Source organism: Hemiscyllium ocellatum, chromosome 2, assembly GCF_020745735.1.
Source record: "Hemiscyllium ocellatum isolate sHemOce1 chromosome 2, sHemOce1.pat.X.cur, whole genome shotgun sequence".
NCBI classification, from domain to species: domain Eukaryota; kingdom Metazoa; phylum Chordata; class Chondrichthyes; order Orectolobiformes; family Hemiscylliidae; genus Hemiscyllium; species Hemiscyllium ocellatum.
In genome coordinates this window covers 49,347,252-49,491,430 of record NC_083402.1, presented here as the reverse complement: position 1 = coordinate 49,491,430, position 144,179 = coordinate 49,347,252, and the positions used below count along the sequence as shown (strand labels likewise).

The window sequence follows — 144,179 nt, the reverse complement described above, 5'->3', positions numbered from 1 at the left end:
ACAGAATCAGATGTTATAAACAGACAGGAAATTAGATTTGTGGCTCAAATCAGATTAGTCATGACTATATCAAATAGCAGAGCGAGATTTGACAGACTGAAAAGACCTATTCCAAAATAGTATGTTGGCTTGTAAATATTCACACCGGAAAAACAAAGGCAGGTGCAATTGAGTTAGCTATGGACAGACTTTCAGTCTGAGAATTTTTGGGATAGAAAGCACGAAGAGGAGTAAGAGAGGGATCTCACAGAGACAAAATCTGCAACTGGTGAGGTCTGCAGAAGGAGGAAGGCTGCTGATTCTCTAAGAGCTACCAGGCAGAATCTAGCAATGAAAATTGTGTCTTCTCAAAGAGTCAAATCCAATGGCAACTAAAGCTCTAAAAATTTGTCTTAGTGAAATGGGAGAGAAACAAAATCACTGCTGTAGGTCTTCTTGTTGAAAGTTGCTTCGGGAATTCTCAGAGAATTGAGAGCAGGTCTTCAATGCCCTCCAGAAATTATAACTCATTGGAAGTTGTGTGTGACTGTCGACTGCTTCCTATAAAAGCTATTAGCCTGCAGAAAGCATGTAGTAAGTTATAGTTATCCAGTTTTGGGTTATCTGTCATGTTAAAGCATAAACAAAGGTTGTGTTCATAGTTTAGAGTAATAATGCTTAATAAGTAAAGTTTAGTTGTTGCTCTTAGTTTGTTTGTTACCATGTAATTGTCAAACTTAAATTCCTGCTGTCTGTCTAAAATGAATTGCACAATAATATTTTAAGAATATTTTAAATGTTTAGTGTCAATGGGGGAATCAGGGACTGCACTAGTTACAGTCATATCTAACACAAAGGAAGAAGTCATTCACAATCTTGACTTGGAAATATGTTTTTGCTCTTTTAGAGTTGTAGGGTCAAAGCCCTGGAACAACCCATCCCTAACAGAATTCATAGAAACCATACAGTGCAGAAAAAGGCCATTTGGTCTTCATTCACCCTCCAAAGAACATCCCACCCAGATCCAGACCCCTACCCTGTCCCCGTGATCTTGCATTTCCCATGGCTAATCCACCTTTCCTGCACATCACTAGACACTATGGACAATTTACTATGGTCAATCCACACAACTTGCACATCATTGGACTGTGGGAAGAAGCCAGAAACCTGGTTTCACCTGGTGGAAACCTGTACAGGTACAGGAAGAACATGCAAACTCCACACAGCAGTCACCCAAAGCTGGAATCAAGCCTGGATTCTTGGTACTGTAAGGCAGCCGTTCTAATCACTGAGCTACAGTGCTGCCAGCAGAATTCTGGGTCAACCTAGACGAAATGGACTACTGTGGTTCAAGAAAGTATCTCACTACCACCTTCTCAAGTGCAATGTAGCCATGGTCAATAAATGCTGGTGAGCCAGCAAAGTCCACATCTCATGAATGAAAGGCAGAATGGCTGTTTCTCAGATTGCTGAAGGTTCTGAAATATTTAAGAATGCACTTCTCAGTGCATATCAATAATTCTGCAATGGGCATAAGGAATGAATCTCAACATTTGTTCATATAACAAATTGGATATGTATGATATATAATGAGGAGACTGCAAAAGAATTCCAACAGTTACAACCAGAATGAGCAGCCACGAGCCAGTGAGAGAGGGAGGTGGTAGCAAAGTAAACCAGATGCCCCGGCTAATTCCCTAGAGATTGAGGTTCACATTCCATCACAGTAGTTTCTCGATTTTAAAATTCAACAAAAAAATTTTGAATCAAAACTAGTCTGATGGTGCCAACAGCAGCATTGGTGATTTTTGTAAAAGACGAACTGATTCAGTGATGCTCTTTAGGGAAGGAAATTTTCTGTCCTTATGTGCCTAGCCATCTTGTGACTCTAGACCCACAGCAGTGGTGTTAACTCTGTGAACTTTACTTGGCAGCTTTGACTTTCTTGATTTGTACTTTGTATTTTGCCTTCAATCTATGGCTATCCTTAAGATATACCTTTTTTTCAAATATCCCAAATCGAGAACTGTCTTCAAATTAAGCAAAAATTCTCTTTCAGTGATTTATTTTGTTGATCCCTGACCTTCATAGTTGCATCATGGGACTAGAATACATTGTTGTTCATGAAGTCAACAGAATGTTCATCGCTTGGGTTCCATTAAGAATGCAATGAAATTTGGGAAACCTGTCAGGCAAAAATTTAGCAGCATTCTCTTTGAAGCTAGCTATGTATGAACTATCTCTGTACTGTGACACTGTTGATGTTTCCTGTGAAAAACTGGAACAGTCCTGAAGGAAAGAAGTTCTAGCTTGTGGTGGCCTTGAAATGACATTGCTCTGTGCAGAACATCAATGTCAAGAAGACATCAAAACTCATTGTCGACTATTTACCACCAGATCCAGGGCTTGGTTTCTCAATTCACTACACTTCAAGACAATACTTCTTAAACTGTTGTGCTCCCAGGTTAGGAGGGAAGAACAGGCTCCCCTTCTTTATTGACCCACACCCTTGCTTGGTAGCCACAAAGTTAACTTAAAGTAAAGATCCGTTCCTTTGTGAACACTTTTGTCCAAGTCCCAAATGAACTTATGTTTTATATGGACTGATTATAAAAAAAATAACAAAACAAGTAGGTCTATTAATTACAGATAGATGGATCAGTCCCTCAGTTGTTTGTGAAGAGCAGATTGTGGAACATTACAGATGTTTCTGTGGGGTTGGTGGTAGTGTTGTCGTTGGTAAGTGAATGGTTAGCATAGAGTCATAGAGATATACAGCACAGAAACAGACCTTTCAGACCAACTCATCCATTTGCCAGCACTTGGCCCATTTCCCTCTAAACTGTTCCAAATCATGTACCCATCTTATTGCCTCTTAAATGTTGCAATTGTACCAACCTCCGCCACTTCGTCTGGCAGTTCATTCCATATATGTACCAACAATACACTCTTTGCATGAAAAAGTTACCACTTAGTTCCCTTGTAAATCTTTCCCATCTCACCCTGAACCTATGCCCTCTAGTCCTGGACTCCCCCCAACTCAGGGAAAAGACTTTGTCTATTTACTCTATCCATGCCCCTCATGATTTTATAAACCTCTATAAGTTCACCCCTCAGCCTCTGACGCCCCAGGGAAAACAGTCCCGCCTATTCAACATCTCCCTATAGTTCAAATCATCCAACCCTGTCAACATCCTTGTAAATATTTTCTGAACCCTTTCAAGTTTCACAACACCATTCCAGAATGCACAAAATACTCCAAAAGTGGCCTAACCAATGATCTTGATCCTTAGTTTGTAAATTGGTTGACATTCTATATTTCTGATGTCGTTCAACTGTGACTAAATTCAAGCATTGAGGGTGTTGTCCTGTTTTCTTTTCAAGTGGTTTGCAGCACTCTGAGTTGAAGAGAGTTTATACCTGCAACAAAGGAATAACTAAGGGGTAGTTATTTGAGCATGAGCAGCACAACACAATGACATGCAAACTCAGGCTGATACATACAACAGTGTTTAGTATCATTAGTTAACAGCAGTAGAGTTGAGACGGACGTTTTAACCCCTGTTCTGTGTATTTCTGGAGGGTAAAACAGATACATCTGCAAGAGATGGCATTCTGTTGAGGGAGAGAGGTAGTCAAACAGCCTTATAATTTCTTCTTGTTAAATCTCTTCCCGTTTGAAGTTTCTCTGCCAATTTACATGTGCAACATTTCATTTGATTTACACAGGACTTTGCCAAGCAATCACTGAATTTAAGTTCATAGCTTTCCATAGCAATCATAGAGTCATAGAGTCGTAGAGACGTGCAGCATGGAAACAGACCCTTCGGTCCAACCCGTCCATGCCGACCAGATATCCCAACCCAATCTAATCCCACCTGCCAGCACCTGGCCCATATCCCTCCAAACCCTTCCTATTCATATACCCATCCAAATGCCTCTAAAATGTTGCAATTGTACCAGCCTTCACCACTTCCTCTGGCAGCTCTTTCCAAACACGTACCACCCTCTTGTGAAAACGTTGTCCCTTAGGTCTCTTTTATATCTTTTCTCTCTCACTCTGAACCTATGCCCTCTAGTTCTGGATTCCCCGATCCCAGGGAAAAATACTTTGTCTATTTACCCTATCCATGCTCCTCATAATTTTGTAAACCTCTATAAGGTCACCCCTCAGCCTCCGATGCTACAGGGAGAACAGCCCGAGCCTGTTCAGCCTCTCCCTACAGCTCAAATTTTCCAACCCTGGCAACATCCTTGTAAATCTTTTCTTGAACCCTTTCAAGTTTCACAACATCTTTCCGATAGGAAGGAGACCAGAATTGCACGCAATATTCCAACAGTGGCCTAACCAAAGTCCTATACAACTTGCCCAATGCCGAGGTCAGGCTCACTGGTCTTTAGTTCCCTGGCTTGTCCTTACTACCCTTCTTAAACAGTGGCACCACATTAGCCAACTCCAGTCTTCCGGCACCTCACCTGTGACTATCAATGATACAAATATCTCAGCAAGAGACCCAGCAATCATCTTTTTAGCTTCCCACAGAGTTCAAGGGTACACCTGATCAGGTCCTGGGGATTTATCCACTTTTATGCGTTTCAAGACATCCAGCACTTCCTCCTCCATAATTTGGACATTTTGCAAGGTATCACCATCTATTTCCCTCCAGTCTATATCTTCCATATCCTTTTCCACAGTAAATACTGATATAAAATACTCATTTTGTATCTCCCCCATTTTTTGCAGCTCCACACAAAGGCCGTTTTGCTGATCTTTGAGGGGCCCTATTTTCTCCCTGGTTAGGCTTTTGTCCTTAACCTATTTGTAAAAACTATCTCATGTCCCCTTTTTGTCCTCCTGAGTTCCCTCTTAAGTATACTCCTACTGCCTTTATACTCTAAGGATTCATGCAATCTATCCTGTCTCTCCCTTACATATGCTTTCTTCTTTTTCTTAACCAAACCTTCGGGGATCCAAGATGGCGGCGACCCAGCAAGTCTGAGTCTATAATGCTCCTCCCAAGACTTGGCTAAATTGGGTAACCCACTCCCACCACACTCACCAAATCATTTATTATAGCTGTTTAATTTAATTAGTTACTTCGTATTAAATTTAAACAATCTAATATTTAGTAAAAATGACCAAAGGGAAGGGAGCCCGCAGCTCTCAGTAAGCAGGAACCCCTCCCCCACCCTCTCCAGCTGCAGCTGAGGCGTCCACAGCCGCCCCGGGGGACCTACCTACAGTGACAAGCCTTGTGGAAATGATCTCCAAACTACATGCGAAGATCGACGCTTTTATCGAAGAATCCCGAAATCGATGGGACTCACTCTCGGCTGCGCTGCAGAAGCACGACCGAGACATCCAGGAAATCGAGTGCCGAGTTAGAGGGGCGGAGCTAAAGGCCACAACCTCCGAAACTACAGCGCAATCGGCCGTGGATCAGGTCCGGACTCTCGAACACCGAGTCCGGACCTTAGAAAATTACATTGACGACCTCAATAATCGAGGTCGTCGAAAAAATATTCATTTGCTGGGCCTTCCTGAACAGGAAGAGGAAGGCCAGCTTACAGCATTCCTCGAACAGTGGCTGCCACAGCTTTTAAATTTGGAAGCTGGATCAGGCCAAGTAAGGGTGGAATGGGCCTACCAGGTGGCAATACGCGGGCCCTGTTTGAACCAGCACCCACGCCCGGTCCTGTTTCGGCTGCAGAGCTATAAGGAGAGGCAGATACTCCTAGAAGCTTCTAGAAATCTTGGAAAAGACCCCCAAGCCGTGATCTATAAAGGATCCAAGATCATGTTATTCCAGGACTTTTCCCCAGTTCTGGCCTGAAAGAGGAAGGCATTCGACGAGGCGAAGAAGTGTTTAAGGGACTTAAATATTCAGTACTCCTTACGCTATCCAGCGACGCTGCGCTTTAACCGTGAAGGATCCGTGTATAACTTCGGATCGCCAGAAAAGGCTAAGGAATTCTTGGACTCGTTTAGATAAACTATAAGAGATAATGGATGTTGGTTTGCCTTTCCCCCGACTTTGGTTTATATTCACCCCCTTTTTTTTCTTTTTTCTTACCTTACTGTTTAATATTATCATGGGGGGTGGGGAGAGGGAGTTGATTTTCTCCCCCACCTTGGGGTTGTTTTCTTTTATTATTTTATGTATATATGTGGGTATGTATGTATATGTATGTGTGTGTATATACCAGGGGGTTTGGTTAATGTTGGTGGGGGGAGGTGGTTACCTTATTCTATTTTACCTCTGTCTTTAGGAGTGTGGTTGTTTCTCCCTTGTTATTTTGTATTATTATATTTAATTATTATTTGTTGAGGCTGTAATTTTATAGTTATATGTTTATATATGGTATTAACACTACCAAATATATCCAGGGTGGGGGTAGGGTGCTCACTGTTAACTCTAGCTTTGTATTATATCTGAATTCTCCTCATTTTATTGAGGAGCGCCTGAGTCAAGGGTGGGGCATTGGTTGGGAGAGGACATGATGGACTTTTGGAAAGGAAGTGACACCCCTGGGAACAAGGGGAAAAATCTCCACTTAAATACGTTTTATATATTTTTTATTATTTAGAAATAGTTTTTTATTATACTGTTGTGAGTGTATTAGAGAGCCTTCATTTCTGTAAACTTTATATGCTCTATGCTCGGGATGTTCTGGATAGGGTTTCCCCTCCCGAGAGGTCTTGGATTTGCCCAGATGATTATGGTTGATCAGTCGGTTAAGTGGTGCACCTGGAATGTCAAGGGGAGCAACTCACCAGTCAAAAGGAAGAAAATATTATCAAATCGTAAGAAAGAAAGAGTTGATATAGCTCTCCTACAGGAGACACACCTGCTGGATAAAGAACACTTGAAATTATGACAGGGTGGATATGATCAGGCCTTTTTTTCTTCTTTTAGCTCAAAAAGCAGGGGAGTTGTTATTCTTGTTCGGAAGAATTTCCCTTTCAAAATCCTAAATCAGATAAAAGATGAATCTGGATGATATATTTTGATTAAAGCCCTTATAAATGGAGAGGGATATGGGATTTTAAATTTGTACTGCCTCCCGGCACACCCCTTTAAATTTATAATGGAAGCCTTTTCAAAATTGATGGCTTTTGGTGCCCGTCATACAATTATAGGAGGACACTTTAATTGTATTATGGATCCGGAAATAGATAGGATTCCCAAGAGTACTGCAGGAGTATCTCCCAGATCTAGACAATTGGTGGATCTGAACAAAGAATTAGGATTAGTAGATGTATGGAGATGTCTTCATCCATAGGGCAGAGATTTTTCTTTCTACTCCAATCCACAGAAATGTCATACCAGAATTGATGTGTTTTTTGCCCCCTCGATTTTTTAAAATTGCATATCATCCTGTAAAATAGGTAGTATAGCAATTTCCGACCACACTGCTGTATATATGGAAACTAAGACGAGGAACAATGGGACATCCCCTCGGCATTGGCGTATGGACCCCTTCCTAATGAAAGATAGTAAATTTGTAAAGTACTTCTCTCAAGAATTTAAAACTTTTTTAGAAATTAATTCAGGTACGGCTAGCAACCCATCAATGATGTGGGAGACCATCAAAGCTTACACACGAGGTTTGATCATCTCCTACTCAGCGACCCAGAAAAAATTGAAAGGAGAACAACAGCGTCTGCTTGAAGCTCGCTTAAAAGCAGCTGAAACAGCATACACTGATAGACCTATTATTAAATTGCAAAGGATTACAGCTCTTAGAACAGCTCTAAACACTACGCTTACTCAAACGGCTAAGAGGGAAATATTATTTGCAAAACAAAGGTTATATGAATATGGCGACAAACCGGGTAGATACTTAGCATTTCTTGCAAAGAAAAAAAAAGGCCCCTCAGACTATTACGTCTATCAAGGAAAGTACGGGTATTTTGACTCATGATCATAAAAAAATTAATGCGATCTTTAGAGAATTTTATTCTGAGTTATATAAATCGCAAGATTGTGAAGATAGGACTAGGAGGATGCAGTCATTTTTTAAAAAATTGACCTTTCCGGGCCTAACTCTGGAACAGGTATCAGTCCTAAATGCTCCTCTAACAATCCAAGAAATACTTGATGCAATTAGGCAACTTCAGAGTGGTAAGGCACTGGGCCCAGATGGTTTTCAAGCTGAATTCTATAAAGAATTTACAGAAATATTGGCTGGTCCACTTATGGACATGTATAACTATGCATATAGTCAGGGCTGTCTCCCGCCTTCGCTGAAAGAGGCAAATATCTCTCTTATCCTTAAAAAAGGAAAGGATTCAGAAGATTGATCATCATACAGACCAATATCCTTGCTAAATGTAGATTTTAAAATCCCTTCTAAAACGTTAGCATTGAGACTAGAAAGGGTACTGCCATATATTATAAAGGAGGATCAGACGGGGTTTATTAAGGGCCGTAGATCATCCAATAATATTAGAAGGGTTTTGAATATGATTCAAGCTTGTCATCAGGGAAAGATACCAGGAGTAGTAGTTTCATTAGACGCAGAAAAGGCATTCGATAGGGTTGAATGATCATATTTGTTTTACACATTGGAAAGATTTGGCATTGGACAGGTGTTTACCAAATGGGTCTCAACATTGTATAGTGATCCCAAAGCAGTTGTGGTTACCAATGGATTAGGTTCGGATAGCTTCAGTGTGGGTAGGGGCTGCCGTCAGGGATGTCCTTTCTCGCCATTGTTATTTACGCTAATAATTGAACCACTAGCAGAAGCTATACGAGCTGATCCTAATATAACGGTCCCGAGGATTGGTACAGATAAACATAAAATTACCCTTTATGCAGATGATGTTCTTCTATTCCTCAGTAATCATCTGATGTCCGTACCTCGCCTAATCCAAGTTATTAATACATTTAGCGCATTCTCAGGCTATAAAATTAATTTTTCAAAATCGGAGGCTATGCCAATGGGTGGCCTTGCTATGATACCCCACTTAGTGGATGGATCCCTTTTTCCCCTACGTTGGTCCCTGGAGGGCTTTTTATATTTAGGCATTTTTATTACCCCAGTATTTGGTCAGTTGTAAAAGGCTAATTTTGTGCATTTACTGGAAAGGATAAGGCAGGACCTCCAGCGATGGGGAGACCTTCCAATTTCCTGGTTGGGTAGAATAGCACTAATTAAAATGAATGTCCTGCCCCACCTCCTATATCCTATGAGAATGCTTCCGGTGATGCTGCCGAGGGTGGCTCTACATAAATTATATGGCTGGCTGGGTTCCTTTATCTGGAATCATAGACGGCCCCTCATTAAGCTGAAGAAGCTACAGCTTCCACAGGCAAGGGGAGGATTGGACTTAACTGATATTACCTAAAATCTGGGAAGTTCCCTATTAAGTTACATAGCTGATTGGGTCTTGTCTGATCCACAATCAATCTGGCTGGATATCGAGGCCTCTCAAGTGAAATACCCACTTATTAACCTTTTATTTTCAGACAAGAGGAAAATCATTAAAGATCACTGTAAAAACCCTATAATACTAAACACAATTAAGGCTTGGAATATAATGCAGCAAAATGAGGGTAATTCACATAAAACATCGCCTATGCATCGATAGTGGGAGCATGGGGATTCCAACCGGGGTTTACAGATGCCACTTTTAAACTCTGGAGATCCAGGGGTATCACATGTCTAGAGGACCTATTTAAAGATGGGGTCCTGATGCCTTTTGAACAGCTGCGTCAGAAATTCAGATTATCTAATGGAGACCTCTTTCGATACTTCCAAATTCGAGACTATATACAGAAGAAGACTATGTTATTAGATAGTCTTTATAAATTAGATAGAGAATGTAGTGTCCTACGACCAGTGGAGGTATCTTCCGTCAGTACTATTTATCATTTACTACATGACGAAGTATAGGGACATATGGATAATCTGCTTAAAACATGGGATCAGGATTTGGGACTAGAAATCTCTATAGAAACATGGAATGATATTTGGGAAAACGCTAGAAGAATTGCTATCCAGCTGAAGATACTTCATAGGGCCCATATAGCACCGGTTCGATTGGCAAAATTTAAGGCAGGAGCATCTCCAATGTGTCCCAAATGTAAAATAGAGGTGGACACTCTTGTACATTGCCTATGGACTTGTCATAAGATCCGTAGATATTGGACTAAAGTAGCAAGTACCCTAACAGAAATTTTAGGAACGGAAATTAAAGTGGACCCTGTATCCCTCCTTTTAGGCTTTTCGAACTTTCCCTCTCTGGACATGTACGGGAAGAGACTATTTTCTATTCTCTCTTTCTGTGCAAGGAAAAATATTTTGGTGAACTGGGTGGCTGAGGGCCCCCCTGGACTTTCAAATTGGCACACATTAATTATGGAATGTATTCCCCTTGACTTCCTTACAAATATGGTGCACCAAAACACCGAATTATTTTATAAAATATGGCAGCCCTTCTTGAATTACATAAATACAGATATTTCGGCTATCCTAACAAGGGCTTTTATTTAATTGAGATTACAAACCTGGCTGGTCCGGGGCCCCTTAGGAGAGGAACCCTGCATGAATACGGGTTTTATTATATTTGATGTTAACACATTCCGAGCATGTAAGAGACTTAAATATACACTCTGGTTAGTTGTAGGTTAGATTAGTAGACAGTTGAGTTTTGTTTTTTTTCCTTTTTTGGTATGTTTTCTTTTGTTAAATTTGGCTATTGTATATTTGATTTAATTGTATATCAATGTTTGTATTCGAGAGTTTTGTTTATTTTTGTAAACTTGTAAAAATGTTAAATTTCTAATAAAAATATCTATAAAAAAAACCAAACCCTCAATTTCTTTAGTCATCCAGCATTCCCTATACCTACCAGCTTTACCTTTCACCTGAACAGGAATATACTTTCTCTGGATTCTCTTTATCTCATTTCTGAAGGCTTCCCACTTTCCAGCCGTCCTGTTGCCTGTGAACATCTGCCCCCAATCAGCTTTCGAAAGTTCTTGCCTAATACCATCAAAATTGGCCTTTCTCCAATTTAGAACTTCAACTTTTAGATCTGGTCTATCATGTAAAAGAAAACACATATTGGAATTAAAAACAAAAATGTCTATAAAATACTTTGAGTTTCTGATTAATCATCATTAGTAAACAGAAACCTTGAATATTCTGACACATGCTTTAAAAAAATCTCAGATGATTACTCATTGGCAAGACTGAATTGCCCATCCTCAGTTGCCCTGATGAGGTGATGGACACTTCTTCTCAAAGTCCTGGTTGATACAACTGAGTGCTACACAGGTTCCAAAGGCCCTTAAGAGTTAATAATATTGGCAGAAGAAGTCAGTTATAATGGGGTTAAGTCAAGTAAGGACAGCAGATTTTTTTTCCACAAAGAACTCACAGCAGTTGGAAGAACAAGACCAATAGATTCTATGGAATCTCACAGTGCCGAAAGGTGTTATTTGTCCCATTTTATCTGAGTCATCTCTTTGCTTCAAATATTTCAGTTTTATTCTTAAAAGGTAAATGTTCCCTGCCTCAGGCAATTCCTGTTGGATTTTTGCAACAGTTACTATTTTTCTCTTCGGTCAATAAAGTCTTTATGTAATATGGTCTAACTACATCATTCATTCTTTAACCCTGCATCTTTACTGATATATTAGAAAAAGAACACAATGATTACTGATAAAAATTTAATTGTAAAAATGATTAACTTTATTCTCAAATTTTTCAGGCAAAGACGACTCAAAATAGCTTGAACAAAATAATAACAATTTTATCTATCTCAAACTAAAAGCTAATGCTGTAAGTTATAGGGTTACCTTTCCTTTGGTTGCTGAATGGTGCCATCTTAGAAAATGCAGGGCTGTCTTCACCCAATTTAAGCAGAAAATCTGAATGCATATCTCATTTCCTGCAAGAAATTAAGCATATAGAACATAGCAATCACAGCTACGGTAATTCACATCTCATTAACATTGGTCAGAATGATCTTTCATACATTGACATCAGCCAAAACAATAAAAAAGACTGTCCCCAGTGCAATTCATGCTTTATTTTTGGTTGAATGTTAAGCTTATTATGTTGAACACTTTATTGATTAAGAGTGTCTATTTGTACTGTCAACAATATCTAGTGCAACATCGGCAGAGTAAAATTAATGGAATTCTAACACCAAAATATGCCTTCTGTGCAGCATTGTTTTTTTCTATTTTGATCATAGGTCAGTCTGTGGCTGCTGAGAAGAAAGGACAATTTCATGTCAAGACAGTGGTATTATTTTCCTCCAGATCTACACTCATAAAGAACAGATTGAGGAGGTCCAAACTCATTTCACATAGGATCCTTTGAAGCAGCAAAAATATTTTCATTCCACAAACTTTTTAAAATTGTAACAATACTTCAGTGAATGAACAGTATTCTAATCCCTTCCTTATTTAGTCCCATAAACTTCAATGTAGTGTGTACTTGCAGTTTACATTCATGGGAGTGTCACTCAAAAAACTTCATCTGAATAAATTAGAATTTTCAATCAGCAAAATTTACATGTAAATGCTTTATGTGTTCATGCAATGTTCATGTTTAATTATTTTTACACAGGCATAAATCCACTTATTGTGAAAACATTAACAACTGCTTAGAAGTATGTATAGGAACATAGTGTAAGTACCTCAACACTTCTCTTATTCCATTCATTGATTGAAATTTCTACCTTAATACATCTATTATTTTGGGATTACAGCAGTTGTAACATTTAATGACTTTTACCAACAGCACAAGAACAGTATTCAAAGTGGAGTCACCTGATGTTGAAATGAGTTGTCTTCAAGTGATTTTTCTTTTGGCAAATGACTAGTTCAGCAAATCCTGTTGCGCCTGAGATATAACGGAAGTCAGACTTCTTTGTGAGTGACAACAATATGGTAATGATGCCAAAAGCTTACAAAGTCTCTGCTCATTTCCCTGGCAACCATCAATAACACAGCACCAGATGTACTGTCTTAAAGCAAATCAGTGTGATGTATTTGTTGGCACTGCTGCTGGCAGTGATTTTATTTGAAAATCAAGAAGTTTATTGTTGATGCACTCTTTTTAAAGCATAAAGAAAATATGGGAAGAATAAATATTGATGCATCATTTTAATAAGGATGACAAATTCCAAATTCCTAATATTTAAATTGCGTGCATTACGCACATAAACTGCTGTAGTGGAAGGGATTCCTCCTGGGTTGGAATGCATCTCCTAACAAGAGTATTTTCTCACAGCATTATGAGACTGGAAACTACAGTTTTGCAAACAGCCAAACTCTATGTTTACATTGCTTCAGTGAAACTGGGTTATACTGTCCTTGTGAAAGCTTTCTATATACATGCATACAAACATACATACCTTCATGTACAGAGTTCTTAGCAGTTACATTTTAAATGTTCAGTCACTGTGGACTGAAGCAGTTAGACTGCCATTGCAAGCGTTGCCAGGCTTTCCACAGAATGCTGTGGTACTTTTCCCACCCTTTTGACACAAGACTCTAATTAAAGTCAAAAAGAAACAAGATAAAATTCCTTCTTCAGGGAGTCTCGTCCACTTACTTTGTACTCCATCTTTACAAATCTTGTGCACGTAAACCAGCCACACCATTTATTTGGACAGTAAGGCCTAGGAATTTAAGGATGGGACAGGGAGATTAGTTCACTCTCTTGAATGGTGGTAGCTGAGATGCATCCAACATAGAACCTGTGAAACAGCTGCAGAGAAATCCTGGACCTGAGATGACTGAAGGTCCTATAGGTCATCTTCCTATCACATCCCCAGCTTGCCCCAGCCCCACCCCCCTCCCATTTATCTCTCAGCTCCCCTTGTCCACAAGCCTCATTCCTGATAAAGGGTTTATGCTTGAAACACCAATTCTCCTGCCCCTTGGATGCTGCCTGACCTGGTGTGCTTTTCCAGCACCACACATTCGACTCTGATCTCCAGCATCTGCAGTCCTCACTTTCTTCTAGCTGAGCAGATGCTGTTTGTTAACACTGTCCAAGCCATCTTTCATAACTTTATTGATGATCAAGAATAGACTGATGAGGCAATAATGGGCTTGCGTGGATTTGTCCTGCTTTTTGTGTACGAGAGATACCTGGACAATTTTCCATATTGTTGGGTAGACACCAGTGTTGTAACTAGGAGAAAGTGAGGAGTTCAAATGCTGGAGATCAGTCGAAAAGTGTGGCGCCAGAAAAGCACAGCCAGTCAGACAGCATCCGAGGAGCAGGAAAATTGATGTTATGGGCATAAGCCCTTCATCAGGAATGTTTGGGGGTGGGGGGAAGGGGGCTGAGAGAGAAATAGGAGGGGGCCATCTTCCTAGACAGTCCACACAGACAGTCACCCAAGTGAGGAATTGAACACAGGTCCCTGGTGCTCTGAGCTAGTATTGCGAATCACTGAACCACTGTGCCACCTCCTACTGGCTTTGCTACTAACATTTTTATTAATGCCAATTCCTGTTATATTTCTTCTGAAGGTTCTATGATCCTATTCATGTTGTTGTGTTTCACAATTAGTATGCACTGGCCATTCATCATGTCACCAGTATACCCTAGCATGTGACCTGAAGGTATAAACGTCTCAGGCTCCTTCTTATCTGGAGCCATTTGAAGTGCGTCACATTAATGGAAGTCTGCTCTTGTTAGTTACTGAATAGCTTGGTATTAGCCCAGACACTGAACCTGTACCTGTAAAACAGCCTGCACCTGTAAAATTTATATGTACTTGGAGCTGTAAGAAATGTCCATTGAATCATTCAATGTTATGTTGCCCGTATTTAGTTCTATGTTACAGAAACTAACATAAGCTTTGTCATATCAAGTACAAATACCCTATTGGAAACAAAGCTCAACACCACAGCGAAGATTCAGTTTCCATGATATAAAGAACCATTTTGTTGGTGATTATGCATGTTACAATTATTTTACATGTAGAATGTGTCTTTTCAAGTCACACTGCAGTTACATAGTGAGAAGAACATTTTGTCAACAAGGGAAAGGAAACTTCTGTCTGTAAATATTGGTACAGTCTTACCTCAGCTACTAGCTAGAATACATTCACTTCTGCTGAAGAAAGAGAATCAGCATTGTAAGAAACAGCAAGAGAATCTGCAAATTCAGGGCGAGCAATAGCCTCAAATATGTGCAAATTGGGGCTTGGGGGAGGAGGAGTCTACGTGTGATACATAAGACTTTTATTATGAACTTATTAGTTAATACAGATACCTAGTGCTCATGTTGTAGTTGTTGTTGCCATCTCTATGGTTACAGACCTACCTTTCTCTCCAAGTGCCATTATCTCTCTCATTCCTGTGGAAACTGGTCAGGTTTAACAGAGAACGCCAATACATTTGCACAATTTCTCCACAAGAAATGAAGAATAGCTTTTGTCACCATTTTACACTAAACAAGCAACGAACTATTGGATAAACTTGCACACCACATTATGACAAGTCAGTGCATTTTCAATTTAATTGTATGGTATAGGCCTATGTGCGATAGATTTTGAGCTCCACCTTTTTGGATCATGTTGAATCTTTTGTTATGGGTTACACTTTGCTAATTATTTTGCTTTATACACGTCAGTGTTTTTCAGCAACTCGAAAAAAGCAATGTGAAGACATTGTGCATTATCCCAGTTGATTGGGTTCCTCCTAGTGCAAACAGATTGTATAGTGTTATGATTAAACTCCTTTTTTTCTGAATTTCTACATTATAACTGCGCCTTTGTAAAGAGCACAATTCAATGTATCTGCTTTAAGGTTTCATATTGGAGTGTTTCTTGGATTTGTTCCAGTTTTAGGTTAGGTTCACAGTTCCCTGATGTCCTGCAGGCATAATCTGTTATGGTGATCAGATTTCAGTTCAATATCTCATGTACCTCTTATTTTGAGCAATGTGCTGCCTATTAAATGGTGTCAATGTAACAAAGCATATCGAAACAGATTCTGTGGTGTTTAATTAATCTGCACAGTTTCTCTTTTTTGTGAATTTAACTTAATTTTGTTGTTTTAAGAAATTATTTTTGCAGACTGTTAGCCTATAATAAATATATTGATCCTCATGGTCTCAAATGTTGTTTTCTGCTTTGATAGACCAAAAATAGTTAACTCTATTTAGATTAATCAATGGTTAAAAAAAAACAATGGAAGAGCAACTGCAGTGCAGTTTGACTTGTATGTATTGTGTCACAGTACAGTTTTGAGTAAGACTAGATGAATATGTAAGTTATGACAAAACTAGATTTCATCAGACTGTCCACCATCTCTATTTTGAATCAAGAGAAAGGCGATGCTCAGAAGCATCATTATTCACAAGCCAAGACATGTAAAAATGCTAAAAGTACTGCATGGAAGCTTTATTAATTAAACACAAGAGACAATTTGATTTAGTGATTGAAAACCATAGCAGGCCAGAATCTGCACCACAAAAAAGAATAGCAAATCTAGATCAAATCCAATAATTGCTCCTCAAATCTCAAAACATGTAAATTGAAATATGAGCTTTACAAAGTTTCATTTAAGATGCAGGAGTGTGCAGAGGAATAAAGTCTCATTGCCCTTAAAGCAAATTGACCTATAACTGCCTTTATCATGCTGCCATTTCTAAACACCAAAGCTTACTCACCTGATAATGTCCAACAAGGACTGACTTCAGAGATTCCAGTCACCTGGATAACAATGACAAAACTAATGAGACTTGATTCTAACTCTTCTGCCCCACGTCTAAGAATAAGTGGGGAGTGGCTAGCTTAAAAATAATATGTCCTTAACATTGTAGCCACATCTATTACCATTATATTTAAAAAAAACTCATAGAATGTGTATATCACTGACTAGGTCAACATTTATTACTCATCCCTAATTGTCCTTAAGAATGTGGTGGTAAGCTGTCTTCTTGAACCGCTGCACCTTAAGTGCTGTCGACAGATCCACAAAGCTATGAGGATTTCAAGTATTTTGACCCAATGATATTGAAGGAATGACAATGTATTTCAAAATCAGGATGATGAGTGGTTTGGAGGGGCATTTGCAGATGGTGAAATTTCCATGCATCTATTGCTCCTGTTATTCCAGATTTCAGTTCAATATCTCATGTACCTCTCATTTCAAGCAGATGGAAGTGGTTGTGGTTTTGTTTTGGAAAGTGCTGTCTAAGAAGCCTCAGTAAATTTGTAGATGGGACACACTACTGCTATCACACTTCAGTATGGAGGCAGTGGATACTTGTTGATTCTTGCCAATCAAGCTGACTGCTTTGTCCTGGGTAGTGTCAAGCTTCTTGAGTGTTGTTGGAGCTGTACTCATTTAGGCACATGGGGTACGTTCCACCACACTTCCAACCTGCGCCTTGTCAATAGACAGGCTTCAGCAAGTCAAGAAATAAGTTATTCACTACAGGGTACCTCGTGTTTGACCTGGTCTTGCAGCCACTTTAGGTATACGGTTAATTCAGCTCAGTTACTACTCAATAGTAACCCCATGATGTTGATAGTGTGGGATTCAGTGATGGTAATGGCATGAATGTCAAGGGACAATGCTTAGATTTTCTCTTGTTCAAAATGGTCATGAGCTGGCACTTGTGTGGGACAAGAGTTTCAACTCCAGCATAGATATTGTCTATGTCTTGCTGCATTTGGACATAGACTGCTCAGTATCTTGAGAGTCCCAGATGGTGCAGAACATTGTGCAATCATCAGCAACTAAAAGAACATGAAATTATAAGATATAGGAGCAGAATTAAATTATTCAGCTCATCAAGTCTACTCTGCCATTCAATCATTGCTGATATATTTCTTTAATTCTTCTCCTGTCTTCTCCCCATAACCCTTGATCTCTTTAGTAATCAAGAACCTATCTATCTATGTCCTACATCCACTCAATGACTTGACCTCCACAGCCTTCTGCAGCAATGAGTTCCACAGTTCAACCACTCTCTGGCTGAAGAAATTTGTCCATATCTCAGCTCTAAAGGATCATCCCTTCTCTCTCAGACTTTTGCCTTGGGTCCTAATCTCTCTTGCCAATTGGAACATCTTCTCCACCTCAGGCCTCTCAGTACTCCATAAGTTTCAATTATATCCCCCCCCTCAGCATTCAAATTCCATTTTATAAAGACCCACAACTACTCTTCATATGACAAGCCTTTCATCATTCTTGTAAAGCTCCTCTGGACCCCTTCCAATACTGGCACATCCTTGCTTAGATATGGGATCCAAACTACTCAAAATATTCCAAATGTGGTTATACAGCCTCAGCCATATATCTCTGTTCTTGTATTCTAGCCCTCTTGAAATGAATATCAACATTGCATTTGCCTTCTTTATTGTCAACTGAACCTGTATGTTAACCCTAAGAGAATCATGAATTAGGACTTCCACGTCCTTTTATGCTTCAAATTTCCAAAGGCTTTCTCCATTTGAAAATAGCCTATGTTTCTATTCTTTCTTCGTGCATAACCTTACTTTCCCACATTACATTCCATCTGCTATTTCTTTGCCCAACTCCTAACTTATCCAATTCCTTCTGTAGCCTCCCTGTTTCCCCAATACTGCCTGTCTCTTCACCCATCTTTGTGCCATCTTCAAACTTAGCAATATTGCTCTCAATTCATTTATTCAGATTGTTAATGTATAATGTGAATAGTTGTGGCCCCAACACACACTCCTACTGAACTCCACTAGTCACTGGCTGCCTTCTTTATCCTCACTCTCTGCCTTCTGTCATTCAGCCAATCTTCTATCCATGCCACTACCTTGTCCTAACACCGTGGGCTCATCTTATTTAGCAACCTCCTCTGCAGCACCTTCTGAAAATCCAAAAAGATCATGTCCACTCACTCTCCGTTATCCAACTTGCTTGTTACTTTCTGTCAGGCATAAACTCCCCCTGATTCAGCCCTATTTTACCATGTACTTCCAAGTAGTCTGCAATCTTGTCCTTAATAATAGACTGTAAATTTTTACCTGAAGTCAGGTTAACAGGCCAATAATTTTGTATCTCTTCCTCTCCCCTCTCTGACAGGGGTATTACTTAGTCATTTCCCAGTCTTCTGGAACCCTCTATGACTCTTACCCTTTGCACCATCAGTCATTATGGCTATTAGCTGAAGGTGTAACTACTGGACATCCCATGGATGGGTTGCCTTGCTAAGACCAGAGCCAAGCATCTATGACCACTGACACAATTACAGTTGGTGATCACCCATCAAGAAGACCCAAGTGCTGACCTTCTCTTCCTCTTGATTGTTCAGAATCGTCGTCAAGAATCACTGTTTGTTTTTACCTCTTATTTACCCAAGTGGATCTGTCAATTTGGCCAGTTCCTGGTCAGAAAACAGAAGAACAAGGTTATTTTGAAGGATTGCAATGTACCTACCCATTCTAGTTTGTTCGACTAATTTTAGCCTCTCACTCTCATGCAAATATCAGGGCCATTAGTTATGCCAAATAAAACCTATCGATAACTTATCACAGGAACTACACTTGCTATGGCAGTCAAGGTCATAAAAGCTCTGAAAGCTTATATTTAGGACTTATTCCAGCACCACTGAGGCATTAACAGTATCAAGTAGTCTACAGTATGAAGATGCATCAAATAGATCACTTACATGGTACATGTCATGATAAATATCTTTATCACTTCCTTCTCAGGAAATTTGCTGTGTAAGAAAATTTGCTACAATTGTTCCACAAACAGTTGTGATCTAGATCCCAGGATTTCTCAACTGAGGAGCAGTGCACAGTAGACTTCAAAACACCACAGTTAACTTCTACTACCATATGTTCTTGCTCATTGATATTCTGCATATCACCCATCTCAAACAAATTATCCGTATCCCTATATTGGAACTTGCTATGCAATGATTGACATATCATTCTTTGGTGTGTGTGGCTTACTTGTTATCTGGGCAGATATCACTGATTTAATACAATTGGCAATAAAAAAAACAGATGTGTGTGTATATATATATATATGAGAAAACTATTTTCCAAAGATCCCTTCGAAGTTTATTAGTTGATCGTACATAATAGTGGAAAGTTAGAGAGTGAGAAAGTGGGTAAGTAAGTGAGTGGTGAAATAATAAAAATGTAACTGGCACAATGTGTTAGATCATGAATTCAAAGAGACCTATGGCTTTACCTAAGCATTCCTCAACATTGTTCTGCCTCTGAAAATTTCACACGGCTTACTTGAAGAAATTTATGGCCTCAAAATTCTATTGTCTTTCAGGTTGCCTTAGTGAGCAACACAAGAGCCTTCTCATGGTTCTATCCACTATCCCAAATATAAGGCCATTTAAAAAATTAGGCTGCTCATCATACTCATAGAGAAACAAAATGACCCAGGGGGAATAGTTCTTTTGGACAGTAGCACAAAATTGCCACGAAGAATTTATGATAGCACATTTTACATTCAGCATGATTTTCTTTCCCAGGCACACGATCATGAGAATTAGTAGCAGTAGCAAGAGTAGGACACTTGGCTCCTTAATTAGATTACTTACAGTGTGGAAACAGGCCCTTCGGCCCAACAAGTCTACACCGACCCGCCAAAGCCCACCCACCCAGACCCATTCCCCTACATTTACCCTTGCACCTAACACTACGGGCAATTTAGCATGGCCAATTCACCTAACCTGCACGTTTTTGGACTGTGAGAGGAAACTGGAGCACCCGGAGGAAACTCACGCAAACACGGGGAAAATGTGCAAACTCCACACAGTCAGTCGCCCAAGGCGGGAATTGAACCCGCGTCTCTGGCGCTGTGAGGCAGCAGTGCGAACCACTGTGCCACCCACTCCTCTGCTATTCAACAAGATCATGGCTTCCATCAATAATCTTACTTATCAATAATCGATCTAACACTGTCTGAAACATATTCAAAGACATTGCTCCTGCTCTCTTTGGAGAAAGAGAATTCTAAAGACTCATGACTCTCAGAATATAACTGCTTCTAATGTATTCTCTAAAAGAAATTCCTCCACCTGTATTAAATGGGTTCTCCTTATTCTGAGGTTATGTCTTCTGGTTCTAGACTCTCCCAAAATGTGAAAGTGTCTCTGCATCTACTTATGAAGCCCCCTAAAAACATTATATGTTTCAATCAAGTCGCCTCTCATCCTGAAAAGTTCCAGAGTATAGGCTCAATTTACTCAATCTCTCATAAGAAAATCCCTTCATACATGGAATCAATTTAGTCAACCGCAGCTTTTTAGGTTATTAGGAGCCTATCTTTCCCTGAGGCACTAGATACTAAAACCTTACAAGAGTTGATGGCTTTAGTTAAGGAATATTATGGCCCCAAGTCTTCTCTAATTCTGAGATACTCTCAGTTTTACTCAACAATTCAATAACCAGGGGAATCCATCTCAGAATTTTTATATGGTTTAGATAACTGGCAGAAACATGTGACTTTGGTTTTATCTTCATGAGATGCTGAGAGACCATTTGGCATGTGGGAATGAATGATGTAACCAATATATGAGACTGGCATTTGGTGTAGTGTCAGCCTGTGAAGTTTTTAAGACCATAAGACATCGGAGCAGAAATAAGGCCATTCAGCCCATTGAGTCTGTTCTGCCATTCAATCATGGCTAATAAGTTTCTCAACGTCATTCTCCTACTTTTTTTCCCCATAATCCTTGATCCTCAAGAACCTATCTATCTCAGTCTTAAATATACTCAATGACCTGGCCTCCACAGTCTTCTGTGGCAATGAATTCCATAGATTCACCACTCTCTGGCTGAAAAACTTTCTCCTTATCTCCATTTTAAAGTGTCATAAAGGCATAGTCTAAAGCTATGCCTTCAAGTTCTAGTCTCTCCTACCATTCGAAACATCTTCACAACATCTACCCTGTTCAGGCCATTCAGTATTCTGTATGTTTCAATTAGATTCCCCCTTATTCTTCTAAACTCCATCTACTATAAACCCAGAGTTCTCAAACGTTCCTCATAGGTAAAGCTTTTCATTCCTGTGACCTTTCTTTTGAACCTCCTCTGAATCCGCTCCAGGGCCAGTACATTCTTCCTGAAATATGGGGCTCAAAACTGTGCAGAATTCTCCAAATGTGGTCTGACCAGGACCTTATAGAGCCTCAGAAGTACATCCCTGCTTTTATATTGAAGACCTCCCAAAATAAATGCCATCATTGCATTTGCCTTCCATACTACTGGCTCAACCTGCAAGTTTACCTGGAGAGAATCCTGGACTAGAACTCCCAAGTCTCCTTGCATTTCAGAGTTCTGAATTTTCTCCCCATTGAGAAAATAGTCCATGCCTCTACTCTTTCTACCGAAGTGTATGACCTCATACTTTCCTATGTTGGGTTCCACCTGTCACCTCTTTGCCCACTCTCCTAACCTAAATCCTTCTGCAGCCTCCCTGCCTCCTCTATGATACCTGTCCTGCTACCTATCTTTGTATCATCTGCAAACTTAGCCAGAATGCCCTCAGTTCCTTCAGCTAAATTGTTAATATATTAAAGTGAAATGTTGTGATCCCAATCTGAACCTTGCAGAACACCACTTGTCACTGGCTGCCAACCTGAGAAGGACCCTTTTCCTCCACATCCTCTGCTTCCTGCCAGACAGTAACCTTATGTCCATGCCTCTGACACCATGGGACCTATCTTACTCAGTAGCCTCCTGTGCATCACCTTGTCAAAGGCCTTCTTGAAGTCCAGATAGATAACATCTATTGGCTCTCCTTGGTCTAATCTGCTCATTACTTCCACAATAAATTCTAGCAGGTTTGTCAGGTATGACCTCCCTTTGATGAAACCATGCTAACTTTGCTCTATTTTATCATATACTTCCAAGTAATCAGAAATCTCATCTTTCACAATGGATTCCAGGGTCTTACTCACAATCGAGGTTGGGCTAATTGGTCCGTAATTTTCCATTTCTTGCCTTACTCTCTTTTTAAATAGAGCTATCACGTTAGCAATTTTTCTATTCTCTGGGACCCTCCCCGATTCTAGCGATTCCTGGAAGATCTCCACTAACGCCTCCACCAACTCTTCAGCTATCTCTCTTGTAACTCTGGGGTGTAGTCTATCTGGTTCAGGTGATTTATCCACATTTAGTTTCTCTAGCACCTTCTCCTTGATGATAACCACAATATTCAGCTCTGCCCCATCACTCCCTTGAGTATTTTTGGATATTACTTGTGTCTTCCACTGTGAAGGTTGATGCAAAGTAATTACTCAGTTCCTCAGCCATTTCCTTGTTCCCCACTACTATCTCTCCAGCTTCATTTTCCAGTGGTCCAATGTCCACTTTTGCCTCTCTTTTGCCCTTTATATATCTAAATAAACTCTTACAGTCTTCCTTTATATTACTAGCTAGTGTACCCTCAAATTAATCTTCTCCCTCCTCATTTCTTTTTTTAATTGCCCTCTGTTGGTCTTTGTAAGCTTCCCAATCCTCTGGTTTCCTGCTGCCCTTTGCTACACTATATGCTTTCTCTTTTGTTTTTATGCTATCCCTGACTTCCCTTGTCAACCATGGTTGCCACATCCTCCCTATGCCATGCTTCTTTTTCATTGGGATGAATTTCTTCTGTCTCCTGAATTATTCCCAGAAGTTCCTGCCATTGCTGTTCTACTATCTTTCCTACGAGGCTCCTCTCCCAGTAAATTCTACCCAGCACTTCTCTCATGCCTCTGTAGTTGCCTTTATTCAGCTGTACTACCATTACCTCTGATTCTATCTTCTCCCCCTCAAATTGCAGAGTAAATTGAATCATATTATGATCACTGCCTCCGATAAGGATATTTGAGGACATTTTACAAGATCCACCCCAGGTCGCAATTTATCTAGATGAGGTACTGATAACAGGGAAGACCAATAAGGAGTACTTGGAGAACTTGGACATAATCCTTTGACATTTCTCCCTGGCGGCCATAACTTTAGAAGTAAAAAATATGCATTCCAAGCACACCAAGTGGTAGATGTAGGCTTCATAATTGATAAGATCGGGTTACATCCTTTGGAAGATAAAGTGAGGGCAATGGAAGGTACCCTGGGCCCTACATCTGTACCATAGCTTGGTGAATTATTACTGAAAGCTCATGCATAACCTGGCCTCCATCCTGGCACCGTTACATCAACTCTTAAAAAAGTGTCAGCCTTAGCCAAGCTATAGCTTTCAGGAAAGTGAAGAAATAGCTATCATCCTCTAAGGTGTTGGCAAACTATGATCCCAAGTAAGATATTGACATGATATGCCTCCCTGAACTGCATTGGGGTTAATACTAGTTCATATTTGGCTCAATAGCGCATGCATCTAGGACTCCAGCTAATGCAGACTGTAAGTACGCCCAAATCATATTTGGAGCCAGGAAGTTCCACCAATATCTTTATTGATGGAAATTTGTAATAATAATCTCACAAGCCCTTGCTATGTCTACTTACAGAACACAAGCAAGTGCTGCCCATAGCTTCAGGCCAAATTCAGTGGTGGGCTCTAATACTAAGTGCGTACAATTACAAGTTGGAACACCATTCAGGAGGCCAAGTAACAAATGCGAATGCCTTAAGCTGCCTCCCTTTGGCAGATACACCACAGGTAGTACCAGTACTGGAACAGTCTGTAATGGTTTTAAGTTTTTTGGACACACTTCAAGCCACAGCTGATGATATCAGACTTCTGACACTGAAAGATTCAGTGCTGGCATAACTGAAAAAGCTGGTGGCGATGGAAGAAACTAAAGAGCTATCACAACCAGAATTGAAACCTTTGTGGACCCAGAGAGACCAGATCACAGTAGAGGATGGCATATTATTATGGAAAGCAACAGTGATTGTCCCAAGCAAAGTTTGCTGCCAGATACTGACTGAACTCCACCAGAGTCATCTATGGGTTTCCAAAATGAAGATGTTGGTGAGAAGTATGTCTGGTGGCCAGTAACAGGATGCAGACATAACCGCGTTGGTGGCGCAGTGCCAAGAGGAGCAACAAGCAATAAGGGCGGCACGGTGGCACAGTGGTTAGCACTGCTGCCTCACAGCGCCAGAGACCCGGGTTCATTCCAGCCTCAGGCGACTCTCTGTGTGGAGTTTGCACATTCTCCCCGTGTCTGCGTGGGTTTCCTCTGAGTGCTCCGGTTTTTTCCCACAATTCAAAAATGTGCAGGTTAGGTGAATTGGCTATGCTAAATTGCCCATAGTGTTAGATGAAGGGGTAAATGTAGGAGTATGGGTCTGGGTGGTATACGTTTCAGCAGGTCGGTGTGTACTTGTTGGGCCGAAGGGCCTGTTTCCACACTGTAAGTAATCTAATCTAATCTAATCTAAAGGATAAAACCTACTGCCAGCAGCTCCCCCACATTCGTGGGAATGGCTGAGTAAACCCTGGGCTTAGTTACACATCGCCTATGCAGGTCATTTCATGGGCTCAATGTTCTTAGCCATTATGGAGGCCCACTCAAAAGTGGCCAGACATGCAGAAAGTTCATTCATCAAACACAGCGATGACAATAGAAAAAGTGTGCGCAACGTTTTGCAATACACGGACTCCTGGATGTGTTGGACTGAGATAACAGGCCATCGTTTACGAGCAGGGAATTTGACTATTTCCTAAAATCAAATGGTATTCAACATGAAAGGACAGCAGAAAGAGCAGTGGAACTTTGAAGGCAGGTTTAAAGAAATAGCCTGCAGCTCACTGGATTATCAGGAATGAGGAATTAAATTAAAGAATAGGTCCTCAAGGGTAATGAACTCCGGATTACTGCCTGAGCCATGTGCAAATTGGCATAGAGATGCAAGAATAAGGGAAGTAAACATTTAGTTCAGAATTGTGTGAGAAAGAGGGGTTCCTTTTCATGGGGCACTGGCATCATTACTGGAACAGGAAGGATCTGTACAGCTGGAGCAGTCGCCATCTGAAATGAACAGGGACCAATGTCTTAGCAAAATGGGTAAATAAGGTGGTCAACAGAACTTTTAAGTAGAAATTGGCAGGGTTGGGGGTGGTAGTATACCTCCAAGAGGTATAATGGCCAATGAGAAACAAAGCAGCAGGTTAACATCTGTGGGGGTTGTTTCAACTATATGGAAAAATGTGAAAAATATGGAAAGAAAGGAGAACTCAGTGGAGGTTATTAAAGTCTCCAGAATACAAAATAGGATAGAGTGTTTGGAAAGAGTTAGGAATCAAACTTCAAGCACACTGGATAAAGGAATGATAATAAGAAGAGGGATGCTCAATACAGGACTGAAGCTCTATCAGAATGCACACAATATACAAAATAATGTAAATGAGCTTATGGCATAGATAAAAATTGGCAGATGTGATGTGTGGTGGGCATCAGAGAGATATGGCTGCAAGAGGATCAGGACTGGGAGCTAAATATCCTAGAATATACATTCTTATGAAAAGACAGGCAAGTGGGCAAAGGGGGTTGGGTTGCCTTGTTATTATTAAGAAATGAAATTAAATCAATAGCGAGAAATGAAGTAGGGTCAGATAATGTAGAATCTGTGTGGGTACAGTTGAGGAATCACAAAGGTGAAAAAAACCATAATGGGAGTTATGTACAGGCCTCCAAACAGTCTTCGGAATTTAGGACGCAAGATACACCAGGAGATAGAAAAGGCATGTAAGAAAGGAAAGATTAAAGTGATCACGGAGGAACAGGTTGGCAGTGGATCGCAAAAAAAGGGCATTTGTGGAATGTCAATGAGATGGTTTTTGAAGTAACTTGTGGTGCAGCCCACGAGAGAACAGACAATTCTGGATTTAGTGTTGTGCAATGAGGCAGACTTGATAAGGGAGCTTAAGGTGAAGGAACCCTTAGGAGGCAATAGAGTCATAGAGTCACAGAGATGTACAGCATGGAAACAGACCCTTCAGTCCAACCCGTCCATGCCGACCAGATATCCCAACCCAATCTAGTCCCACCTGCCAGTAATCAGCCCATATCCTTCCAAACCCTTCCTATTCTTTTACCCATTCAAATGCCTCTTAAATGTTGCAATTGTACCAGCCTCCACCACATCCTCTGGCAGCTCATTCCATACATGTACCACCCTCTGCATGAAAACATTGCCCCTTAGGTCTCTTTTATATCTTTCCCCTCTCACCCTAAACCTATGTCCTCTAGTTCTGGACTCCCCGACCCCAGGGAAAAGACTTTGCCTATTTATCCTATCTATGCCCCTCATCATTTTGTAAACCTCTATAAGGTCACCCCTCAGCCTCCGACGCTCCAGGGAAAACAGCCCCAGCCTGTTCAGCCTCTCCCTGAAGCTCAGATCCTCCAACCCAGTAACCACAATATGATGAAATTTACTCTGCAATTTGAGAGGGAGAAGATGTAATCAAACATAATGGTATTACAGTTGAATAAAGGCAACTACAGAGGCATGAGGGAGAAGCTGACCACAACTGACTGGAAAAGGAGCATAGCAAAAAAGACAATGGAACAGCAATGGCAGGAGTTTCTGGGAGTAAACTGGGAGACGCAACAAAATTTCATCCCTTAGAAAGAGAAGCACACTAAAGGGAAGATATGGCTGACAAGGGAAGTCAGGGACAGCATAAAAGCAAAAGAGAAAGCATTTCATGTGGCAAAGGGCAGTGGGCAGCCAGAGGATTGGGAAGTCTACAAAAACCAACAGAGGACAATGAAATAAGAAATAAGGAGGAGAAGGTTAACACGAGGGTACGCTAGCCAGTAATATAAAAGAAGAGTGCAAGAGTTTCTTTAGATATATAAAATGCAAAAGGAAGGCAAAAGTGGACTTTAAGCCACTGGAAAATGATGCTGGACAAGTAGTAATGGGAAACAAAGAAATGGCGGTGAAACTGAACAAGTACTTTGCATTAGTCATCACGGTGGAAGACATGAGTAATATCCCAAAAATTCAAGAAAGTCGGTGGGCAGAGGTGAGAATGGTGGCCATCACCAAGGGGACGGTAGTAGAAAAACTGAAAGTTTGAAGATGGATAAATTAGCTGGACTAGACGGACTACACCCCAGAGTTCTGAAGGAGATAGCTGAAGAGATAGTGGAGGTGTTGGTGGTGATCTTTCAGGAATCACTGGAGTCAGGGAGGGTCCCAGAGGACCGGAAAATCACAAATGTAAACCCTTGCTTAAGAAGGGAGTAAAACAAAAGACAGGACATTACAGGACAATTAGCCTGACCTGTTGGCAAGATTTTGGAATTCATTGTGAAGAATGAGATTTCTGAATACTTGGAAGTGCATGGTAAAATAGGGCAAAGTCAGTCTGGTTTCATCAAGGTAGGTCATACTTGACAAATCTGCTAGAATTCTTTGAGGAGATAACAAGCAGGTTTGACTAAGGAGAGCCAATGGATGTTATGGTCTTATTATGGTTTTATGGATACCAAACTGTCCTGATTCATACTTGATTATAGGACCACCCCTCATGCAACTCTAGGGATAGTTCCAGTAGAGTTGCTAATGTGGAGAAGACCCTGTGGTAGATTCCCAGGCCTGAGGGGAAGGGTGAAACAGCATCAGGAATGCCAATGCTGCATGCAAGACTCCACTAAGTGAGGCAGTTTATTTCAGGTCATGAAGTTTGATGTGAGAAAGAGGCATGGTCAATATGTGGTCAGGTCCAGTGGTGTATCAAGTGTGGGTGGATGTGATGTTTCTGAACAAGCACATGGACCATTAGAAAGCTGCAAATTTGCAAATGGTGAGGGAGCAAAATGTGCCTTACTCTTCAACAGCCTTTCTGACTCTTCTACAACCTTTGGTTTCTCCCTGTCCATCAAGCATTGAGAATATCTCAAAATCTGAGATGGACATGGTGGAAGTCACTGCCTTGATGTATTTGCCGCGAGAAGAAGAAAATAAATTTCTTTCAGTATGGTCCAAGTGCAAGAATCAAGTTACTATGCATTACACACTGCGTGTATCAGAGGCAGAATTGAGGAACCTGGCCCAGCAGGATCTATTAAAAAAAACTGGCCTATGTACTCAGACTCGGGCAGCGGGGGGGGGGGGGGGCGGATGGATGTAGTGATTGTGACAACGTCAGCCAGATTGACATCATAGAATATGATTTCCCTAATTGGTGTTATTAATCTGGTCCAAACATGGAGCCCTGGCTGACAGATAAGAACAAATGTGTCAGGGGAAAAGAAAGAGAAAAAAAGAACAAATTTGTTACACATCAGGACATGCTGAGAGCTGGCTCTGAGGGAGCTGGATCAGTGCCAAGGACTCTGCATGCACAAAAAAAAACTTGGTGATAGGATACCGGCCTCTGTGGAGTTATTTCATTTCTTCCTCTATAATTCCTGCCAAAGTGCAAAACCTCACATCTTCCCACCTTATATTCCCTTTGCCAAGTTCTATTCACTAACCCATCTATATTTCTCCATAGACTCTTTATGTCATCTTGGCATTTACCTTCCCATCCATTTTTGCATCATCTGAAACTTGGTAATAGTATATTCAGTTCCCACCGAGTCATTAACCTGTGTGGTAAATAACTGTGGCTTGCGGCACTTCTCGAGATCCAGGTTGCCATCCTGACAATGCCCCTCTTATCCCAACTCAACCTTCTATTCATGAGCCAATCCTCCGCCATGATAATACACTACCTCCAAAACATGGACTCTTCTAAACAGTGTAATGCACAGTATCTTATCAAATGCCTTTTGGACATTGAAACGTAGTACATCTTGCTTGTTACTTCTTCAAAATATTCAGTATGTTTGTCAGTCCTGTTTTCCTTTTCATAAAGCTATGCTGACTCTGCTTGATTTTGTATTTCTAAATGCTCTGCTAATACATTCTTTACAACAGACTCATATATTTTACCAGTGACAAATGTTAAACTAAGTGGCTTATTGTTACCTGTTTTTGTTTTCTTTTTTGAACAAGAGTGTTACACTGGCAGTTTTGCATTCCATTTGGATGTTTCCACACTCTCAGGATTCTTAGATTACTACCGGTGTATTCACTATTTCTGTAGCTAATTCCTTTGATATCCTAGGATCTGCTGTAAGGGTACCTTATAAATTGATACAGGATTCTAGCAGAATAGATAAGACATTTATTTTAAACAGATATAGAAAAGCTTTAACGTGTAGGTGTCAAAGCTCACCATGTGAATTACAGAACAACATCATACAAATTATAATGTGCACATTACAATTACAAATCCAACACTTCAAGATCCATGTGTCCCATATTATCTTTGTTTCCTGCAGTCTTTTTAAGTATTATCTATTGCTCTCTCAAGGCATTTGAGAGCATGGCTTCTAGCTACTAACCTGATCAGACTGAATGTTGTTACCCGAAAGGAGTATTCAAACCTTTTACCCAGATATTCTTCCCTTGTGTGACTGACAAAAGACAGGGGGGTCAACTTCAGGCTTTAATTAAACAAACCCTTCGTTATTAGGTATTAATACTCAATACAAAACATACATTCATTGCAACATTTACTTCCTATTTCATCTACCTTAATTTCAACTTCAATTCACTCCACTTTTATCTTATTTTAACTTAATTTATATTTAACCCAACTCTAACTTTTGGTTTGAAACAAATACCACCTTGATTTGCGTGAAGTGGCCAACTTTGCTCTCAGTGTAGATCTGCCTCATGGTTCTTTATTTTTCTGAAGATAATTTCAGGTCACGTAGCTGTCAAAGGCTCCCTCATGCAAAATCCTTTGTACTGGTAACTTTTATCTCAAAGTGTGCTCACTTTCCAGAAACTTCTCTGGCACTTCGTGTCAGTCTTCACGGTGGAAGATACGAGTAACTTCCCAAACGTTCAAGAGAGGGGCAGAGCTGACTAAGATGGTCATCACCAAGGAAAATGTGTTATAAAAACTGAAAGGCCTGAAGGTGGATAAATTACCTGGACCAGATGGACTACACCCTAAAGGTCCAAGGGAGATAGCTGAAGAGATAGTGTAAATGTTAGTGGTGATCTTTCAGGAATCACTAAAATCAGGGAGGGTTCCAGAGCACTGGAAAGTCGCTAACATGACACTCCTGTTTAAAAAGGGAGTAAGGCGAGACATGGAAAATTACAGACCATTTAGCCTAACCTTGGTTGCAGATAAGATCCAAGAATCCATTGTGAAGGATGAAATTTCTGAATACTTGGAAATGTATGGTAAAATAGATTAAAGTCAGCATAGTTTCATCAAGAGTAGGTCATGCTCATCAAGTCTGCTAGAATTCTTGGAAGAATTGGAGACCCAGGTTCAATACTATCCTCGGGCGACTGTCTGCATTCTCCCCATGTCTGCATTGGTTTCCTCGCACAATCCAAAGATGTGCAGGTTAGGTGAGTTGGCCACGCTAAATTGCCCATAGTGTTCAGGGATGTGTAGGTTATGTGCATTAGTCAGGGGTAAATGGGGGATAATAGGGGAGGGGAGTGGTTCAGGGTGGGTTCCTCTTCAGAGGGGTCAGTGCGGACTTGTTGGGCTGAAGGGCCTGTTTCCACACTGTATGGATTCTAGAGAAAAAAGTAATGAGCAGATTAGGGAGAGGGGTTCAGTCAATAGTGGAATAACCAGCTTAAATATTGTCATGCTGTCATTTCATACCGATACTTTCCACAGCTTGCCTCTTTATATACTTCAACTAACTTTCCCACTCTTGCTTATACCAAGGATGTAAGCACAGTGATTGGTTGCAGATGGGTTATGATTGACTGTTGCCACATGGAAACTCTTGCTGTCATTTGATACTCCGTCAAACACCCATGTACCTACCAGGTACTGTCCCTTGTGCTATCGATCTAGTCTCATTGTTGCATTGAATTCAGACCTTGCCTCCCCTTTTATAGACATATACTACACAACAGACATCTAAACTAATACGTATTATATTTCCCCTATCTTTACTGCATGTGGTGGTATATTACAATACCACACATAATAATTTCCTCGAAATAGCCCAATATTCTCGACCCAGTATATTGTCTTGATGGGTGCTAATTCTGGTATAAATAGGATTTGAGGAACAATGCCAATCAACATATTTTCATGTATAACACATTACACGTTAGCCTTATAGACATGTGTTAAACCCTTGAGCTGTCAGCCAGTAGTAGGTGGCATGGTGGCACGGTGGTTAGCACTGCTACCTCACAATGCCAGAGACCCGGGTTCAATTCCCCTCTCAGGCAACTCTCTGTGTGGAGTTTGCACATTCTCCCTGTGTCTGCGTGGGCTTTCTCCGGGTACTTCGCTTTCCTCCCACAGTCCAAAAATGCGCAGGTTAAGTGAATTGGCCATGCTAAATTGCCCGTAGTGTTAGGTGAAGGGGTAAATGTAGGAGAATGGGACTGGGTGGGTTACGCTTCGGCAGGTTGGTGTGGACTTGTTGGGCCGAAGGGCCTGTTTCCGCACTGTAAGTAATCTAATCTACAGCAATGTCTCACCCTTATTAATTTGTCACAAACTTTTGTCTTCTCTGCTCAAAAATCCATGATCCCAAGATATTGCAGACATCACTTCTGATCATATCATGTGAGAAATTTCCCTGCATATCGATCAATGCATCAATAGACGCATGACTCTCCACTACTGTGGCCAACATAAGAACTAGAAGCAGGAGTAGACCATTTGCCCCCTCAAGCCTGTGCTATCATTCTGTAAGATTATGGCTGATCTTTGTGTGGACTCAGCTCCACTTACCCATCCAAAAACCATTAATTCCTTCACTGTTCAAAACTCTACTTTTGCCTTAAAAACATTCAACAAGGTAGCCTTAAATGCTTCACTAGTCAGGGAATTCCACATATTCACAGCCCTTTGGGAGAAGAAGTTTCCTCCCCAACTCAGTCCAAAACCTACGCCCGCAAGATTAGTTTCATCTGCTGGTGGAAACAACAAATGCTTCTATCCTATCCATTCCCTTCATAATTTTATATGTTTCCAGAAGATTCCCCCTCATTATTCTAAATACTAATGAGTATAGTCCCAATCTATTCAGTCTCTCCGTCTGCCACTTCTCAGCCCATTGGCCCATCTGATCAAGATCCCCTTGTAATCAGAGATAACCTTCTTTGCTGTCCACTATACCTCCAATTTTGGTGTGATCTGCAAACTTAATAACTGTACCTCTTATGCTCGCATCCAAATCATTTATATAAATAATGAAAGGTACTTTCATACCGATACTTGTGGCACTCCACTGGTCACAGGTCTCCAGTCTAAAAAACAACCCTCCACCATCACTCTCTGTCTTCTACCTTTGAGCCAGCTCTGCATTCAAATGGCTATTTCTCCCTGTATTCCATGAGATCTAACCTTGCTAACCAGTTTCCCATAGGGAACCTTGTCAAATGCCTTACTGAAATCCATATAGATCACGACCACCGTTCTGCCCTCATCAATTCTCTTTGTTACTTCTTCAAAAAGTCAATCAAGTTTGTGAGACATGATTTCCCACGCACAAAGCCATGTTGACTATGCCTAATTGAACTTGCCTTTCCAAATACATGTACATCTTGCCCCTCAGGATTCCCTCCAACAACTTGCCCACCACTGACGTCATGCGCACTGGTCTATAGTTCCCTGGCCTGTCCTTACCACCTTTCTTAAACAGTGGCACCACATTAGAAACCTCCAGTCTTCCAACACCTCACTTGTGACTATCGATGATACAAATATCTCAGTAAGAGGCCCAGCAATCACCTCCCTATCTTCCCACAGAGTTCCAGGGTACACCTGATCATACAAGACCTCATAATCATGAATTAGCATAAGTCAATTTTCTGTGAAAAATATTCTGGACTTTCTGATGAATCCCCACCAAACATCCATGCGTGTCAAATGCATGGTTACTTACTCTCCTACTGTTAGGTTCATGGTCCCATGTTGAGTGTTGACCTCTGCATTGTTGGTGGTGCAGTACAGTCCAATCTGTAGTTTGCATGTTTGTTGGGCAGTACTGCTCATCCTCTTTGCTCAAACACCATCCTACATGTACTGGCATGACAAACATTCTGTAAGTTAAACCAATAATTGTCCGATTTATCAGTGATTGATCATGATTAGTTTTGCAAGATAAAATGAAAGTTAATTAGTAAAATGCTTCAGATCCGACCAGTGCTTCCAGCAATCTATTTCGTTAACTTCTATGTGAATATGTGTACCACTGGTCAAATTTACTTCGTACAGTTCCTCCTACCTATCTATGTCCATCTGTAACCTGCTACCTCCCACCTTTGGTGATCGTGACCACAATTCTGTTTCGATTACTTGAGGGACGGAAAGAGTTAGGGATATACTGCAGGGCAAGAGTTATAGCTTGGGGGAAAAGTAAATATGATGCGATTAAGCAAGATTTAGGATGCATAGGATGGGGAAGGAAACTGCAGAGGTTGGACACAATTGAAATGTGGAGCTTGTTCAAGGAACAGCTACTGCGGATCCTTGATAAGTACATACCTGCCAGGCAGACAGGAAGTGGTCGAGCAAGGGATCTACAGTTTACTAAAGAAGTTGAATCTCTTGTCCAAAGGAAGGAGAAGGTTTATGCAAAGATGAAATGTGAAGGCTCAATTAGGGCGCTTAAGAGTTACAAGTTAGTGCTCTCTTTCGGTCCTTGCTGGCTAAGAAGAGCCAGGAGGGGTCATGAGAAGTCTTTGGCAGGTAGGATCAAGGAGAACCCTAAAGCTTTCTAAAGGTATGTCTGGAATAAAAGAATGATGAAAGAAATATTAGGGCCAGTCAAGGACAATAGCAGGAAGTTATTTGTGGAGTCCGAGGAGATAGGAGGGGTGCTAAATAATTTTTTTTTGTCAGTATTCAGACAGGAAAAAGACAATGTTATTGAGGAGAATGCTGAGATACAGGCTATTAGACTAGATGGGATTGATGTTCGTAAGGAGGAGATGTTAGCAATTCTGGAGAGTGTAAAAATAGATAAACCCTAGGGCCGGAGGGGATTTATCCTAGGATTCTCTGGGAAGCCAGTGAGGAGATTGCAGAGCCTTTGGCTTTAATCTTAATGTCGCTATTGTGTACAGGAATAGTGCCAGAAAACTGGATGATAACAAATGCTGGCCATTTGTTCAAGAAGGGAATTGAAGTCAACCTGGTAATTATGGACGAGTGAGCCTTACTTTGGTTGTAGGTAAAGTGTTAGAAAGGAGTACAAGAGATGGGATTTATAATCATTTAGAAAGGAATAACTTGATTAGGGATAGTCAACATGGTTTTGTGATGGGTAGGTCGTGCTTCATAAACCTCATTGAGTTCTTGAGAAGGTGACCAAACAGGTGAAGGAGGGTAAAGCAGTTGATGTGGTGCATATGGATTTCAGTAAAGCATTTGATAAGGTTCCCCACTGTAGGTACAGCAGAAAATACAGAGATGGGATTGAGGGTGATTAAGTGGCTTGGATCAGAAATTGGTTAGTTGTAAGAAGAGAGAGGGTGGTGTTGATGGGAAATGTTCATCCTGGAGTTCAGTTACTAGTGGTGTACTGCAAGGATCTGTTTTGGGGCCACTGCTGTTTGTCATTTTTACAAATGACCTAGATGACATCGTAGAAGGATGGGCTAACAAATCTGCGGCAAAAGTGAGGACTGCAGATGCTGGAAATCAGAGACCAGATTAGCGTGGTGCTGGAAAAGCACAGCAGGTCAAGAAGCATCCGAGGAGCAGGAAAATCAATGTTCCTGATGAAGTGCTTTTGCCCAAAACGTTAATTTCCCTGTTCCTCTAACAAATTTGTGGATGACACTAAGGTTGGTGAAGTTGTGGACAGTGCGGAAGGATGTTGCAGGTTACAGAGGGACATAGGTAAATTGCAGAACTGGGCTGAGAGGTAGCAAATGGAGTTTAATGTGGAAAAGTGTGAAGTGATTCAGTTTGGAAGGAGTAATAGAAATACAGCGCACTGTGCTAATGGAAAGTTTCTTGGTAGTATGGATGAGCAGAGAGACCTCGATGTGCATAGATCCCTGAAAGTTGCCACCCAGGTTGATAGGGTTGTTAAGAAGGAGTAGGGTGTGTTAGCTTTTATTGGTAGAGGGACTGAATTTCAGAGCCATGAGGTCATGTTGCAGCTGTATAAAATTCTAGTGCAGCCGCACTCAGAGTATTACATACAGTTCTGATTGCTGAGTTATAGGAAGGATGTGGAAGCATTGGACAGGGTGCAGAGGAGATTTAGCAGGTTGTTGTTTGGTGTGGAGGGAAGGTCTTACGAGGAAAGGCTGAAGAGCTTGAGGCTGCTTTTATTTAAGAGAAGAAGGTTGAGAAGTAACTTAATTGCGACATGCAAGACAATCAGAGGATTAGATAGGGTGGACAGTTTTTTTCCTTGGATGGTGATGGCTCGCACAAGGGGCCATAGCTTTAAATTGAGGGGGTGATAGATATAGGACAGTTGTCAGAGGTAGGTTCTTTACTCAGACAGTAGCAGGGGAAGGAGTGCCCTGCCCGCAGTAGTAGAAGACTCGCCAACTTTAAGGGTATTTAAATGGTCATTGGATAGACATATAAATGAAAATGGAATAGTGTAGGTTAGATGGGCTTCAGAATTCTTTCACATGTCGGTGCAACAGAGAGCTAAAGGGTCTGTACTGCGGTGTAATGTTCTATGTTCTAGGGGCAACTTCACCTCCCACAATGGGTACCTCAGTGTGTATGTGCTTTCATCTATAACTATATATCATGTTGAAATTGCTGATCGCTAATTCTGGCAGCTCCTTGTTCTGCTTTCTCACAAATCATTGAACCATTTCCCCTATGGGTCCTACTTCCTTACCACTAGTCACAGCATTCCCTGTCACTAACTCATATGGAGTTAATCCAGTTGCTCTACTGGGTGTTGTCCTCAGTCCCATTAGGATACTAGGCAACAAATGTGCCCATCCTGCCTGGTCGCTGAGATAGCTTGTGTTAATGCTTCATTTCACGTGTTATTCCTTCACTCTCGCATGTCTGAGTTCTGCAGGTGGTAGGGCACATGAGACTTGGTTTGATTCCAGCAAATTATAATCTTTGTAAGAATATAAGAAATAGGAGGAGCAACAGCAGTAGGCCATGCAGTTCCTCACAGGCCAACTCCTTGATATTTCAAAAAATCTAGCTACCACCTCTTTAAATTCTTACAATGATCTAATCTTCACAACTGTATGGGGTGAAAAATTCTAGACATTTGTTACCTTCTGAAAGAAGAAATTCACTCTCGCTTAAAGAGTTTTAAAATGATCCCCTAATTCTGTAGCTATGTCCCATAGTTCAACATTCCCACAACAAGAAATATCTACATTATAAAGTCCCTTCAGAATCTTTTACGTTTTAATAGCTAACACTTCATTCTTCTAAACTCAAACGAACAAAGGCCGAACCTGTTTAGCCAAACATAGTACTTCAGGTGCAACCTCACCAACATCCTGTGGTGTTGTAACAAGACTTCCCTATTTTTAAGATCCCTAATAATAATTCCACTTACATTCTTAGTCACTTGTTGTAATTTAGTCACTCATTTCATAAAATTTGTTCCCTGTAATATATCATTATCTTTGGATTACTTCTGCTAACATTAGTCAAGCTATATTTGTTACTGAACAGTTTCATGAGGGAGAGGCTTCCACACACCCCGTAAGTTGTTCAATAATAGCCAAACAGTAAGTTTTTCCCCTAACTTGTTGGGACTGGCCCTGCGAAACTGATTTGCAATTGCTCCTATGACGTTTCATTTTAAAATGTGCCCTCATTATTTCCTACAGCATAGATGAATGATTGGTTAATTAGTGGAAGGAAAAGGTAGTAGTAACTGGGTCATTTTCACATTGGCAAGATGAGTGCTGAGGCATCACTGTTTACAATCTATAACTTGTATGAAGGGACCGATTATATAAGGTGAAATCTCACAGGGGCCTGAATGACTTAGGTTCTGACATGATTTGTGGAAGACTTAAGTGGGAAGATCAGCAAAGCTTATCTCGATTTTTGGGGCATTTCCTGCATTTTGCTGAGCAGCAAGGTGAGTTTCTCACTGGGGAGCAGTGAGTTGCTAATTAATGGGGAATACAGCATATTAAACAACTTGGTAACCACCTTGTTAATGGGCCAACTTACTTCATTAATATTCAGCTTCCTAACTTATTCAGTGCTAAATAAGCTTGATGTCAGTAAGTCTCAATGTGGAAATCAGAGTGAGTGCCTGGTGCCCAACTGGCTGTGTGCGACCTCCATGTTGCTCAGCACCAAACAGCATCACAGAGTGTGATGCAAGGCCACCAGCCACATACTCATGTTGACAAGGATATTGGCTTTGCCAGCTCCTCATGACCATCACAGCTCATCTCCAATCCACTCACAAGGGAATCACAGCCTTGCATTGCACAGTGCACTGGAAAGTAGAGTTGAAAGGTTGCAAGAGGGACACTTTGTACAGAGGGATAGGCATCAAGCTCACCGACTGGACTGAAGACTGCTCTCAGGACTGCTCTCTGACTGCATGCTTACAGCATCCATGTCATATCTGTCATGCCTGTTCGTGTGTTGGCAACTCACCCAGAGCCAAAGGCAAAAACTACTGCCATACTGGCATGTTCTTTTGCACAGACAGAGATTGTTTGTTATGCTTGTCAGTAGGAAACTACCTGGGACTCAGTGGGACATCTTTATGCAAGACACACTGACACTGAGCCTCATTCCTGATGAAGGGCTTATGCCTGAAACATCGATTCTCCTGCTCCTCGGATGCTGCCTGACCTGCTGTGCTTTTCCAGCACCACACTGTTGATTCTGATTTCCAGATCTGCTGTCCACACTTTCGCCACAGAGACATCAGTTTTTTTTGATATAACATACTTTTATTAAGAAAAAATAGATATTTAAATATTACAACAAATACAAAACAATGCAATTCAAAACAGTACAAAAATAGTACAAAACTAAACCCAAATAATAAAAAAAGTTCCCCAACTCACCCTCCTATACGTATGTATAAATATATAGAGAAGTATAAAATTAACAAAAAAACCTAAACTAGTTATTTAACTAACTAAATAAATACCTAACAACAAACAAATAAATAGTAATAACTCAGCCCAGCCAAACAAAACACTCATATATTCACAGTTCCTCCTCCCTGGATATTGGACTCATGAAACACAATTGTTACGGCTACATAAAAGCCCTTGTTAGTGTGGCAGATAAATCTTTGTCCAGGTATTTCAAAAAGGGTTGTCATGTCTTGTAAAAATTTTCAGTTTTGCGGTGTTCCATATTTGTGAGAAAATCCAGGGAATATGCTCCATAACAATCTTCCGCCAACCCGACAGGTCTGGGGGTGGGGGGGGGGGGGGGGGGGTGTTTCTGATATCCAACCTAGCAAGATATTCTTTTTTGCACAGAATGTAAGAATATTGAAAAGTTTTTCCTTATGCGAGTCTGCAGGAAATACAATGGGTAGGGCCAAAAGGAGCGAAATAGGGTCCTTCTCCACCCCTACACCTAAAATCCTCTCCATTGCACCCACCACAGCGCTCCAATATGTTTGAAGCCTGTCACAAGATCAAAGACAATGGGTAAGAGTGCCCATACAGACCTTGCACTTGGGACATGCTGAAGATACCCTTGGTTTAAATTTTGACAAACAGGCTGGGGCTAAGTGGACCCTGTGGAGAATCTTCAACTGTAAAGCATGGGTCCTATTGCAAATTGATATCTTCCTTGCATTCTCCCAAATATCCTCTCATGCCTCTGAAGAAACTTCAACACTCAGCTCTCTTTCCCACATCTTGCAGAGTCGATCAGAGGTGGCACCCCCCAATTGGTGATATGTAGTACTGACAGATAGTGTACTCTTAGCCCTTAGTACCCCTCTTTCTATGTCAGATTTGTAGGGATCAGTCAAAAGTGTGGTCCTTTTTTGAATAAAATCCCTAACTTGAAAAAAAAACGAAAGAGGTCTCTATTAGGTAATTCGTACTTCCGTACAACTGATCGAAGGACATCATTACATCTCCCTCAAATAAATCACCCATGCAAGATATACCCCTAGCTGCCCAACATTTAAATCCTGAATCTATCATCCCCGGTAGATGATGCAGCCTGTATTTATTCCCTTTCAGTTCTCTTTGCTTGTCTGTCAATAAAAGTTCATTTTGGACTTGTCCAAATTGTTGTCTGTCTGTTATATTCGCCTGCTAAACAATGATAAGATGCAAGTGATCACTGGACACGGTGGACAAAATAGCAGGGATTCGGGATAGGGGGTGGGGATTCTACAGACAGGACGTACCTAAGGAAAGTAAAGTATGTGGCCTAGTGTGGCAACTAGGGTGAGAGAATGGCCTGCATTGCAAGGGAACATTAGGCATGTATTGTGGAAAGGTCAGGCAGCATCCAAGGAACAGGAAATTCGACGTTTTGGGCATAAGCCCTTCATCAGCCCTTCCTGATGAAGGGCTTATGCCCGAAATGTCGAATTTCCTGTTCCTTGGATGCTGCCTGACCTGCTGCGCTTTTCCAGCAACATATTTTCAGCTCTGATACTCCAGCATCTGCAGACCTCACTTTCTCCATGTATTGTGGAAAGTATAGTTTGCAGTTGCTATGCCATTATGTTGCTGGTGAGGAAAAGAGAATTTTTATTTCTATCATTTCTGTTTGACCGGGGAATTCTCTTCCCAAGAGGTTAGAGCAGGGTCATTGAATACTTTTCGGGAAGAGACAGATTCCTCACTAACAAAAGGGTCAAAGGTTAGGTAGAAAAGTGGAGTTTCGCACAAAACTCAAATTGACAGGATCTTATTGATTGGAGTAAGAAGCCAAATAGGCTTTTCCTTGATCATCTGTCACAGTTTAGTTCTGTCTGATCAGTCAAGTAATCTGTTGGACAAAACTTTGAAGAATAGTTGGAATTCTCAATAAAATTTCCTCGAGGTGATTAATAGGACAATGATCAAAATATTGATTGCTGATAAAACCTTGTTATGTTATAAAAGAGATAGCTGTGATTTTATAGCATCAGTGCTGGAAAATAAATTCCAATTATTCCATCCACTGCTCAATATCAATATTGCCTGACACTAATTTGGATGATTTTGTCCTTCAGATGCAAAGTCAACCACTGTATAAAGATTGGATATATCAACAAAAGGAACATGGGATTCTGAAGACATCCTCAGGTCGTTCATGAAGGGAAGTAACAGCTATCTTGCAAGCAAATAGACTTCAATTTCTACTAGGATGTAGATAATGATTAAACAGGTTATTGTGTGCAATTTCAGGCACCCAATCATCAAAAGGGCATTGATACATTGGAGAGGTTTAAGAGAGTGAAAAGCAATCATGATTTTGGGACTCAAGGCTAAACATTATGAACAGTCTCAGAGAATTAAACATGCTTTTGTTGAAGAAAAGAAGATTAGGTTGGACATGACACTTAAATTGCTGAAAGGCTTGGATAATATAGTTCTAAGTAGGTTATTTAACTTAAGAGTGTGAGCACAGAACCAGAAAACCCGTTCCATAATGAACAAACCTGAAGCAAAAACACAAAATGAGAAGAAATACACTTTCCACAGAACAATAACAAAAAAATGTTACTGCCTTGCAGAGAAAGTAATAATGTTGCACACATTCAATTTTGGAGAGTTAGGTGTACATCTAGTTACAAACACCATGACAGAAGTTAATCCATCGCTGAACTGTATAAACTTACTGTGAGGCACAGTCCAACATCAATAAATCAAATCTTAAAGCAGGAGTAGGGTTGCTAAACTTGCATAAGTTCTCCTGCACAATGAACCAAGATGGTGCTGGCACAGTAGGTAGTGTTCAGGCTTGTCACAGCTTGTCTTCTCCGGTTGGTGGCATCATTTTCTCTATGGACTTTGTCTTTTTTTTCTTTTTCTCTTCCTATCTTTTTCATCTTCAAGGCCAGAGTGGTGGTGACATGATGGCGCCTGCAGTATTGGCAGCATGGATCAGGACTCCTGGCAGGAGTGGAGGTGCCGGGAGCTTAGATGCTCGACAATGGTGGGGCCTCGACCCTGGACTCTCAGTGGTAGGTTTGGACTAAGGACTCCTGGTGATAGTTGGCCCAGAGCCTAAAGTCTTGGTGATGTCAGTGAGGCAGTGGCGGCAGCAGAGCCAGAGTCCCTTGAATATTGGTTTTGTCATTGCTGTTCCCAGACCAGGTCTTCTTGAAGACCAGAGCATGTTGCAGAGATGTTGCAGAAGCCCTAAAGCCATAATTGAGATCCCAATTTAAACAGAATATAAACTCTTATTTAAATAATTTCCTTTTATCCTTATTGTAACTCAAAATGGCATGTGAGTGTGGTGAACACTTTCGACAGTATCTTCAAGATGTACACGACAATAAAATCATTTATTTACTCACACTTAAGAAAAACTGTGCAAGTTTTCCTGCTCTTGATTAGAATGCACCCATCTCTATGTCCCTCCTTGAAACCCAACCCGGTGTCAACATCTTCAAAACAGCTAACAATAAAATGAATAAAGTAAATTAAAAAATTAAGAACTTGAAGGACAATAATGCATGCACTGTACAGCCAATCTACCTTAACACAGGATCAAGTGGAAATCTTTGTGTTAGCGAACTGAGTTAGTGATTTTAATTGCCATGCCATTGGTCAACTGATTGACCATTTCTGCTGCAAAAGTGAGAAAGCTAAGTTTGCAGATGACACCAAAATTGGAGGTGTAGTGGACAGTGAAGAGGGTTACCTCAGGTTACAACAGGATCTGTATCAGATGGGCCAATGGGCTGAGAAGTGACAGATGAAGTTTAATTCAGATAAATGGGAGGTGCTGCATTTTGGGAAAGCAAATCTTAGTAGGACTTATACACTTAATGGTAAGGTCCTAGGGAGTGTTGCTGAACAAAGAGACCTTGGAGTGCAGGTTCATAGCTCCTTGAAAGTGGAGTCACAGCTAGATAGGATAGTGAAGAAGGCGTTTGGTATGCTTTTCTTTATTGGTCAGTGTATTGAGTACAGGAGTTGGGAGGTCATATTGTGGCTGTACAGGACATTGGTTAGGCCACTGTTGGAACATTGCGTGCAATTCTGGTCTCCTTCCTATTGGAAAGATGTTGTGAAACTTGAAAGGGTTCAGAAAAGATTTACAAGGATATTACCAGGGTTGGAGGATCTGAGCTACAGGGAGAGGCTGAACAGGCTGGGGCTGTTTTCCCTGGACCATCGGAGGCTGAGGGGTGACCTTATAGAGGTTTACAAAATTATGAGGGGCATGGATTGGATAAATAGACAAAGTCTTTTCCCTGGGGTCAAGGAGTCCAGAACTAGAGGGCATAGGTTTAGGGTGAGAGGGAAAAGATATAAAAGAGACCTAAGGGGCAACTTTTTCACACAGAGGGTGGTACGTGTATGGAATGAGCTGCCAGAGGATGTGGTGGAGGCTGGTACAATTGCAACATTTAAGAGGCATTTGGATGGGTAAAAGAATAGGAAGGGTTTGGAGGGATATGGGCCGGGTGCTGGCTAGATTGGGTTGGGATATCTGGTCGGCATGAACAGGTTGGACCGAAGGGTCTGTTTCCATGCTGACTCTTACATCAGAACGCGGCCACGAGCAATAAGATATGTTTCAATTGAAAATGGTTCTCTAGAGGAAGAGGAGAGAGACCATGGGTGCAGGGACACAGACCTTGTGGCATCATAAAAGTATACCTGTTCCTCCAGCTTCCACCAGAAAGATCTCTTTTAAGTTACCTTGGAGGGCACCACCTGACAGCTTGACTAAATTTAGTGGGAGGAACAATTTAAAATGCCAGAATCCAGAGTATGACATTAGCTAAGTGAAGCACTTGGTTCTGGGAGAAAAACCAAATATTGCAAAACCCAAGAATTTAACAGTTCTATCTTGAGTTACTCCATTTTAAATGCTTATTACTTTTATTTCCAATAAACACGGTCATTTAAATTTATTCTCAGTGATTTGGATATTCTTGGACCAAGCAAAATAAGACTGTGTTTAAGAAACAAGGGTTGCAACATTAAGTAATATTACGTCACATTGAATACAAGGCAACAGTTCTGTTGATCATAAATGCATCAACACAATAACAGAGTGGCATTAGCTAATATATACACAATAGCATTCATTGTGCCACATTATGGGATGAAACTGTTGTCAACAGAGACCAAATAAATACTGGAATAACATTAGTTTTAGTTAAAAAAGCTTTAATCAAAATATTATTTCAAACAGAACAAAAATTTTGCAACGGGGTTGAGATTTTCCAATACTGAAGTGGGTAGCTCAAATCCTTACTTGAGTAGACAAGCAGAAGGCTGGAAGGGCATAGGAAGCCAGGTAGCATCAGATGGTGGAGAAGTCCGAAGTTTCGGGTATAACCCTCCTTCAGGAATAGAGGTGGGGGTAGGGGTTATAGGTGGAGAGAGGGACGGAATGGTGAGATGGTGAAAGATGAATGTAGGTGGTAGATACAATCTAGTAGGTTGATAGAAGGAATGAATCGATTGGCAGCTAGAAGGAGCAGTCGGTTGGAGAGATGGCAGGGTTGGAAAGGGAGTCAGGGGATAGCTGGGAAGGTTATTTGAAACTGAACAACTCAATGTTGAGTCCTCCAGGTTGTAGGCTGCCCAGGCAGAAGGTGAGGTGTTGATCCTCCAATGTGCAGTCTGATTCACTGTGGCAATAGAGGAAACAGAGGATGGACGTCAGAGATGGAGTGGGAAGGGGAACTGAAATGGTCAGGCTCCATACTCAGCAGAACCACTTCAATATAACCTCCAATGTATCGCCTCCAATAACTAAGCTCAGTTTTCAGCTGTCTGAGTACCTGAGGAAAGAATTGCAAAGACTAAAGCCATGGTTTAATGCACAGCAATGATATCCAGATTACTAAATACTTCAGAGACCTGGAAATCTCACAGTGGGCACATTTCGGCACTGGAGAAATACCATCAATGATACCTTTGCAATATTCTCCAAAACTGGAGTGAAGGAAGACAGTCAAATCACAGCATCCTCTTCCCAAGTTAACTTGTCTAGCATTAAGGTACTAATCGCTCAAAACCAGCTCAGGTCAGAAAATGTTGCTCACATTCATAACACCAAAGTTCCATGGAAACGGTCCTTCTCTGAATTTGGTCGCAGCACAAGATTCCAATATGAACATTGCAAATGTTTCAGGAATGTACTCAGTATATCCTTGAAGAAATTGAACAGCCACTAGAATTAATGTCCTCCAAAGCTGTCGAGTGGGACAGTTCATTTGCAAAGGCATTGAGAAAATTTGTTTGAAACATAAGGGGGAAAATTGAGGCCTACTAAGAATTCATCCATCCACTCCTTCAAATACCAGCTATGTCACACATAACAGAGACTGTGGATTTGGCATCAGATTAATCAGCTAGCCCAGAAAACATGGAAACCGAGTGGAAAGAAGTCATTTTCCTATGCTGAGGGATTGTTCAAGGAGACTTGTTCCACTGGACTATGACATTGATAGTGGTTGCCCTCACTTGTCATCTGCATCATAGATAACCAGGAATTTATTTCTATGCGTCAACTTCAAATTTCAAATGCATGCAGTTCATTGTGTTACCTCTGTATGCCATGGGGAAAGAGGTAGTGTCATAGTGTTGTTGCTGTCACTACAAATTCAGAGATCCAGGTAAAATTCAGGTGGCCTAGGATTCAAGTCCCACCATAGCAAACGCTTCAATTTGAATTCAAATTTTAAAAAAATCTGAAAGTTAGAAGTCTAATGAAGACAATAAAATAATTTAATTATCATAAAAACTCATCTGGTTTGCTAACATCCTTGAAGGAAGGAAAACTGCTGGGCTGACTAAGTCTGGCCTATATGTGACTCCAGACAAACAGCTACGTGGTTGGCTTTTAACTGCCCTCTGATATGGCATTTAATTGCAACAATCTCTGAAAAGTCAAAATGGAATGCATTCGGATGGACCACCTTGCATCAACTAAAGGACGAAAAATGACTATGGTAAACTCAGCATTGTCGACCTGCAAATACCTCTTCGGGCAGCACGGTGGCACAGTGGTTAGCACTGCTGTCTCACAGCGCCTGAGACCCGGGTTCAATTCCCGACTCAGGCGACTGACTGTGTGGAGTTTGCACGTTCTCCCCGTGTCGGCGTGGGTTTCCTCCGGGTGCTTCGGTTTCCTCCCACAATCCAAAGATGTGCGGGTCAGGTGAATTGGCCATGCTAAGTTGCCCGTAGTGTTAGGTAAATGTAGGGGTATGGGTGGGTTGCGCTTCGGCGGGTCGTTGTTGGGCCGAAGGGCCTGTTTCCACACTGTAAAGTAATCTAATCTTCAGGTGTGTTTTAAAAAGTGGGCGGCACGGTGGCACAGTGGTTAGCACTGCTGCCTCACAGCGCCTGAGACCCGGGTTCAATTCCCGACTCAGGCGACTGACTGTGTGGAGTTTGCACGTTCTCCCCGTGTCTGCGTGGGTTTCCTCCGGGTGCTCCGGTTTCCTCCCACAGTCACAAAGATGTGCGGGTCAGGTGAATTGGCCATGCTAAAATTGCCCGTAGTGTTAGGTAAGGGGTAAATGTAGGGGTATGGGTGGGTTGCGCTTCGGCGGGTCGGTGTGGACTTGTTGGGCCGAAGGGCCTGTTTCCACACTGTAAGTAATCTAATCTAATCTAAACAACATTTGGGACTAGTGCCAACATTTCATAGACTATTCAAACAAAAGACTCAAAAACATGTTTTGATTTGATTTATTGTTGTCATTTGTACCTAAGTACAGTGTAACATTTTGTTTTGCAAGCAGTACAGACAGATCATAACAAAAAAGGACATACAGGTCATAGGCTGCTTACACAGAGTGACACATACGAGGTGACAAGTGCACAGGAGGTGCATAAAAGTAGGATCAACATTGGCTTTGAAATTTGAGAGAAACAAAGACACATATGAGAATTCTTACAGGCATCGCATTCAAACCAGAACTCCATCAATAAGCACATCAATTTAGAACGTATCTACCTTCCCTTGAAAAAGAAAGAACCAGAAATGATGGCACCCACCTTAAGAAACCAAGACCTATAACCAGAAAGGTGGGACACACCACCAGTGCTTCACCAGAGACTCTCACTGAAGATGTTACCTAGTGTGGTGACAAAACGCCTGAAAACAAACTTCGAGCTCATACTTATTAGAGAGATCTGTTCAACAGTCTAAGATCATTTTGGGAAATTGTACCATACGGTGTCCCAAACAACACCATCGCTATTCCTGTGTTTGACCTGTTCCACTAGCAGGACAGTCCTCGAAAAGATGTCAGAAGAAAGGTAAAAGGTCAGGATGGAGAAGCACTAGGAATCAACAACATTGCCTCTGGACCTCATGAAGTTTCACGTATTAATCGAACCATCTAACCATCAATGGCATCATCATCACTATCAACACTCTAGGGGTTACCATTGAGCAGAAAACTTAACTGAAATTAATCATATAAGTACTGTGGCTGAACAGCAGGTCAGAGTCTAGAACTCTTGCAGCAAGGAACTCATTTCCTGACTGTTCGAAGCCTATCCACCCAAAACAAGGCAGAAGTCAGGAGTGTGATAGAATACTTGCTGCTTGCCTGGATGAATCCATCCAGGACAAAGCAGCATTTATGATCAGTGAAATTGCTTTGGATAAGGGTGTTAAAAATCCCTTTCTTCCTCACCATAAAGATTCACTGGTTGTGAAATCTAAAAATGCTTAAAATTAAAATTGTTATTCTAATGTCAAGAAAACAGGAGATAATCTGTAGTTGGACAAAATAAGTTTAATCAACTTTTTAAAATGCCTAACTTTACCAGAGGTTGACTGATGATGATACCTAGTATGATGACAAAACATCTGAAAATCTGATGAATCAAGACAAAAGATGGAAAATTATAGGCCAATTAGCTTAACCTTGATTGTTGGTAAAATTCCAGAATCCATCATTAAGGATGAGGTTTCTAAATTCTTGGAAGAGCAGGGTCGGATTAGAACAAGCGCAGCAGGTCAGGCAGCATCCAAGGAACAGGAGAATCGATGTTTCGGGCATAAGCCCTTCTTGGATGCTGCCTGACCTGCTGCGCTTTTCCAGCAACACATTTTCAGCTCTAGTCTCCAGCATCTGCAGTCCTCACTTTCTCCTTGGATTAGAACAAGTCAACATGGATTTAGTAAGGGGAGGTCGTGCCTCACAAACCTGTTGGAATTCTTTGAAGAGGCAACAAGTAGGTTAGACTAGGGAAACCCAGTGGATGTGGTCTATCTAGACTTCCAAAAGGCCTTTGATAAGGTGCCACATGGGAAGCCGCTGAGCAAGGTGAGGGCCCATGGTGTTCGAGGTGAGCTACTGGGATGGATTGAGAATTGGCTGTCTGACAGAAGGCAGAGAGTTGGGATAAAAGGTTCTTTTTCGGAATGGCAGCCGGTGACAAGCGGTGTCCCACAGGGTTCAGTGTTGGGGCCACAGCTGTTCACGTTATATATTAATGATCTGGATGAAGGGACTGGGGGCATTCTAGCAAAATTTGCTGATGATACGAAGTTAGGTGGACAGGCAGGTAGTACTGAGGAAGTGGGGGGGGCAGCAGAAGGAGCTAGACAATTTGGGAGAGTAGTCCAGGAAATGGCTAATGGAATTCAATGTGCGCAAATGCAAAGTCTTGCACTTTGGAAAAAAGAATACAAGCATGGACTACTTTCTAAACGGTGAGAAAATTCATAAAGCCAAAGTACAAAAGGATCTGGGAATGCTAGTCGAGGATTTTCTAAAGGTAAACATGCAGGTTTAGTCTGTGATTAAGAAAGCGAATGCAATGTTGTCATTTATCTCAAGAAGGTTGGAATATAAAAGCAGTGTTGTCCTACTGAAACTTTATAAAGCTCTGGTTAGGCCCCATTTGGGGTACTGTGTCCAGTTTTGGTCCCCACGCCTCAGGAAGGACATACTGGCACTGGACTGAGCGGAGATTCACACGGATGATCCCTGGAATGGTAGGTCTAACATATGAGGAACGGCTGAGGATCCAGGGATTGTATTCATTGGAGTTTAGAAGATTAAGAGGCGATCTAATAGAAACTTAAAAGCTAATACATAGCTTGGAAAGGGTGGACGCTAGGAAATTGTTTCCGTTAGGCGAGGAGACTAGGACCCGTGGACACAGCCTTAGAATTAGAGGGGGTAAAATCAGAACAGAAACGCGTTGACATTTCTTCAGTCAGAGAGTGGTGGGCCTGTGGAATTCATTACCGCAGAGTGCAGTGGTGGCCGGGATGCTAAATGTCTTCAAGGCAGAGATTGACAAATTCTTGATGTCACAACGAATTAAGGGCTACGGGGAGAATGCGGGTAAGTGGAGTTGAAATGCCCATCAGCCACGATTGAATGGCGGAGTGGACTCGATGGGCCGAATGAACCTTCCAACTCAGCGAGCAAATTTACATCCAGAGTTTATCAGAGATGAACACCAGCTTCCTGAAAAATACATCATGAAAATTTTACAACTCAAGCATAATACTTTCTAGCTCTCACCTCAACTCCTACACATGGATGGGATTTATATTGCAATGGGGAACATTCCTAGATTTTTTTTTCTGGACTTGCATCAGATTACATATTGGGGACTTTTAAGTCTCACTTATTAAAACTTATCTTTTTGATCAAACGCTTGGTCTTTTTTGCTGTCTTGGTGTCAATTTTTGTCTTATAGCACTCATATGAAGCTCCTTGGGATGGTTGTGCAGCGTTAAAAGCAGTGACAGCAATCCTTTGTATCGTGGACAAGGGAAATGGTGTAAAGTAATTCCTTCAGCGAGATGAAAAAAAATTATTCTCCATTTGAATATCCCACCTGGAATCTGGTTTGCACGGATTTGCTTTCAATCAAGCAGACGTGTTCTCTACCCTTAACGCCTACCATTAAACTCGAGCAGGAGTTTACTGTCATTAACACTCGCTCTTCCTCCCTCTCTATCAGCAGCATTTAAAATAAAACGAACTATTTTCCAGCCCCCCCCCCCAGAAGAAGTCAAATTGGACTCAAAATATTAAATACTTTTCTTTCTCCGCAGACACTGTAATCCCTGTAGAATTTCTCTTCAGATTTCAGCTCCTTCACCAACATGGCGCCTAGTAATGATGGTCAGAGGATGCAAAGGGGGCCTTTCTAACCTCCCGGCACGTCAAGGTGCGGCGCCCGAACATATCCCTGTACAAATCATGCTTTTAAAAATCGCATTAATTAAAGATCACCGATTCTGTCATGGCGGCTTCCTGGTTCAGACGCCAACATTAGAGAAAAAGAAGAAAAAGACATCGCCGAATCATTGCGGATATTTGAGGGGGCTGTGTTTCCAAAGAAGTGATGAGATTCTGAGTGGCGGCAGCGAAGGACAAGGGCAGTCCGGGGTCCTTCATGACCTCTACTGGAAGTAGAGGTTGAGCCATGGCGCCTGTCGGTTACTTGGAGCCGGTGTGTACCCGCAGCGGGGTTTTATGAGGGCCGTCTGGAGAGGAGTGGGAGGCACGCCCCGGCGGTCTGTTTCGTTGGCCCTCTTGGAGCCGGATTGTCCGACAATATGGTGAGTGTGATGGTGGGCCCATTGGTGTCATCGCCTCCCCCCTTACTCAGCCAGAGTCGGGCATGATCCTCAAGCTCATTACCGAGTACACCCAGCCAGGACGGCGCTCACATTTAATCCCAGAAGGAGACTACGGGGTAGGCCCCATTTGCCTCACTGCCTGGGGGAGCCAGCGATTTCGTATTTGTGCAAATCTGCTCCTTTTTCTCAAACGCATTCCGTCACTCCTGTAATGATTCCCGATCAGTAAATCGCCTGGGGATTTGTTTCTGGCTCTTGAAATACTTGAGCTGTTTTCACCCCCCCCCCCCCCCAATACTTGTTTGTTATGTTACATCTTAATCCCCACTATAATCAGAAGGCAGACATATTATTGACTGAAAACAACAAATGCTGGAGATCACAGCGGGTCAGACAGTATCCATATAGAGAGAGAGACAGAGAGAGTGCGCAAGCTAACTTTTAGAGTCTAGATGACTCTTCATCAGAGTGAAGTGTGGAGGTACAGCATTTATGCTGTAGTTAGTGGCGGGAGTGGTTTTAGGGTGCTGATAGAAAAACTGTATTATTGACTTGAGGTGAGGCTCATTGATAGTACAAGGTATCGCCTTTTTTTGTTTTGAAGTATTTATGGTTGTCACATCCAAAGAGAATTGAAAGTTATTTCAAGTATGGACATTTAAAATTAAGACAATAGTTGTCTATATCGCCAGAACTAGATTCCAACTGTTTTAATGTAAATGCTTAGTTAAAGTATGACAATAGATCAGAGTGGAATAGTAAGTACAAATGTTAAAAATGGCAGATGTTTTAAAATTTTGGGGTCAATATTGGCAATACCTTGCTTAATTACTTTCAGGGATCAATGATTTTTTGGTGCTAAGATTTTTTGAAAAGGAAACAAATACGTAGGGCAGAGTCCAGAAAAGGGGAAATTGAACTGAATGTTATTGGGGTTAATTACTTTCTGATCCATTGAACACCATTTGGCTGAATGGTTTCATTATGGTCTGATGTTTGAGTCTGGTTCCAACTCGAAGGGGATTAAAGCCTGATTTCCTATTCTCTTAAACTGTCATTCCATCTGAAAAAATACATTTAAAAGTCATCTCCAACCACTTTAAAGCTTTAAACACTAATAAAGTTAATTTTGAAGCAAGATAGAGAATGGAGGAAATACTTAAGATTAATGATCTTTATTCTGGTTTAGAAATTAAGGGTTTAAATATCCTGTAAGGCAAAAGCAAATATAAGAATGGGGTATGGGGAGGAGAGAGCTTGTGGATTAAACTGAGGTATTCAGGTAAGGGGATCACCCAGATTGCATTTAAGCTTCCCAGTGTACAGGGGAGGCTGGATTGTAGGCTGAGGGTATAAAGTGCTAATTTGAAAAAAAGTATAAATAATTCACTGTTTCATTTGTGTTTTGCCTGGGTTTCTGGATGGTGGGAAGGAAGAAGGAAAAAGGACAAATGTTGCATTTGCTGTGCACGTATGGTGGAGAGATTGGGGTGCTGTGGGGAAGGGAGTGGGTTTTCACAGTAATTGAAGACTAGAGGGACTAGCCCTGTTGAAATGTCAAAAAGAGAAGGAAAGATGTGTTTGGTGGAGATAATGCTGAAGGTGGTAGAAATTACTGAGGATTGTCCAGTGATGGAGACTGATGGGCTGTTTGATGAAAAGTGGAATGCTTATTAGATCTGGAAATCAAGAGGTGAGGACAGGATTGTGGGAAATTGGATTAAAATGCTTGGGCTCCCTGTCAACTACAATAGTGTGAAATCTTTGGGTTGGGGAAAAGGAAGGAATATTGGAAGTACTGGTACGGAAGGTGACATTATTGAGTAAATGCAACAAGAGAAAGACAACACGTTGGAATACCTTGGATTCTGGGTGAAGGGCTCTGGCCCAAAATGTCAATTCTCCTGCTCCTCGGATGCTGCCTGACCTGCTTTGCTTTTCCAGCAACACACACTTGACCTTGGAACATATAGTGAGAACAGAGAGTTGTGGTTTTGTAGTTAACACAAAGTAGACTATCCATCTAATGGTACTATGAAAGAATGGTATTGCAATGGATTCTGTAAATGTGTCACTTCCTAATATTTTTAAGAGTCTGGAAGAATTTGATCTTGACTGTGGAAGAAGAATAAATGTAAATGCATCTAAAAGAACCATGTTGATGTACATACAGCTTGCCTGAAATTCATCCTTTTGTAAACTAATTGTCTGTCGTACAACAGATCCATACAGTTGGATTTAACTATCATATCTTCCACAGTTTCATGGAAGCCGATCATTCGAGTGTGATTCTGATTGCAAGCCTACGCATGACAAAGTTAAATTTTTGTGCAATATTCTGAGTTCTATTTGCAGAAGAAAAATTGGTAACAATTACAATATAAAACCAAGTCATCCAATCTAAATTTGTCAGTATTTACTTTTCAAAACTGCAAATAGTTCTTATCATTTTTTAATCTTAAGTCGCTATCCAACCTAATACTAAAAGGCAACCTTGTCCTTACCTCAACTATAGACCTTAGAGGTGAACTCCAATGTGCAACAACTGTATATGCGAAAAGTTTTATTCTGCTTGAAAACATTTGCCTACAGTGATGTAAAAATTGGCCCTCTTTCCTCCAGTTCGGGAAACAATTTTGTTTTTAAGCAAATTGCCCATACTTTGATAATTTGCAATGCGTCTTTCATATAATGTAGTAATTTGTGTCATATGAAGAATAGTCCAAACTCTCAAGGTCATTTGCAGTTTCATTGTTTGCTACTTTGTACTATAGTTTGGACACTTTAGAATTCCTTTGGTCACTGAAATAAAATTAATTTGTTGTGAAATATTATCCAACCAATGGAACAATATCACCTGTGGTTCACACTGACTTCTTTCCCTTCCAGGGTATTATAGGTGTGCAATTAGTGGTTACTATGGTAATGGCCAGTATCATACAGAAGATCACACCTCACTACTCACTTGCTCGCTGGTTGCTTTGTAATGGAAGGTATGGGATTACTTTCAAATAAGATGTAATCAGACCAATGTTTTGATATTGCAGCTTATGTTCAAGTATGCCATTTTAGATCAATTATCTTTTTGTCACACTAATAGACTTTGCGTAAGAGGGAATTTCCCAAGTTCAGTCAGTGTTTTTATTTATTTCCAATTAGATTATTGCCTACCATTTCTGAATAGTGAAAGAACTCTTTAAAATTGACTTAGATGGAGGTCAGAAAATCAAAATTTTGCAGATGTTTGAAAGCAAAGCTTTTGAAACACTCAGCAGGCTAGACAAACAGTTATTAAGAACACACATGAACAGTTTGCATTTGCTTCCTTAGGAGTACTTCCTCAGAATTGGTGATGCTAGAATTGTCCTTTTTATATCCATGGGAATGATGGGGGGAGAAACCTTTGCATAAAATATGGTCTTGATTACTAGCCAGGCTTCTTGGGATTTTAATTGTGCAGGTGTAGCTGGAATGGTAGTACTAGGTCTCACCGCTCACTATTTGTCACTTTTTGCTTTAAGTAGATTGAATGCTTCGAATAAGTTATATGGGAATTGTTTCTCATGGGATTATAACTTGTTGCAAAGACAGGAAGATCAGGAGAGTAAGATTCAGAGAAGGAAGGCCAAAATAAAATATATTTTGTGAAGCAAATGTTTATCTCTGATCCATGGTCTGCCTCTCACTCAGGAATATGATAGATGTATGCCACTTTTGATGACCCGCACAAGGTGGAATACATGGTTGTGGGTTTCTAGAGGTTGACTCATAGTTGTACAGCATAGAAACAGGCCCTGTGGCTCACAATGTCTATGCTTACCAACAAAATACTAAGCTAATACCATTTGTCTGGACTTGGTTGATAGACTATAATGCCTGGCATTTTAAATACCTATTCAGTTGTTCTTAAATGTTGCAAGAGTACCTGGCTGCACAACTCCCTTGGGGACCACGTTCTGTATTTCTACCATCCCCTGGATGAGATCTCTCTTTTTTTTAATCGAGTTGTACAGCACAGAAACAGACCCTTTGGTTCAACTCATCCATGCTGACCAAGTTTACAAAACTAAACTAGTCCCACTTGCCTGCATTTGGTTAACGTCTCTCTGAACCTTTCCTATTTGTTTAACTATACAAATATTTTTAAAATGTCGCAACTGTACCTGCATCTACCACTTCCTCCACGATTCATTCCACATACAAACCACCCTCTATCTGAAAAGTTGCCCCTCGGGTCCCTTCTAAAGCTTTCCCCTCACTTTAAAAATATGACCCCTAGTTTTGAACAGCCCACTCTCGGGACAAGACCTTTGCTATTTCCCTCATGATTTTATAAATCTCTATCAGGTCATTCCTCAATTTCCTATGCTCCAGTGAAACAGGTCTCTGCTTATCCAGCCTCTTTTTATAACTCAAACCCTCCAGTCTCAGCAACATCTTAGTAAATCTTTCCTGAGCCTTTTCCAGTTTAATAATATCCTTCCTGTAGTAGGGCAACCAGAACTGTACACAGTAAAAAAAAAATAGCCTTACCCAGTGTCCTGTGCTACCTCAACATGGCATCCCAACCTCCATACTTAATGGTCTGAGCAAAATGGCAAGTGTGCTAAACATCTTAACTACCTTGTCTACTTGTGACACAAGTTTCAAAGATCTATGTGCTTGAAACCCCCAGGTCTGTCTGTTTGACAACACTACCCAGAATGCTACAATTACCTGTATAAGTCCTGTCCTTGTATATTTTACCAAAATGTACATACCTTGCATTTATCCAAGTTAAACTCCATCTGTCACTCCTTAACCTATTGACCTGGTAGATCAAGATCCTTTTGTAATCTCCGTTAGCCTTCTTCACTGTCAATGACACCATCAGTTTTGGTGCTATCTAACTTACTAACCATACCTCCTAAATTTTCACCCAAATCATTTGTAGAAATTACAAGCAGCAATGGACTCGGGACCAATCTGTGTGGAACACCGCTGGTCACAGGCCTCCAGTCCAAAAACCCTCCACCACCACTGTCTGTCTCCCATTGTCAAGCCAACTTTGTTTTTGATTGGCAAGCTCTTCCTGAATCCCATTTGATATAACTTTTCTAATCAGTTTACAGTGTGGAACCTTGTCAAAGGCCTCACTAAAGTCCATGTAGACAAGGTCTACCACTCTGCTTCATCTTTCTTTTTGGTTATGTTGTCAATCCACTCAGTCAAGTTTGTGTGCGTGGGAAATCATGAATCAAAGCCATATTGACTATCCCTAATCAGCCCTTGCCTCCCCAAATGCATGTAAATCCTATTTCTAAGAATTCCCTCCAACAAATTGCACACCACAGATGTCAGATCCACTGGTGTGTAGTTCCCAAGCTTCTCCTTGCAGCCAAGGCACAATATTCACCAATCTTTAGTCCTCCAGCTTCTCACTCGTGGGTGTCAATGATACAAGTATCTCTGCTAGAACTCCACAATTTGTTCCCTAATATTCACAATGTTGTGGGATAGATTTGATTGTTTTCTAGGAGATTCAACCAGGAGATTTTTAAAGGCCACTAGCACCTTTTTCTCCAATTTCCTGTACTCACCATAAAGCTGTGCCCTCTAGTCTTAGATTCATCTGCCATACGGAAAAGATTCTTACAATCTATCTTGTCTATTCCCCTCATAATTTTGTATACTTCAGTTAGATTCCCACTCAGCTTCTTGGACTCTAAGGAAAATGAATCCAACCTACGCAGTCTTTCCTCGCAACATGCTGCTGAATCTCATCTTCACTCTATCAAAGTGGAATCTCATCCTTCTGATAGTGTCGTAACTATAACTGTATGTAGTACTCCATCTGGTGCCAAACTGATATTTTATAATGTTGTAACAAGAGATTGTTGCTCGTACGTTCTACAACCTGAATAATGAAGGCAAGCAACCCGTACCACCTTCACCACCCTGTCCATCTGTGCTGACACCTTCAGGGATTTATGAACTTCTACACAAAGGTCCCTTTGTTGCTCAGTACTCCCTCCGAGACCTAATATTTAATTTGTATATCCTTGCCTGATTAGATCTCCCAAAATGCAATACCTCTGACTTCTTGGAATTAATTTCTATCTGCCATTACTTTTCCAAATTGATCAGCTGATCAATGTCGGACGAGAATGTGTGATCTAGTAGAAAGTGAGGACTGCAGATACTGGAGATCAGAGTCAAGAGTGTGGTGCTGGAAAAGCACAGCAGCTCAGGCAGTATCTGAAGAGCAGGAGAATTGACGTTTCAGGCATAAGCCCAGGGCTCATGCCTGAAACATCAATTTGCCTGCCCCTCAAATGCTGCCTGACCTGCTGTGCTTTTCTAGCACCACACACTCAACTATAGACTGAGACCATCATTCTCACCATGAACAACCCCACCAATTTTCATGTCAGCTGCAAACTTAATTATGCCTTGCATTCCATGGGCTCTTACTTTTTGGACCAGCGTCCAATGTGTGGGACTTTGTCCCTCCATATAAACTGAGCTATTCTCATTGGTATATTTATTCACCTTCTAACAAATAACTCAGATAGGGTCTCCCTCCAATAAATGTGTGTTGACTATCCCTGATCAATCCCTGCCTTTCCAACTATGGCTGTGAATTTTTTTCAATAAGTTACGTAGCACTGACGTAAGATTGACCGGTGTTTTCCCTAGAGCGTCGGAGGCTGAGGGGTGACCTTATAGAAATTTACAAAATTGAGGGGCATGAATAAGATAAATAGACAGAGTCTTTTCCCTGGGGTTGAGGAGTCCAGAACTAGAGGGCATAGGTTTAGGGTGAGAGGGGAAAGATATAAAAGAGACCTAAGGGGCAATGTTTTCATGCAGAGGGTGGTACATGTATGGAATGAACTGCCAGAGAAAGTGGTGGAGGCTGGTACAATTGCAACATTTAAGAGGCATTTGAATGGGTATATGAATAGGAAGGGTTTGGAGGGATATGGGCCGGGTGCTGGCAGGTGGGCTAGATTGGGTTGGGATATCTGGTCGACGTCGACGGGTTGGACCGAAAGGGTCTGTTTCCATGCTGTACATCTCTATGACTATGACTATGACTCTATCAAGGCACCACCCCTGCAAAGAGTATCCCATCCAGACCCACCCCCATTACTGTTACCCTGCATCTCTATGGATAATCTACTTAGCCTGCACATACCTGCGCACTTGGGCCATTTAGCATGGCTCATCCATCTAATCAGCGCATTAGATTTCTTACGGTATGGAAACAGGCCCTTCGCTCCAACTAGTTCACACCAACCCTCCAAAGAGTAACCCAACCAGACCCATGCACCGAACACCATGGACAATTTAACTTGACCAATTCACCTAACCTGCACATCTTTGGATTGTGGGAGGAATCCAGAGCACCTGGAGGAAACCCACGTAGACACAGGGAGAATGTGCAAACTCCACACAGTTGCCCAAGGCTGGGATTGAACCCAGGTCCCTAGCGCTGTGGAGCAGTAGTGCTAACCACTGAGCCATTGTGCTGTCCTAATACTCTATACGGTCAAAGTCTACAATAGTAATGCACAGAAGCACAGTCTATTTAAAATAGAAAGGTATCCCAAGGTGTTTGGAAAGTGAGAGATCTGACAAAAATGTCTCCCAACCTCAAAGGCAACATCATGGTATTCAAAATGCTCAATCTAAGAAATAACACTGAGCGCCCAGATAGCATAACATTAATATTGGATGTCATGAATAAGTGGCCATAAATGTAAAAACAATTGCTTCAAAAGATTAGAGGATTGTAGGTAGCTACAGACTGAAAGGATGTCATAGAATTTGAACACGTTATGAACATGGGTGAACCAAGCAACAATTGTAATCAATCTTTGAACTGTGGGAGGAAACCCGTGCAGGCAGGGCAATATGGAAACTCCACATAGACAATTGCTTAAGGCTGGAATTGAACTCAGCTCCATGGCGCTGTGAGGCAGCAGTACTGACCATTGAGTGAATAGTAATATGCTGTATATTCTTTATATTTCATGTATCTGTTGACATCCAAGGTTCTCTTGACTTACTGCTCTTGCTGTTCACTGTGAGGAAACATGCTGGCCCTGAATTCTCACTATGCGACTTTTAAAAGGCTCCCACTTTGCAAATGTAGACTCACCTGCAAGTAGTTGCTCACAGTCTGTTTATCAGATTTTGTCTAATAATATTGAAGTTGGCCTTCCCCCAATTTAGACACTGAAACTTTTGCACTATCTTTATCTCTTTATGTAATGACTTTGAAGCTTGGAATTATGGTTACTATCCCCAAAACACTCGCCCACTGAAGCTTCAACCACTTGACTGACCTCATTCCATCAGATTAGGTCTAGCACTGTAGCACTGCCCCATCTCATTTAGGACTGTTATGTACTGGCATGCACTCCAAAAGTTATACCTCATCTCATCCTTTCACACTAAGGTAATCCTAGTTAATGTTGGCAAAGTTGAAATTCCCTACAGCTATAATCCTACATTCTCTCACTTTTCTGTTATTTGCTTAAATATCTGCTCTTCTATTTCCTTCTGCTTGTTGGGGGGCCTTTAGTTTAATTCTTCTAGGACATCATCCCTCATTACTGCAGTGATCAGTAAGTATTGAATATCATGCATTCAATCCCCTACTTTTATTTTTCACCCTATAATAATAGTTTCCCCAGTATAGTTTAACATGCTGTTAGTTGTCTTCCTTATGTGAATAATTTTCAATGTTTGCCCCAGCATTGCTTTTCTGAACAGTTAAGGTTTTAATTTCTAGCCATTTTTGACCACTGGTTCCACTGTGGTTTGTTGGTTTGGGATTGTGTTATAAGGTATTTTGTGTTGTCTGTTTTAGGAATTATAACTGAAACAAATTTCTTTTGTACAGGATCATTCTTAAACCTGTATTAATGTTTGTTGCTTACTTGCCCTTGGGCAGCCTTGTATGTTATATTAGTTCATGTTTGTCACTTGATTTCTTATCATTGGTTTTCAGGAAGTAAATTGAAAGCAAACAATAACCTTGCAAAATTTGGAAAATCTATAGCATTCTTAATGTTAACAAGATAATCATCGACATTAATTTGAAACTTATGTTGGTGCTGGGATAAAGACAGAAATCTAACCGAGTGTAATCAACATCCAATTCAGACAATTACTTTGTTGCCTGAGGCAAATGTTTGACTTGCAGTCTAGCCTTCATTACAGAAGGTCAATGAGATTGCTTCTCTATTTTAAAAAGTGCTTTGGTATGTTTTATTTGTCTTCTTGTTCAGATGTATTTGCATGTGATTCGTCCAAATCCTGGCACTGTGACCCTATTTTGTTGCCTGCTGCTGATGTTTAAGAATCCAAACCCTTTGCTTCTCTATCCCTGAATCACCTGGTGGTATACATAAATATGTGCAGCTATTTCATTTTGCTGTTGATTGGAAGTATGATGGTATCATGAAGCACTGACTTCATGAGAGGCCCAAAAACACAATGGGAGCAACAGAAGATCAAGCAGCCTGTGGTGCCTATTCTGTCATTCAGTACGGTCGTGGCTGAGTTTGGACTTCAGTTCCATTTTCTAGCTTGCTGTCTATATCCCTTAATCGGCTGAGACCACAAATCTGTTTATTCCAACTTTAAATGAATTCAACAATGGAGTTTCTACAACCCTTTAAGTTGAAGTGCTTTTTTTCTCATCTCACTTCTAAATTCACAGCCCTTTATTGTGAGACTGTTTAGATTTCCCAATAAGTGGAATTAAGTTCTCACTCAACTCTATCAAACTTTTTCAGAATTTTTTATGTTTCAATGGGATCACCTCTTATTCTAAATTCCAAATGTATAGGCCCAATTTACTCAGCTTTCCATTCCAGGAATCAATTTGGTGAGCCTTTTTTGTACTGCTTCCGGTCCAAGTATAACCTGGCATCCAATACTTGTCTTATCTCTAATGAAATATTATGACTGACACCTCCAAAAGAACTTGTAAACGTATTCATGGCAGAAGTGCTCCAACATCAGTGCCCAACCTTAAGTCGACATTCCCATTGTTGGATATTGGAGGATCAGTGCAAACTTGATGGGCTGAATGTCCTGTTTCTGCGCAATAGGGATTTTATTTCGAGGATCTGCTCAAGAAAAGAAAAGAAGATCCTTACTTAAATCTGGAGACCAAAACTCAGCAGAATACTCCAGATGTTTTTTAATCAACCTATAGACTTGTTGCACATCTTTATTCCTGTACTCCAATTCTCTTTCAGTAAAGGCTAACATGCAATTTGCCTTCATAATTGCTTGCTGCATTTGCATTCTAACTTTGTGCACCTTACACATTAAAACTTAAAATTTCATACCTTTCTAAATAAATCTGCTTTTCTATTCCGACAACCAAAGTGGCTAAGTTCACATTTCCCTGCATTATATTCCATTTGCCAGCTTGTTACCCATTCTTACCATTACCTGTCTGTGCCTTCCTCACAACCTGACTTGGTATCATCAACTTTGATGCACTACTGTCTCTTCATCCAAGTTATTAGTGTAGATAGTAATAGCACTGATCCTAATAGCACTCTACTATTCACCAACTTGGAAAATGCCCTGTCTCCCACCACTTTCTGTAGTATTTGACAACATTAAATCTATTGGTACCATGCTCAAATCCTGGGCGTTTTGGAGAACCATAACAAGCACAGACACTATCTCTGTAGCTATCTCTTTTAGAGCTTGAGGCTTTATGCCAAGGGTTTGTTAGGTTATCATCCCTTGAGTTTTCAAGTATCTTTACTCTGCTGATATAATTTTTTACCCTCTCATTTCAGCCTCTAAAGTTACCATCTGTTTCTGGTGTAAAATTTGTATCTTTTACAGTCTAGTTAGACACAACAATATTTGTTGAATATGTCTACCATTTCCTCACTCCCATAATAATCTCTTCTGTCTGTGCTTTGAAGGAGCCAACTACTGTCCGTTTTTATAGATGTTTTCTGATTGGCCTGTTCAGAGATGATGTTACCCACCTCTGGACCAGGTGGGAGTTGAACTCAGACCTCCTTGCCAGAGGGTACTATCACTATGCCATTAGAGCTCTCTTCTTTTTTATATACTTATAAACAGTTCTTACAATCTGTTTTTATAACTTGCTCACTTTTTTTCCTTTTCATTAACTTTTTGGTGGTCTTGTGCTGGTTTTAAAACACTCCTAATACTCAGGCTGCTTAGTGTTTGTTGCAACATTGTTAGTCTCACCTTTTAATCTAATATTGTCCTTAACTTCCTAAGCTGTGAAAGGAATTTTGTTGGTGACATTTTATTTTTCAGTAAAACGTATTTTTGTTCACTGTTTTGAAATGTTTCTTTAAGTGTTTCCCACTGTTCATTTATCTTCATACTATTGATTTTATTTGCCTAATTGATGTTCGCCAGTTCTCCCCCGTACCCATGTAATATGCTTTCTTTAAGATCGGGATTAGAGTATGCCTCTTTGAGACATTTAATGGAATTCGATGGTGGTATGATCACTATTTCTCAGTAGAATGTTTACTTTGCTAATGAATGTGCTTTTGCAGAGGATGCTAGTGCAATCCAGCTAACTTATTCCATTTAAATGAACAGACTTGACATTGTGAGGTCATCTGCTGTTTCAGATACCTAACACTTGCTTCTGACTAATGCCATCAATTTGGTATCTAAGATAATTTTGAAAGCCACCTGTAGGTACGAGTAGACCACAGACTGCAACAGTTCATCTGTAAAGTAAAATTTAAAGGGAATATTACATATCAAAGTTTGAATGGTCTGTATGAGGATAACAATTCTAAGAATAAAGTTGAGTTGAACCAGGAACCTCTGAGATCAGTGAACATAGGGTGCAGTTTACATGCTGGAAGCAGGTTTTTGAATGTGCTTACTACAGTACAGTGGAATAAATAATCCACAGCTTTGTACCTTCTACCAATTGTCCTGATACTATACTTATAATGTTGAACTTTAGGTGCTATAATGCTGTCAATGACTTCACCTGTCCAGATATTTTACATTATATTAATTAACATTAGATATTGCAGCTAATTTGGTATTTAAAGTCTGTGAGAAGATTTGTAGCTCGGGTGCTCGTTGTTGTGGTTCTGTGCGCCGAGCTGGGAATTTGTGTTGCAGATGTTTCGTCCCCTGTCTAGGTGACATCCTCAGCACTTGGGAGCCTCTTGTGAAGCGCTTCTTTGATCTTTCCTCCGGCATTTGTAGTGGTTTGAATCTGCCGCTTCCGGTTGTCAGTTCCAGCTGTTCGTTGCAGTGGTCGGTATATTGGGTCCAGGTCAATGTGCTTATTGATTGAATCTGTGGATGAGTGCCATGCCTCTAGGAATTCCCTGGCTGTCCTCTCTTTGGCTTGTCCTATAATAGTAGTGTTGTCCCAGTCGAATTCATGTTGCTTGTCATCTACTAAGCCATTTGTGTGGCTACTAAGGATAGCTGATTGTGTCGTTTCGTGGCTAGTTGGTGTTCATGGCTACGGATCGTTAGCTGTCTTCCTGTTTGTCCTATGTAGTGTTTTGTGCAGTCCTTGCATGGGATTTTGTACACTACATTGGTTTTGCTCATGCTGGGTATTGGGTCCTTCGTTCTGGTAAGTTGTTGTCTGAGTGTGGCTGTTGGTTTGTGTGCTGTTATGAGTCCTAGTGATCGCATAGTCTGGCTGTCAGTTCGGAAATGCTCTTGACGTATGGTAGTGTGGCTAGTCCTTTGGATCCAATCCCCAGCATGAGCAAAACCAATGTAGTGTACAAAATCCCATGCAAGGACTGCATAAAACACTACATAGGACAAACAGGAAGACAGCTAACGATCCATCCATGAACACCAACTAGCCACGAAAAGACATGACCAGCTATCCTTAATAGCCCCACACGCAGATGGCAAGCAACATGAATTCGGCTGGGACAACACTACTATTATAGGACAAGCCAAACAGAGGACAGCCAGGGAATTCCTAGAGGCAATAGACAATAGGAGTAGGCCATTCAGCCCTTCGAGCCTGCACCGCCATTCAATATGATCATGGTTGATCATTCCTAATCAGGATCCGCTCCCTGCCTTATCTCCATAACCCTTGTTTCCACTATCTTTGAGAGCTCTATCCAATTCTTTCTTAAATGAATCCAGAGACTGGGCCTCCACTGTCCTCTGGGGCAGAGCATTCCACACAGCCACCACTCTCTGGGTGAAGAAGTTTCTCCTCATCTCTGTCCTAAATGGTCTACCCCGTATTTTTAAGCTGTGTCCTCTGGTTCGGCACTCGCCCATCAGCGGAAACATGTTTCCTGCTGCCAGAGTGTCCAATCCTTTCATAATCTTATACGTCTCAATCATATCCCCTCTCAGTCTTCTAAACTCAAGGGTATACAAGCCCAGTCGCTTCAGTCTTTCAGTGTAAGGTAATCCCTCCATTCCAGGAATTGACCTTGTGAACCTACGCTGCACTCCCTCAATAGCCAGAATGTCTTTCCTCAAATTTGGCGACCAGAACTGCACACAGTACTCCAGGTGTGGTCTCACCAGGGCCCTGTACAGCTGCAGAAGCACCTCTTTGCTTCTATACTCAATCCCTCTTGTTTTGAAGGCCAGCATGCTATTAGCCTTCTTTACTACCTGCTGTACTTGCATGCTTGCCTTCATTGACTGGTGTACAAGAACACCCAGATCTCTCTGTACCGCCCCTTTTTACCTAAATTAATTCCATTGAGGTAATAATAATAATCTGCCTTCCTGTTCTTGCCACCAAAGTGGATAACCATACATTTATCCACATTAAACTGCATTGCCATGCATTTGCCCACTCACCTAACTTGTCCAGGTCACCCTGTAATCTCCTAACATCCTCATCACATTTCACCCTGCCACCCAGCTTTGTATCATCAGCAAATTTGCTAATGTTATTGCTGATACCATCTTCTATATCATTAACATATATTATAAAAAGCTGCGGTCCCAGCACAGATCCTTGTCATACCCCACTGGTCACTGCCTGCCATTCCGAAATGGAGCCGTTTATCACTATCCTTTGTTTCCTATCAGCCAGCCAATTTTCAATCCAATCTAGTACTTTGCCCCCAATACCATGCGCCGTAAGTTTACTCACTAACCTCCTATGTGGAACTTTGGCACTCATCCACAGATTCAATCAATAAGCACATCGACCTGCACCCAGATAGCTGGAACTGACAACCGGAAGCGGCAGATTCAAACCACAAAAAGTGCCAGAGGAAAGATCACAGAAGCGCTTCACAGGAGGCCCCCAAGCACTGAAGATGTCACCTAGACAGGGGACGAAACGTCTGCAACACAAATTCCCAGTTCGGCGAACAGAACCACAACAATTTGGTATTCATTCCAAACTTTGGATGTATGTTTGCTCGCTGAGCTGGAAGGTTTGGTTTCACATGTTTCATCACCATACTACGTAACATCATCAGTGAATCTCTGGATGAAGCACTGGTGGTATGGCCCACTTTCTACTTATGTGTTTAGGTTTCCTTGGGTTGGTGACATCATTTCCTGTGATGATGCCATTTCCTGTTCTTTTTCTCTGACTTGGATTCCATTTACCATCCCCAATGTGTTTGTGGATAGAGTTCCGGTTGGAATACCATTCTTCTAGGAATTCTTGAGCGTGTCTCTGTTTGGCTTGTCCTAGGATGGATATGTTATCCCAGTCGAAGTGATGTCCTTCCTCATCTGTATGTAAAAATAGTGAGAGTGGATCATGGCATTTTTGTAGCTAGTTGATGTTCATGTATCCTGGTGACTAGTTTTTTTGCCTGTTTGTCCGATGTAATATTTCTTGCAAGGTATTTTGTAAATGACATTAGTTTTCCTTGTTGTCTGTATAGGGTCCTTCAAATTCATTAGCTGCTGTTTTAGTGTGTTGGTGGGCTTGTGGGCTACCATGATGCTAAGAGATCTGAGTAATCTGGCAGTCATTTCAGTGATGTCTTTGATGTAGAGGAGAGTGGCTAGGGTTTCTGAACGTGTTTTGTCCGTTTGGCTTTTTCGTTGAGAAATCAGTGGAGGGTGTTCATCTGGAAAAAAAAATTGCAAACAGCTATTCACTTGTGGGACATGGGCTCTCTGGCTAGCCAGCAGGTATTGCCTGTTCCCATTTGCCCTTGAGAAGGTAGTGGTGAGTTGTCTTCTTGATTTGCCACACAGTTGAAGTACTGTAGGTTGACCCACATTTCTTAAGGAGGGAATTCCAGAATTTTGACTTGGCATCAGTAAAGAAATGGCAATGAATTGCTAAGTCAAGATGAAGAATGCCTTGGAGGAGAACTTATAGATGCTGGGTTCTAATGTATCTGCTGCCACTGTCTTTCTAGATGGAACTGGTTGTGGGTTTGGAAGGTGCTGTCTTAGGATTTTTGAATTTCTGCAGGCCATCTTGTAGATTGTACACACTGCTGCAACTGAGTGTCAGCGGTGGAGGGAGTAGGTGCTTGTGGATGTAGTGCCAATCAAGTGGGCTGTCTTGTACTGGAAGGTATCTAGCTTCTTGAATGTTATTGGAGCTGCAGGCTCCAGTTTGGACAAATTCCCCTGTTCATGCAAATGGGCAATATTCTATCACACTTTGTGACTTGTGCCTAGTATATGATAGAAGGAGTCTGGGGAGTCAAACGGTGAGTTACTTACCTCAGTAGTCCTAGCCTCTGACCTGCTGTTGTAACCACCGTGTGTATATGGCAAGTCCAGTTGAGTTTCTGGTCAATGGCAACTCCCAGGATGCTGATAGTGAAAGATTCAGTGATGGTAACACCATTGAATGTCAGGGGGTGGTGGTCAGACCATCTCTTATTGGAGTCAAGAATGTGGTGCTGGAAAAGCACAGCAGGTCAGGCAGCATCCAAAGAGCAAGAGAATCAATGTTTTGGGCAAAAGCCCATCATCAGGAATGAGGTTGTGAACCGAGAGGGTAATTTTATCTCACCACTCCCTCGGCTCACAGCTTCATTCCTGACGGAGGGCTTTTACCCAAAATGTCGACTCTGCTGCCCCTCAGATGCTGCCTGACCTGTTGTGCTTTTCCAGCACCAAGCTCTCGACTCCTGCACTCGAGTCTGCACTCCTCACTTTCGCCATCTCTTTATTAGAGTTTGGTCATTGCCTGTATTTGTGTGACATAAATGTCAGCCCAAGTCTGGATATTGCCCACGTTTTTGACTTTGAACAGGGACTGCTTCAGTATCTGAGGAGTCATGAATAGTGCTGAACTTTGTGCAATCAATGGTAAACATCTCCACATCTGACCTTAATATGGAGCAGCTGAAGATGGTTGGGGCTAGAACTGAGGAACTGCGAAAGAGAGATCCTGGAGCTGAGATGACTGACCTCCAAAACCACAATGATCATCCTTTATGCCAGGTCTGACTCCAACCATTGGAGAGTTTGCCCCCTGATTCCCATTGATTTCCAGTTTTGCTCAGGCACCTTAGAGTGTGAGCCACCATTTACATGACATGTCTAGGGTATGTGTATATGTGTATTAGTTTAAATGTTTTTCATAAAATAGTCTTGGTTTGATCCAGCAATGCAGTATTCAGTTGGAATTTTCTTTCTGTGCATCTCCATCTTCGTGTTGCCCACAACAACCTCTGCTTACTGGCCCATCGCACAATTGATGATAATTTAAAATATGTGCAAATTAAGACAAGTTAGAGATAAAACAAATAAAACAGCCTTCTATATAAGAGACAAAGCTATAGAAAACAACATGCCTTGCAGTGCCCGGCACCAAGAGTGACTGAACTCTGCCTGTGGAAGGACAAAGTTGGGGAAATAATACTGATTCTACAGTTATGAAAATAGGCATTTTCAATAGGGAATTCTACAGTTATGAAAGCAGATGTTTCTGCAGCCACAGGTGTGAATCCAGGATCGAATGTAGCCTCTCTGGTACCTGGATCTAGCATGTTACCAAGTGACTGTGGAGCTCTTTGATATCTACTTCATGGTTCAAGTGTCTCAGTTAGAATATAATGTTGTTAGGTTTTGGAATTAAAGTTTGAAATAGAAAAAGTTAATATCCAAGTACACCAAGTGATTTAGAAGGCAAATGGAATTTTGGCCTCTATTGCTAGGGCATTGGAGTTTAAGAAATAAGGAAACCTTATTAAAACTGTACAGAGTTGGTGAGGTCACACTCAGTATTTTGTACGTTAAGGTACTTGTATTTAACAAAGAATATATTGGCACTTGGGCCAGTTCAAAGAGATTGACTAATCTGATTCCTAGGATGAAGGGGTTGACTTATCGAGAACATCTAAACAGCTTAGGTCTTAGTTCATTAGAAGAATTAGGGTGATCTTGAAGCATCAAAATTCTGAGGGGGTTTGATAGAGTAGATGTTGAGAAGATGTTTCCGCCAGAGAGAAATTCTCAAACTAGGGGACATAGTTCCAGAAAAAAGAAGTGTTCATTTAAAATGGAGATGTGAAGGAATTTCTTCTCGTACATAATGTATGAAATTCACTATCCCAGAGAATTATGGAAGCTGGATCAGTTCAAATATTCAAAGAAGAGGCAGATTTTTGAGATATTGGTATTCAGGATAGATGGGGGAGGAGGAAAGGAGGAAGGGTGTCAGTAAAGATTTGAGAAGAATATTGCAGTGCTGAAGAGAGGATGAGTTGAGGACCAAATCTATCATCATAAAAACAAAATAATTGATGGTCTAAATCTGCAATTAAATGTGAAAATACTGAAAAAGTTAAATAGATTGGTTGAATCTGTAGAGGGATAAACAGAATTAACATTTTGAGTCTCAATGGTCATTCTTTTGGACATGGAATCAGCTTGGTTAGAGTCAAGGCAGTATATAGCAGTACCATTTCACTACTGGATATATTCTATGAGTCACAGATTGGAAAATGGTCACTGACAGCTGTGAACTCTGAAGGCTGACTGTTTGGAAGAGACTAGAAATGAGAAACATGCAGAACAAATGAGAAATGGCGAGTCATGCATCTCCTTGGGCTACTGTTATCTTCAGCAAATGTGGCAGTGTTGGTCACCATGGTACAAATCAATGTCTTGAGGTACAGGAGACTGTCACTGTGTGTTGTGTAATGCTGCTGGAAACGGGTATCAAAAAAGGCCATCAATATCAAACTGTTTCAAACTTTGATATCCGGTGGTAGTTCCAAAAGAAGGTAAGATACGCAGAGAGCAGAGAAAAGGAAGTTCAAAGTGAAGATGTCAGGATAGTGCAAATGGGGTAAAACTGTTCTAATTGACGGGAGGATCTGGAATAAGATTTGAGCTGGTAGACAGAAGAGGCAATAGTATTGAAAAAAGTTTTATGCAGCAATTGATTTAGATCTGCAGTGCACTGCTGAGAGAGTGGTTGAAGTGGATTCAGACAAGACTCTCAAAAGGAAATTGGACATTATTTGAAAAGTAGGGTAAGTGAAACTAGGAAAGTTGTATTTTCAGAGAACTAACAAGTACACAGCAGTCCAAGCTTTTCTGACTGACTGCTACTTGGGGGGAAAAAAAGCAATGTATATCAGGTTTCATCAGTAACGTGTAAATAGCTATTTATTATAACACACGACTTTAATAAGAGCAGAGAAAAGGAAGGATTTCTAAACTGTTACTACTACTATGCAACCTAACTACCTCTCCATAACTCCCAAATACACACACTCAACTACAGTTAAGACAGGCCAAAGATAATGGGCTTAATACATGGTTGAAAAAAAGCATGTAGGCAGGGTAAATAAAATTCTGAAAATGAAAAGTCCAAACAACAAAGTGGCAAGTTACTTCCTCTCAGCCCTTTCAACTTTATCAATGCTGTCTGTAGCGTGACAATTGTTGTTCAATTTGATGATTTGATTATTTGGATCTATGATCTTGGTGATTAGAATTTTTCTTGTAAGCTTTTTTTTATTTTGTTTGTTTCCCCTCACAGTAATGGAAAAATGGGTGTTTCTGTCATCAGGTCGCTGGGTATTTTTTTCTCTCTCTGCTGTTGGCAGTAATAGCTCTTTAACACTTTGCAGCTCAACCAGCTGTTGTCAGGAAGAATTTCTTTCACTCAAAACTCTTGGTGCCACTGAGTTCCAAATCTTCCCCATTGCTGCTTCAAAAGGCAACATTGTATTGCAGAGCTCAAAAAATATGCAACATTAACTTTCAAATTGAAAGACTCTCCTGATATTTAATTCATAGCAGTCTAAATTCCATGTCAGTTTAGAGTTCAAAAATTGAATTTTTTTTCTCTTCATTCGAAAGATAATTGGTTATTTCCAATTTAACTGTGTTAAATGGACCAAGCAACTCAAATTGAGTGCTCATGAAGAGATTTGGACCATCAACTGCAGCAAACATTTGTTCAGCTTCAACCCATAATGCAATGGTCTGGTATAGCCTTCACGCTACCATTCTTATCAGTGAGAGATTAACCCTGGTTCAAATGCATACGGTCATAAGTCACACGACACCACGTTATACTCTAACAGGTTTATTTGAAATCACAAACTTTCAGAAAGCTATTCCTTCGTCAGGTGAAGAGACTTCTGTTGGGCTATAACTGGGTGTTTTGTGAAATCTGACTTTGTCCACCCCAGTATAACATTGGCACCTCCACATCAAGGAACCTCGGCAAGCATGCCAGGAGCAGTACCAGATAACTTCAGAATAAGATTCCAAGCAGATAGAGTTACGACTCTTGACTACAAGCTGCTAGAAATCAAAACCAGCATGCTGGTAGAGAAGTTAATTGATGGCATTACCGATGGATTAGATCACAGATATGCAGTCTTGCCTTATCCCATGTGAATGATGGTAGGATAGTTAAACAACTAACCAGATGACCTCTGGTTTTAAAGCTTTGAAAATATCTTCAACATCAATAATGGTAGAGCCTAGTACGTAAGTCCTAAAGCATTCGCAGCCACCTTCAGCCAAATGTACTGAATGGATGACTTACGTGGACCTCCTCCGCCATCATAGATTCCCAGCTTCACATAACTTGATTCATATGAGATCAGAAAATACATGACAGTATTAAATACGGCAAAGGCTGTATGGACCTTGACAACTTCCCAGCAGTAGTACTGAAAACTTGTGCTGCAGAAGTAGCCATGACTTTTATCAAATTATTCCAGTCCGGATACAAGGTTGGTATTTACCCGACAATGTTAGAAAATTTCCCAGGCATTTTCTGTTCACAAAAATCAGGACAAATCCAATCCAATCCAACCCAACTACTTGCCACTCATCAGTCTACTTTTAACTGTTTGAGTTGAACTTATTTTATTGTCACATGTACTCAAATGAGTACAGTGCAAAGTTTACAGTCGCCATATTACAGTGTCATCTTAGATACAAAAGAACCAAAGTGTGGATACTAAAGATCAAATTGTTAGGACCAAAAATATTAGAAAAGTGAAAAAATAAATAGTTCAGCATTTTAGGTCTTAGGAATAAATTAGAAAAATAAAGAAATAAAAAGTTCAGAATATCAGTCATTGCAATCCAGACCAAGCTGGCACCTAGTCTCAAGGGAGACCTCCACCCTCTCGCCACCACCAGCACCAGACCACCAAAGGATGAGTCATCCCATTTTAGGTTCCATTTCTTCACCACTGGGCCCACTTTGCTGATGCCACTGAACCCATGCTCACGCTGCAGCCAACAGTCCCTGGCTCTGCTGCCAGGCCAGTTCACTGATGGACCATGAGGCCCGCTTCGGCTGCAGATGTCACCTTACTAGCACTGTCATCCTGAAGAGATTGCTGCCACCAGCAGGGCTGTCCCCAGTTGCTAGAGGAGCTTTGTTAGAGTTGCTGCCAGTCCCGAATGGCAAGAAATGCCCTCACTGTCATTGCCACAGATCCTGAAAGAAGAAGGAATGACTTCGCTGCCACTGCCACAGACCATGAATTGCAGGAGAATGACCTCGCTACTGTCACCTATCACCAGGAGAAGCCACATCTGCCACTTGTATGCAGCCTATATTCACTGCTGAACTAGTGCAGCTGTTCACAACGTCACAGAAAAAAAGGGTGAAAAAGAATTTAAAAAAATAAAGTGAAATAAAGGAACAAAAGTAAAATAAAAAGGAGAAAAGTTGGCCCCGAGCAAGAGTCCGCACACAGCTTTGTCATTCCACCACCACCTTTCAGCTTTTTGAAAGCATAATTGACAGTATTACCAGCAACACTTTACTCAGCAGCAACTTTTCACTGATGCTCAACTTTGGTTCCAATGTCAGAACCAAGACTGTAAAGACAATGACTGAACTGAATTTCCAGAGTTAAGGTGAAAGTGACTGCATAAAGGCAGTGTTTGGCCAAACATGGCATCAAGGAACTCTAGCAAAGCTGATTACTTTGTATTGGTAGAGTCATGCCTAGCACACATGAAGATGGTTATGATTGTCTATTGGCAATGATCTTGGTTGCATGACATCGCTGGACATTTTCAGCTGCATCATTCATGATTTTCATCCTTTGGTATAAGGCCAGAAGTGGTGATGCTTGTCGATAATTGTGCAGTGTCCAGTATTGTTTGCAATTTCTCAATTGCCTGGCGCAAAACCTGGACAGCATCCAGGCTTGAGAGGATAAGAAGCAAGTAACATTGCCTAGCACTTGTGTGGTGTGAATGATCTTCTGCAACAGGAGAAAATCTAACCAACTTCCTTTGGTGTTCATTGAAGTTCTGCATGTTGCTGTTAACCTAAAATCTTACTGGAGCGGCAGGGAAAATATTTTAGCTGCAAGAGCAAGTCGGAGGCTGTGAATAGTACATTGAGTAGCTTGCCTCCTATATTCCCAAAGCCTGTACAGAGTTTGTGCAATATAACTTGAAGAAGTGAACATGCTAGTCACCAGGATATTGACCTTGTGACTAGCAGCCATTGTCAGCCCAGGTTGCACTGTGAGTGTGCAATATGTTTCTCTGTAACAATAACTGGTGAACTTCCATAACAAATCTGACTCTTATTGCGAAGCCTAAACATGTCCTTGAATAAACTAAACCTCTATAATTTACTGTTCCAGAGTGAGATGGTAATTTTGTATTGGAAATGCGAAAGAATACAATATTTATCTACAAGACACCAGTCAGTAATATGATTGTTTTATTCTCTACTCATCTGGGTGAGTTCAACTCCTAAAACAATCAAGAATCTCAGCACCATCAAAGTTAAAGCATGTTGTTTGATTGGAATCTCTTTCCTCACCTTTAAATATTTATTCAAAATTATAGCTTTATGTACCATCTAATCCTTGCACAGTGTAGATGTATTTACAACATATGTGCTGTCGTGGTTCGAGAGAATGGTTCGTGATCACCTTATTAAAAGCAATTAGGGATGGCATAAATGCTGGCCTTATCATCAATACTGTCATCTTTCTGATCGCCTCAAATAGGGGAACTTCTTATTTTTTTCTATTTCTTTCCCTAGTTATAGTTTACTCTCAAAAGAAAAAAATCACTGAACTGCGAGAATTGTAGAGTAGTGATAATGGAAGACTTCAGCTCCCTCAGTTTTCAATGGCAGAGTGATTGTGTTCAAGAGGGATTTCCTGAAGTGTGATCACAAGAATTTTCAACATCAATATGTTTCCTGCCCTCTTGAAAGCTAATTCGAGCTTTATGGAATGAAATTTTGAGATTGAAAATGTCTCTGTCAAGTAGCATGTCAGGAATAGGGATCACAATAACCTAAAAACCCATGATGATTTATGGAGAATGATATCTGGGTGTTTAGAGTACGAAAAAAAACGGAGGGTGACTAATTTCAGTGAATTATTAAGGGATATGGTTGGGTTGAAACTGAGACTGGCAATGGAAATATAATTGAGTCATGGATGGCCTTTTTTTTTAAAGAAAAGAAATTATGTTGTTACAGTCTAGGTGCATCCCTACTTGGAGTTAAGAGGGCAATCAAAGTCAGAAGTGCCTGATTGCTAAAGGGATTTGGGAATAGGAAGAATCAGGAAATGTAGGAGAGAAATACTCTCAAACTACTCCTTTACTCCCTCTCCTCTGACATGTAAGTTTTTTTAAAACTTTTTTTGTAATGCACCCGCTCATTTCCTGGTAACTCTCCATTGCTGTTTTTAACCATTGTTCTCTTATGCTGTTCTTTCTCTGATGCACTTTTGGAAGAACATGGAATGGGTATAGAGACTGGTTTAGATAAAGTGAACAAAGAAAAGCTATTCCTGTTTGCAGATGGTACAAGAACTAGGAAATGGTTTAAAATTTTGGAAAAGAGATATGGGATGTGTGAGGAAGACTTTTTTTATAATTAGTAAGTAGGAATACCCTAAGAAGCTGGTCGAAGTTCTGATAATAAAAGACTTTTAATAGAATTTTGGCTGGATATTTGAGAATAATCTTGCAGAGCAATGGGGATAAAGTGGGAAAATGGGGCTGAGTGGATGGCTTAACACAGAGCTAGCATGGAATCGAATGACCAATGGCTTTCTTCTGTACTGACATGACTCCATGACTGAGAAATTATGGAAAATACAGGATTGTCCTCTCTGGAATAAAGAAGGCTGAGAAAGTTTGGTAAACACATTTAAAAAACATGAAATGCTAAGACAGAATAATAAAGGAGAAAATGCCTTTAGTGCTGAAGGGTGCATAACAAAAAGCACAGATTTAAGATTGGTAAAAGAACAGGTGGAGAAAGAAAAATCCATTTTTGTTTGAATGGTCAGGATTTGCTGCGGCTGCAGGATTGGTGGTTACAGGTTCTATTGTGCACATTAAAAGGAAATTGGGTAATTACCTGAAAAAGGAAGAAATGCAGGTTTGTAGGGAAAGAGGATGATTGGAGCTAACTGCTCTTCAAAAGTCTACACGTTGAATGTGTCAAAAGGCTTCTGTGTTGTACTGTTCAATGATAAGTTTGTTTTTTTTGTTTCTGTCAGAACTGTGAAACAGATTGGATGGATTATGGTTTTTCTGCTCCTTAGTTTAATGTGATAGATTTTAGGGGATCGGACTTTGATATTCCATTCTTGGATTGAAGATGCATGAATCCTTTATCTAAAAAGTAAGAGATTTAAAAAAAAAAATTTGTTATTCTGGTTGTCTTGCTGAATGCTTGTTTAGATATCAAGGCAAGTGTTAAATGTTTTACATTTGGCAGGAAATTATAACTGTCATGGTCTTTGCATTGTATGTTGTAAGATTAATTTCTGGAAGAGTTAGAGAGAACCTAAGCAAACGTTTACCTGATTTAGGAGTGAAAGACCCTGAAGCAATTTTATATAAATGAGCATTGTGCGAAAGCAAGAGCATTGATGCCCTGGCTAGATACTTGTGTTCATCTGACCAGTCAAGCTGTGCATGTGTGGCACTAAGAATCAGAAGATTTTTGTTGCTTGGGATTTCTGTAGAGCAAGAGTCTTAGAGGGGCAGAATTTGTTAAGTGCATCCAAGAGGGTTTCATGAAACAATATATAGACAGTCCAACTAGAGAAGAGGCTATACTGGACAGGTTAATGAGCCTGGCCAAGAGACTGACCTTTCAGTGGGAGAGCATTTTGGAAATAGTGATGACAACTCCTTAAGTTTTAAGATAACTGTGAATAAGGATAAGTCAATTTCTTGCAGAAAGGTACAAAATTGGGGCAGGGAAAATTATTGTCAGTATTGGGCAAGAGCTCAGGAACTGCTATCAGGCAAGTCCACAAGATTGATGAGGGCAGGGCAGTAGATGTGATCTATATGGACTTCAGTAAGGCGTTCGACAAGGTTCCCCATGGGAGACTGAATAGTAAGGTTAGAATTCATGGAATACAGGGAGAACTAGCCATTTGGATTCAGAACTGGCTCAAAGGTAGAAGACAGAGGGTGGTGGTGGAGGGTTGTTTTTCAGACTGGAGGCCTGTGACCAGTGGAGTGCCACAAGTCTCGTTGCTAGTCCACTTTTTTTCATCATTTATATAAATGATTTGGATGTGAGCATAAGAGGTATAGTTAGTAAGTTTGCAGCTGACACCAAAATTGGAGGTGTAGTGGACAGCAAAGAAGGTTATCTCAGATTACACCGGGATCTTGATGAGATGGGCCAATGGGCTGAAGTGGCAGATGGAGTTTAATTCATATAAATGCGAGGTGCTGCATTTTGGGAATGCAAATCTTAGCAGGACTTATACACTTAGTGGTTAGGTCCTACGGAGTGTTGCTGAACAAAGAGACCTTGGAGTGCAGGTTCATAGCTCCTTGAAAGTGGAATTGTAGATGGATAAGATAGTGAAGAAGGCGTTTGGTATGCTTTCCATTCTTGGTCAGAGTATTGAGTACAGGACGTAGGTGGTCATGTTATGACTGTACAAGACATTGGTTAGGCCTCTGGAATATTGCATGCAATTCTGGTCTCCTTCCTATCGGAAAGATGTTGTGAAACTTGAAAGGGTTCAGAAAAGATTTACAAGGATGTTGCCAGGGTTGGAGGATTTAAACTATAGGGAGAGGCTGAATAGGCTGGGGCTGTTTTCCCTGGAGCCTCATAGGCTGAGGAGTGACCTTACAGAGGTTTACAAAATTGAGGGGCATGGATAGGATAAATAGACAAAGTCTTTTCACTGGGGTTGGCGGAGTCCTGAACTAGAAGGCAAAGGTTGAGAGTGAGAGGGGAAAGATGTAAAAGAGACGTAAGCCACCAATTTTTCACGCAGAGTGTGGTGCATGTATGGAATGAGCTGTTAGAGGAAGTGATGGAGGCTAGTACAATTGCAACATTTAAAAGGCATTTGGGTGGGTATATGAATAGGAAGAGTTTGGAGGGATATGGGCTGGGTGCTGACAGGTGGCAATAAGTTGGGTTATCTGGTTGACATGGACAGGTCGGACCCAAGGATCTGTTTCGTGCTGTACATCTCTATGACTTTATGACTCCATTTGAAATGTGGGAGTAGTTTAAAGACCTGCTGATCACAGTTCATGACTGGCATGTTCCAGTAAGGAGGGAGGACAAGGATGATAAGGTAAGGGACCTTTGAAGAATGACTGGAGTTGTGAATTTAATCAAAAGCGAAAAAAGCATATGTAAGTTATAGGAAGCTAAAATTGGACAGGGCTTTTGAGGAGTACTATGAAAGCAGGAAAGAGCTTAAGCAGGGAATTAGGAGAGCAAGAAGGGACTATGAAATGATCTTGGCAAGAATGGGATTAAAGAGAATCCCAAAGCATTCTACACATACATTAAGAGGATAACTAGGGAGATGGTAGGACCACTCAAGGATAAAAGAGAGAACTTGTGCTTGGAGGTAGAAGATGTGAGAGAGATCCTAAATGAGTACTTTGCATTGTTATTCAGACTTAAAATGTCTAATACTGGCAACATGCATTTAATGTGAGAGGGGGAAAGTTCAAAGGAGTTGTGAGGGGCAAGTTTATTTTAGACAGGGTGGTCGGAGTCTGAAGCATACTGCCAAGGATGATGATGGAGCCAAATACAACGTGGACATTTAAGGGATTTTTAGACAAGTCCATGAATATGCAAGGAATAGAGGGATTTGGACCAAGGGTGGGCAGAAAGGATTAGTTTAATTTGGCATCACGTTCAGCTCAACATCATGGGCCGAAGAGCCCATTCCCATACAGTTCTGTCTAATGGTAATAATGAAACATTCGGATGACACACAACAGCTTTTGTTTTGGCAACAAAATGACTCCAATATAAGTGGAAAGGCACCAAATTTGTTATCAGACAAGCCCTGAATAAATCAAAGAAGTAACTCAGGATTCTGCCACCCGCTCTTTATAAACAAAAACTCATCCAAAGGTACATCTGGCCCTGGGTGCACCTAATACTGGTGGTGTTAAAAAGGACAGCTAAAAACGAGAGAGAAATCTGGACTAGAAACATGGGCTGCCTTTTCATTGAATTTGATTCAAGTAGAGTTGAGATACATTCTCATGAGGGAGAAAGATGGGGCAACCAGAGTCTGACCTCCCTATGTGGTGAAGGTGATAGAAAGTAAGATGAAGCAAAAAAAAAGGTATACATAACAGATGGAACAAATGATAATAAGCCTGAATATAGAAAGTTCAGAGAAGTGAGAAAGGAAATGAAAATGTGAGTAGAGACTGACAGCCTATTTCCTTGCTTCTGACTTTGTATGCCTGTCATGATTTGTGACTTTATATTGGTCTGTATCTTATTTCATTTGTATGATTGCCAGTCTCCATACCAATCATATCTTGTGTTCAAATTTTGTCCTTTTACCTTTTTGACTGCTCTTTGTTCAATGAAGTTGTTAAAAGTTGAATGATTTAGGATACATTTTCAAAACATCATCTAATTTGCTGAACGTGTACAAGGAAATTCAGACTTGTCTGGTAGTTCAAAACTGGAATTGTGGAAGAAAATAACAAAAGAGATAAAAGGAAATTTTAAGAAGTGAAACAGCTAAAAATACAAGCAACATGAAAGTAGTAAAATGGTTGACCTTTGTGACTTTTTAAGATGCTGTTGGTTATTTGTGATTTTGTCTCGGGACAAATTTACCTAGCAACATTGCAAGACCCATAGTCTGCAGTATTACATTTGTCCAAAGTGGAACACTTTTTTTTCCATGTACACCTGATTAATTTAGTGATTGTTGGGAAAAAAACCATTTTTGAATGGCAGTAATGTTACATCTGTATTCTTGCAGTTTGAAATGGTATCAGCATCCTACAGAAGAACAACTTCAGGCCCTTGCTGGAAAACACCAAAAAGCAAAATCCAGGAAAGACAGGTAATGATTGCTATGATTTCACTTCTTGAACATTGTATGTAGTTTATCTGTCCAATTGTCATTAAATTAATCTATTTTGGCTTAGTGTCAAGAGCCAGGGAACATTTCTTTCCAGTTCTTTTGACACTTAAGAGAGCCCACAGTTGTCATCTTTCTTTGTCTTGCTCTTAGGTGTCAGTAGAAACTCAGTGATGCCACTCTTGGCTCTGAGTTGTAATGCTTTGGATTCAAATCTCACTCTAGAAACATGATCTTTCTGACAAGTGTTAAACTGACACTCCTTTTAAGATTGTAAGAAGCAACAGCAGAAATAGTGTTACGACACAGGGTAAACCCATCTGCCAATTTAAACCTGACACACGGAAAAGCTTGCCTCGCCTCGTAATTTTTTTTAAAGATTACTTACAGTGTGGAAACAGACCCTTCGGCCCAACAAGTCCACACCGACCCTCCAAAGAGCAACCCACCCGGACCCATTCCCCTACACCTAACAATGCGGGCAATTTAGCATGGCCAATTCACCTGACCTGCACATTTTTGGACTGTGGGAGGAAACCAGAGCACCCGGAGGAAACCCATGCACATACTGGGAGAATGTGCAAACTCCACACAGTCAGTCGCCTGAGGCGGGAATTACTAACCACTGTGCCACCATGCTGCCCTTTGTTCAAGTATGAGTGACTGGGAACTACCCAAATTCCACAATTTCATGGAATCATAGAGATGTACAGCGTGGAAACAGACCCTTCGGTCCAACCCATCCATGCCAACCAGATATCCCAACCCAATCTAGTCCCACCTGCCAGCACCTGGCCCATATCCCTCCAAACCCTTCCTATTCATATACCCATCCAAATGCCTCTTAAATGTTGCAATTGTACCAGCCTCCACCACATCCTCTGATAGCTCATTCCATACATGTACCACCCTCTGTGTGAAAATGTTGCTCCTTCGGTCTCTTTTATATCTTTTCCCTCTCACCCGAAACCTATGCCCTCTCGTTCTAGACTCCGTGACCCCAGGGAAAATACTTTGTTCATTTATCCTACCCATGCTCCTCATAATTTTGTAAACCTCTATAAGGTCACCACTCAGCCTCCAATGCTCCAGGGAAAACAGCCCCAGCCTGTTCAGCCTCTCCCTGTAGCTCAGATCCTCCAACCCTGGTAATATCCTTGTAAATCTTTTCTGAACCCTTTCAAGTTTCACAACATCTTTCCAAGAGGAAGGAGACCAGCATTGCACGCAATGTTCCAACAGTGGCCTAACCAATGTCCTGTACAGCCGCAACATGACCTCCCAACTCCTGTACTCAATACTCTGACCAAGAATGGAAAGCATACCAAACGCCGCCTTCACTATCCTATCTACCTGTGACTCCACTTTCAAGGAGCTATGAACCTGCACTCCAAGATCTGTTTGTTTAGCAACACTCCCTTGGACCTTACCATTAAGTGAATATGTCCTGCTAAGATTTGCTTTCCCAAAATGCAGCACCTCGCATTTATCTGAATTAAACTCCATCTGCCACTTCTCAGCCCATTGGCCCATCCGGCCCAGATCCTGTTGTAATCTGAGGTAACCCTTTTCACTGTCCACGACACCTCCAATTTTGGTGTCATCTGCAAACTTACTAACTGTACCTCTTATGCTCGCATATATTCTTTAAATCCAAAAGAGAAAATTAACCATCAACTATTTAGTCTGTAAGCCTCCTTTTGTCTTAACGATTCACCTACCTCCCACTCTATATTTATCTACTAATCCGATAAAGCCCCTATAAAATTTACAAAGAAACAATTAATTTTCAAGACCAGCTAGCGGTGTCAATCCACCTCTGAATCTTCTAGGCTCGTCTTCGGTCTTCTCCACAGATTTCTCATATGAAAAGGTACCTTTCAGAGAGAGGGTCTGTCGGCAGTTTGTGTGGTGTTCTTTGACTCTGGCTAACAATTCAAAATGCCTGATTTTTATACCCCAAAACATTGGGTCGTCTCATTGGCTTGATGTCGTCAAAACCAGAAAATTCAAAATCGATTGGTTTTTAGTATCTTGGGGCATAATTTAAACTGATTGCATTTAAATTGTTGTGGAAAACAGCTCAGATCAGTATCTGAGTTTCAACTCAAACGTTACATCTTCAAATTATCCAGAACACTGTGTGCCTGCAGTCAGTCACATGACAATTTACCAGCTTTTTAATTTTCACTCTATCTTAACGATATAGTACAAGCCTACAACTTCATAACAGTCAGTCAATCAGGCCTCTAAGCTTGCTCCAGCATTCAATAAGATCGTGGTTTGTCCGTTTGTGGCCTAAAACTACTATTCCTGCCTGTTTCCTTTTGTGTATAACTCCTTTGGAGACCAATAGTCTAACTGACCCTTGAATATATTCAGTGGCTCAACCTCAGACTCCTAAGACTAATGACCCTCTGACAAACAAAATATTTACTCATCTCCATCCTAAATGGGTGACGCATTATTTTTAAACTGTGTCCCTAGTTCCAGCTTCACCCTTAGTGAAAACCTTCTTCATACCTACCCAATCAAGATATTTGTTTCAATAAGACCAGTCATTATTCTTCTAAACTTCAGTAAGTATAAGCCCATAAGGTAACCTCTTCATCCCAGCAATCAGTCTAATATTCCTGAAGTGTTTCCATTGCAAATATATCCCTTAAGTTAGAAGACTAAAGCTAATACTCTAGGTGCAACCTCAAAAATGCCCCTGTACAGTTGTTGTAAGACTTTCCGAGTTTTATACTCTCTGACCATTACTATAAAGGTCAATGTTCCTCTCGCCTTCCAAATTTCTTGCTGTTCTTTACTACTGACTTCTTTGTGATTGATGTATACAGACACCATGTTGCTTTTAATGCCACACCAGTCTGCAGACTGTCTACATTTCATTGGTATTCTACTTTTCTGTTCTTCCTGTTCAAGTTGGAACTCTTGAGTTTCCTACATTATTTTACTGCATCAACCAAATTTTTGCCCATTTTAACTAATCTATATCTCTTCTTTAAACCCCTTGTATCCTCCTCACAGCTATATCCCCATGTATTGTTTGTGTCATTAGCAAGTTTAGTTACAGTACAGTAGGTGTCTTCATCCAATTCATTAATCTAGATTATAAATCATAGAGGTCCTGGCACTGATCTCTGTGGCATTTCACTAGTCGCAGTCCAGTAACCTGAAAAATGGTATGTATTTCTCCCCTCTGCCTGTCGTTAGCCAATCCTGCAAATCACACCCTAACACCATGACTTCTTACCTTGCATAGTAACTTTTTCTATCGCATCTTATCCAATGCCTTTTGGAAATCCAAATATTTTACTGGCATCTCTTTGTGAATTTAATTTCTTTTTTCAAGATCTCTAGTAAATTTGTGAAATGCAGTTTTTCTTTCTCAAAAAATCATGCTGACGATACCTGATTGGGTTATGAATTTCTAAATCCTGTCTCCTTAATTCTCGAATTTTCATGATGACTAAATTCTGTTAACTGGTTTATAGTTTCGTGCTTTCTGTGCCTCTCCTTTCTTGAATAGATATATTAAATTTGCCCAGCTAAATGCACTGAGACCTTTAAAGAAGGTGGGCAATTTTGGAAGTTGACAACTGATACCTGCGCCATCTCTGCAGCCATGCTTTTAAGAACCCAGGATTCAGCCCTTCAGGACTTAGGTTAACCTTTAGCGCCATTAATTCGGCTCAAGGCTAAACTCAAGGCCTGTCTGTGCTCTTAACTGCATGTTAAAAATTCTGTGCATGATTTCAGAGAGAGGCAGGAGAATTCTCACTGCTGTTCTCAGCCAAAATTTATGCCTCGACCAACGTCTTGAAAAATAAGGCATAACAAGTGGCTGAGGTGTCAGTGGGGGAACATTTTGGGGCCAGTAATCATAATTCTATTAGTTTAAAAATGTTATGGAAAAGGATAGATTGGTTCTGAATGTTACAGTTCTAAATTGGTGTAAGGCCAATTTTCAAGGTATTAAATAAGAACTTTCACAGCTTGATTGGGAGAGGCTATTCGCAGGTAAAGGGACAGTTGGAAAGTGGGAATCTTGTTATCTCATTTTTGAATGAGATAACAAGAGTTCAGATACAATATGTTCCTGTTAGTGTGAAGGGCAAGGCTGGTAGGTGTAAGGAATACTGGATGATGAGAGAAATTGAGGCTCTGGTCAAGAAAAAGGGGACATATGTCAAATATAGACAACTGGGATTGAGTATAGCCTTTACAGGAGTATAAGGACAGTAGCAGTATAGTTAAAAGGGAAATCAGCGGAGCAAAAAGTGGATATGAGGTAGCTCTTGCAAATAGAGTTGAGGACAATCCAAAGAGATTCCACAAATATGTTAATGCCAAAAGAGTAGATAGGGAAGAGAATAGGATCCTTTTAAAAATCAACAAGGCCATCTATGTGTGGAATCCACAGGAGATGAATAAGAAACCAAACAAATATTTTACTGTGGAGAAGGACATCGAAGCTAAAGAATTTGGAGAATTGAGTAATGATATCTTAGTGTCCATTATTAGAGGAAGTTAAAATCTCACATCAGCAGGTTATAGTCCTATAGGTTTATTTGTAAGTACAAGCTTTTGGAGCACTGCTCCTTTGTTAGGTAGCTAGTCGGGCAGAATCTTAACAGCAATGTAGATTTGTTCAATTCATCGCATCAGTTGTATGACACTTTGATCTTTTACTAGAAATTCTGTGTCCTATGATCCTGCCCCACTAGCTACAAGATGAAGGAGCAGCACTCCAAAAGCTTGTACTTTCAAATAAACCTGCTGGATTATAACCTGGTGTTGTGTGATTTTTAACTTTGTCCACTCAGTCTAACACTGGCACCTCCACATATTAGAGAAGAGGAAGTGCTGGACGTTTTAAAACACATAAAAGTGGATATAACTCCTAGGACCCAATTAGTTGTGTCCTGGAATTTTGTGGGAAGCTAGTGCAGAGATTGCTAGACCCCTTCCTGAGATGCTTGTGTCATCAATAGCCATTGTTGAGGTGCCAGAAAACTGGAGATTGACTAATATGGTCTGATTATTTAACAAAGATGGTAAGGCAAAGCCAGTGAACTAGAGACCAGTGAGTCTGATGTGAGTGGTGGGCAAGTTGCTGGAGGGTATTCTGAGAGACAAGATTTGCGTGCATTTTGAAAGGCAAGGACTGATTAGGAATAGTCAACATGGCTTTGTGTGTGGGGAATGGTATCTCACTAAATTGATTAGATTTTTGAAGAAGTGACAGAGAAGAGTGATGAAGGCAGAGTGACAAATGTTGTCTATATGGACTTCAGCAAGATGTTCAACAAGATTCCACATGTTAGACTGGTTTGCAAGATTGGATCACACGGAGTCCACGGGTGCCTAGCCAATTGACTGTATACAAAATTGGCTTGAAGATAGGAGGAAGAAAGTGGTGGTGGAAGATTCCTTTTCAGACTTGAGCCCTGTGACCAGTGGTGTACTGCAAAGATCAGTGGTGGATCCACTGCTTTTCATCATTTTATATAAATGATTTGGATGTGAATACAGAAAGCATGGTTAATAAGTTTGCAGATGACACCAAAATTGATGAAGTAGACAGTGGAGAAGGTTATCTCCGAGTAAAATGGGACCTTGATTAGATGGGCTAATGGGCTGAAGATTGGCAGATGGACTGTAATTTAGATAAATGTGAGGTGTAATTATGCATTATGATAAGGCAAACCAGTGCAGGACTTGGACACTAAATGGTGGGGTCAAGTGAGGAATGCAGATGCTGGAGGTTAGAGTCAATAGTGTGGTGCTGGAAAAGCTTAGCAGGTCAAGCAGTATCTGAGGAGCAGGAGAGTCTACGTTTCAGGCAAAAGCCCTTCATCAGGAATGATGCTGAGAGCCAAGTGGGTGGTGAGATAAATGGGAGGGGGGGTGGCGGGGGTGGGGGGTGAGGCTGGGGGAAAGGTAGCTAAGAGTGCGATAGGTAGATGGAGGTTGGGGTAATGGTGAGAGGAGGGTGGAGCAGATAGGTGGGAAGGACGATGGACAGGTAGGACAAGTCATGAGGGCAGTGCCGAGTTGGAAGGTTGGATCTGGGATAAGGTAGCGGGAGGGGAAATGAGGAAACTTGTGAAATCCACATTGATGCCAAGGGTTGGAAGGTTCTGAGGCAGAACATGAGTTGTTCTTCCTCCAGGCATCGGGTGGTTAGGGACTGGTGATGAAGGAGGCCCAGGACGTGCAGAGTGGGAGGGGGAGTTGAAGCGTTCTGCTCTTTCAATCAACAGTGATCGACTCAACACTGACATTTTCTACAAAACCACCAACCCTCACAGTACCTGGACTAGACCTCTTCCCACTCTGCCTCCTAGAAAAATGCTATCCCTTATTCACAATTCCACTCTCGGCTATCTTTCCACCCCCCCTCCCATTTATCTTACCACCCCCTTAGCCTCATTTCTGATGAAGGATTTTTGCCCAAAACATTGACACTCTTGCTCCTTGGATGCTGCCTGACCTGTGCTTTTCCAGCACTCTTGACAGTAAATGGTAGGGCCCTGCCGAGTATTACTGAGCAAAAGAAACCGAGCAGTGCAGCTGCATAGTTCCCTGAAAGTGAGGTCACAAGTAGGCAGGATGGTGAAGAAGGCGTTTGGCATGCTTGCCTTTATTGGTCAGTACATTGAATGTAGAAGTTGGGATCTCATTTTGTGGCTGTACAGGACATTGGTGATGCCACTGTTGGAATACTGTGTTCAGTTCTGGTCTCCCTGCTGTTAAAAACATATTGTTAAACTCGAGATGGTTCAGGAAAGATTTACAAGGATGTTGCTGGGACTGGAGGGTTTACAGTATAGAGAGAGGTTGAATAGGCTGGGGCCTTTTCTTCCCTGGAGTGTCAGAGGCTGAGGGGTGACCTAATATCAGTTTATAATATCATGAGGGCTTGGATAGCTTAAGTCTTTTTCCCGGGGTAGGGCAATGCAAACCTAGAGGGCATAGGTTGAAGTTGAGAGGGAAAAGATTTAAAAGGGACCTGAGGAGCAACTTTGTCAGACAGAGGGTTGTGCGTTAAAGGATGAGCTGCCAGAGGGAGTGGTAGATAGAGTCAGGTACATTATGTCTTTTGAAAGACATGTTGATGGATATATGAATAAGAAGGATTTAGAGAGATGTGGGCCACATACTGGCATCTAGGATGAGATAATTTAGGATATCTAGTCAGTACGGATGAGTTGGACCGAAGGGTCTGCTTCTGTGCTGTATAACTATGACTCTGTCTTGAAAGAAGATGTACCATTATTATCCTATTGCTATTTGTGGGGCCTTCCTGTGTCCAAATTGACTTTTGTGTTTCCTACATTAAACTTATCAGAACAGGAGTTCATTGGTTTCAAAGCACTTCTGATCATCTTTAGTTATGAAAAATACTATCTAAATGCAAGGTTTGTCTTTACTCTTCAGCCCTTGAGCCCCTTCTCTGCTGTTCCTACTTTGTGCATTTGCTTCCCCTTTTACTTGTGAAGGGAGTAGAAGATCAAGTGAAAGATGAAGAGGACAAAAGGTGACCAAACAAGAGGGAAAGACAGCGGATTGTTGGTGAAGGCAATAGTTTTAAGACCATGTCTTCTGGGCCCTATTTAGAGCAATTGGTTATTGATAGAAGGTGAGGGTGTGCTGAGGGCTGTAATAGTGATTAGTGGATGGTGATTAGACAGCAATCGTACAGTGATTTACTTGCGTAGGATGTTATAGGCACAGGATGAGAGAGGGAAAGGATAAACGCAAGATGAAGAAGGAACTGTACTCAACATCCAGTTGCCAGTCTATTTGCTGTTTATTGACCAAGATCTTGTTCCATACAAACAGGCTTCCTAAACACATGAATAAACCCATAAGGAACTTCTTCCCTTCCAAAGCTTGTTTGTGGCTGTCACTGGGAATGTTTAATTTCAGCATGGATTTTTTTTTTCTTTTGTACACAACTGTAGTTCTGTAATTCTGCAAACCAAACTGAAGCAACAGTTGGAATCCACTATTTAACTAGGAAAATATAAGTTCAACTTTTATATTGTCAGTTTTCATAGTCTGGTAAAGCCAAGAGCTCCTAATGCATATATTGATCCATATGATCATTCTTGGCCAAGTGCTAGTTGTATGTTGAAGTGCAAGTGTGAGACGTTTTGTTTCTCAACCAATTACTTAAAACTTCTATCATGCTTCACACCAGTTGTAATTAGTTTTTGCTTATGCATGTAAGACAGGCCACACTTATATTCAAAATAGAGCCAAAACATTCTTTGTAGTGGGGAAACAATGTTTAAGAACTATTTACTTTAATTTCTATTTTGTTTCCTAGCAATGCACTTCCTAATCTGAGACTTATTAGTTTTTTTCTTTATTCTTTGGGATGTGAGTGTCGTTTGCAAGGCCAGAATTTGTTGCTGGTTGCCCTTGAACTGAATGGCTTGTTTGGTCACTTCAAAGGGCATTAAAGAGATACCTCCCACACTGCAATTTGTTTTGCAATCTTTGAGGCCAGGCCAGGTAAGGTTGGCAGGTTTCCTTCCCTCAAGGACAGAGTACACCAGATCGGTTTTTCAACAATTAATAATAGTTTCCTGGCTTGCCATTACCAAAACTAGTATGTAATTCCAGATCTATTAATTAAATTAATTTATACTAACTGCAGTACTAGATTTGATTTCATATCCCCAGAGCATTAGCCTGGACTTCTGGATTACTGGTCCACTAACATTACCACAATGCTACCGTCACCCTTTGACTTGCCACAGTGAGACTTGAATTTATTTGGTTCAGTATCATAAGCAATAGGCTATTGTACCCTTTTATTTCTCTTGGTTTGTCTTTTGGAAGATTTATTTTCAAAGTCCTTAGCTGTGCATTTATGGAAATAAAAGAGAACATCTGGAAGATTCTTGAAGTCAATAACTAGCCAGTGATGTCCACATTTTGTGAATGAATATTTTAAAAATCACAATTTTGCAATACTAATTTAGAATGAAACTCTGATAAAGGTAGAGGGATCAATAAAAATATAAAGTTAAGTTTATTTAAAATGCTTCTTTGTCAAATGTAACCATGAAGCTAACAATTTAATCTTTTGGATTACAGTGTTAAGGTGTGACCATGATGCAGTCTTCTCACGAGATAATTGAGTTCGTGCTGAACTCTTCGATTCCCTAATTCACTTGTGCACACACCACACCTTGTTACAAAGTTGTGTGCACAAATTCTGTTACTATCAATTTTCAAAACATCTGGAGTCACTTTTCAGGATTGGAATTTCAATCTTGTTCAATCTGAACCTATCCTAGATCTTCTCTATCACCGAGACCAACTGCTGCCTTCTCAATGTCACCACCAGTCTTTGTCCCTCAGTTTTATGTTCAAACCCTCAGATTTGTTCCTTTCCATTCTTGATCAATGCAATGCTGAAATACTATTCTTCACTCTTTACATAAATTAGTTTGTTCAAAATGCCTGTACCATATTCATACCAAGTTCCGTTTGCCTATCATCCCACAACCTTGCTGACTTCTGACTGCCTGTTCATCAGCATTTCCAATTTAAAGTTTTTGATTTTGTCCTTGCCCTTGACTCTGTCTATATAGTCACACTGTCTCGAAGCTCTTGTATGCCTATGAACTTTTCATTCTCTTGACTTTACCCTTTATTGGTGTCCCTGAGATCTTCACCTGCATGCCTGACACACTCACCCAATTATTGAAGGTTTTGATTTCCTTGATCCCACTCTGGAATTCCCTCATAAATCTCTCTACCATCACCTTTACCAAGCTTTTGATAAGGTCAAATAAATCTTTCTTGTCCCTATTTCTGTTTTATCTTACCCTTGACAACTTTAGTTTTCTTCATTGAAGTATTCTTGAATGAATGCAAATTGTTGTAGCAATGTTTACAGCCTCTCCAAATAAGATGGAAGAGCATCAGTGTTTGTTTAGTGTTTAGGCGTGTGCAAAATTAGTCGCTACCAAGGTTGAGAAGGTAAGGATCTTCCATCGGAATCTGAGTGAGGAACGTGAGTTTCCATTAGTAGACTTACAGCCACCTTATATCGTGGTTTTGCCAGGAAGTACAATGGGCACATAGAAAGCAAGCCACTGACTGTTCCTAAGGATATTGATCTGCATTTGGAAGCAAAGACCATTACAGAGGTGGATACACGAGGTAGGATATATGGCTGAAGATGGACATTTAATTAAATAATTGAAAACCCCCTTGAACTTCACGTGGTGAGTATTCCACACTCACTAATTTTCTTTTAATGTAACTTGAGAAATTAGCTTTTATTTTCAAATTCCCTGTGGTGTATGTGGAAATATTTCAAGTAATGTTATATTTAAGTACTTCTCCATTTCTTTTTATTAGAATTCTACATATGTTGGAGAGATTGATTTAAATGTTTTGGTTCTCCTGATCAAAGCAACCATCTTTAATTGATTTATCTTGGTTAGAAGCCAAGATAAAACAAGTCATCATAAAATCATCCTTCAGGCAGTTTTATATACAGGGGTCATATGAAATCTTTTGTAACTGCCTTAGTACAGAATGCTGACCAGTTTTTAACTTTTTTTTTCTGCTGATGTGAGCAAATTATTTCCTTGCCACTGAACGTTCTCAACTGTAATACATAATTTATTTCTTCCTGTGACTAGATCATATGCTTTGCCCTTGAATGCACAATGCAAGTTTTGCCCTGATGCAGTCCTACATTTTTTTTTGAGTTGAGATGGACCCTATTTAATGTTTGTTTCATCACATCAAGTTCACTTGCCCAAATGTCTCTTCCAATCACTTATTTTCTGTCTACACCACTCTTGACCTTTGCTACTGACTTATTAGCATAAACTAACTTGGTTGTTGGTGGAAATATCTACAAAGTCATAAGCATGGCTATTTAGTGTGACCATGTTATTTTGAATATATCTGAATTTGTCCTTTTGTGTGACATCCTAATGTACTTTCTAGCTTTGTTCACCAATTCAAGACAAAAGGAGGAATCTTTACCTTTAGTATATGGAGGGAAGAGGAAAATAAATAGCTGCATCCCTCTAATTTATCAATTCAAGGATGCTGTGTTCAATTGTAGTTCTTCGACCATGTGCCAAGATGACAGAGACCAGACGAAATTTGGTACAATCCTGGTCGAATGGCACAGTATCACTGAGTCACAAAATTCTGAATGAATCTTTTAAAGTGCCTAATTTTTTTTTTCAAAATATTTACTTCAAAATTCTTGTACTGCTCTTCATTGAAATTGAATACATAATTAAATGCAAATTTTATTTTTTAGATAGCTTCCTGCAAAAATGTTCGTACAACCACATTTGCTCAGATCTCTTTATTTTGAGGTGCTTTAAATTTCAGTATATAAAATGTCTACAAAAGAATGTAAGGTGATTTAATGCTAATTGATACACAACTTTCAACATAAAATAAGTAAATATGAGTAAAAGCTGTTGTAAAAATCAAATTTGAGTATGATGATAAGGAATCTTGTCTAAATTGACTGGGTAAGACATTTGCAAATAGGTTAGAGGTAGAAAAATGTGAAATCTGAAATAAGTAATAAACACACATTCATTCTAAGGTGATTATTATTCCTTTTGAAGAGAGAAGTTTAAACTATTCAAACGCAACAGGAAGCCATATGATAAGTTTAGACGTAACAATATACCTGGATGAATGAAGAATATGGAAAGGGTGGTTAACAGATAAGTAGAGAAGTTAGAAGATCCAAAAAAATGGCTAGTAGAATATATTAGCCTGTAAAACTCAGGATTTATAAGCATACAAAATGAGAAAGATGTGGTGAGAGTGTACAGTCCTAAAGAATGAAGCAAAAGGAGGTGAGCAGTATTCTCTACAAAATAACTGGGTTTAATTATGCTTGCTGTTTTGCATAAATGGTTAAGAGGCTTCAAGTAAGGAGCATGCGGAAGCAAATGGTCTATTCATTTCCTCAAGCTACCACAACTTGAGATGTTCAAACAGATTTGACTTAGAGGAATCACAGCCTGCCCCCATCCAACTGTCCAACAATGGCCCTTTTCATCTATTTTTCTCCATTTCCCCCACTCCACAAACACTGTTTCTTGGAACACATGATATCAATTCCAAAGGAAAGCAATATTTGATTGAAATATTCACTCCCCTTCTCTCTCCAGAGGACCAGAGCTTTATTTTAATTTCGGAATTCTAGCCTTTACAGTGTTTCCCTTTTGTTTCTATTAGTTACCCAGAGGCCTGCACTAATGCTGCAGAGACTTTTGTAACCCAATTGTTATTACTGGCAAGTGAGATCACAGGCTGAAATCTGGCTTGATAGATCATATTTTGTCTCTTTTTTTGGTATTATCAGGGTGATTTTTGACACATGATCTGAATGCTCTAGAATCAGGTTCAGCAATGTTGACAGACAATTATAATATTAAAGAAATTAACTTAAGATAAACCAGCCTATTTACTTCTGATACACATTGCAAAATGTCAAAATATATAGTAAAAATACAATCCCAACAGCATTCAGTTACAGTGCTCAAATGCCAGAGAATTTCCATCTCAATCCTAAGTAGAGTTTGATCTAGCTGTTGCTTCAATTCCAAGCTATGCAAATCTGGTAGTCTCTTCCTTTTTTAGTCATTTACCTAAACGTTTACTTCCTTAGCTTCATGGTCATCCCTTTAGGGTTCTAATCAAAACTTCTGGTATGGAACTTTTTATGCTAAACTTCACACACTGGTAAACTCTTGCGTCGGAGCCTGAGGGGTGACCTTACAGAGGTTTACAAAATTGAGGGGCATGGATAGGATAAATAGGCAAAGTCTTTTCCCTGGCATCGGGGAGTCCAGAACTAGAAGGGCATAGGTTTAGGGTGAGAGGGAAAAGATATAAAAGAGACCTAAGGGGCAACTTTTTCACGCAGAGGGTGGTACATGTATGGAATGAGCTGCCAGAGGATGTGGTGGTATAATTGTAACATTTAAAAGGCATTTGGATGGGTATATGAATAGGAAGGGTTTGGAGGGATATGGGCTGGGTGCTGGCAGGTGGGACTAGATTGGGTTGGGATATCTGGTCGGCGTGGACGGGTTGGACCGAAGGGTCTACTTCCATGCTGTACATCTCTATGCCTCTCATCCCTTCACTCTGAGGCTGTGCCCTCAGGTCCTAGTCTTGAAAAGTCATGGAAAAATCTTCTCCATGTCCACTCTATCCAAGTCTCTCAGTATTTTCTAAGTTTTAATGAGATCCTACTCATCCTTCCAAACCCTATTAAATACAGATCCAGAGTCCTCACATGAAAAGCGCTTCATCCCTAGGATCATTCTTGTAAACTTCCTCTGGACCCCCTCCAATGCTAGCACATCCTTCCTTAGATACAAGGCCCAAAACTGTTAAGAATATTCCAAAATGTAGTCTGACCAGATTCATAGTACAGCCTTAGCAGTACATCCCTGCTCTTGTATTCAAATCCCTCAAAATGAATTCTAACATTGCATTTAACTTCCTAACTGTCAACTGAATCTGCACATTAAAAGAATCCTGACTAGGACTCCTCAGACTCTTTGTGCTTCAGGTTTCTGAAATGTTTCCCAATCAAAATAGCTTATGTCTCTATGCTATAATGGGCCTTTGCTTACATTGGGAGAGTTTATGAGCGACCATAATTCATAATGTATTTCACAAGACTTCCACATTGAAGATTCTGGAATTACTTTTTTTGGGTTTGGGCTCACTGTTTGAGATCTTGCTTCAGATGGGTGTGTAAAGCAGTTGCTCCTAGGAAAGGGAGGTAGTTCAGGATTAGAGTCATAGAGTCATAGAGAAACACAGCATGGAAACAGACCCTTCGGTCCAACCCGTCCATGCCGACCAGATATCCCAACCCAATCTAGTCCCACCTGCCAGCACCCAGCCCATATCCCTCCAAACCCTTCCTATTCATATACCCATCCAAATGCCTCTTAAATGTTGCAATTGTACCAGCCTTCACCACATCCTCTGGCAGCTCATCCATACACGTACCACCCTCTGTGTGAAAAAGTTGCCCCTTAGGTCTCTTTTATATCTTTTCCCTCTCACCCTAAACCTATGTCCTCTGGTTCTGGACTCCCCATCCCAGGGAAAAGACTTTGCCTATTTATCCTATCCATGCCCCTCATAATTTTGTAAACTTCTATAAGGTCACCCATTAGCCTCCGACGCTCCAGGGAAAATAGCCCCAGCCTGTTCAGCCTCTCCCTGTTGCTCAGATCCTCCAACCCCAGTAACATCCTTGTAAATCTTTTCTGAGCCCTTTCACGTTTCATAGCATCTTTCTGATAGGATCGAGACCAGAATTGCACGCAGTATTCCCAACAGTGGCCTAACCAATGTCCTGTAACGCTGCAACATGAACTTCCAACTCCTGTACTCAATACCCTGACCAAGAATGGAAAGCAGACCAAACGCCGCCTTCACTATCCTATCTTCCTGCGACTCCACTTTCAAGGAGCTATGAACGTGAATTCCAAGGTCTCTTTGTTCAGCAACACTCCGTAGGACCTTACCATTAAGTGTATAAGTCCTGCTAAGATTTGCTTTCCCAAAATGCAGCACCTTGCATTTATCTGAATTAAACTCCATCTGCCACTTAGCCCATTGACCCATCTAGTCCAGATCCTGTTGTAATCTGAGGTAACCCTCTTCGCTGTCCACTACACCTCCAATTTTGGTGTCACCTGCAAACTTACTAACTGTACCTCTTCTGCTCGCATCCAAATAATTTATGTAAATGACAAAAAGTAGAGGACCCAGCATCGATCCTCGTGACACTCCACTGGTCACAGGCCTCCAGTCTGAAAAACAACCTTCCACCACCTCGCTGTGTCTTCTACCTTTGAGCCAGTTCTGTATCCAAATGGCTAGTTCTCCCTGTATTCCATGAGATTTAACCTTGTTAATCAATCTCCCATGGGGAACCTTACTGAAGTCCATATAGATCACATCTACTGCTCTGCCCTCATCAATTTTCTTTGTTACTTCTTCAAAAAACTCAAACCAAGTTTGTGAGACATGATTTCCCACGCACAAAGCCATGTTGACGATCCCAAATCAGTCCTTGCCTTTCCAAATACATGTACATCCTGTCCCTCAGGATTCTCTCCAACAACTTGCCCACCACCGAAGTCAGGCTCATTGGTCTATAGTTCCCCTGGCTTGTCTTTAATGCCCTTCTTAAACAGTGGCTCCTCGTTTGCCAACTTCAGTCTTCGGGCACCTCACCTGTGTCTATCAATGATACAAATATCCCAGCAGGAGGCCCAGCAATCACTTCTCTAGCGTCCCACAGAGTTCTCGGGTACACCTGATCAGGTCCTGGGGATTTATCCACTTTTAACCGTTTCAAGACGTCCAGCACTCCTTCCTCTGTAATCTGGACATTTTGCAAGATGTCACCATCTATTTCCCTACAGTCTATATCTTCCATATCCTTTTCCACAGTAAATATTGATGTAAAATATTCATTTAGTATCTCCCCCATTTTCTGTGGCTCCACACAAAGGCAGCTTTGCTGATCTTTGAGGGGCCCTATTGTCTCCCTAGTTACCCTTTTGTCCTTAATATATTTGTAAAACCCCTTTGGATTCTCCTTAATTCTATTTGATAAAGTTATCTCATGTCCCGTTTTGCCCTCCTGATTTCCCTCTTAAGTATACTCCTACTTCCTTTATACTCTTCTAAGGATTCACTCGATCTATCCTGTCTATACCTGACATATGCTTCCTCCTTTTTCTTAACCAAACCCTCAATTTCTTTAGCCATCCAGCATTCCCTATACCCACCAGCCTTCCCTTTCACCCTGACAGGAATATACTTTCTCTGGATTCTCGTTATCTCGTTTCTGAAGGCTTCCCATTTTCCAGCCGTCCCTTTACCTGCGAACATCTGCCTCCAATCAGCTTTTGAAAGTTCTTGCCTAATAGCGTCAAAATTGGCCTTTCTCCAATTTAGATCTGGTCTATCCTTTTCTCCAATTCAACTTTTAGATCTGGTCTATCCATTTCCATCACTATTTTAAAACGAATAGAATTATGGTCACTGGCCCCAAAGTGCTCCCCCACTGACACCTCCGTCACCTGCCCTGCCTTATTTCCCAAGAGTAGGTCTAGTTTTGCACCTTCTCTAGTAGGTACATCCACATACTGAATCAGAAAATTGTCTTGTGTACACTTTACAAATTCCTCTCCATCTAAACTTTTAACACTATGGCAGTCCCAGTCTATGTTTGGAAAGTTAAAATCCCTGACCATAACTATCCTATTATTCTTACAGATAGCTGAGATCTCCTTACAAGTTTGTTTCTCAATTTCCCTCTGACTATTGGGGGGATCTATAATACAATCCTTATAAGGTGATCTTCCCTTTCTTATTTCTCAGTTCCACCCAAATTACTTCCCTGAATGTATTTCCAAGAATATCCTCCCTCAGCACAGTTGTAATGCTATCCCTTATCAAAAATGCCACTCCCCTCCGCTCTTGCCTCCCTTTCTATCCTTCCTGGAGCATTTGTATCCTGGAACATTCAGCTGCCAGTCCTGCCCATCCCTGAGCCATGTTTCCGTAACTACTATGATATCCCAATCCCATGTTCCTAACCATGCCCTGACTTCATCTGCCTTCCCTGTTAGGCCCCTTGCATTGAAATAAATGCAGTTTAATTTATTAGTCCTACCTTGTCCCTGCCTGCCCAGACTGTTTGACTCACTTCTGTTCTCAGCTGTACCCGTCTCAGATCGATCTCTTTGTCACTATCTCCCTGGGTCCCACCCCCCACCCCTCCGTCTTTCCCCCTCGCCACCTTACTAGTTTAAATCCTCCCAAGCAGTTCTAGCAAATCTCCCTGCCCGTATATTAGTCCCTTTCCAATTTAGGTGCAATCCGTCCTTCTTGTACAGGTCACTTCTACCTCAAAAGAGATTCCAATGACCACTCCTTAGAACTGAGATGAGAAGGAATTTCTTCACCTGGATGGTGGTTAATCTGTGGAACTCATTGCCGCAGAAGACTCTGGAGGCCAAGTCATTGAGTGTATTTAAGACCGAGACAAGTTCTTGATTAGGAATGGGACCAACGGTTACAGGGAGAAGGCAGGAGAATGGAGTTGAGAAACACATTAACCTTGATTGAATGGTGGAATGGACTCAATAGGTCCGATGGCCTCATTCTTATGGGCATTACTCTTTAGGAGGTCTCTTTCTAATACTGTGTTTTCAAATAAATCACCATGAAATAGTTACAAGTTAATCTTAAACTCCTTCAGATGCACAAACTCACATAACAAGATCAAAATTCAAACATTTAAAATAAGTGATATTTAAAATATGCATAATTCTCTCAATTTGCATTTCTGTAATGTCCGATAGAATGCCACTATTGCATTTAGGGGAATTTAAATTAATACGAATCTGGAATAAATACTATTCTTATTAATGATAATCATGGAACTACATTACTAAATTGTCCCCGGGAACATTTGGTTCACTAACTAGTAAGAAATCTCCTCTATTTGTGACTCCATATCCACAGAAATGTGGATGAGCTTTAACTGTCCCCTAGTGAACCATTGACATGTATCAAACCACTACAGAAAAGTGAGAAGAATAAAACCAACATGCCACCCTTCATTGACCTAGACACAAAGATCAGCATACCGATTCAAACCAGCAAAGTCTTCCTCAGGACATCTGTGCCAAAAGTGAGAGAGTTGCCCCACACCTGATAATGTCATACTTCCTGAATAATACTTGTACTTCCTCCATTATTGGGGCAAATTGATAGTTGTATATCTGCCATCTTCAAGATTACTGCCATGCCTCCAATGCAAATGGAGCACTTTCCAAACCTGTGATCTGTACCGTCTAGAGGAACAAAAGCAGAACCTATATGGAATGCCAACAGCTGCAAGATCCTTGCCCTTGTTACAGTCCTGACTTGAAACTATAAAGCTGTTCCTTCACTGTCACTGGACTAAATTTCCAGGACTTGCATCCCAACAGCACTATGGTGTGCTCATATCACATTAACTGCAGTGAATCAGGAAGACAGCTCACCTTCATTTTCTTGTGGGCAATAAATAGCCACAAACACTCTGATTCGAGAACCAATGGAAAGAATTATCAGGAGTTTCCCAGAGATGGAAAGACAAAGCTGTGAGGAGAGACAGGAAAAACTAACACTCTTTCTCCTGGAGAATAGAAGGTTAAGAGAAGATTCAAGACATATTAAAATTGAAGTATTTTTTATAATTTGAGCAAGGAAAGACTAATTATTTTATGTGGGGTGTCTGTAATGATAACTTGTCAGTTTAATTTAGTAGTGAAGGTAAGGAAAAGTTAGAAGAAAAGTTTGCATAAACTTATTGGAGCATGTACTGGTTTGTCTCAGGGAGTGGTAGAAGCAGGTGCCGTTTCATCTTTTAACAGAAAATTGGATAAATATTTGAAACAGCAGATAGCTATATCGAGAATGTAATGCAGTGGAATTAGTTATTGTTGCATTTGTAAAGAGCCAGAATGAACTTGGTCCAAGTAGTTACATTTTGTACTGTAAGCTTGTGTTTGAGAGTTGTAGAGTGTTCTGTTTGGTGGCTGATTTCTGATAATGTGAAATAAAGTTATTGATTTGATTTATTATTGTCATATAGAATCATACAGCAAGGAGGCAAATTATTTTATTTAAACATTCTATGCTGAACATAATCTCCAACTAAGCTAATCTCACCTGCCTGCTCCTGACCCATGTCCTTCCAAACCTTGCCCATTCATGTAACTACTCTAATATCTTTTAACTGTTGTAACTGTATCCGCATCCACCACTTTCTCAGGAAGTTCATTCCACACGTGAACCACCTTCTGTGTGTAAAAAAAAAATTTGCCTTTTACGTCTCTTTAAAATCTCTCTCTCCTCTCACCTTAAAGTGTGCCCCCTAGTCTTGAAATCTCCCAACCTAGGGGACGGACAACTACCATTAACTCTATCTATACCTTTAAAATCTGATTGAAGATTTGTAGCTCGGGTATCCGTTGTTGTGGTTCTGCTCGCCGAGCTGGAAGTTTTTGCTGCAAACGTTTCGTTCCCTGGCTAGGGAACATCATCAGTGCTGTTGGAGCCTCGTGTGAAGCGCTGCTTTGATGTTTCTTCCGGTATTTCCGGAAGAAAATACCGGAAGAAACATCAAAGCAGCGCTTCACACGAGGCTCCAACAGCACTGATGATGTTCCCTAGCCAGGGAACGAAACGTTTGCAGCAAAAACTTCCAGCTCAGCGAGCAGAATCTATCTATACCTCTCATTATTTTATAAACATCTATCAGATTGCCTCTCACCTTCTATGCTCCAGTGAGAAAGTCCACAAACATTCAGCCTTTCTTTGTAACTCATCTTCCACACCCAGCAACATCCTGCTAAATATTTTCTGAATCCTCTCCAGCTTGATAATATCTTTCCTATAACTGGGTGACCAGAACTGGCCGTAGTATTCCAGAAGAGGCCTCACCAATGTCATGTACAGCCTCAACATGATTTCCCAACTCTATACTCAAAGGATTGAGCAATAAAGGCAAGTGTGCCAAACAAATTTTTAATCATCCTGCCTGTATATGATGCAAAGCTAAAAAATTTAGGTACCTGCACCCTTAAGTCCCCCTGTTCTACAACACTACTCAAGGGTCTACCCTTGCTTGTTGTACCAAAATGTAATAGCTGACATTTATCCAGATTGAAATCCATCTGCCATTTTTTAGCCCATTGACCATTTGATCAAGATCCTTTTGTAATCTTAGAAAACCTTCTTTGCTGTCTTCAATGCCACCAGTTTTGGTGTCAAATACCAAGGTCATGTAAAAAGTATTGTTTTGTGTGCTAATCAGACAAGTTGTGCCGTGTATATGTACAACAGCATAATAGAACAGAATCGAATAATTTAGTTTAAAATTGTAGTATTGAGCTGAGGAAACTCCAGATACAATTTTAGATTTTTAAAAAATGTGATAGAAAAGGTAGATGGAATGTCTGTGACCATCTTCTGCAACAATATAAAAAGCTCTTAAGTAATTTTTTTAAGAATAATGTAGAGTGGATTTTTAGGAAAAAAGATGTAAACTGGAAAGAACCCTTGCATTTGGTTTGCAATAACGGTGTTAAAATAATTTAATGAATATGAGCTACCTTGAGATTAAAATTAACTTGAAATAGGAGCATTGCTAGCAGCAGAAACCAGACAGTGGAAAGAGGAGAAATCAAATATATAAGATTCATAAAGTCTTTGATAGAGCTTCAAATATAGTGAATATTGATCAGTTCATTGAACAAAGTGAGTTCAATTCTAACAAAAGTTCTAGAAGGGAAATATATATGTATAGATGATAAAACCGATAAGCCACAGTATCAAAATGATTCCTCACAATCTTACATTTTGTATGTAATAGGAGCAAGATTATCATAAATTATTTTCAATTTTTTGGCAAGCTAATTGTAAAGTATGTTGCTGTCTCACCTGTGTTAACAAGCTTGTTTTGATTCAAATTTGGAGTTTGCATTCGAAAATAATTTTTCTTTCTTCCCTTTCGTTGACTTCTGGATCATACATGAAGCCTGAGATGAGCCTAGATATATATGATAATTGATTGTAGTGTCCATTTCTCTACAGCAACTTCAACTGAGTGTGCAATTAATTGATTTTTAAAAAAGAAAACTGGATGTGGTGTAAATAACTAAGAGGTGATACTATTTTACCTTTTTCTTACAAAAACTTTGAAATACTTGCTTGTTGAAACGTTTACTTTCTTCTACAGTTCTCCATTATTTCCCTGAGTACCAGTGGTTGGTGGATTTTGCTGCTTCGGCCACAGTTGTTTATATTATTACAGAAGTCTACTACAGCCTGACAAACCCTCACAATGAGATGAATATTAGCATAGTTTGGTGCTTGCTTGTCCTTGCCTTTGTTTTGTATCCTTTTAATAGCTGAAGAGTGCAGTAATTAATTTCTGTTTTGACTACTTAATTTAGTTTACGATGTGAAGAGGTTTAGCTTAATTTACAAGCTACATTGCACAGCTGAAAAACATACACAAGGTTTCTACTTTTATTTGCTTACCCGATGGTTGCAGTAATGAATTTGGAGCATTTTTCTATGGTATGTTCGATCTTTAACTTGGATCAGATTATTATGTGACCATGTTCTTTGCTTTAAGAAGATTTGAATTTGACTTGAAATATTATTTCTCCCTTCGTGGATGCTGTCAGCCTGCTACGTTTTCCCAGTACTTTGTGTTTATTTCAGATTTCCAACAATTGTGGTATTTTGCTTTCGTTTTGTTTATCAGTGTCCAGATTCAAGAGAAGATAAGTAGTTACTTTGTTTCTTTATTTACATTTTTATGGAGTGTGCATTATGTATTGTTTTGTCATGATGGTTGTTGCAGCCTTATAAAAAGCATCATAAAGGCTCGAATTCTGTTCCGCAACTTGTTTACTCACGTTTTCTGTGCTCACAGTTGTATACTCAGAGAGAGAGAGAGAGAGAGAGAATCATTATGATGGTGGCTATGACGTCTCAATGAGCAGCTAGATAAAGTGCTTTGATATATGCCAATGTGTATGAATAGGATGAATCATAGTAAATTACAGTAGAGGGAATCCAACAATTTTATTTAAGACCATCAACTTTTACATGAAGTTTAAGAGAGGACTCCATTATAAATAGTATGAAAAGCTCAGTTTAAGCGTGTGCAATAATTTAATGTTGGTAACCATTTGATAGTGGTTGTTATAATGCTGCAGTGACTAATGATTTATTACTGTTCTTTCAGATGTATTCTTTAGCACTGTACCAAATCTTTTTGTTGAGCCACAATGTTCATGAGTTTTAAATAATTTGGGTCCTTTCATACAATGATTTGGGCTATCCCTTAATGCAATAAACTAATTTATTGATGCTCGTAAATTTCAAGCAGCAAATTGTTGTTAACCTGTGAGAAAATGTTATTTATTGGTCAGTAAAATGTTTAATACACACAAAAATTTATTTTGGCTCAACTGAGACCAGTGCAATGATGATTACAGCAGGTTATGAGAAGGAATAGTGAAATATTAGTAGCTGCACTTTTGCAATGTTGTATTGTCTGACTCCTAATTAAAGCTGTCAAAACAAATTAATTTGTCAAATATCAAGTCTTGGAAGTTTTGTTTCTCTTCTCAAAAAAAAATCTTTCTTTGTAACAAAATGGGATTCACCCAAATTGAAGTGATTGAATTGATTTGAAATGCTGCATTTCTGGTACTCTTTCAAGATTAGTATACACTCCATTTCTTTTGTTTGCATAGTTAGTAAATATGTGTATTACTTAATTATGATTGCGCATTATTGATGACATGGCAATTGGTTTAAGTACTCTGATCAAGATTTTTTCCAAATTTATATTTTAAATTTATTTTGTTTTCTTGTTTCCCTGCCATTGTTTGCTTAATAGGTGGGATGAGTGTAGCCTTATCCAATTTTGGTTACTGCCCTTTGGCTAGTAATATATGTTAGGCCTACATGATGTCTGTCTTAGCTGGTGTGGGAAGCAGCAATTTTAGATTATCAAAGCAACTTTAGGCTCGTTTATTTTTGTGTCTTTTTGAAAGATACATTGTGCAGTCACTTAGGGGTAATATTACTGGACTAATAATCTAAAGTTCAAATCTCAACATGACAGATTATGAATTCAGAATTTTTTTTTAATTTCTGAAAAATAAGCTGGTCCAAGTAAATGTATGCATAAACCTGTCACATTTTTGTAAAATAAAACTGGTTCACTGCTGTCCCCTTCAGGCAGGGCTTCCTTTCCTTACCTGAACTGGTCAGTGGAACTCTCCATTAGGTAACAGTGTGTCTGACTGTTAGGTGAACTTCTGAAATAGCCTGTCAGTCACCATGTTCTCTTGAGCTTCTACAGTGCCAACAACTCTGTAGGGCAGCAAGCTAGTCTTTTAATTATACATGCACTTAGTAAATAAATTTAAAATTTATGCAGAAAGGAAATGACATTTATAGATTTTCTTTCATTTACAAATTCACTTATTTTGATTTCTTCTGCTTTTGCTTTATTAAGATTTCCCCAGTTTCTTTAACTTTCTGATTACTACCGTGTATTAATTTCAAGCTTTTCTTTTATAATTTACCAGTATTCCTTTTATCACGTCAGTGTTTTGTTGGAAACTACATGGTAGGTAGTTATCAAAAACAAATTCAACAATTTCTATCCAATGTTGCATTCTGAAAATGTGACCTATGTAATTAAATCAAGGCAAGTACAAAGGTTCATTCCAATTTAACACTTAATTATTAAACACTTGATTGATTAATTTTCACCTGAAGCATCGTTTATGTAAAATGCGTGGAATCCTACACCAGTATATTAAATACAAATCTACCATTTGTGAATGTATTTTTGCAACTAAATGAAAAAGTTTTAAATGACTCAATTTCACAAAGTGTCTTATTTTTCACAAGAATGGTTATGCTGTACTTTGCTTGTACTTGCGATAACACACACTACCTGTGTAAAACCTTATTTTTTAAAAAAACTACTGCTCTGAAGTACAGTTAATCAAGCAGTATCTTTGATGTAAAATATTTATGGAATTTTATCTTCCAGGAAGAAGATCTGATAACTCTGTGGCTGGGCATCTCAAGTTTCTTTGAGAGACCATGTTTTAATTTTGGACTGCTTTAACATTGTACTGATTAGACTGAATGTTTAAATAGCAGTTTGATTTTGAGCCTGTTAACATTAGATACCTAGAGACTGCCACTCTCGCAGCCAGGCAAGTCTTGGTGGCTAAAGCTTTGGATAGTTGCAGACCAAAGGTGTGTTGGAAAGAACGAAGCTGAAGTAGTTCAAATATTAACGATTTTTATTAGAAGATTTGTAGCTCAGATTGATAAGTCTGTAAGTTTGCTAGCTGAGCTTGAAGGTTTGTTTTCATACATTTCATCATCATACTTGGTAACATCATCAGTGAGAGTCTCCGGCGAAGTACTGTTGGTATGTCCCACCTCTCTATTTATGCGTCTTGGTTTCTGAAGGTGGGCGATGTCATTTCCGGTTCTGTTTTTTTTTATTCGAGGGAAGGTAGATAGGACCAAAATTGATGGAGTTCTGGTTAGAATGCCATACCTGTAATAATTCTTTTGCGTGCCTTTGTTTCGCCTGTCTGAGCATGTGTGTATTGTTCCAATCGAAATTTGTCCTTCTTTATCTGTGTGTACGGAAACTAGTGATAGTGGTTTGTGTCTTTTGATGGCCAATTGGTGTTTGTGTATCCTGGTGGCAAGTTTCCTGCTAGTTTGTCAGATGTAGTGGTTTTTTTTTACAGCTTTTGCATGGTAACTTGTAAATCTTAGTTTTGCTGGCAGTATCTAATGGATCCTTTAGGTTCATTAGTCACTGTTTAAGTGTGTTTGTAGGTTTATGGACTACCATAATGGCAAGGGGTCTGAGTATTTTGGAAGTGATTTCTGATATGTCTTTGATGTATGGTAGTGTGGCTCTAGATTTTGGTTGCATTGTATCTGCTTGTTTGATTTTGTTTCTGAGGAATCGGCAGATTGTGTTTATTGGATACCTGTTTTTCACCAGCAAAACTAACATCATTTACAAGATACTGTGCAAGAACTGTAAAAAACACTACATTGAACAAACTAGCAGAAGACTTGCCACCAGGATGCATGAACACCCCACTATCACTAGTTTCTGTACATACAGACAAAGAAGGACACCACTTTGACTTGGACAACGCACACTCTCGGACAGGCGAAACAAAGACACGCACAAGAATTGTTCGAGGCATGGCATTCTAACCAGAACTCCATCAATAAACACATTGATTTAGATCCTATCTACCTTCCCTTGAAAAAAAAAGAACTGGAAATGACATCACCCACCTAAAGAAGCCAAGACCTATAAACAGAGAGGCGGGACATACCACCAATGCTTCACCAGAAACTCTCACTGATGATGTTACTTAGTATGGTGACGAAACATCTGAAAACAAACCTTTAAGCTCAGCGAGCAAACTTACAGACTTAGTCCAATCACTCTTTATAGAATTCAGAGTACTTCTGCTCCCAACCTGAGCTGAAAGCCTTTGTTGGTAGATGTGATCCAGTTTTACTATATGTATCATTCACACCAGACACTACTCTGTAGGTATTTGAAATTATATTGAATCACTAATACATCAGAAACTCAGATTCATCATTATTCAGGAGGTTCCTGTCTGAATCCAACAGGTGTTTCAACTGTCCAAAATTCAATGCTATTATTATAGGGAGGAATGGTGACTTCATAGCCTGGATTTTAACTCTCTTGTTCAATCCAATTTCTTCTAGATAGGGGAATTATTTCCTCTTTTTATTCCATTGCACAATGTGAAGTTTCACAAAATAACATACTTGCGTGGTGTTGTTAGTCAGCGAAAGTAGTGAAAAAAATGTCATCTTTAAGATTGCGACTGAACTATTATTTTCAATGTGTATTGTAAACTTTTGGGAGTCTTCGTTATTCTCAAACATTCGCCATTCAGATCTCACCAAGCAACTGTGACTTTCACAGAACATTTAGCTATTGTACCTTGTGGAGGTTGTTCTAGATTGTAATTAAAGCATCAGTCTGTGCTCTCTAGTGGTTTATGATGTTATTAGAGCAACATGATTGAATTACAGTATTGTAAATCTCTCTGCGATAGTCATTGCTCTGTGTTTTTCGCTTTGTATAAAAGTGTTTTATTTATGAGCTAAATTGTTCTTTAGCAGACAAGCAATCTATCTATGGTGATGTAATCTTACCCAGGATGTCCTCAGGAAAGGAATGTCACTCCCCAGATGCAATATTGCAAGCATGATTGCTGCTATGCTGAGACATGATTGGTTCAAGGACTTTGTTACAAAGTCAGTTGTTTTCAGACAAAGTAGTGTTCCTCTTTTAATATAAAATTTGAGGAACAAATTGACACATGGAATGTGATAATCTTCCACGTGTGGCAGTGTCGAACTTCAATTAAATTGTCAATGAATCAAAGAGCATCATATGATTTGCTTCTTGTTCGTTGATGGCCCAGAATTTGTGGTCAGTGACAAAGCAAGGTCCTCATAGCTGTTTTCAAGAAAAGCTGCCAGCAAAAATCTAGTAACCTCTTTCCCAATGACAGTTTGATGCTGGGTCAACGGGATGTCTTGGATTACAAAGGCAAAGATTTCAGCAAACAGGTAAAATTTAAAACACAAACACAAACACAAAGTGCTGAAGAAACTTGGGTCTGGTAGCATCTGGAGAGAGAAAAGCAGAGTTAACATTTTAAATCAGAACTTGAGGAACAACATCTCGTTTCTCACAGACACTTTTACAGCCTTCATGTCTCAACATTGAGGCTCAATAACTTCAAAAACTGAATGCATTGATTTTTTTTCTCCTTTTTTTTGCATTCTCCCCAATCTCTCTCTCTCTCTCTCTCTCTCTCTCTCTCTCTCTCTCTCTCTCTCTCTCTCTGTCTCTCTCATATGCGCACACGCACAGCTTTGTCTTGTGTACTTTTGTACTTAATAGTGAGAGGACCAATTCTCTCCCTTTACACCCAATCTGCAACTATTTATTTATTTATTCACCATTAACAGCTCCTTTGATCTTTGCAGTGGGTCAAAAATAAATTTAAAAAATTCTGACACCTTTTCTTCTATAAATGTCATACCAAACTCTCAACATTAACTTTTTTCCCCCTCCACAAATGCTCCAGACTTGCCAAGTTTCTTCAGCATTCTCTGTGATTTTTTTCATTATTACAATAACATTTGTGAGGTCTTGCTATGTACTAATTGGCTGCCTCCAGGTGGAGGCTGGTACAATTACAACATTTAAAAGGCACCTGGATGAGTACATGAATAGGAAGGGTTTAAGGATATGGGCCAAGTGCTGGCAAATGGCACTAGATTAATTTAGGATGTCTGGTCAGCATGGACGAGTTGGAGTGAAGAGTCTTTCTATATTGTACATCTCTATGACTCGATTACTTTATTACAATAGCAACTTCACTTCAAACAATAACTAATTGTCTGCAAAGCACATTAGGGTTTCCTTGAGTCATAATGGTTTCAGTGGAGTAATAGTAAATATTGACCTTTTTTGTAACAGCAAATTCTAGCTCATAACACCGGTGACTATGATTTATTTGAATTGGTAATACAGGACTGATTTGATACCTTCAGTTACAATCTTGATTTGCTACACAATTTCACCTAGTTTTGACTCCGTACTGACTGGGATAGAGGATTATGAATTCAAGTGGTTCTGGTCAATGGCAGAGCATTGAATTACAGACATAGAAATTAAATAATCCATTAGCTTTGTTTGAAATTAACAGAATTAGTGATTGTATGATACAGAAGTATTACTGAAGGAAGCATCTGTAACAGTTTTGAGATCAATCTTGTAATATAGCGCAGAAACATGAGCAACCTCCAGAAAAAAGGAACAGTAACTGGAGATCTCAATGCTGAAATGGATGTTTGGTGTGACTACAAAGGACAATATCAAAGGATCAATGAATAGTCTGAAAATATCAAAGAAAATAGCTGAAAATAATTGAAATAGAATGGTCATCTGCTATGGAGTGAGACAGAGCATGTGGTGAAAAGAGTGACAGAAATGGGATTGTCCAGAAGAAGAAATAGGGGAAGGTGAAGGCAGGATGCAGTCGCTTTGGAAGAGGAATAGGTCACTGACAGGAGGGCATGGAGAAATCTGATCAATTAACATTGCGTTGACCTCAAAATGAGAATGTGAAGAAAAAAGATGTGACTACTTAAACAGCTAGGTTGAGTTTTCTTTTAAGAAAAGCTTTTGGAACAGCATTTTAGTGGACCAGAGATATATTTATCAGTTGAATCTCACCTAAAAGGAGATTAACGTACAAATAATAGAAAGCATAATCTTAAATTTTTAACAAAAGGTAATTGGAATCAAAAGCAAAATTAATACAGTGAATGAGAGTGTGAGTAAAATATGTACTTAATTTCAAGTTTTCTGAATCAAAATTGTAATGAAGTTTGATATACCAGGGTTAGTATAACTTTTCAGATCATTTAGCTTTGTAACATGCATAGCCAAGTACTAACTGTCACATCACTTTTAAAAACTTATTCATTCATTGGATGAGGACATCACTGGCTATGCCAGCATTTATTACTCATCCTAAATTGCCCAGAGGACAGTTAAGAGTCACCCGCATTGCTGTGGGTCTGGTGTCACATACAGGCCAGACCACATAAGGATGGCAGTTTTCTTTCCTAAAGGACATTAGTGAACCAGGTGGGTTTTTCTGGCAATTGGCAATGGATTTGTGGTCATCATTTTAGCTAACTTTACTGAAACCTTAAAAATGCCCGAAGCCAGCAACTGGCAAGTCTAAGAACTCTTTGCGTGAATTAGTAATGAAAGCATAATCTTCAGCATAGATCCTACAATAAAAAGATCCTTTTATGAGCAATTTGTTAATTATATAATGTTTAACCAATTTCTTGAAGTTAATTGAGGAAGGAGTCTGTGCTGTAAATGCAAGGAAGGCAGTTGATGTATTCTATTTAAGTTTCCAAAAGATATTTGATAATGTGTGATAGCAAAAGTTATGGTGGAAAATATAAGTTCTTTATGTAATGGATGCATATCATTATAAATAGAAGGTTGGCCCGCTGATGGGCAACAGTCAACATAAATGGATTATTTTCTGGTTATTAATGTGTATAACAAGTGGTGTGCCAAAGCTCAGTGTTGGGCCCTCAACTTTTTTCTACAACTTCTTTTATAAATAATTTGGTAAAGGGACTGAGTATATGGTTTTTAATTTGCTAATGACAAAGGTCAGTCAGAAAGGAAGTTGTAGGGAGGGCATATTGAGGCTATGCTGGGATATAGACGGTTTAAATGTGTGAGCAAAGATTGAAAATAATGGAGAGTACTGTGGGAAAATGTGAATTTGTCCATCTTGACAGGAAGCATTATTGCCCAAATGCTGAGAGTTTGCAGAGCTCTGAGTGCAGAGGGACCGGTTTGCCCTAGTATCGCAGAGGGTTGGTTTGCAGGTTCAGCAACTAACAAAGAAAGCTAAATACAAAAATAGAGGGGTTAAGTTTCCGTGAAACACTGCACCGGTGAGACTGCACCTGGAGTGATATATGTGCATGTATATATAAGAAAGAATTTATCAGAAGGAGGTCAGAAAACTTTTACTCTGATCTGGAATACACAGATTATTTTATGAGGAAATCTTAGGCAGACTGCATTTGTATCTGTTGAAGTTTAGAATACTAAGAGAGGACTTGATTAAAGAATTAGATTCTGCGAAGTATTGACAGGATGAATGGAGAAAGGATATTTCCTCTTTGTGGGAGAATTTAGAATTAGGAGTCAATTTTCAAAATAAATGATAGTCCATTTGAAGACACAGTTGAGGAGAATTTGACCCCCAAAGGGTCATGTTCCCCACAAATATTTGCCAAAGGTGAAGGAAGTAGTTTTTGAATAGTTTTAAGGTAGAGTGGATTGTTTCTTTTAAGCAAGGGGGTAAAAAGTTAGTGAAATTTGGCAGAATTTGGCGTACGCAGATTAGCTATAACCTTCTTGAATGACAGAACAGGCTTGAAGGATCAGCTGGCCTTCATTTGCTTCTTGTTCTTGGGACCACATCTTTAAATGTATCTGTTAAGAAATGAAAGACACACTGGAATCATAGAATAAACATTCTCCATTTGAAACTTAGATATGCAACTCACTAAAAATATTGCAATTTCAAGCATTCCCATGGAAGGAAGAGAAAAAGGATCAGTTGTAAATGTACTACAAGCAACAAAGCACCTGAAATTTCTGTATGATAACTTTGACTTATTTGTAGCACTAAAACTACCTTAGAAATCTATTTTTATTTGTCTCCATGTTCTTTACTCCAATTGATAAGTTATGTCTTAAGCAACTATGAAATTGTGCATTGATTTTAACATGTTTTCCTTAACAAATGTTCTTCAGTAAGGCACTGTTTTCTCTGACAACTCACTACTTTAAAGTGGAAGAAGGTGGAGAGAGATCAGTCTGTATCACATTTGGATTTTTCTTCTTTGTAAAAGCCATGGCAATCCTAATTGTGACTGAGAACTATCTGGAGTTCGGACTTGAGACAGGTACTTAGGGCGCTGATTCTAAAAATTTGAACCAATATACACTAGAATGTCAACTTTCAGCCTTAAGTAGGTACAGCCTTGTAGCTCAACTTTATTTTGGCATCATTGCAACTATTTTTTCAAATGTTGATTTACATTAATGCTGCTTTCAAATATTTTCAATTACTTTTTCTGTGGCTGGTCGTCTATTTATCTTTCACTTTATGTAAGGATTATGATGTTTCTTTGGGGTGCACATTTGCTTAATTTCTTACCACTGACAAACCTGTAGCTGAGAAGAGAACAATGGGGGAGATAGAGAAACAAAATAAGGGACTAAAGAGGCAGGATGGACTGACACTATCAACAAGTAGGTGTAGGATTGAGTAGGTTGGGACTAGAGTCTGACAAAGTTCTGTCAATTCTCTTACACTCACTATGATATTGATGATTCCACATAGAGATCAGAAGGCATCAGTAGAGACTTGACCCGCACTAGAAAAAACTTTGAGGTTAAGACCAGAGTGAACTGAGCAACAAAGTGACCTAAAATAAATTAGTCAAAGACAGTCATACAGACAGTCATATATTACATGTGATGTGTATAGATAATTGCAAGCTCTGTGTATATCCATTATTTTACTCCTGGCTTGGTTTGATATATTGCTGATCTGTAAGGAACGTTTTTTTTAAACTTCAGTAATTTAGAACCAGCTGCATAACCTTGGTTTTATGTATAAACAAAATTGTGCTGAGTTCTGGATCAACTTGAAACCTTAGCATATACATTGGGCTGATAATATATCTCTTTCAGCACTGTGCACACCTGCAACGCAGTTAGCTGACCTGTTGATAGTGTCACCACAGTCCATGTGCTGGTAGGACTCTCTGGCCAAGGGATGGAATAACCACCTCCAGCAGCTCTCAAAGGTATGCTCTATCCCTTAAAGGGGGAGGTAAATCACACCACCAGTGGAGTGATTGAGAACTGCAGCTTTTTAACCATGTTAGTCTGATAATCCTGCTGCATATGGACCTCCACAGAACACCGCTGTTATTTGATAACTGAGCATAGTCATTCCATACAGTCAGGCAAATGAGTGCTAAGCAGGAGTGAACAATACACATTTGTGTATTGCTGCATAACTCCTTATTTGGCCTGTAGACTTATTGGAGAATATGATCATGCTGCAGTAGATCCTTGTCAGCTTTGACAAAGGGTCAGTTAGACTCGAAACGTCAGCTCTTTTCTCTCCTTACAGATGCTGCCAGACCTTCTGAGATTTTCCAGCACTTTCTCTTTTGGTTTCAGATTCCAGCATCTGCAATAATTTGCTTTTATGCAGTAGATCCTTCTTTGGCTTAGGTCCTTAGTTGAGTTATAGTTTCTGCAGGAAATTATTTGGTGTTCTAATAACTTTGGGCTTTAATTTGCAGCAGTCTTTATTGTCTAGATTTGCTTTTGGAGGATGTGGTTAATGCAGGAAAAATGCAGATTTAGTAACAGGATTGTGGTGGCTTTTAAGTAGAGAGTACTTCATCCATACTAACTACTTGCAGTATGTCACTGAGTTTCTGCATCATGTGCAGTTGGCTGTTGATCTTGAAGCTTATCAGCTTAAGAGTTCAAATACTACTCTATAGAGACTTGACGATAAAATCCAGATTGACATTGCAGTGCAGTACTCAGTGAATACTGCACTATTGCAGGTCGTAAATTTTGGATGAAGTATTAAACTGAGGTAACATCTGCATCTTGGATGAACTTTTAAAACATTCCACAGCATTATTTCAAAGCAAACCAGGCATGTTCTCTCTAGAATCCTGATCAATGTGTATTTTTCTGCCAAACTCACTGAAACAGTTTATGTGAACATTTATTACATGAGGGATCTTGCTGAGTTCAATTTATTATGCTTTTTTCATTCATTTAGGGGATGTGGACATTGATGGCAGCAGCATTTTGTTTTGTCTGTCCCCGGTTTCCCTCACGAAAATGAGGATAAGCTGTCTTTATGAACCACTGCAATTCATTTGTTATAGGTACACCCACAATATTATTAGGGGAGGGAGTTCCAGGATCTTGAGCTAGTGACACTGAAGGAGCAGCTGTAATTGTCAAAGTCAGAATGGTGAGAGGTTTGGAGGAAAACATGCAGTGCTGGTATCTGCTGCCCTTGTTTTTCTAGATGGTTGTGGGTTTGGAAGGTATTATCTAGGGAGTTTTGATGAATTTCTGTACTGCGTTTTGTGGATGGTGCATGCTGCTAATGTGCATCAATAGTGAGGGGAATGAATGTTTGGTACCAGTTGAGAGAATTGCTTTAACTTCGATGGAGTCAAGCTTCTTGAGTGTTGTTGGAGGTCCATTCATCCAGGCATGTGGGGAGTGTCTCATCAAACTCCTGACTCATGCCTGGTACTGGTGGGCAGCTTTTGGGGAATTAGGAAATAGATTCTTCACTTAAGATTCCTAGCCCCTCATTAACTCTTGTAGCCGTAGTATTTATGGGCCTCCTCCAATTCACTTTTTGGTCAGTGGTAACCATCAGGATGTTGACAGGATTTCCTACATAACAAAGGTGACTTACTTCAAAAAGTACTTAATTGGTGCTTTGGAATGAAATGAGGGATGCCAGAAAATACAAATCTTTCTTTCATTTTATTATTCTTTGTTTAAAGTAATTGTATATTTTATTTAAAAGATAGTAGTTATTACTTCAGAAATGTATCAAGAAGTGTCATATATTTCTTCCAAAGTAATTTTACAGATTGAAACTGATGTTTTTCTTTTTAACAAGTTTTTTTTAAATTGGCAAAAGCATATTCTTTTTGACAATCAATCATATCCTTTATTTGTTCACTCCACATTACAGCAAGCAATGGCTGAATGCTCTGGGTAGAAGGCTGTGGGACCTGGCAACATCCCAACTGTAGTCCCAACCATGGCATTAGTTCAAGTATTCCAGCCAAAATAATTGTTCTTTTCTCACCTTCTCTTTTCTTCACTGCTTACATTTAGGGTTTGCAAACTTTTCGGACAGCGCTTTGCAGTTTCTTGAGAAACAAGGCCTTGAATCCCAGTAGGTTGAATAACTTGTATTTTTCTAGTAGCTGTTATTCATGGATTGCTTAAAGATTCTTCATTTGAAATATAAGTTTGTGATTTATCCATGGTATTGTACATTTTCTGTTATGATATTGTATAGTTAATACTAGTTATCATAGTTGCTATTTTTCCTATTCAATTAGAATATAATTTCAAGGATATGAATAACCATTATGCAGTATTAAATTAGTGCATTGATGCTTTATTCTGAATGATAAAGATCTGTCGGCGTTTGTTTGAGTAATTTGTAAATTTCTTTCCCAACCAAAGATAATTTATTCCATTCTCCCACCAGGTCTAAAAAAAATGTCGATAAAGTTTAGGTTAGCTGACACGTGCTCTTCTGCTTCAGTATTTTTGCTGAGTTGAGGAATTTGATTTACAATGAATTAAAGGCATAAAGGCCGCATTTGGTAGAGCAATTTGATCCTTTAATGTTTATCACTAGATTGCTATGCAATGAATCGTTAGTGTAGGTGATTCGTCAATGATTGTTTTTTCTAGAAATCTAATATGTAATTCCACTTTTTTGTTAATTGATAGTCTATTATTTGGGCTTGACGGATATTTTTTAAATGCTATTCTCACTTCTGACATATCTTTTAATATTTCTGTTCTTAATTGATTTTCTTTTTAAAGGAAATCTTTATATTTTGTTATTCCAGGGGCCCTGTCTCGAAACTGACCTTTAAAATGTTCCTGGCTATTTTTTGCGCTTTCATTGGTGCATTTTTGACATTTCCTGGCCTGCGGTTGGCTCAAATGCATCTGGATGCCCTGAATCTTACAAATGAAAGGCTAACACAGTAAGAAAGTTATGATCATGAACTTAATGAAACTTTGCAATTTGTAAAATCTAAAGCAACAGAAAAATGTAGAGTCGAAGCAAATTATCTGGCTAATTCTAGAATTTGAAGACTATTATCAGGAGTAAGTATACTGTAAGAAAACAAACTGCTGCAATGACAAAATTCTGAAATAAAACAAGTGTACTGGAAAGTCTCCGGTCCAGTAGCAACTATAAGGAGAAACATTAGTGTTTAAGTTTTGAGTCCAATGACTCCTCTTTGGAAAGTCTTCCCTGTTAATTTATTGTTTCTGCCTTGTTACATCTGTTTGCTAAAGTCAGCTTGCTCCACAGACTTGGAGAACTGAAATACTGCATCTAGTCATTTTTTTTTATGTTCATGGGATGTGGGCATCACTGGTTAGGCCAGTATTAATTGCCCGTTCCAAATTGCTATAGAAGCTAGTGATGTTTCCTTGAACCCCTTTAGTCTTCGTAGATTAAGGGATGCCCCCATTCCCTGCAATCCTTGTGGTCAAGGTGACCCAACCCCATTGCTGCTTCGGAGGGAATTAGGATTTTGACCCAGCGACTACAAAGGAATGGTGATATAGTTTTAAGTCAGAATGGTAATTGGCTCAGAGGGGAACTTGCAGGTGATGGTGTTCCTATAGAAACCGAGAAATAGGAGGAGTAAGCCACTTGGCCCTTCAAGTCTGCACTGGGATTCCTTTTCGTGGCTGATCCTTGTTGCCATTGTCTTCCCATGCTTTGATCCCTTTACCCTGAAAGCTATATCTAACTCATTTCTTGAAAGCATTCAGTATATTGGGCTCAACCTACAGCAGAGAATTCCATAGGCTCACCACTCTCTGGGTGAAAAAAAATGTTCTCCTCATCTCTATGCATCTGCTGCCTTTGTCCTACAAGGTGGTGGTGGTCACAGTTTAAAATAGGCTGCTGGATAATCCTTTGTGAGTTGACGCAATACCTTTTGTAAATGGTGTACACTGCTGCCGTTGTATGCTGATGTTGAAAATGGTTGATGCGGTGTCAATCAAGAAGGCCGTTTGTCCCAGCTTGCTTCTTGTGTTGACCTGTACTCATCTAGGCAAGTAGATGGGATTCTATCAACTGTGTGACTTTCACCTTGTAGATGGTGGACAGGCGTTGGTGTGACAGAAGGTAAGTTACTTGCTGCAGAGTTCCTAACCGCTGACCTACTTTGTAGCTACAGTACTTGTATGACTGGTTCACTTCAGTTTCTGATCAATGATAAAACACCAGGGATGTTGATGATGGAAAATTCAGCGATAGTGATACTTTGAATATTGAGGGCTTATGTTTAGATTCTCTTTTGCTGGGAATGGACATTGCCTAACACTTATGTGATACAATTATTACGTGACACTTGCAGCTCAAGGTTGAGTATGGTCCAGTTCTTGCTCCATAGGAACATGGAGTGCTTCAGTATCTGAGAAGTCAAGAATCGTACTGAACATTATAATCACCGGCAAACATCTTCACTTGGAGCTGAAAATGGTTACATCTGGGCCACTACACTAATGAACCTGTGCACTGATGTTTTTGAACTTGTTGATTGACCTCCAAAACCACTACCAACTTTAATTGTGATATAGAACATAGAACATTACAGTGCAGTGCAGGCCCTTCGGCCCTTGATGTTGCGCCAACCTGTAAAACCAACCTGAAGCTAATTTAACCTGCACTACTCCATTTTCTGTGTGACTGCAACCAGCACAAAGGTTTTCCCAGGATTTCTATTGACACAAGCTTTGCTCATATCCCTTGATGCCACACTCTGTCAAAAGTTGCCTCATGGGAAGGGCATTACTCTTACCTAACCACTAGAATGCAGTTCTTTTTTTTTTGTTTGTGTTCACACTAAGGCAATGATAAAGTCAGCAGTCAAATGTCCCTAATAGAATCCAAACTGAATATCAGTGAGTAGTTTATTCTTTGCGAGGGCTACTTGATATATTGTGGATGACCTCTTCTATCACTTTGCTCATGATAAAACAGAGACTGCAAGGTTGGTAATTGGCTGGGATGCATTTGTCCTGCTTTTTGTGATTGATCATGTCTGGGCAATTTTCTACATTATTGTATCTCAGTGTTGTAACTATACTGTAACAGCTTAGCCAGAATTGTGGGCTAGTTCTGTATCATAAATCGTTAGTACTATTGTCAAAATGTTGTCAGTATGCATAGCCTTCGTAATATCTAGTGCCATCAGTCTTGATATCATAGGAAATGAATTGAATTGATTGAAAACTGGCATCTGTGATACTGAGGACCTCATGAGGAGGCAGAGAATGACCATCCATTTGCCACTTCTGGCTGAAGGTGGATGTGAATATTTCACTCTTGTCTTTAGTACTGGCTTGCTGAGCTTCCCATCTCTGTGGATGGAGATAATGGTGGAGTTGCATCGTTCATTATCCATCACCACTCAAGACTGGATATGGCAGGCCTGCAAAGTTCAAGATCTGATCCATTGGTTGTGGGATCAGTTGATTTTGTTAAAAGCATGCTGCTTCTGCTGTTTGGCATGCAACTAGTTCTGGATTATAGTATCACCAGGTTGACTTTTCTTTTTTTAATGTCAGCCTGTTGCTCTCTTAGCCTGCCTCTCTATTCTCTTCATTGAATTTCCTTGACCTGATGGTAATGGTAGAGTGGAGGATATTCTAGACTATGAGTTTATAGATTGTTGAGTACAATTCTACTGCTGTTGATGGTTCAGTATCTCACAGATACCCAGTGTTGAGTTGCTAGATCTATTCAAAGTCTGTCTCACTTAGAACCTTGATAGTACCATACAACAAAATACAGCAAGTGCAATTCCAAACTCATCAATCTAGGACTTCTATAGGAGGACTTGAATCTTCAGTTTCAGAAGTCAATCACATCAGTCACACTATGAAACCTCACCAATTTTCAAGTAGACCTATCCAGCAAAGACAGTCTCTTAATTATCAAACTTAATTTAGAGGAAAAGGAGGAGTCTGAATATATTTTCTTCATTTCAAGTAGTCAGTTCTGCTATAATCTGTTTCTTTTATGCAAATTGGCTTTAATGTGATTGAAGAGTTTAGATCGTTAGTTGTAGAATGCTTACCCTGTACTGGCAATAACACGATTCCAGGCCCAATAGTTTAAATGACACAGCTATTGTGTGATTGCCCTATAATGTGAGATCGCACAAGAAGGGAACTATCGTGTTATATCAGAACTAACAGTAGTTTGTTTCGGATAAGTTGAGCTATGAAAACAGCAACCAACTCACCGGCTCTAATCATACTTGGGGGTAAATCAAGTTGTAAAAAGAGACTTGTCACTGAGATGGCACAAAGCTTATAAAATGAAGCAGCCAATAGGAGACTGTTGTCATTATCCTAACTACAGGAGATAAATTTCCTGCATCTGATCTAGAATCTCTCACAAAACAGATAAGATATTATTCGTGGAAATAATGTGAAGAATCTGGCTGCAAGTGGTGTATTAGAAAGTTAATCTGATCAGTCCTGAAAACTGAAATAGAACCGTCAAGAAATTACAGCAATCTTAAGCTCGCTCTATGCAACTGTAAAGATTTTTTTTAGATTGTTCAATTGTTTTGATATTTATCACCAAGTGAGATTCTTGCTTCATACTGTTGCTAAGTGAGTCCTTCCCAATACTGAAGTTCTAGCAAAGATGAACTTTGCTTTTATTTGCATTCTTCAATACATCATTGAATTTTGAGCCCATATTAGGAATATGAGGAATCTGCACAAGTTTCTTCTGTTGAAATGTAGTCCTAAAATTGAAGACTGGCAAAATATATTGAGGATCTCCTTTTCCGTTGACAAGATTCCATAAGCTGGGTACCTATTTGCAATTCAACCAGTTTTATTTGCAATTAAGTACTTTTGTTATTGGAAAACTGACCAATCAATTTAGTATCGGAAAAGCCAAGAAGCAGTCAAGACCATAATGTTACAGATAAAACAATTGCCATTTTGCAAAAGAAAAAAAAATTTATAGGCACTATACACCATCCATTCTGCAATTCTTCCAGAAGCATTTTGATTGGACATGATGTGCGATTCTCATGCAGGCTTTTTATGACTGCGCCAATTTAATGTTTACATATGCTTGTCATTCAACTCCAGACCTCATTCCTGACTTGGTCCAAACATGAACATGAGCTAAATTCCAGAGGACAGATAAAAACGACTGTACGCAACATCAGAGCAGCAGTTGCTAAGTGTGGCATCAAGAATTCCTCATAAATTTGAAGTCAATTGGAATTAGGGGAAAGCTCTCCACTGGCCAAAGTCATAGTGAATGATAGATGTGTTGGTTGGAGGCTAAACATTTCAGTTTTAGGCTAATGCTGAAGACTTAACATTGTGCAGTCTTATCATGAATAATCTTTCTTCGAAATGACAATGTTACGCTGCAAAATGTTCAGTTCGTTTTGCAATTTTTTAGATAATGAAGTCATCCATATTTAAATGCAGAAACACCTGGATAGCATTAACATTTGAGTTCATAAATGGTGCATAAATTAATACTGTGCATTTGTCAGACAATGGCCATTTCCAACAAGATTGAATTGCCATCTCTGTCTGATATTTGATGACATTACCATCGCTGAAACTCCACCATCAGTATTCTAGTCAATAGTAACTCCGAGAATACTGACCACATCAGTGAGTGTTCTAGTGAATCAACTCTTAATTTGACTTCCCAGAGCTTTTTCACTTATCTACAAGGTATAAATCAGGAATATGCTGGAAAGTTTCCCTATTTGATTAACACTATCTTAAATGGTCGCTCCCTCCACTATCAATCCATCATCTGCAAGATGCTGTGCAGCAGTTGGACAAGTTCAACTCTTCAACAGCACCTCTTAAAACAATGATCTCCACTACCTAAAATACCAAGGACAGCAAGAACATAGATGACTAGTACTTGCATGTTCCTTTAAGTCACACACCGTAGTGACTTTTGTTGTTCCTTCTTCATCATTAAAACCTAGAATTCCTTCCCAATCAGCACCATGTGTATAGGAGAAAGTAAGGACTGTAGATGCTGGAGAATCAGAGTCAAAAAGTTGACACTGTAAAAAGCACAGCAGGTCAGGCAGCAACTGAGGAGCAGGAGCATCAAAGTTTTGGACATAAACCCTTCGTCAGGAATGTGGAGGGGAAGCCGGCTGAGAGATAAATGGGGGGTTGGAGTGGGGCTGGGGAGAAGGTAGGTGGGATGGCGATTGGTGGATGCAGGTAAGAGGTGATTATGATAGGTCAGTGGGAAGGATGGCGTGTGTATGTGGGAAGGAAGATGAACAGGTTGGTCAGGTCAAGAGGACAGTGCCAAGTTGTAGGGTTGGAGCTGGAATGAGGTTGGGGATAGGGAGATTTGGAAACTAGTGAAGTCAGTGTTGATGCTGTGTGGTTGTCTGGTCCCAAGGTGGAAGATGAGGTGTCCTTCCTCCAATTGGCAGGTAACTTTGATTTGGCAGTGGAGGAGGCCCAAGATTTGCATGTCCTTGTGGGAGTGTGAGGGGGAGTTGAAGTGATTGTCCACAGGGCGGTGGGGGTTGTCTGGTGCATGAGAACACCAGAAATGTTCCCTGAAGCAGTCTGCAAGCTGGTGCTCAGTCTCCCCAATGTTGAGGAGGCAAGACTGTGAGAGCAACGGATACAGTAAATGAGGTGGGAGGATGTTTAAGAAAATCTCTGCCGGATTTGAAATGATCCTTTAGAGCCTTGGATGGAGGTGAGGGGTGAGATGTAGGCTCAGGTTTCGCACCTCATGTGGCGACAGGGGAAGGTGCTGGGTGTACAGGGTGGCTTCATCGGGAACATGGACCTAACCATGGCCTCTGCCAAACACAGATAGGGGTGAAGAGGGAAAAATATTTTTGGTGGTGGGGTCTGACAGTAGGTGATGAAAATGGAGGATAATGCGCTGTATCTGGACATTTGTGGGTGGAATGTGACGACTGGGGTGGGGGGGGGTAGTTCTATCCTTGTTGCAGTTGGGAAGTGGAGTTCAAGGGAGGAGTGGGGGAAGTGGAGGACATGCATTGTTGGTCATGTGGGAGAGGGAATTGCGGTCCTTGAAATAGGTGGACATCTGTGAGGTCCTGAAATGGAATTGCACCCCCTCGGAGCAGATATGGCGGAAGTGGAGGAATTGGGAGTAAATGATTGCATTTTTGCAGGAGGGGTGTGGGAGGATGTTTGGTCAATTTAGCTGTGGGATTCGGTGGGTTTGAAGTTGATGTCCGAGTTGAGTCAGTTGCCAGAGTTGGAGAGGTCCAAGAAGGTGTTGGAGATGGTCCATGTGAACTTGAGGTCAGAGTCGAAATTGTTGTTAAAGTTGATGAACTGTTCAACCTCCTTGTGGGAGTACGAGATGGCACCAATACAGTCATCAGTGTAGTGGAGGAAAAGGTGGGGAATGGTGCCAATGTAGCTACAGAAGAGGGACTGTTCCCTCTATCCTATGAAGAGGCGGGCATAGCTGGGGCCCATGCAGGTGCCCATGGCTCTCCCTTTGGTTTGAAGAAAGTGGGAGGATTTGAAGGAGAAGTTGTTGAGGGAGAGGACCAGTCGGTGGAGTTGATAGAGCTGTCTCATTCCACCAATTGAATGGAAATGTCGGTGGAGAGCGACTGGCTGGATCGGCGGGTGAAGAAGAAACTGAGGGCTTTTAGGCCTCCTTCATGCGGTATGGAAAAGTGTAGGGACTGGATGTCGTGGGGAAGATGACATGTTGGGGTTGGGGAATCGAAAGTCATGGAGGAGGTGGGGGGCACGGATGGTGTTCCAGACATACATGGGATATTTGTGGACCAAGAGGGGCAGGACGGAGTTGAGATATTAGAAGATGGGTTTGATGGAACGGGAAGTCGTGAAGACATTCGGTCAACTGTGGCAGTCAGGTTTGAATTTTGAGTGAGAGGTAGACATGGGCGGTACAGAGGTTGGGAAACAGGTTGGAGACTGTGGATGGGAGATCCCTGAGGCGAAGAGGATGTTGATAATTTGGGAGATGATTGCTTGATGATGAGAGGTGGGGTCGTAGTCGAGGGTGTGGTAGGAGGAGATGATAATGAGTTGGCATCTGGCTTTGGTGCGGTAAAGGTCGGTGCTCCATTCTGCCAGTGAACCCTCCTTGTCTGCTGGTTTGATGGTGAGTTTGGGTTTGGAGCCAAAGGAGTGGATGCTGCGCATTGCGAGGGTGAGAAATTGGAGCATGTGAGCGGGGTGGACAAGTTGAGGCAGTCATTGTCACGACGGCCTGTGTATATACCCCCCTTGCATGAAACGCAGAGTTTCACTACTATCTTATTAGTCTGCAATTAATGTTGACCTTGCCAGAAATGCCCAAATCCCATGAACAGTAGATTCAACAAGACATATTCAACAATGCCTAGGTACAGGTTAGGTGCTTTAGGATGTTCCCATGTGTGAATAAATGTTCTCTGATTTGTATTTACTGTACCCTGTGGCAATCCTCAGTGACTTTTGTGAAAAATATATGATGCCTCCTGGTAAGGGTGAAACTGTAAAGGATTGGTTATAAGAGACATTTAAACATAGTCTTTACTGTTGTACCATGTATAATCTGGAACTAGTGACTGTTGATGGATAATGCCCATTTTAATTGGGGAACAATTAATGGAGAATGCATTTATCATAAGTCATAGAGTCAGAAGTTTACAAACACAGAGGTAGGCCATGTGGCCCATCAACTTTGACAGTCCGAGATCTACCAATTCTATTCCCATTTTCCAGCACTTGGTCCATAGCCTTGTAAGTCTTGGTATCACTAGTGTCCATCTAAATGTTTCTTAAATATTATGACGGTTTCTGTCTCTACCACCCTTACACGCAGTGTTTTCGGGATTTCCTTCACCTCCCCCACTCCCGCCAGGTAAAAACCAAATCACTGTGGACTTGATTCTTCATATAACATTAAAAAGTAATTTAAATACTTATGTTGTTTTGAGTCAAAGTTGCTGCTAATTTGGTATATACTGTTTCACACTTAATCCGATTAGCTGCCTTGCCTTTTACCTGCCTTGTTCTCCAGTTTCCACAGCTTTTTGCCTTTGCAGTGTCTTCTCCTGAGTGAATGACATTCCATTACTTCCTCAGGGTACAATTTCTGCCATGCATCCTGCACTTCTAGATTCTAATCCATAATAATTATGTCATTTGGGTACCTTGACTTGACAATATTTTTGTTTTTGATTTTTGGGTTGCATGGTGTTCCAGAGTTATGCATTTTCTGCTCCTTTGCTTATGAAAGTTTAGGTCTTGGCATCAGAGTTTAACTATGTCTTATATTACATGAAGTGTTTCCTCCCCTGTCAACTCCACAGAAATCAGTACAAGCCTTGGATGTTGCTGTTAGTCTCCTGTTGATAACTATATAATTTATATCTGTTGGACAAAGTCGAGAAAGCAGAAGCAGGGGGAAGAATAGCCACCTTTTGGATAAGTGTAGGATTACAACCATGTGATCATTAAGAAATTGAAGGAGGAATAGGCTATCTGGATTATCAGATATGCTCTGCCATTCAGAAGGATCGTGGCTGATCTAATTATGATACAAGATTGTGCAAATCCATTATAAAAAATGTAAGATATAGAAACCGGAGTAGTTGTCATGCAACCTCTTAAGCCTATCTTCACATTCTGTAAGATCATTGGTGATTTTACTCCAGGCCTCAACTCCTCTTTCATTGGCCGTTCTCTCAGCCATCAACCCTGCAATATTCAAAAATCTTCTCTATTGATATTTTTAGTTATTCAGCCTCCATAAGGAAATTGTAGTAGGATACTCAGAAAATTATAACGTAATCTGGTAGAGTAAACATGGCTTTCTCAAAAGGAAAATTGTGTTTATTATAGATTGTTTTGAAAAAATAGTGGGTAAGATAGATAAAGGGGAAATCTGAGTTTGTGGAATATTCAATTTCCAAAATGCATTTAATTAAGTGCTGCATCAGAAGGTACTATACAAGAGAAGAGCCCACGATGTAGAAGTTAACATATTAACATGTATAAATGATTGGTTAGCTAACACTGTGTCTGGGGTCACGCGTGTCAGACTAGGTTAGGACTGCAGGTTGTCTTCTACGAAATGACGTGAGTGAAGCAGATAGTTTTATGACAATTGATACCACTGATTCAGTCTGAGAATGAGAAGCTTGGATCTGAAACAACTGTACTAAAATTAAATAAGAGTAATTATGTAGGGATGAGAACTGGGTTGACTGGAAAAGGAGTTTTAATGGAAAAGGTGGTGAGAAATAATGGTAATGTTTAAGAAAATAGCTTGTGGCTCTCTTAGCAAAGATATTTTGGAATGAGGAAGAAGGATTTTAGGATGTGCAATAAACTAACCATAGTTAACCAAGGAAGTTAAGGATAGTATCAAATTGAAAGGAAGAGTGTACAATATCACAAAAATTAGTGATAAACAAGAAGATTGGGAGCATTTTAAAATAATCAAAAGATAAGCTAAAAAATTTTAGAGAAGGAGAAAATTAACGTTGAGGGCAAACTAGCATGTAATATAAAAACAGACAGTAAAAGCTTCTTTTGAAAAAAAACAAGGAAGAATGAGGCCAAATTGAACATGGGCTCTTAGAGAACAAGACTGGGGAAATAATAATAGGAATGCAGGAATTTATAGAGGACTTGATAAATGCTTTCCATCAGTCTTTAAGGAAGAAGATATGAAAAGAATGCCACAAATACTGCATCATGGGGCTAAAGGTGGAGAATAAAATAAACACAATGTTTTAAAGCCATCATTAATGTTCAAGGGAAACCAGTGGGGTTAAACTGAATAATTCCCCCTGACTTGATGGATTATGTTCTAGGTATTTAAAGGAAGTAGATACAGAGATTATCGATACATCAGTAATCTTCAAAGAATCTTTAGTTTCTGGAAGAGACCTGGAGGATTGGAAACAACAATGTAACACCTTGATTCAAAGACAGAGGGAGGGAGACACAAATTACTGTATGTCTTGTTAGTTTAACATCTGTCATTTGCAAAATGTTAATCTATTATGAAGTATGTAATTGCAGAGTATTTAGAAATACAGATGAACCTCAGTTATTCCAAAGGACACGGCCGAACACTTTTTTTCTCGGTTAATCGAATTCCAGATAATCAAAAGCCTGATAACATAGTTTAGCCGAGCATCGGGACTTTGCGATCTTGCCGGATAAACCAATATTCGGATAATCGAGGTTCCTCTGTATGTGCTACATCTAAGCTTCATGAAAGGGAAATCACGGCTAACAAATTTATTACACATTTGTAACAAGAACAACAGATAAAGGGGAACTATAGAAACAATATATTTATATTTTCAAAAAGCATTTGGTAAGGTACTGTACATGAGACTACCTAAGAGAAGAACCCATGGTTTTGGAGGTCACGCATTTATAAAGGATTGACTAATCAATATAAGACAAACAACCTGTAACAACTGGAGTGCCATAGGGATCAGGCCACATTTATTTACAATCTATATTAATGAGTTGGATATGCAAAGTGAGTCACCAAATTTCCAGATTATACAACAGTAGATGGGGAGGCAAGTGAAGATGATGACTGTATGTACACTGATTGAGTGTGCAGGCAAAAACTTGGCAGTTTGAATACCATGTGAGAAAATGTGAAGTTATACACTTTGATAGGAAGAATAGAGAGCTGAATATTATTTAAATGGAGAAAGACAGCTGCAGTATGGTGATTTTGGAAGCCTTTGTGTATGAATCATAAAAAAATCAGGATCCAAGTTTATCAGGCAGTAGCAAAAGCGAATGGACTGTCGGTCTTTATTTCAAAGCAAAGAGAGTATAACAAAAGGGAGATTTTGCTAAGTTATGGAGGGCACATCTGGAATACTGTGAACAGTTCTGGATCCCCTTCTCAAATGAAAGCTATACTGGAATTAGAGACAGTCCAGAAAAAGTTCACTTTGTTGATTCTGGGTATGAGCTGAAAAATGTGTTGCTAGAAAAGCGCAGCAGGTCAGGCAGCATCCAAAGAGCAGGAGAATCGACCTTTCGGGCATGAGCCCTTCTTCAGGAATGCAGGAGAATCGACATTTCGGGGCATACACTGGCACCACCCCACACCTTTTCCTCCGCTACATCGATGACTGTATCGGCGCTGCCTCGTACTCCCACGAAGAGGTTGAACAGTTCATCCGCTTTACCAACACCTTCCACCCCGCCCTCAACTAGAAGATTGATTCTGGGTATGTAAGGATTTTCTTGAGGAGAGGGTAAGCACACTACAAAAAGTAAGAACAGAAGAAGCCCATTCAGTCTCCTCCACTATTCAATGCTGTCATGGTCAATTTGATAATTTTTAACTCCACATTTCTGACTTTTTAACAAAACCCTGGATTCCATTACTGATTTAAAAATCTGTCTGTCTGTTTCTATTTTGAATACACAAAATGATTTAGTTTCAACTACTCTCTGCAGTAAAGAATTCCACAGTTTCATTGCCCACACAAAAAATTACACCTTTTCTCTTTTAAATGGATTATCCCTTACCTCTGGTCCTATGCTCCCTCACAAAGTGAAACAACCTCTCCGCATCTACCCCGTCAAGCCCCCTTAGAGATCTTATGCTTCATTTTAGGCCTGCTCTTTACACTTCTAAATTCCAAAATGTACAAGCCCAAACTCTAGGAATTGGAGTCAGGGAGATGTACAGCACTGAAGTAAACCCTTCGGTCCAACTCATCCATGCCGACCAAATATTCGAAAGTAACCTAGTCCCATTTGCCATCATTTGGCCCATATCTCTTTAAACCCTTCTTATTCATACATCCATCCAGGTGCCTTTTAAATGTTGTAATTAAACCAGCCTCCACTCTTATTCTGGTAACACATTCCACACACACCTCATCCTCTGTGTGAAAAAGTTGCCCCTTAGATCCATTTTAACTTCTTCCCCTCCCACCTTATGACCTCTCGTTTTGGGCTCCCCTACCCTGGGGAAAGGGCCTTGTCTATTCACCCTATCCATGCCCCTCATGATTTTATAACCCTCTATAAGGTCACCTCTCAGTTTCCAACATTCGAGGGAAAATGCTAGTATTTGAACCCATGTCCCCAGGTTGGTTATCTGGGTTACTAGTCTAGTGACATTACAGTTAACTTAACCACCCCCACTCCCCCCAAGATATTCATGCGATGGAAGTTGTAAATGGACCAAAAGGACCTAAAATACAAATGAATTGCTGGTGATGAATAGTGTTAATACCAGCATACTGAAAGGTAGAAGAGATTAAAGCAGCACTGAATATTTTGAAAAATCAAGATATGATGATATTGGACACAAACAAACAAGATAATGTATTCAACTTAAAAATTTAGAAGTGTGTGTATTTAGAGAAACAAGTCAAATCGTAAAATGCACCTAGTGAAGTATGAAATGGTGTATTGATAATTGTACTAAAATAGAAGGTTATTATGATTTCCTCTAAAAGCTGCATTGAAATGGTTTGTAATACAGCAAATAAAAATTTTCCATCCATTAACTTTTCACATCCATTCACAGTAAGAGTCAGTGTGTGGTACTGTAAAAATTCCCAACAATGAATAATAGGTACTGTGGAAAATGAGTATTTGGAATAATTTCTAAAAGTAAAGAATCTCTTCTTGTTATATGAGGGTTTGCAGCATGAATTACAAAACAAAAATTGAACATGTGAAAAGGTATATGATATAATCTGAAAAGAGCTACCACTTGGAGTTACACATTCTGATTAACTTAGACAATAAGGTATTTCGAGGCATTTGACTGAGAGCAGTAGAAATATTATTACAGAATTCAAAGTGAGAGCTTTTTAATAATCTTTGAAGCCTGGAGGGAAGTGAACTGGTTGATTAGAAAGAGTTTTTTAGAACATTTTTAAGGAGAGTACTCCAAAAAGGTGGTTGATGACAGGTGTGCTTCCAGATTTGGACAGGGGGAAGTGAGGGAGCAAAATGCAGAACTGGAAATCTCCTCCTTGCCCCAGAGCTATGCAATCTTCAAGACAGACAGCAAAGAGAACGTGAAGAAAAACAATCCATAATTCTTCATGGAGCCAGAGGGGGAGAAATGATTTTTGTTCTAAATAATTAATTAGTTAAACATAACCTGCTGCTTATAAATCTGTTACCTGTCCCTGATGGACCGTATTCTGGAATTGAGGAACTTACCTGCAATGTAAGAAAGAACCTACTAGTTTTCTGGCTGATTTTTCATTTGCTCTTTTTTTGAAAAGGATGTAATGTATGTTGTAGAATTTTGCTAATTCCTCACATACTTTTATAGATTTTAAAAAATTGAATTAACTACTCTTCCACTTAGATTAGATCATTGCATATTTGACATCAAATTTGAATATATTACTGATTAGGTTTGGTGCATCTTTTCCTAAGTGTTTTGCTGCTTTCTCATTTGTTCAGCTGTCTTGCTTTGCTATCCAACATCCAATCTAATACTGCTTTTTATCTTACTGATGCTGAAACATGCTAATTGAGGGAAAGAATCTGAGTATTTTCTAGAAACCTTCCCTACTTTAACACAACCCTCTATCTTGGGTGACATGGTGGCTCAGTGGTTAGTACTGCTGCTTCACAGCGCCAGGGACCCGGGTTTGAGTCCCATCTCTGGCACCTGCCTGTGTGGAGTTTGGACATTTTCCCCATGTCTGTGTGGGTTTCCTCCGGGTGCTTCGGTTTCCTCCCATAATCCAAAGATGTGCAGGTCAGGTGAATTGGCTATGCTAAATTGCCCATGGTGTTAGATGCGTTAGTCAGCGGTAAATATAGGGTTGGGGAATGGGTCTGGGTGGATTACTCTGAGTCGGTGTGGACTTGTTGGGCTGAAGGGCCTGTTTCCATACTGTAGGGAATCTAATCTAATCTAATCTTGTCCTAATCTACCTTCAAATGTATCAGTCCAAGTTTTGTTGTAATGGTGAACTGGCAATGATGGTACTGACCTCCAAAGAAAGCTGTCTGCAAGGAATCAGTGGAGTGATATCCATGTTCCTAATTTTAATTTCAATCTGGCACTAATAAATGATGATCTCAGGATTCTAACAATTGTAAATTTTGGCTACTTAGCTTTTTTGTAAAACAGTCATACTGAAGAATTCACGCAGACAGCAAAGTAGGAAATGAATGCAGTGATGGTCTTCTAATTTTTCTATTCATCTTTGAGGCAACAAAATAAATATTGGGGCACATAATTGAAGTTAAGGTAAAATCTGAAATATTATTTAAAAGCGGGATCTGCGACATTTATTGTCATCATAGGGAGCCTAGGCAGCTGAAGGAAAGGCCACCAATGGTGGAGCAATTGCAATTAACTTGGAAAGGAGAAACGTGTGTGACCACGGGAATAGAGCTGGAAGGAATGCGATTAAGTAGGTAACTCTTTTAAGGAGCTGACTTATGGACAATAAATTGGGTGACTTCCTTCAATGCTGTATCATGCCCATTCCTGTGCATTGACAAAAGTCATGGGGGAAAAGAACATACAGCTATATTGTGGTTCTCATGTTCTAATCTGTCCAAGAAGTTTCGCATTCAATTAATTAGTTTTTAAGCAATTTACACACAGCTTGGTTCCACATGTGACAGTGAGACAACTGATAGCATCATCTGCTTTAATATTATCAGTTGAGGCCAGAACATTGGGAGAATTTCTCTACTCTGAACTACTCTTACCTGTATTATATTTTAACATGTTCCTTAGATGATGGGTGTGGCCCCAGTTTAGTATCTCACTTGAAAGATGATGACAGGACCACAGTATTATTCTTTAATGACAGTTTGGAACATGTGCTCATGTGAAAAGTCAGTTCCAAACCCCTTGGCTTCTAACTTCATGGTAAGAGAGGTACAAATATATTTTTAAAGGCACAAATGCAGTTTTTCATGTATAAGCTTACAATAATGTAATAATTAAAATTTTGTTTTATCTCATTCATGTGATGTGGATGTCACTGCCTGGGCCAGTATTTATTGCACATTTCCAATTGCCCTCGAAGTTGGTGGTGAGCTGCCTTCTTCATCTGCTGCAATCAATTTTCTGTAGATGGACCCACATGCATTCCAAGATTTTGACCCAGCAATTATGAAGGAACAGTGATATATTTGGCGGCAGATTGGAGGGGAACTAGCAGGTGATCGTTATTGTTTTGTGCTGCAGCCTTCATCTTTCTTGATGGCTGTGGAACTGGGTTTAGAGGATGCTATCTAAAGAGCATCTATGAATTAGTGCAAGTTTTCAAAATACACTGCAGCTACTGAATGTCAGTGTTGGAGGGAGTGTGGGTATTGTATCGAACAGACAATCTGGACTGATATGAATGGTGTTGAGCTACTTCAGTGATTTTTGGAACTAAACTCACTATAGGCAAATGGGGAGTATTCCATCTCATTCCTGACTTGTGCCTTTTAGATGGGATAGGTTTGACAAGTCAGGAGATGATCATAGGATTGTTGTTGGATTGTCTCTTCTGGAATATGGTCACTTCCTGGTATTTGTGTGGTACAAATGTGATATTGTCTAAGTCTTGCAGGATTTGAATAAGGACGGCTTAGGTATCTGTGAAAGCACAAGTAGTATTGACTGTGGATAATTGCACAATTAGCTTTACCATTTCTGACCTGCTAATAGAGGGGAAGCTATTGATGAAGCAGCTAAAGAAGTTGTGCTAATACTTCCCTGAGGAATTCCTGCAGAAATATCCTAAAGTTGAGATGACTGACCTACAAATACATAATTTATTAAAATCACTCTATAACCTAGAATCTGATTCTTAAAGCATTATTAGTTATAAGTCCAAGGAAATTATTTATCAATCACAATTCAACAGCAGTACAAAATTACTTATTGGGGAGAGCCAGACTTTCTGGAAAAGGAGCTCAGAATTCAGGAGTTGTGAAGCCAGTTACCTGCGATACACCCATTTCAAGTAACAGGAATGCAGAGTACTGGGCTAATGGTAAGATTCTTGGTAGTGTGGGTGAGCAAAGAGATATTGGTGTCTGTGCGCGTAGATCCCTGGTTGATAGGATTGTTGAGAAGGCGTACGGTGTGTTAGCTTTTATTGGTAGAGGGATTGAGGGTTTTGGAGCCATGAGGTCATGTTGCAGCTGTACAAAGCTGCGGTGTGGCCGCACTCTGAGTACCTCTGGTAGCCACATTATAGGAAGAATGTGGAAATTTTGGAAAGGGTGCACAGGAGATTTAGCAGGATGTTGCTTGGTATGGAGGGAAGGTCCTATGAGAAAAGGCTGAGGGACTTGAGACTGTTTTTGTTAGAGAGAAGGATGAAAGGTGACTTAATAGAGACATAAAAGATGATCAGAGGATTAGATAGGGTGGGCAGTGAGAACCTTTTTCCTTGGATGGTGATGGCTTGCATAAGAGGCCATAGCTTTAAATTGAAGGGTGATAGATATAGGACAGATGTCGGAGGTAAGTTCTTTGCTCAGAAAGTAATAAGGGCGTGGAATGTCCTGTCTGCAACAGTAGTAGACTCACCAGCTTTAAGGGCATTTAACTGGTCATTGGATAAACATATAGATGATCATGGAATAGTGTGAAATAGATGGGCTTCAGATTGGTTTTCCAGGTTGGCACAATATAGAGTGCTGAGGGGCCTCTGCTGTGCTGTAATATTCTATGTTCTATCTTCTATTAAAATAAGGCAGGATTTGCCCAAAGTAGACTGGGAATAGCTACTTCAGGTGGGTCTATGGCAGAACTTTGGGAGGCCTTCAAAAGGAATTAGGAAGAGCACAACAAGCTCAGAGTGTGCTGGATGTCCAGTGAATGAAAAGGAAAAGAGAAGTGTATAACAGGTACAAAACAAGCAAATCAGCAGAGGCCCATGTGGAGTGTAGAATGTGTGTGGAGACTTTATGAAAACCATTAGGAGAGCAAAAACGGGGAATGAAAAAGCACTGGTGTGTAAGATTAGGGTGAATCCCAAGACATTCCGTGAGTGTATCAAAGGGAAGAGAATACCTTGGGAAAGAGTAGGGTTCATTAGGGACTGAGGGGGAAATCTGTGTGTGGACTCTGAAGATATTACTGGAGTGTACAATCACGTTTGTCTTCAATTGGGAGAAGGACGATATAGATCCAAATTCAGAGGGATGGATTATGTGGTGCTTGAGATATTGATGTAATGGGTGAAAAGATATTAGAAGTTCTGGTGGTCTTACAAATGGATGAATCCCCAGATGTGGGTGATTTGTACCCCAGAGTGCTTTGCTAAATGAGGAATGAAATCACCAGGGCCCTGACCCAATTTTTAATGCCTGTCTGGCCAGAGGACTGGAGAACAGATAATATGGTTTCACTTTTCAAGAAGGGTGGTAGAGATAGCCCATGGTTTTACAGATCAGTGAATTTCTCATCAGTGGTAGAGAAACTATTGAAGAAAATTATGAAGGAGAGAAGTAATCTCCATTTAGAGAGGTAAGATTTGGTCAGGTGTAGTTAGCATAACTTTGTCAGGGGAGGTCATGCCCAACAAATGTTGTCAAATTTTTCAAAGAGGTGACCAGATTTGTAGATGACCGTTGTGAAGTTTGATGTAGCTTATATGGATTTCAGCAAGATCTTGAACATAGTCCGACATGGAAGACTGCTAAGTAAATGAACGCATTTGGGTTCCAGGTTAACTTGCCAAGTTGGATCCAAAATTGGCTTAGTGGTAGGAGACAGAAGGTGGTGGTAAAAGGCTGTTTATGACTGGAGGCTGGGGTCCAGTGTTATATCACAGGGATTTCTATATATAGAAATAATGTAGATGAGAATGTGGATGGCATGATAACTAAGTTTGTGGATGACACAAATTGGCTGGGTGGATAATAGTGTGGAAGAAGTTTTTAGGTTACAGGAGGATATAAATGAAATAGTCACATGGGCGGATCAGTGGAGGATGGATCTTAACCCTGGTAAGTGTAAGACAATGCACTTTGGAACAAGTAACAAGACAAGGGAGTACTTACTGAATGACATTAGTAAACTTGGAGGAACCAAGGGATCTTGGAGTGTTTGTGTACAAATTGCTCAATGCGGCAGGCTAATGGGGCAATTAATAAGTCAGCTGGGACATTTGCCTTTCAGTCTAAGCATAGATTGTTAGAGCTGAACAGAATTTTGGTTATGCAACAGCTGAAGTACCATGTGCAGATCTGGTCACCGTACTATAGGAAGGGTGTGATTTCTGTGGAAGGGCTGCGGAGGAGACTCACCACAATGTTGACTGTGTTGGAGCACTTCAGCTATGAAGAGACACTCAATAAGTTCAGGTTGTTTATTTGAGGCTTAGAAGATTGGGTGGGGTGCTGCTTCAGATTACAGGGGATAAGGACAAGGTGGATAGAAAGCAGCTGAATGTCAGTTACAAGGATGCATGTTTTTAAAGATGGAAGACAGGAGGTTTAGAGGAGATTTAAAGAAAAGTTTTTTTTAACCAAGAGGGTAGTGGGATTCTGGACTGCACTGCCTGGGAGGGTAGTTAAGACAGGTAATCTCACAACCTTTAAAAAGTACTTGGATAAGCACTTGAAATGTCGTAACATTCAAGGCTATGTTCCTAGTGCTAGAAAATGGGACAGTTTATAGATTTTGTAGTTTTGGTGATACAGACTCGATGGGCTGATGAGATTCTTCTGCAATATATGATTCTATAGATATCTGCCAAATTGCTTGATTCTTATCACCTAGGAAATGTGAATCTGGAGAAATCTTTCCAATGTTGGAGTCAAACCTATTACAAAGGGAGACGGTTGTGGTCATTGGTAGTTGTTAACCTCTGCCTTGAGGGCATTTCTGCAGGAACCTGTGTCTACCATCTATGTGATGTGCCACAATAATTCACAAAGGCTCCTAAGGCAGCACCTTATAATTCTGTAACCATGATTATCTAAAAGGGCAACAATTGCAATGGGACACTGCCATCTGCAATTACTCCTCCAAACAACTTTTCATTTTGACTTGAAAATATATCATTTTTCTTTCAGTGTCATTGGGCCAAAATCCTGGAACTCCTACTTTGACAACTTTGAGAACATATGTGCACAAAATAGACTGCAGTAGTTCAAAATGGTGGCTCACCATTTTCTAAAAGGCAACTAGGGATTGGCAATAAATGCTGACACCACCAACAAAGTTTACATTCCATGACTTAATTTAGACATAAAGTAACATTCCTACTCAACCATATACCTTTTTTGGGTTTTCTGACTTATAGGACTTTGTTCCATATAAACTTCCTGTCGCCACTAATTATAGTACTCCTCTGGGTGAAGCCTATTACAAAAGACTATATCATGAATCCACCGCTCGGTAAAGAAAGTATTCCTTTGTAAGTATGTTGATTTGATGAAAATTGTACTTGCACAATAAACTGCATTCTGTTTACTTTATAATGTGAGCTGGGGTTTGCGAAACTTTGACTTATTGGGATGGATAGGACAGCTTTCATTACTAGTTCACGTGCTTTGAGATTTTCTATTCAATCGAGAAACCAAAAGAATGTACCATGTAACATATACATCAGTATGATTCCAATCTTCTGTAATTATGACATTTTTGAATTTTAAGATGTATGACCATTTATGCTAAGCTAGGTCAGGTTGGTTAACAATGTGCTGATTATACTGAGAACTTGAGTAGTTATTTACATGTTGCAAACACAAGACTTATTTAATTTCCTCTCACTTAAACGGGGAAACAGTGAATCCAACCTCCATGAATTATTGTAATTTAGTGGTTACAGCGCTGATAAAAAATTCCTCCTTTCACAAATATTTGTTGTTTCACTTTTCTAGCATTATATTTTAAGTGTAGCTAAAAGGTTTGTATAGATGCAAATTTAGCTTCATGTGTTTGGAGGTTGCAAGCAAATAGTTTATTGAATATATATGGAATATAGGTAAAACTTTAAAGGGGATTACAGTTTGCGATTAAGTAGAGGAAGATGTGGAGGGAACTTGGGGGAGATTGCAGATTTGAAATTAATTCTTAATGTCAATCTTTGTAAATTAAAACACTTCTTAAAAATTTTAACAGATGATTACTAAACATATGTTTAATACAAACTAAAAGTCTGCAGTTTTAAATGAGTAGAACTATATCAAGCCTGGGATGTCATTTTGATCCTGCTATTTTTAGGAATAGACTTCAGTCAAAACAATTAAATAAATCAATTGACACAAGTTAACAAGAATAATTCTTCAAGAATTGAAGTTTACGGCAATCAGTATCGACATGAGTTTAAATATTGCTTATATAGGTTTCAGAGAACTGTAGGAAAGCCCAATTCTAAAATTAACTAGAGTATTTGATCTATTCTGAAAGGTTTCACTCTTGGATTTCCTTGAATCCTTATTTTTTTGAAGCAATGTTATTAAATTACTTCCAGAATGTCAGAGACTGCATATGATTCGTTAAGACTGTGGGTTATTGTCCTACTTTGTGTTCTCCGACTGGCCTTAATTCGGCAACATTTACAAGCATACCTCAACTTGGCGCAGAAGGGTGTAGAACAGATGAAGAAGGAGGCAGGGCGAATCAGCACAAAGGATCTACAAAAAATGGTAAGTGAATGAGGCCAAAAATGTGGAATGTGCAAATACTCAATATTAAAGTGATTCAAAATCTGCAGAAAAGAATAGTATGGGGGTAAAAGCAAAAAACAAGACTCTGTTAGTATTTCTGAATTGTGAAGCCTGGTCATGACGTTTGAAAAAGAATTATAGGAAATGTGATAGTGTTAAATTTGCAGGAGGGCAAGAAGTGGCTTATTCAGTTGTATAATTGGTTTAAATGTGTAGGGAGCAAGTTGAGGTAATGAGCCATTCCAGTGACTGATTATTCAGTTAATGCAGATATTTCTCTTTCCATGAGCAATATTTCTTGTGCCTGGCCCATGGGGAATATAGATGGAAATTCAGTTAGAATTTCACTACAACAAGTCTGTGTTTAAAGTTGTCCTGTTTAATGTTGTTTTAACATTGGTAGGTCAATGGGTCTGTAATTTTGTGGAGTGTCACAAGATTTATGTTAACATTGTCCATATGATCTTGGTTAGTGACCTGCTTCTCTGAGTTGCGAACCATCACTCACTCCTAACCTGCGATCTATGGCCTCAATCGTCCTCCCCGATTCACACAGTTGCTGCTTCCCTCTCCTGTATTTGCATTTTATTTAAGATCCAGGTTCAATCTAAAGTTGGAGTTCCAATGTTGTGGAAGTAAAAATCGTAATGGTTGAGAAGTACTAGGGCTTTTGCAATCTTACTGTTGTCTCGCTTTTTTTCTCCCAAGCCCTCACTCTCATTATGGAGAAAAAAACAGTAAGCAGGATCATGTTAAAAACTCTTTGAATGTGAATTGAACCATCGAAGCTCACAATTTCACAATATCAGAGTTCCACCTTTGGACCAAATTGGATCTTAAATGGGAACTTCAGTACAGGAAAGGGAAGAGCATGTGGGTGTGTCAAGACAGACGAGGCTGCAACTCTAGTTCGGGGAATGGAGGACAGGCCAAAGCTTGGTGGTTAGGGAGTGTGCAGAGGTCATAACAGTAGAAGGAAACCAAAACAACATAGTTGATCCTTAAATTGCCTATGAAGCCATACAGTTGTATTAACCACTTAAAAAGTTATTTTAAAAAAATGAAATGAACTCCAATGAACCACTTAACATTGACTAAGGCAGCAAAAGCTACAACAGCTAAAATGCTAACCTTTACTAGGATCAGGGGGGCAGGTGCCAAAATTGGGAGAGCTGTGTCTCAGACTAATCAAGGAACGGGCTGACATAGTCATACTCACCTTGTACATGCCCCAGACAACACCATCACCATCCCTACGTATGTCCTGTCCCATTGGCAGAACAGACTCAACTGAGGTGGCAGTATAGTTGTATATAGTCAGGAGGGTGTTGCTTTGAGATTCTTCAACATTGACTCTAAAGCCTGCTATCAGGTCAAATATGGGCAAGGAAACTTCCTTTTGACTACAACTACGTTCTCCGCCATAATTTTCAACCTCATGACATCCGAAGGAGGCCAGTATAGATCATTCACTTAGCATCTCTAGCTGAAGGGTACCCTGCAAATCCCTCACACTATCATGACCTTCAGCTCAGATGATCAACCTGGTTCAATGAAGAGTACAGGATTATGTGCCGGGGCAGCACAAGGTATACCTAAAAATGAGATGTCAACTTGGTGAAGTGGCAAAACAGGATGACTTGCATGCCAAAAACCGATTCTACAGATCAAAGTTCTACGGTCCTGCCATATCCAGTCGTCAGTGTTGGTGGACAATTAAACAACTCACTGGCGGAGGAGACTCCATAAATATCCCCATTCCCAATGATGGAGAGCCCAAAATATCAATGCAAAAGATAAGGCTGAAACATTTGCTGCACCCTTCAGCTAAATGTGCTGAGTGGATGATCCATATTGGCCTCCTCCAGATGTCCTCAGCATTATAGATTCAGATCTTCAGCCAAATTGATTCACCCTACGCAATATTAGGAATTGGCTGAGACACTGGATACTGCAAAGGCCATGGGTGCTGCCAACCTTCCAGCAATAGGATTGAAGATGTATGCTCTAAAACATTGCTGCACTCCTAGCCAATCTGTTCTAGAATAGCTATAAAATTGGTATCTATCTGATAATGTGGATAATTGCCTGGGTGTGTCTCACATTCAAAAACCAAAACCTATTCAACCTGGCCAATTGCCTCCCATCAATCTGCTCTCAATCATCAATAAAGTGATGGACTGGATCATCAACAGTGCTATCAAGTAGCACTTGCTTCGTATTAACCTGCTCACTGTGTCCCCAGTTTGGGTTTCACCAGAAGTAATAAAAGCAATTATTTCATTTCTGTCAACTTGATAGAGCCTTTAATATGTCTTGTTTTATCATCTCACCTGAAAGGAAATTTGATGAAAAGAAGTATAGACCAACATGACTTAACATTTTAGCGAACAAATCCTGGTTGCTTGGTTTTGCTTTCACCATTTGCTAGAAATCTTAGAGCTTGAAGAGTTGTTTTAGGGAGCAGCATATTGAAGTTAATGAAATAACTTTTGTTTTCTCTGCTTGAAGGTTGCCCGAGTTTTCTACTATCTTTGCGTGATTGCACTTCAGTATGTAGCACCTATGATTATGCTTCTTCATACAACACTGCTTTTAAAAACCCTGGGTGAGTGCAAATTATGAGTTCATTTTCTGCTCAACTTTATTTTCTCTGTATAAGTGGTATTATAGTCAGTGAAGGTGATGGCATAACATTTCAAAGAAATATTGATAGACTAGGTGAATTTGCAAAGCTCTGACAGATGGAGTTCAATGTAAGCAAGTGTAAGATTATCCATTTTGGACCAGAAAAGGATAGATCAGGGTATTTGCTAGATGGAACGAAGTTAAATAGAGTGGATGTCCAATGTGACTTGGAAATTCAGATGCATAGATCTTTAAAATGCAGAAAATAATCAATAAGGCTAATGGAATGCAGGTTTTTATATCTAGAGGATAGGAGTAAAAAAGATGCAGAAGTTATGCTGCTGCTACACAAGACCCTAGTAAGAGCCCACTTAGAATACTGAGAGTAGATCTGAGCAGCACACCCTAGGAAGGGTGCATTGGCTTTGGAAGGAATGCAATGTAGGTTTACAAGAACAATACCTGGACTTAAGTGGTTAAATTTTCTCTAGAATTTAGAAGATTAAAGGATGATCTGTTGCAAGTCATCAAGTTATTAACTAGAAAAGACTAGGTAAGACGCTGAGAAATAAGAAGGGTGCAGTTACATTGTTGGAGCTGTATTATAGATCACCCAACATTGAGCGTGAGGTAGAAGAACAAATACATAAGCAGATTATGGAAAGATGTAGAGGCAACAGGATAGTGGTGATGGGAGATTTTAGTTTTCCCAGTATTGAGTGGGATACACTTAGTGTTAGAGATCTGGATGGGGCAGAATTTCTAAGAAGCGTCCAGGAGAGCTTTCTGGAGCAGTATGTAAATAGTCTGTTGAGGGAAGGGGGCCATATTGGACCTGTGTTGGGGAATGAGGAGGCCAGATTGAAGAAGTTGAGGTGGGAGATTTCGTTGGGAACAGTGGCCACAATTCTCTAAGTTTTAGAGTACTCGTAGGCAAAGATGAGTGTGGTCCTAAGGGAAGAGTACTAAACTGGGTCAAGGCCAATATATCATAATTAGGCAGGAGCTGGGAAATGTGGATTGAACACAGCTATTTGAAGGGAAGTCCACATTTGATATGTGGGAAGCTTTCAAAGATAATGCAGGATAGGCATGTCCCGCTGAAAGCAAAGGATAGGAAAGGCAAGATTCGTGAACTGTGGATGATCGTAGCAATCGTATGATTAGCCATGAGGAAAAGAGAAGTGTACATAAGGTCCAGGTAGCTAAGAACAGAATGGGCCTTGGAGGAATATCGGAAGAGTAGAACCAGTCTTAAACGAGGAGTCAAGCGGGATAAAAAGGGTTATGAAACAGGAAGACAGCTAACGATCTGCATCCATGAACACCAACTAGCCACAAAACGACACGACCAGCTATCCTTAGTAGCCACACACGCAGATGACAAGCAACATGAATTCGACTGGGACAACACTACTATTATAGGACAAGCCAAACAGAGAACAGCCAGGGAATTCCTAGAGGCATGGCACTCATCCACAGATTCTATCAATAAACACATCGACCTGGACCCAATATACCGGCCACTACAGCAGACAGCAAGAACTGACAACCGGAAGCAGCAGAGACAAGCCACTATAAATGCCGGAGGAAACATCACAGAAGCACTTCACAGGAAGCTCCCAAACACTGAGGATGTCACCCAGAAAGGGGACGAAACGTTTGCAACACAAACTCCCAGCTCGGCGAACAGAACCACAACAGGACTATGAAATAGCTTTAGTGAGCAGAATTAAGGAGAATCAAAGCCTTTTGTTCTTCTATAAGGAGCAAGTGGATAACTAGAGAAAGGATTGGTCCACTGAAGGGTAATGAAGGAAGGCTGTGTGTCGAACCTGAGAGAATGTGTGAGAATCTGACTGATTACTTTGCATCAATGTTCACTGAGGAGAAGGACATGATGAATGTTGAAATTAGAGATAAAGTTTGATAACTCTGGATCATGTTGATATAAGAAGGTAAGATGTGTTGGGTAGACTAGAGGTTATTAAGGTGGTCAAATCCCCAGGATCAGATAGGATCTATCCCAGGTTGCTGAGGGAGGCAAGAGAGGAAATAGCTGGGGCCCTGACAGATATCTTTGTAGCTTCCTTAAACACAGGTGAGGTGCCGGAGGACTGGAGGGTTGCCCGTGTTGTCCCCCTGTACAAGAAAAGTAGTAGGGATATTCCAGGTAACTACAGAACCAGTGAGTCTGATGTCAGGCTGGAGAAAGTACTGAGGGATAAAATCTATTTATATTTAGAAAGGAATGGGCTTATTAGTGATAGGCAACATGGTTTTGTGGGAGTAGGGGGAGATCGTGCCTTACCAACTTAATAGAGTTCTTTGAGGAAGTGACCAAGTTGGGAGATGAAGGAAGGGCTGTAGATGTCATATATATGGACTTTAGTAAGGTGTTTGATAAGATTCCCCATGGTAAACTAATAAAGTGAAGTCACATGAGTGCAGGGAATTCTAGCTAGGTGGATAAAGAGCAACAGGAGGCAGAGAGTGGTAGTTGAAGGAAGTTTCTCAAAATGGAGAAAGGTGACCAATGGTGTTCCACAGGGATCAGTGCCGGGGCCACTGTTGTTTGTGACATGCATAAGTGGCCTGGAAGAGGACACTGTTGTATGATCAGCAAGTTTGCAGATGATACGAAGATTGGTGGAGTAGCAGAAAGCATAAGGGACTGTCAAAGAATACAGAAGAATATAGATAGACTGGAGAGTTGGGCGGAGAAGTGGCAAATGGAGTTCAATCCATGCAAGTATGAGGTAATGCATTTTGGGAAGTCTAATTCTAGAGCGAATTATACAGTAAATGGAAGAGCCTTGGGAAAAGTTTGATGAGTTCAGGTTCATTATACCCTGAAGGTGGCTGCACAGGTGAATAGAGTGGTCAAGAAGGCATGTGGTAAGCTTGCTTTCATCGGACGGGGTATTGAGTATAAAAGCTGGCAAGTTATGTTAAAATTGTACATGACATTCGTTCTTGCATTTGGAATACTGTGTACAGTTCAGGTCGTCCCATTACCAAAAGGATGTGGACGCTTTGTAGAGGGTGTAGAGAAGGTTTACAAAGATGTTGCATGGTATGGAAGGTGCTAGCTATGAAGAGAGGTTGACTAGTTAGGTTTGTTTTCATTAGAAAAAAAGAGATTGGGGGGGGGGACCTGATTGAGGTCTACAAAATCATGGAGGGTATAGCCAGAGTAGATAGAGATAAGCATTTTCCCAGGCTGAAGGATTCAATAACAAGAGGTCACACTTTCAAGGTGAGAGGTGAAAAGTTTAATGGCAAGTACTTTACACAGAGGGTGGTAGGTACCTGGAATGTGTTGCCAGCAGAGGTAGTAGAGGCAGACACAGTAGATTCATTAAGGTGTGTCTGGATAGATGCATGAGTAGGTGGGGAGCAGAGGGATATAGGTGCTTAGGAATTGGGCAACACGTTTAGACAGTAGATTTGAATCGGCTCAGGCTTGGAGGGCCGAAGGGCCTGTTCCTGGGCTGTAAATTTTCTTTGTTCTTTAAATAGCAGTTGATGCTATCGATTAGTGTGGGATAGATACATTTTTGTTAGGCAAAAGTATTAAGAGATATGGGCCAAAGGCAGATATATGGAGTTAGATAATAGAGCAGACATGATCTGACTGAATGGAGAATCAGGCTCGAGGGATTGAATGGCTCCTTTCTATTCCTAAGTTCCTATAATATGCTGTTACTTTTGCAAGTCATGTGAATTTTGTTCCCTTGATGCTTCATTTGGTGAAGACAAGATCTAGTTTGGTGTTTAGCCAAACAAAACTGTACTCATCCATGTTTCGTTCCTGATTTTAGCCAGTGCAGTGATTATGGGAATAAGCAACTCAAGTGTTAATACTTAGATTCACAGTCTCCTGTACCATGTTGGAAATTGTGCCTACATGATGGTCAAACTTTTTGTTTTGATCTTGTTCTTGATGCTTCTATGGCATATAGACTGCTGGTTTACACATGCTGTTGGATGGCTGCTAGCATCCACGCCATGGCATTATTAAGTTGGTAGTTTTTCAAGTTGAAGGAAAACTGAGAAACAGTGGGAGGTTTTTTTTTAAAAGATTTGCTGCCTTTCTAATAATGCTTAGAAAGGGCAAGACTTTGAGACTATTTGCTCCATTGCTAGCAAGAATGAGAGTGCCCTCTGTTGGTTGATTACATTTTGAATTTCTTGTGGTAGTACTTGTGCTGTTCTTACTACTATATTTGATTTCTAGTTTTTGCTGCCTTTCTGAGTCATGTTTGATTCGGTGGGGTGCAGGTAGCACTCTTTAGCTCCTGAGAATCATCTTAAAATGAGCTATAATGCAAATTGTCTTAGTCTGAATGAATTCAGCAGCTGGTGGAATTGTATTTAATGTTGAAACATTCCATCTCCTTTGGACAATATTATGTATAACTTTTATATTTTTAAAGTTATCTTGCAATTTAAAGAAAGAAGTTTGGCAAAAACTTTTGTTTTTCTAAGTAAAGGCAATCGTGCACAGAGAGAATGTAGTAGCAATGGTACATGGCGAAAGGAAATAGCAGCAATAACATGGGAACGGAGCTTGTGACAACAGTAAATGTGCGAGAAGGCAGTGGAAACGCAGCATGGTGTGAAGGAGATGGTGAGAATATCATCATTAGTAGAGATAGAGAAGGGCAGCAGCGCACAAAAAAGCGGGAACAACAATACTTAGGGAGGGAACAGTGGTAAGAGTGCATGTAGAGGAGGCCATGTTTTCCTTTTCAAATAAAAATGGGGCACAGTTGAATCATGCAGGGTAGAGTATTTTGGACTGAGGTGAAGAAAAATGTCTTCACTCAAAGGGTAGTGAACATGTGGAATTCTATACCATAGAACATTGTGGAAGCCAAGTCACTGATACATTCAAGGAAGCAAGTAATAAATCTTTAGCTTTTAAAGACATCAAGAGGTATGAGAGGAAATTGGGAATATGGGGTTGAGATAAAGGATCAGCCATAATCATATTGATCATACTGGCTCAAAAGCCAGGTGACTTACTCCTGTTCCTAGTTCCTACATTTCTATAAACCTATCAGTCGCTCGCATCTATCTGTCAGAATTGCCAGTTTTAATCAATGATGGGTTTGCTCAAAATGTTTCCTTCTTGAAGGATGGGGATGTTGGAGAAATAAAGACCTTGTTGTATTTGGGTATGCAGGGTGCACATGTTTGTTATGCCTTCCTTTTCTTTTATTTTTGAAATGTCCTGTCTCATGGGTTTGGGCAAAGGTTTGAAAGCTGAGCTGAAAACATGGTAAACAAACTGATGTTTCATTTATATTTCTTGAAACAGGTAACCATTCCTGGGGTGTTGTCTCAGAAACTTGCGTGTCTCCTACGGAGATTGCTGAAGCAACCAGTGCTGACCATTCAACTATCATTAACGCTCACGAAAATAAGAAGCTAACAGTTACACAAATAACGGTAGCTTTGGGTGGTCTGCAAAACGTTTTCACTCCATTACTGTTCCGAGGTCTGCTTTCCTTTCTAACTTGGTGGATTGCAGCTTGCCTGTTTTCCACAAGTCTTTTTGGTCTTTTCTATCATCATTACCTAACAGTTGCATAAATGACGGGCATAATAAAGCTGGACTTCAACATACTCTTCTAGATTTGAACATAAAGTCAAAGTCACTTCTTTGGGGTTAGAACAAAAGGAAAACTTCAAACCATTTTGGAAACAACAGATTGCTGATGCACAGAGCACAGATAGACCTGCTCACTTCAAATGCTTCCTCTGGGTCTCAGGGTGAATAAATGTTTTAACAATTTGAAAACTAAAAACAGAAGTGATGTTGTGTTTCTAATACCACAGATAGGTCATTTATTACTTTGTTGGAACTTTGGGATTACTGGAGGTTATCAACATAAAATGACTTACCCTATTTGGTTGGTAAACCTGTAGGACAGAAACAATGGTATAGCTATGAATAAGGTTAAACTTTGATCTTAAATTCCGATCTTCACTAATATATTTGAATTTGCTGTGAAACTACAAAATGAGTTTCTGAATTTCAAGTACAGTCAAAATTTAGCAAAGGAGTAGAAGAGCAACATAATGCATCTATTGCAATTAACATTACAAAACACCAGTCTGGCTAATGTAAGGTTTAATTTGCATATCACCATTTTGTTACCTTTCAGTATTTTTCAATATGCATATAACTGGAACCTGTTTATCAATTTCAGAAATGTAGTTACATAAACATAAATGGGAAGGTAATCTCTTCCCTTTTTTAAGTTATAGAAGAATTGAGGTCTACATCATTGCAAAAAGCTCTTTGGCCCATTTAGTCTACACCAGTCAAAAATAGCCACTTAACTATTCTAACCATCTTTTCTAACACTTTGCCCATAGCCTTGTATGCCTTGGTATTGCAAGTGTGCATCTAAATACTTGTTAAATGTTATGAGGGTTTCTGCTGTAGTGCCTTCACAGGCGGTGAGTTCCAGATTGCCACCACCCTCTGGGCCTAAAATCCTATCCTCTCATCTCCATAAATCTTCTGCTTTTGAAATATGTCCATGGTCATTGATCCCTCCACAAAAGAAAAGATTTTCTTCACTTCCCAAGTGTATATGGGCCTTGTTGTATCTGTGCTAATCCCATAGGATCTTTGAATATAGCTTGATGGGTTGACTTTTAAATGGTTGCAAATTTTGAACTAATGATGGTAAGCAAATCTAGTTTGAGTAATAAAACAAAATTGTCAGATTCCTAAGCAAAAACTGAGCCATAAGTTAAAATCAGTCATGTTTCTCCTTCTGTTGGGCAATCCAGAATTGTTCAGTGTGAAGGTGGCATTCCACTTTGCAGTTGGAATCTAAGTATAACTACTGTATATTACAGTAAAAGTTAAATATTTCAGACTTTTAAGGGAACAAATTTATTTGAATTTGTGGTTATAGCTGTAAGAAAGCTTGATTTATTGCTTGCTGTACGGTGATGTTTTTTCAGAGCTTATTGCTTTGGTATTGTCTTAACAAGCCTTGCGGTACCACAGAACTGACACTCTGGCTGTATGAATACAGGAAGCATGTGTTTATAAAGCACATCAACTATGCATTCAATGAAAAGATGCTCCCCAATTCTTACATAACACTGTCATATCTAGTGAATGAGTCATTGTTTGCTGAATGTTGGATTTTTTTGCTTGTTTGATTTTGCAGCAGCTGAACTTCTTCACAATATAATCTGCTGCTGAATTCTGATTTTCATTTTAGACAAAGTTGCATGATAAATGAAATCTTTAAAATCTTTTTTTCAATGCACTTCAATACCAATCAAAATGTGTTACAATTATATAATAGTTTTCTTATACCAAAACACCACAAATGATTGGGTGTTTGACATGATTAAGACTAGTGTAATTAAACCATTCTGCATTAGTTACGTGATAGTGAACTAACGTTTCCATTCCAATTTCAACATTTTAAGAATGTTGAACAATGCAAAGATATGATAGTTAACTTTGAATTTCTTTAAAATGACATTCAAAGATGTTTTAACAATCAGTAGTCTATAAAAGCTGATGATTTCATTACCCCCATTGTGCTGAAATTCAATGTTGATACACAAGAAAATGCAATTTGTTTGTACGCTCTAACAATTAATATGGCAGTTAGCTTTTCCCTTTATTTTGTTATCGTACACTTGCCTTGTATATTTGTTACTGTCTAAATTAACATTTATTTTCTCATTAGCTATTGTATTGCTGGACGTTGTTAAATAATCGTCAAGGTGTAGATTTTAATCCAGTTACCGAGGACATGCAAATAAGGAATTAATTTTAAGCTTCTGATAATCTTATTGGATTTTGTCATTTTAAAGTACAGATTGTTATAGCATCTTTGAATAATTCTGATTAAGACATCATGATCTGGTCAGAAAGTACAAAATTAGTTTTATCCATATTTTTTCAAAGTAAGTCTCTTGATATATCACTGGTCACAATACCAATCCATTTTAAGCAATGCTTCCTTTGACCAGCAAGTTCAACTTTACATTTAATTTTTATATGTAAAACATTTACAGTGAATACAAAAACAAAACTTGAAATCATCAGGAAGGTAATGTTGGACTTCTGTTTGTAGAATGAAGTGCCAAAAAAACCAAACATAAGCTCATCTGACCATTTATAGTGAATCCTGAATGCTTGTTACACCTAATATTAGGTTGTAATAGTTTTTGCAGGAATGTGATTCTTTCATTTCGCTAGTGGATTAGGCTGAAACCAAAAGTATGAAGTTGAAACCCCATTCT

The 144,179-nt window shown here is 40.1% G+C and overlaps 1 protein-coding gene across 3 annotated transcripts; it reads left to right on the top strand.

The window, feature by feature from the left end:
* Positions 1–50,416: 50,416 nt before the first annotated feature.
* Positions 50,417–142,038, top strand: tmem161b (transmembrane protein 161B). 3 transcript variants are annotated; one of them, XM_060844147.1, is made up of 12 exons: positions 50,494–50,576; positions 53,487–53,590; positions 78,284–78,367; positions 88,482–88,579; positions 99,249–99,405; positions 108,516–108,667; positions 111,669–111,729; positions 112,421–112,561; positions 131,888–132,001; positions 133,061–133,235; positions 135,768–135,864; positions 141,211–142,038. In XM_060844147.1, exons 1-12 carry the CDS (start codon positions 50,574–50,576, stop codon positions 141,483–141,485), a joined length of 1,461 nt encoding a protein of 486 aa, XP_060700130.1. In that variant the 5' UTR covers positions 50,494–50,573; the 3' UTR covers positions 141,486–142,038. The 3 variants fall into 3 exon arrangements, with proteins under 3 accessions (XP_060700137.1, XP_060700130.1, XP_060700143.1); XM_060844154.1 differs by lacking the exon at positions 53,487–53,590 and having other exon boundaries at positions 50,417–50,576; XM_060844160.1 differs by lacking the exons at positions 50,494–50,576; positions 53,487–53,590; positions 88,482–88,579 and having other exon boundaries at positions 78,282–78,367.
* Positions 142,039–144,179: the final 2,141 nt, after the last annotated feature.

Coding starts and splice junctions, on each gene's coding strand:
- tmem161b (XM_060844147.1), top strand. Junction 88,580..99,248: donor TACAGAGGTGGATACACGAG/GTAGGATATATG, acceptor TTTCTTCTACAG/TTCTCCATTATTTCCCTGAG. Junction 108,668..111,668: donor GGAGTTCGGACTTGAGACAG/GTACTTAGGGCG, acceptor GCTTACATTTAG/GGTTTGCAAACTTTTCGGAC.